The sequence below is a fragment of the Rana temporaria genome, chromosome 9 (assembly GCF_905171775.1).
Source record: "Rana temporaria chromosome 9, aRanTem1.1, whole genome shotgun sequence".
Taxonomy (NCBI): Eukaryota; Metazoa; Chordata; class Amphibia; order Anura; family Ranidae; genus Rana; species Rana temporaria.
In genome coordinates, this window is record NC_053497.1 from 149,113,810 (window position 1) to 149,235,705 (window position 121,896).

General features: G+C 46.0%; 1 protein-coding gene across 2 annotated transcripts; it reads left to right on the forward strand.

Moving 5' to 3' along the window:
• Window positions 1-48,108: 48,108 nt before the first annotated feature.
• LOC120914227 (ceramide kinase-like) lies at window positions 48,109-120,354 on the forward strand. Of its 2 annotated transcripts, none has more exons than XM_040324826.1 (13): window positions 48,109-48,430; window positions 55,308-55,409; window positions 79,884-80,009; window positions 82,890-83,021; window positions 85,228-85,291; window positions 86,627-86,772; window positions 88,369-88,443; window positions 90,874-91,026; window positions 92,810-92,912; window positions 94,962-95,011; window positions 106,131-106,345; window positions 108,640-108,824; window positions 119,765-120,354. In XM_040324826.1, exons 1-13 carry the CDS (start codon window positions 48,313-48,315, stop codon window positions 119,823-119,825), a joined length of 1,530 nt encoding a protein of 509 aa, XP_040180760.1. In that variant the 5' UTR covers window positions 48,109-48,312; the 3' UTR covers window positions 119,826-120,354. The 2 variants fall into 2 exon arrangements, with proteins under 2 accessions (XP_040180760.1, XP_040180761.1); XM_040324827.1 differs by having other exon boundaries at window positions 82,893-83,021.
• Window positions 120,355-121,896: the final 1,542 nt, after the last annotated feature.

Consider the following 121,896-nt stretch of genomic DNA (forward strand, 5'->3'; position numbering starts at 1 on the left):
GCATTCCCACAATGCATAACTTTTTAAAGGTATCCTAATGCCGCGTACACACCATCACTTTATGTGATGAAAAAAACGACATTTTTAAAAACGTTAATTAAAATGACCGTGTGTGGGGGAAAACTTCATTTTATGTCTTGTAAAAAACGACAAAAAAAATTTGAAGCATGCTTCAATTTTATGTGTCGTTTTTCAAAACGTCGTTTTTTGTTTCACAAAAATTGACCGTGTGTAGCAAAAAACGACGTTTAAAACAACGTTTTTACACCCGCGCATGCCCAGAAGCTAGTTATGAAGAGAGCTTCAATGGAAAAAAGTGGTGAACGTAAACCTCGCTTTGCTAGAGCATTGTGAAAAAAACGATGGTGTGTAGGCAACTTTGTCTTTGAAAATTGAAGTTTCAAAAACGTAGTTTTTTACTTCACAGAAAATGTCGTTTTTTTTCATCACATAAAGTGATGGTGTGTATGCGGCATAAGTATTTACAGAAAATGGATAAAGTTCCAGCGGGGATGACCTGTCGTAAGACGTTGACAGGATGACCCCGCTACATATGTATATATAAATATGAATCCCTATGTGCTTTCATATCTGTCTTATCTATATATAATACACTCTTCAAAATGTGTTTTAAAATGCATGGTTTTCCCTTTTATGAATAAGAAAATAATGACGTTATGCTGTTAGGCTGATATTAAAATGCTATGGGGCTGGTATGAAATTTTTCCGGGGCTGGTTTATATTCCCAGTCCGGCCCTGTATATAAATCAGTGAGCTGGTCAGATAATTTTCGGGAAACTAACTTACAGGATTCCAGGACATTTTCCCACAAGGAATGATTTTTAGATAAAAAAAGCACAGTTTTTGAAAAATGATTCTGCCACTGAGTATTGTGAAGTGTTAGGAATTCATTCATGTGGACTTTAAAAGGTACTAATAGGTCTGCTTTTGTCTGGCTTTACACTTTCAGTACTTATGTTAGTTAGTTATGTTAATGCTTGGTAATACGCTGCATACTGTGGTGCCATTCCTTCATACAGCAGAGGCAGAGGGATATGGAATACATCAAAATTTTGCTGCAGACATTGTACTAACAACTGCTAGACATGTGCAATTTGTTTAGTTTCTAATTAGTTTTTTAACGGAAATTCGGAAATTAGTTAATTTCGAATTTTCGTTTTCACAAATTTTTTATTTCCGAATTTTCGGACTTCCGAAAAATCGAATTTCCGAATTTTTGAATTTTCGTATTTCCGAATTTTTCAATTTTCGAATTTTCGGACTTCCGAAATTTCGAAATTCGAATTTACGAATTTTTAAAATTTTTCATTTTCAAATTTTCGAAATTTCAAATTTTTCATTTTCGAAATTTCGTATTTCCGAATTTTTAAATTTCAGAATTTTCAATTTCGAATTTTCGGAAATTCGAATTTTTCATTTTCGATTTTTCAAATTTCGAATTTTTCAAAATTTCGAATTTTCGAAATTTCGAAATTTCAAATTTTCAATTTTCGAAATTTCGAAAATTTCAAATTTTCAATTTTCTAATTTTCTAATTTTCGAAATTTTCAGTTTTCTAAATTTTCAATTTTCTAATTTTCGAAATTTCGAATTTATGAATTTTCTGAATTTATGAAAATCGTGATAACGAGGTATGTGCTGAAAAAAACAAAAAACACCGGCATTCTGTCGGTAGGATGGCGCGACTCCATGTGATGTCAGAATTTTTTTTTAAGGGTGAACCTCCACTTTTACCACTTCCCGCCCGGCCTATGGCCGATTTACGTCCGGGAAGTGGTTATGAAATCCTGACAGGACGTTCTAGAACGTCCTGCAGGATTTCATGCCGCGCGCGCCCGTGGGGGCGCGCATCGCGGCGATCGGTGATGCGGGGTGTCAGTCTGACACCCTGCATCTCCGATCTCGGTAAAGAGCCTCCGGCGGAGACTCTTTACCACGTGATCAGCCGTGTCCAACCACGGCTGATCACGATGTAAACAGGAAGAGCCGTCTGACAGACGCGAGTAGAGGATAGCCGATCGGCGGCTCTCCTGACAGGGGGGGTTAGCGCTGATTGTTTATCAGCGCAGCCCCCCCTCGGATCGCCACCCTGGAGCACCAGGGATGCCCACCCTGGAGCACCAGGGTGGGCAAAAAAAAAAAAATGGCAAAAAAAAAAAAAAGTCTAAAAAAAAAGTCAAAAAAAAAAAAGCATAAAGAAAAAAGATGCCAGTCAGTGCCCACAAATGGGCACTGACTGGCAACCTGGCAAAAATAAGTTCTGCCACCCCAGTGTCCATCAGCGCCACCCCAGTGTCCATCAGCGCCACCCCAGTGTCCATCAGTGCCACCCCACAGTGCCCATCCATGCCCAGTGCCCACCTATCAGTGCCCATCTGTGCCACCCATAAGTATCCATCAGTGCCGCCCATCTGTGCCGCTTATGAGTGCCCATCTGTGCCGCCTATGTGTGCCCATCAGTGCCGCCTATGTGTGCCCATCAGTGCCGCCTATGTGTGCCCATCAGTGCCGCCTATGTGTGCCCATCAGTGCCGCCTATGTGTGCCCATCAGTGCCGCCTATGTGTGCCCATCAGTGTCGCATACCAGCGCCGCCAATCAGTGCCACCTCATCTGTGCCCGTCAGTACTACCTCATCGATGTCCATCAGTGCCATCTCATCGGTGCCCATTAGTGCCGCCATATCAGTGCCCGTAATTGAAAGAGAAAACTTATTTACAAAAAAAATTAACAGAAAAAAATAAAAACGTAATTTTTTTTCCAAATTTTCAGCCTTTTTTTAGTTGTTGCGCAAAAAAAAAAATCACAGAGGTGATCGAATACCACCAAAAGAAAGCTCTATTTGTGGGGAAAAAAGGACGCCAATTTTGTTTGGGTACAGTGTAGCATGACCGCGCAATTGCCATTCAAAGTGCGACAGTGCTGAAAGCTGAAAATTGGCTTGGGCGGGAAGCTGCGTAAGTACCTGGTATGGAAGTGGTTAAGGATGTCAGATCTACTTTATAATGGGCCAAAAATGTGCTGAATGTAGACCAGGTCGCAGATCTACATATTAACTCTGGAGATACTCCTCTAAATTCTGCCCAGGAGGTTGCCATACTTCCTGTAGAGTGGGCCCTCTGATAAAGAAATTGCATATGAAATATTTCCTTATTAATAATGTGGCTCACTGAATTTTGAGCCTCCAAATCTTGGTCAATGAGCCATATAAGTATGTACAATATGTATGGATTTATCCTAATTGACTTAAGGCTTGAGGAATGGAGGATGACCAGCCCACTATCCCCTTTAAAAGGTCATATCACTGTCATAACAACTTTGATTGGTCATTTACTCACATACTAGCCTGTATCTACCACAGCCCAAACTGAAATAGGCTAGTCTCACATCAGAGCGGGCCTCCGTGAGGCATGCGTCTGAAGCTGGTTGGCCATGCTGCATAAAAGCAGACGGGGACCCCATGACAAAACAGCATCTTTAGTTAGAGCCCTTTCACACTGGGGCGGTGGGGGCTTCGGCGGGAAAGCACCGCTATTTTTAGCAGCGCTTTACCGTAATTTTCGCTGTGCTAATCGGCCGCTTGCAAAGATGCTGCTTGCAGGACATTTTTTAATGTCCTGCCAGCGCACCGCCCTCGGGCTTTCACACTGGCGTTTTGCAGGCACTATCTTTAGAGTTATAGCGCCTGCAAAGCGCCTCAGTGTGAAAGGAGTCTTAAAGAAGTTGTAAAGGCAGAAGGTTTTTTATCTTAATGCATTATGATTATAAAATTATAATTATAATGCATTGATTATAAAAAAATTGTGTGTAGCAGCCACCCCAGCCCCCCCCCCCCCATTACTTACCTGAGCCCCATCTCTCTCCAGCGATGTACACAACTGTCACTCCTCCTGATTGGCTGACTCCTGACCAGCAACTGCGATGTCTGCCGAGCACCCGTGATTGTCCACGATCATGGCAGGACCGTGGATCTGTGTGTGTAAAGAGGAGACCGATGTGTGTTCCCAGTACAGAAGAACACAGATCGGTCTCCCCCCTTGTGAGCCCCCTCCCCCTACAGTTAGAATCACTCACTAGGGAACATATTTAACCCCTTCAGCACCCCCTAATGTGAACCCTTATGTAGGGAAAATTCCTCTTAAGGCCCCTTTCACACGGGGCGGATCAGAAATGATCCGCCCCGTGAACCTCCGCTTGCTCAGCGGGGATCGCTCCGTTGATCCCCGCTGAGCCGGCGGATCGAGGGGCGGTCCCTGCACACTGTGAAGGGACCGCCCTGTCTTTTCTCCGCTCTCCCCTATGGGGGGATCGGATGAACACGGACCGTCTGTCCGTGTTCATCCGATCCGCCAGACGGATGAAAAAGTAAGTTTTTCCTCCGTCACACTTTGGTGGATCGGAGCGGGTCGGGTGTCAGCGGGCATGTCACCGCTGCCATCCGTGGCTCCATAGAGGAGCACAGAGCGCCCGTTCAGGTCCGCCTAAAAAACTGGCAGGCGGATCTGAACGGTCCGCCCGTGTGAAAGAGCCCTTAATGTCCGCGTTAGGCCCCGTACACACCATAGAATCCATCCGCAGATAAATCCCAGCAAATGGGTTTCAGCGGATAGATCCTATGGTGTGTACACGCCAGCTGATCTGTTTCCGCGGATATTTCTCCCCTGGGATGGATTCCAGCAGATCGAATATTCGCTGACATGCAGAACATATCCATCTGCTGGAGTCCATCCCAACGGATGGATCCGCTGGTCTGTATAGACTCACCGGATCCATCCGTTCGAAGGGATCCCCCGCATGCGTCGTAATGATTCGACGCATACATGGAATTCCTTATATGACAGCGTCGCGCACGTCGCCGCGTCATAATCGCGGCTACGGCGCGACACATCATCGCCAGAGGATTTCGGCGCGGATTTCAATGCGATGGTGAGTACACTCCATTGCATTAAAATCTGCTGAAATCCTCGAGAGGATTTATCCGCGGAAACGGTCCGCTGGACCGTATCCGCGGATAAATCCTCCCGTGTGTATGGGGCCTTAGATTTAAACACTGTACCAGAGTATAATTGTGCTATGTAATGTACCCCCGCTTCCTCCCAGGGGCCAAAACCCTTACGTTTGAAAAGCTCCTTAAAATATTTATTCCTTCATTTTGGAGTAAATGGACATACCCCTTTAATTTTAAGGAGGGATCGGACGTATATCCATAGGGTGTTCTCAAATTTTCCTTTCTGAGTACACATTCCCCCCCCCCACTCAAAATATCCCCCCCTCCCCTCTTCCCAAATTTCCCCTTCTAGCACAAATACCCCCAATCATCCTTACTAGCACAACCCCCCCCCTTTTTAGTCCAATTCTCTTCCCCTCTTCTAGTACAAACCCTCCAAATCTCCCTTCTTAGCAATATCCTCTTTCCCCATCCCCCCTCCCAACACAAATCCCCTTAATCACCACTCCTGGCACCCCTCCCCCCAAATTCCCCCTCTTAGAACAATTCCTACCCTCTGCTGCCCCAGAATTCTCCCTCCCAACACAAATTCCCTCGCCCCTAATCTCCTCTTAAAACCCCACCTCACATAATACCACAGGGCCCAGGACAGCTGCCCTTCCCGCCCATCTCTTTTCCTGACCCTGGTGGCATTTATGAAAGAGCAAGCTTACTGCAAGTGTAGCACCCCCTAGCGTGGCTAGAGTGCTAAGTAATAGGATGTTTGTTAGATTCGGTAAACTGTCAGACTTGGCTGTGTGTTTTTCTCGGTCAGGATTTTGAGTGACTCAGGTAGGCTGGATGATTCAGCAGCAGTTTCTCTGGTGACTCCTCCCTGCTTGTTGGAAACTTGGAGAAGGTTCCAGAAGCAGTTGGTGGGGAGAGGGGGGCCTAGGAGGAGCTGGCTGGAGTGTTCTGAGAGCCTTGACAGATCCCAAATAGAAGGGTTGGTAGGAGGCAGGCCCCTTGCCTAGTCAGTCTAGGAGGACTGTAGAGAAGAAGGCAGAAGGGCCACTGAAAGGGGCAGCTGCAGTCAGGTGGGCTGGCAGTGCCTGAAGAGGTGGTACTGGGAGCAGTAGCCACAGGAAAGGAAAGCTAGCACCAAAGACCTCTGTTTTTGCTTCAGTACTCTTCCCCATCCAAGTTTAATCCCCCTACATTAAAAATAAATAAACAAAGCTGCAAGGGCTGCTTTTTGTCTACAGAGTGAATGGAAAATGTGCCTGGCTGTGCAAGGTGGGAGATAACCATATTCACCAGCGGCTCCTGCGAGGGTAGCGATATATACTGTGACAGGAAGTCAGGTAAATCTGTGGGTGTTGTCACAGACGGGACATACATTTCTGCCTTGTTTAGACAATACACCAATTGTTATTAGGCGTCAGCTGTAAATGTAGCCAGAAAAGGCTAAAGGCCGTTGGAAGACTCCAGCTGTTCAGAATGAGACAATTAAGGCCTCTATAAGTAGTCCAGAGGATTACCACTGAATTTGCTGCATCCTGAGTCTTTGTGAGTAAGGAGAGCAGTGCCCGAAAGTCTTCTGAGGAGGTGAGGAGAGGATTGATTTTTCTGTGTGATAAAAATCAAAAGACTATTGTTTTTCTGCTGTATGACCAGCAATGTCTGCCCAGCACTAGTCTGTGCCAGACTTCCTAGATAGGTTCCTGTGTGGTGAAGGTAGACGCCCCAAGTGGCCAGGGTTTATTTTATGTTTGATTTTGTTTATGCTGTTTGGATGCTTGCACTTGTTTCCAGCAAGATGGAAGAATAAACCAAAATCTTTGTTTTCAACCTTCTTCGGCTGCCTGTCTGTATAAATTCAGTGTGTAGTGAACCCATCCAGGGGGTCACACACCCTGCTACCGAGCTAACCCCTTACAATACATTTTTGATCATTTAAAGTGCATTATTAACAGTAAATGCTATCACTGTGTGGCTAATTGTGGCCCTCCCTACACCCTATAGATATGTTAGTAAAGACCCCCTCCTTTCCCTGACTTGTGCAATTCTTGTAATGCTAAATTTAAACTGGCATTGTAACACGCTGGCAATGGGAATCAGACAGTTACTGTATTTATCGGCGTATAACACTCACTTTTTTACCCTGAAAATAGAGGGTAAACTGTGCCTGCGTGTTATACGCAGGGGGCTGTGGAAAGTTTTTTTCCTGAAACTTCCCTCTTAAAGTTAGGGTGCGTGTTATACGCCTGTGCGTGTTATATGCCGAAAAAATATGGTATTTCAGAATTGCTTTTAAAAATGTATAGGGTGTAAAACAAGAACACAATTTTTTCTCAGAGTCCAAGGATGTACAATATTTTATGATCATCAAGGAAGTATTACAGGGAAAAAAAGTCAACAGAAATTTCTTGCCTGAACTGGTTTAAAAAGCCTTCCAGGGAAAAAAGTAGGCTCACAAGACTCTGTAAAAATAGAAACATATTACTGTAAAACAAATCTTGTCTTCTAGTTACAGTATAGTACCGTACCTGGATGGTATTTCATTCTCCAAAGTGTCATAAACAGTTGTTTTTTTTTTGTTTTGTTTATTAAAAGCTGTTTTAGCCTTTATTCATCTTTTTTATCATTTCTATGCTGCTGATTTACCGAAGCCCTTTTTATAGCCACTTCTTGTCTACATGCACTTGCTCCAGCATTGAATACATATCATTGCTCTGGACTGGATTCCTGTCAGTGGTGGAATGTGCCTGTGCAATGCCACTTGTATTTACAACTAGGGTCTCATGTGTCAGGATGACCCCTCAAGAAATGCCTGAACAAGGACCTTCATATCATGGTCACCAGGTGTTCCTTTAAAGTGGTTCTAAAGGCAGAAGATTTTTTACCTGAATGCATTGTAAAAACTTCTGCTCACAGGATCCCCCCAGAATACATACCTGAGCCCAATCTCCATCCAGGCTCTCTTCTCTCCTCACTGGCCATGAAGGCAGCAATGAGAGCTATTGGCTCCTGTTGCTGTCAATCACAGCCTGTGAGGAGAGAGTGGGTAGTGGAGTCAAGCTGCGCTCTGTGTGTCAATGGACACATAGAGTGGGGCTCCAGATCACTTGCTCTGGGGGCACTCGGAAGGCAGGATGAGCCAAGAGCACCGGCATAGGACCCCAGTATAACATGTTTGCCATAATTGAAAACAAAGTTTAAAGTAGATTTTTTTGTTATGATAATTCCTCTTTGTTGCCTTGGATATACAAATAAAAATAAAGGATATGAAAAATAATTAAACTCAGAAAATCTAAACCCACTGACAGGCAGGGTTTTTATGACCCAAGAGACCCCTGGTCTCTACTGTCACAAATGCTTCCCCCTGCCTGTCAGTGGTCATGTACACTGAGAAATTATGGATGCCCTGGCACCAGTGAGAGCGCTGACAGGTAAAGTCCTGTACACACGATCGGAAGTTCCGACTGTGTGTATGCCCCATCGGACTTTTTTCCGAGGAATGCCATCGGAGTTTAGATAGAGAACGTGTTCTCTTTTTACTCCGATGGAGTTCCGTTGGAATTCCGATGTGAGTTTGGCCGGGCAAAGGCCTGATCGTGTGTACGCAGTGGCGTCTCCAGCTTTCATATTTAGGGGGGGCACATGGGGGGACAGGGACAAAAGTAGGGGGGCCAACTATAAAATGCAATTATATATATCCCGGGGCCCTTTACTACGATCCCACTATGGACCCTTTCACATGTTCTGCAGTGAGCTCCCTTCCTACTATACTGGGGCCCCCTAGGGTGGCAGAAAACAAGAGATATATGTCACCAGCACCCCAAGAAAATATAAGGGTCCAAAGCAGTGGGAGAACTATCATTGTTGCAAAGGTTGTCTTGCCACCGGGCCCTGGTGTTCTGCCACAGTGGGGATCCCCAGCTGTCCTGTCCCTGCTATTTACAGTGCTGGTCTGTCATCTGTCTCCTTGGCAGCGGCGGCAGTCTATTAGGACCTAGTGCTGGTGACATTATGGGTGCATGCAGGGGAAGGCTGGCACTATTGGTTATAGAGAGCCGAGCCCCCAGCTGGTCACCTAGCAGCAGTAATGCTGTATAACCTTCTCTGTTGACATGCTGATCGGCATGTGATCCAGGTGATGCTCCCAGTTAGATCTAATAAACACAGTATTTATTAGCATCAAGAGTACAACCACATAAATATAATCAACCGTATGATCAGCAGCCATGTGGGCTCTATGCCTGTAAAGTGTGGGCTTTGATCAATAAAATCACTGATATTTATGACTAGGATTTGACTAGGAGCATCACCTGGATTGCATCCCGATCAGCATGTCAAAGAAGGGTCCACTGCTGCTAAGCAACCTGCAGGGAGCTCAACTGTCTACAACCAATAGAGATGGGCTCGGGTGTGTTTGAAATCCCACATGCCCGATCCCGCCAGGAAGCCGACACTCTACAGTGCTAATCAATGTATGGGCTGCCTAAGAGCTAAGACCAGCCATAGACAGTTTACATCTCAGCTGGTTCAGCAGAAACTGGCTGAGATTTGAACCATTAATGAGCAGATTCTCTTATAATTATCACTAGTGGTTGCTGTATAGCCACTGGTGATAATCACTGTTTGTCGGGAGAATATAATTGCTGGGCAGGAGGGATATTCCCCTGTCAGCACTGTCTGTTGATGGGGGAATCATGCAAGTTTCTTTCCTGCAATCTGTGGATGCAGGAAAGGATTTTGCACCGTATATTATCTGCCTAACTGAAAGTGAAAGTAAATTGTGAATGTTTTGAGAGAACAGGAGAGGGGGAGGGAGACAGATGGGGGGGAGAAGGGATGGAGATAATGTAGTTCAGTGATTACAGTGTACTGCAGTCTGCAGTGCACACACTTAAACACGGTCCAGGCTAGAATATCTGGTTGTGTGAGCGCTCGCATTATGCAGTGTCGGCGAGCAGAGGGAGGGGGGAGGAATCCCCCGCAGAGCTGCCTGGGGACGCTCTCCCTCTCGGGGAGCAAAATACAAAAATTGCAAAAAAAAAAAAAATATATTAGATTTTAGTGCTTGGGCTAGTAATTGAACATGTTATACTCCCTTATCTCCCCAAACTTAAATGTTTGATGCCTGACGTGGCAAAATCCAGGACCAAACACTGTCACATAATCATTGTAAAAACCTACCTTTCACTTTCTAAATGGAAAGTGCAAACACTTTATATTGCCTGCAGGGTAGCTAACCTGTGACTCCACCAGGTACAGACAAAGCACAGGTTCTCTTTAAAAGCAGTAAGACCGGTTATTAGGGAGTGGGTTTTACTGTAAATGGGAGTCATATACTATACTGTACATGGGAAAGAAAACAACAGATAAGAAGCTCTTTTAACTTTTGTTGAAACTCTATGGAAACTTGTAGCTTATAAGAACTATTGTCTTTTCAGATAATGATCTATAGTCAAATGCTTGTTTTGCAAAAGAAACTGGAACCTAAAGACCAAAGCTCCGTACACACGGGCAAAATGACAAGAGACATTTGCCGGTACAAAAAATACCGGCCGTCAGAACACAACAGCTCAGCGGGGGTGCCTTGCATGGTTAGTACAGCGGCTCAACCCGCATGTTTGCACGATTCATGAAGAAAAACATAGTATGTACCTGGCTTCACAATGACCAAAATCAAAAATGACATAGTATTTTGCATGATGCTATACCATCAGAGCACTAACCACAGATCTTCTATGGATGTAGGCTGCCTCAAATCCTTCTGTCTTTTCATGTAATCCCAGACAGACTCCATGATGTTGAGATCAGGACTCTGTGGGGGCCAAACCAGAACTTCCAGGACTTCTTTTTCTTCTCTACACTGAAGATAATTCTTAATGACATTGGTTGTATGTTTGGGGTCGTTGTCCTGGTGCAGAATAAATTTGGGGCCAATCACACACCTCTGTGATGGTATAGCATGATGGATAAGTATTTGTCTGCATTTCTCAGCATTGCGGACATTATTGATTGGACAACACTGAGGACAGTAGACACAGTGGTTGGCCAAGGAAACCTAATGAAAGACATGTCGTCCTTACTTTGCTTCGACATTGGAAGATGTCCAGCAGTGTCAAAAGCATATTGGAAACCAGTGGAAACCAGTTACACTCATCTACAGTCCAGAGAAGTCTGACCAGAAGCGTTCTTCAAGTAAAAACTGTGGCCAAAAATACATAATATATACAGTTGTGTTTGGCTGAAGCCATGTATTATCAATAAAATGTGTTTACTCTTTTTAAATCATAATGGCAACAGAAACTACCCAAATGACCCTGATCAAAAGTTTACATAACCTGGTGATTTTGGCCTGATTACATGCACACAAGTTGACACAAAGGGGTTTGAATGGTTATTAAAGGTAACCATCCTCACCTGTGATCTGTTTGCTTGTATTTAGTGTGTGTATATAAAAGGTCAATGAGTTTCTGGACTCCTGACAAACCCTTGTATCTTTCATCCAGTGCTGCACTGACGTTTCTGGATTCTGAGTCATGGGGGAAGCAAAAGAATTGTCAAAGAATCTGCAGGAAAAGGTAGTTGAACTGTATGAAACAGGAAAGGGATATAAAAAGATATCCAAGGAATTGAAAATGCCAATCGGCAGTGTTCAAACTAATCAAGAAGTTGAAAATGAGGGATTCTGTTGAAACCAAACCATGATCTCAGCCACAACTGCCTGGAAAATTGTTTGGGATGCAAAGAAAATCCCACAAATAACTTCAGGTGAAATACAAGATTCTCTGAAAACATGTGGTGTGGCTGTTTCAAGATGCACAATAGGGAGGCACTTGAAGAAAGATGGGCTGCATGGTCCAGTCGCCAGAAGAAAGCCATTACTACGCAAATGCCACAAAGAATCCCGCTTACAATATGCCAAACAGCACAGAAACAAGCCTCAAACCTTCTGGCACAAAGTTATTTGGAGTGATATGACCACAATTTAGCTTTTTGGCCACAACCATAAATGCTGCATTTGGAGAGGAGTCAACAAGGCCTATGATGAAAAGTACACCATTCCTACTGTGAAACACGGAGGTGGATCGCTGATGTTTTGGAGATGTGTGAAATACAAACCAACAGGAAATTTGGTCAAAACTGATGGCAAGATGAATGCAGTATGTAACCAAAAATACTGGAGGAACATTTGCATTCATCAGCCAGGAAGCTGCGCATGGGATGTACTTGGACATTCCAACATGACGATGATCCAAAACACAAGGCCAAGTCGACCTGTCATTGGCTACAGCAGAATAAAGTGAAGGTTCTGGAGTGTCCATCTCCGTCTCCTGACCTCAATATCATTGAGCCACTCTGGGGAGATCTCAAACATGCAGTTCATGCAAGACAGACCAAGAATTTACAGGAACTGGAGGATTTTTGCCAAAAGAAATGGACAGCTTTACCATCTGAGAAGATAAAGAGCCTCATCCACAAATACCACAAAAGACTTCAAGCTGTCATTTTTGTTAAAGAGGGCAATACACTGATGTAAAGCGATGCGCAAACTGTTGGCGCTATATAAATCCTGTATAATAATAATAATAATAATAATAATAATAATACACGGTATTAAGAACTGGGGTATGTAAACTTTTGCTTAGGGTCATTTGAGTAGTTTCTGTTGCCATTGCGATTTAAAAAGAGTAAACACAGTTGATTGATAATAAATGGCTTCAGCCAAACACTAACCATAAGTGAAAGTAATTTTTTTGTGATTTATAATTCATGTTCTCAGAAAAATGGCCACGAAATCATAAAATTCTGCCAGGGTATGTGAACTTATGAGCACAACTGTAACTATCCTCAGCGTAAAGAAGAACAAAGAGCCCTGGAAGTGAAGGTTAGGTTACGTCTTCAAGATGTCTGGAAAAACCTATCTGCCGAGTTCCTTCAAAAACTGTGTGCAAGTTTACCTAGAAGAATTGATGCTGGTTTGAAGCCACAAGGTGGTCACCCCAAATATTGACTTGATTTGGATTTCTATTTTTGTTCATTTACTTTCCATTTTGTTAATTGATAGAAAAAAAAACTATTAACATTTCTACTTGTCAAAGTATACTTAAAGGGGTTGTAAAGACAAAAATATTTTCCTCTTAAATTAAAGTCTGACAGTAGCTGATAAAGTAAAAAGTAATGTTTTGCATTATAACTAGTTTGATACCTGTTGAAATCAAGCTGTTTTATTCACCTCCGTCACTCCTGAATCATTCTCACTGACTTCCTGGTTTGCGGTGCGCATTCATTCTTGCTACATCACGGCCTAATGGGAACTACAGTTCCCATTAGGCTTAGCCTCCATGCCTGTGAGGGATAAGAGAGCATCTTCACGCAGGGCTGTAGTCATAGGGAGGGAGTGAGCACATTCTGCTTTCCACCATGCAAAACGGCTCAGATGCTGGTGGAAAGCAAGAAGAGGAGAGACAGGAAATGGCATTTTCAAACCTGGATTACTGTATTTTGGAGGTCAAAAGGAAAAACGAAATAAGTGATATTTAAATGCTCTTGTTTACAGCAATCAATTGATCTAATAAAAAACTAACCTTTAGTGTTCCTTTAATGTTCAGCGTTTTTTCACACCTGACCAGTGGCGGCCCCCCCCCCCCCTCCTGTAGTCATAAAAAAAAAAAGGGCCCTTTAAGGCTTTTAAAATTTCGTTCTGCAGCGCCGCGCAAATAACATACACTCATGCATTGCATGAGTGTATGTTATTGTGGCCAGCCTATTCAGATAACCGGACATTGGGTGCCGGCTATCTGAATAACGGCAGCTGGTTGGCCGTGCGGGAGTGCCTATCAGAGCCGCTGGCTCTGATAGGCTTTCCGAGTACAGCCCTTCAGCTCCCGGATGTCTTGTCCTCGGAACGTAGGCTGGCTACGTCCCTTGGATAAGACTGACGGCCGTCTCAGCCAATCAGGTTCACTGATTCTGGTTATCAGTAACCTGATTGGCTGAAACGTCATTGAGGGCGGCAGAAGACATCAAGGTGTGTCTATGGAGGCACAAAGCTTGGCTCAGCAGTGCATCCGCACGTGTGCCTACATTGGACAGGGTTTGCTTTGGTAGCACACAGGAGATGAGGAGAAGAGAATACCCGCAAGGGACTTCAGAAGACATGGTAAGGGACCACTTTGTGCAATACCAGTAGTTATAACATGCTTATTATTATTTTTTTGTAATTTCTTTATTTACCAAAGAAAGTTACATGTAACTTACCTGCTCTGTGAAATGGTCTTGCACAGAGCAGCCTGGATCCTACCCTTCTTGGTTCTCTCTTCAGTGTTCCTGGCTCCCCTCTCCTGTCCCTAAGCCACGCCGCAGCTCTGTGTGTCCATTCAGACTCGAGCTGCGGTTCGGCTCTGCCCCCTCTATCTCCTGATAGGCTAACTGACTTTGACAACAGCGGGAGTCAATGGTGCCAATCAGGAGGGAGAGCCCCGGATTTCCAAGGCACTCGTGCACATCGCTGGACAGAGATGGACCTCAGGTAAGTATTTTATCTTAATGCATAGAAAGCATTAAAGAGGTAGTAAACCCCCCGAAAAACAGGGGAAAGAAATAACCTGCAAAAGAAAGGCATAATGAGCTAGTATGCATAGCATACTAGCTCATTATGTGGCACGTACCTGAGATCGAAGCCCCCAAAGTCCTCCTCGTTCCCCTCTGCCGCCGCCATATCTCCTTGCATCTTCTTCCTGTCTTGGTCTGGGCAGGAGGTGGGGTTTAACCACTTCAGCCCCAGGCCATTTGGCGGCCAAATGACCGGGCCTCTTTTTGCGATTCAGCACTGCGTTGCTTTAACTGACAATTGCGCAGTCATGCGACGTGGCTTTCAAACAAAATTGACGTCCTTTTTTCCCCACAAAGAGAGCTTTCTTTTGGTGGTATTTGATCACCAATGCGGTTTTTATTTTTTGCGCTATAAACAAAAATAAAGCGCCAACTCTTTAGAAAATTCAATATTCTTTACTTTTTGCTATAATAAATATCCCCAAAAAATATATATAAAACATTTTTTTTCCTCAGTTTAGGCCGATATATTCTTTAACATATTTTTGGTAAAAAAAAACGCAATAAGTGTTTATTGATTGATTTGCGCAAAAGTTATAGCGTTTACAAAATAGGGGATATTTTTATGGCATTTTTATTAATACTTTTTTTACTAGTATTGGCGGCGATCAGCAATTTTTTATCGTGACCGCAACATTATGGCGGACACATCGGACACTTTTGATGCTATTTTGGGACCATTCACATTTATACAGCAATCAGTGCTATAAAAAATGCACTGATTACTTTATAAATGTGACTGGCAGTGAAGGCGTTAACCACGAGGGGGCTAGGAAGGGGTTAAGTGTGTCCTAGGGAGTGATTCTAACTGTTAGGGGGAGTGGCTACGAGTGACATGTGACCCGATCGCGGGACACCGGCGGAAATCGAGTCCGCGGGTCCCGCGGGCACAGTCACGGAGCTTGCGGCAGTATATATACGTCACTTTGCCCAGCCATGCCATTCTGCCGACGTATATACTCGTGAGCCGGTCGTTAACCGGTTAAGTGCCCAGTAAGCAAGTGATTAAAAGAGATCATATTGGTTAAGGTGTATAATAGGTAAGGACTTGTCTTGGGTGTGGTGTCCCTTCTTCATTCCGGGCAAGTAATATAGTTAATACCTTTATAAATGATATGGGTCTGGGATTAAAAGTACCATTTCAGTCTTTACAGATGACACCAAGCTATGCAGTGGAATAACATTTTGTGCGTCGGAATTGCTACAGATGATCGGATTTTCCGATAGCAATTTTTTCGTTGGAAAATTTGAGAACCAGCTCTCAATCTTTTGTTGGCGGAAATTCCGACAGTAAAAGTCAGATGGAGCATACACACGGTCGGAATTTCCATTCAAAAGCTCACATCGGACTTTTGCTGTCGGAATTTCCGATCGTGTGCACGGGGCATAAGTGTCCAGTGATTATTCTCAGTCACATGCTTGTGTGAGTGTTCTCCAACAGGGTGTGCTGGAGATATTACTGCACATTATAGATATATTAATATTTTATTTTTAACAAGAGAGCACATTATAGATATTTAATACCTGGCCAATCAGCAGGCCTGGGGAGCTTGCTGTGCATGCTGGGAGAGCTCTTAGGCCGCGTACACACGATCGGTCCATCCGATGAGAATGGTCTGATGGACCGTTTTCATTAGTCCAAACCGATCGTGTGTGGGCCCCATCGGTCATTTAACCTTCGGTCAAAAAAATAGGAACTTGCTTTAAAATTGAACCAATGGACGCCTAACCGATAGGTCAAAACCGATCGTTAGTATGCAAAAGCATCGGTTAAAAACCTGCGCATGCTCAGAATCAAGTCGACGCATGCTTGGAAGCATTAAACTTCGTTTTTTTCAGCACATCGTTGTGTTTTACGTCACCACGTTCTGACACGATCGGTTATTTAACCAATGGTGTATAGGCACATCAGACCATCAGTCAGCTTCATCGGTTAACCACTTAAGGACCCCTTCACGCCGATTTACGTCGGCAGAATGGCACGGCTGGGCACATCAACGTATATGTACGCTGCCCTTTAAGCCCAGTCGTGGGGTCGCGGGCGCGTGCACGCGACCCGGTCCGAAGTTCCGTAGGTCCGTGACCACGGCCACGGGACTCGCGGACCCGATCGCCGCTGGAGTCCCGCGATCGGTCCCCGGAGCTGATGAACGGGGAGAGCTGTGTGTAAACACAGCTTCCCCGTTCTTCACTGTGGCGCCGTGATCGATCCTGTGTTCCCTTATATAGGGAATCACAATCGATGACGTCACACCTACAGCCACACCCCCCTACAGTTAGAAACACAGATGAGGTCATACATTACCCCATCAGCGCCCCCTTGTGGTTAACTCCCAAACTGCAATTGTCATTTTCACAGTAAACAATGCATTTTAAATGCATTTTTTGCTGTGAAAATGACAATGGTCCCAAAAATGTGTCAAAATTGTCCGTAGTGTCCGCCATAATGTCGCAGTCATGAAAAAAATCGCTGATCGCCGCCATTAGTAATAAATTATTATTTTTTTTTATAAAAATGCAATAAAACTATCCCCTATTTTGTAAACGCTATAAATTTGGCGCAAACCAACCGATAAACGCTTATTGCGATTTTTTTACCAAAAATAGGTAGAAGAATACGTATCGGCCTAAACTGAGGAAAAACATTTTTTTTATATATATTTTTGGGGGATATTTATTATAGCAAATAGTAAAAAATATTGAATTTTTTTAAAAATTGTCGCTCTATTTTTGTTTATAGCGCAAAAAATAAAAACCGCAGAGGTGATCAAATACCACCAAAAGAAAGCTCTATTTGTGGGGAAAAAAGGACGCCAATTTTGTTTGGGAGCCACGTCGCACGACTGCGCAATTGTCTGTTAAAGCAACGCAGTGCCGAATCGCAAAACCTGGCTTGGGCATTTAGCTGCCTAAAGGTCCGGGGCTTAACCGGTTAAGGGGGTTTAAGTGCCCAGTTGTCAAGTGGTTAAAGTCTACAGTTGGAAACTCCTTGTTGCAGTTGATGAACTGTATGGAATTTTTCCCCTGCAGTATCTAGAGCAATGGTTCAAAAGAGTCACATGTTTTAGACCTAAGAGGTGTTCTAAACTTAGCCACTGGTTTGCATAGACATAGAGCATATTTAGGTTTTTGAGGTTATATGCTACCAGCAGAATTCAGCACTGAATGACATCAAAGACAAATACTTAAACAGAAAATAATTTCACCTGTCATATGTCAGACTCGATCTTTCAGGCTAACTGAGACGCCGCAGGATATAACTTACACACCCCTTCAAACTGCATTAGCTATTGGCTTCACAGTACACCAATGCACATACGGTCAACACTGAGGACAAGGGGGCACTCTTTACGTCTAGAAGAAAAGAGATTTCACCTCCAAATACGGAAAGGTTTTTTTACAGTAAGAGGTGTGAAAATGTGGAACAGACTCCCTCCAGAGGTGGTTCTGGCCAGCTCAGTAGATTGCTTTAAGAAAGGCCTGGATACTTTCCTAAATGTACAGAATATAACTGAGTACTAAGATTTGTAGGTAAAGTTGATCCGGGGAATATCCGATTGCCTCGCGGGGGATCAGGAAGGAATTTTTTCCCCTGCTGTAGCAAATTGGATCATGCTCTGCTGGTGTTTTTTGCCTTCCTCTGGATCAACTGTGGGTATGGAGTTGGGTGTATGGGATTGTACTGTGTTTTTTATTTTGTTTTTATATTTTTTGTGGTTGAACTGGATGGATTTGTGTCTTTTTTCAACCTGACTAACTATGTAACTATGTAACATAACATCCATGCACGTTGCGGTAATGTGGGTGTTACTACGGAGCACTAATATGAATGGGACCATTTTTAGCTGATTAAAGCTTAACTTACAAGTATGTTATGCCCCTTTCAGACTGGGGCGGGAACCGCGGTGGCGGTATAGCGCCGCTAAAAATATCGGCGCTATACCGTCGGTTTTACCGCGGGATTCGGCCGATAGTGGTGCGGTATTAACCCCCGCTAGCGGCCGATAAAGGGTTAATACCGCCCGCAATGCGCCTCTGCAGAGGCGCATTGTGGGCGGTATTGCCGCGGTTTCCTATTGTTTTAAATGGGAAGGAGCGGTGAAGGAGCGGTATACACACCGCTCCTCTCACCGTTTCAAAGAGGCTGCTGACAGGAGATTTTTTTCTCTCCCGCCAGCGCATCGCCTCAGTGTAAAAGCCCTTGGGCTTTCACATTGAGTATGCAGTAAAGGAGTTTTTCAGGCGGTATAGCAGCTCTATTTTTAGCGCTGTAACGCCTGAAAAACTCCTCAGTGTGAAAGGGGTCTTAGTGTAGCAAGGTCTTTTACCTCTTTTGGTCTAATGAGAACCTCCAAGGCCAAAAGATAGCTGACATCCTTCAATATGTAGTGGGTGTAAAGATGGTTAAATTCATTGGGCGCCAGACACTTCTTGGATGTAAAAAAGGTTTTATTTATTTTGACAGTCTTTTTATATATTTAGGGGGAAAGAGGGTTAGGGCCAGGACACCCTTAGATAGTTGCAAACTCAATTGGCAGACTCCAAACTTCAATAGGAAAACAGCCGTACAGGGAAAGGCCCCAGCAAGGCACCACTTCTGCATGTGCATGATTGCTGTCTCCTATGGTAACAGTTCCTGACTCAAATGTATCAGTTCTCTCAGCTCCACTACAACTGCTCTATGATTCCCTTGAGCTCCTTCAAGGTTTCGGTGGTATCCCCTCAAGCGCCATCCACGCTTCTCTGCTGGGTCCCTAGCTTGGCACTCCAGATAGTCCTCAAGCTTCACCCCTGTTAGCCAGCTCGGTCCCTGGCTTGACACACAAGGCTGCTCTGCAAGCATCTCCTTCACTGGTTGGGTCCCTGACTTGATCAGTGCCTGAAGTTTCCCGATTCTCCACTGTGCCCTTCGATTAGAATATGATTCCGGTACTTGCTTCAGTTACTCACTGTGATCCCGGGTAAAGGCGATTGGTCCCTTTGTGGCGACAGCTTCCCTTCTACGGTAGACCACTGATAGGTTCTCCGGACGGCAGAACCGTCACTTTTGGTTGGACTGCAAGCAGCAGTCCCAACCCTGCGCTGTCCTCTTACTTCTGGATAGGCCCTCACGCAGCCTGGCAGCCGGAACCCCCGGGATAGGCCCAATCTCCGGCCTAGCAGCCCGGGACAGACGTCACACGTCCACACAGACAGCAGTCAGGGTAGCACAGAACACAGATCACCTGACCTCACCCGAATATATAGGCTCTCACAGCAGGCCAAGAGATTAAAGAAAACCCCTGCCCATTGGCTGGGACACCCATGTGGGTTGCCCTTGTGACCTTGGGTTTCCCTTCTCGTATCTAGTACCACCAAGTACTCGGCCACCTAGTGGTAAAAGAGAAAATTGCAACAAGGCCAAGCTTAGGGAAAAATCAATAGATCCCTATCAATTGACCAAGATAACTACTCTTGGCAAGTAAATTTGTGAGGAGCTCCCTGACTAAACTCCAGGGTGCTACATAAGTATGCATTATTCATATCTGGTGGACCCTTGGGAAGCTAGTAATCACAGTACAAGTCAGTGCTACCACAGTGATAGCCAAGATCATCTGGATCATGCTCGGGTTCTATGCGAGCAATTGCCCCGCTGCACACTGGCCACAGGGGGGCCACTCGTACCTCTGCCATTCATACAAACTGCCTTGTATTTACCCAGATAGCAAGGGTAACTTGCCACAAATTTGGCAGTGTTAAATTGTAAATCTTGTTAACTTGCTGCACATTTTCCCTGGCAAGTTGTACACTTGCAGAGCACTTGAAGCACAAGTTCAAATTGACACTTTTCCGATTTGTAGCAAATTTTGTGTGGCGGATCTCTAGCAAGAGCAAAGTTGCAGTGGTGAGTCTACAGCAGGTGCTATGCAAGTCTACAGCATAAAAATTCAGCCACAGTGTCCCCTGTGGTGGGATGACTATTACACAACATAACTGAACCAGAACTTGCAGCAGACTTGCAGAATGTTTGCAAAGAATGTTGATCTGGAGTCATGCAATGCAGACTTGATGCAATTGTGCAACAAACTTGTGAAGCCTGGCAAGTCTAGCAACAATTTAGCAAGTCATTTTCAAACTTGCAGCTCAATTGCTTGCTATCTGACTGTAGCGCCTGTGTACTTCCAGTACAGGTGCTATGTCAAATTTAGTTGGGGGATGAGAGAGTTACATTGCTCTCATCCATGTTGATTTATTTAAATTGGGTTTCTGCCGACTTGGTTTCCTGTGGTTTAATTTTGTATTCCAAAGATACCGTTCCATCTTTGGATAGCAGGTGGCGCCAGAGGGGTCTGGGCGGAGGCGTTTTTCTCCAGCAGCCAATCAGAAGAGTGTTTCCCTCGCGGGGCATGCTGGGGGAGGGTATTTGTGGCAGACGCCATGTTCTGGGGTATTCGCCCGTTCCTGGTTCCAGGTGCGGCACCCACCTTTAGGGTGTGCGCACATCACGGGCCCCGGCGATATGGCCTACCAGGCCGGGGCGCACGTGCTACGCGAAGTTCTTGACTCTGGGCCTTCATGGCCCAGAGCAACTAATGCTGCAGGGGGACCCCAGTGACTTACTGGGATCCCACACTCTATGAAGAGGATCCCAAGCGAGTTGTGCTGTTCGGCGGGGAGTCGGTCTGAGGTGAACCCGGAGGCAGGTGATCCAACAGGGCTTAGTCGATCCATCGGGGATCTGGGTGGCCGGACACTGAGGCCCCATACACACGAGAGGATCCATCCGCTGGAATTGATCCGCGGACCGGCTCCAGCGGATAGATCCCCTGGTGTGTACGATCCAGCGGATCTGTTTCCGCGGATTTTTATCCCCTGGGATGGATTTCCAGCGGATAAAAATTTTAAGACATGCTTTAAAATCTATCCGCTTGAATCCATCCCAACGGATTGATCCGCTGGTCTGTACAGACTCACCGGATCAATCCGTCCGAATCAATTCCCCGCATGCGTCGTAATGATTCGACGCATGCGTGGAATTCCTTATATGACAGCGTCGCGCACGTCGCCGCGTCATCATCGCGGCAACGGCGCGTCACGTCATCACGATGGGATTTCGGCGCGGATTTCAATCCAATGGTGAGTACACTCCATCGGATCAAAATCCTCGAAAATCCTCGAGAGGATTTATCCGCGGAAACGGTCCGGTGGACCGTATCCGCGGATAAATCCTCTCGTGTGTATGGGGCCTGACAGGTTGAATTCTGCAAACTGTCAGTCGGTGACCCCAAAGATAAGAAGTCTACCTGAGGGAGGTTCAGGCAAATTATTGATTGAGAGGATTCGCTCCACTATCCATGTTCCTGAGTCAATGGCCTGTGGCAGAGGTCTTCACTCACAAATCCTATTCCTATCTGAGCCAAGTCAGTGGCAGAGACTTGTTCCTTCTCAACAGTTCCGAGTGACACCCTGGCTGCCAGGCCTGTGAGAGGGACCTGTCCAGGTGCACTATACCCACTCTGGCTGGAGTGGCGACGAAGTAAGAGTTACCAATAGAAGCAGGACTGCTTCCGTTATCCATAGGCCTGAATCTGCAAGTTCTCCTTTCACCCCCCTTTTCTCTATCTACTTTGAGTTAACTGTTGGTCATGTTGGGCCAGTAATAAAAGCACAGAAAACGTCACCCTGTTGTCTGGACATTCCGTCATTCCTCTCATCATCGTCATCATCATCCCTAGACACATCATAGAGGTAACATAACATGCCGTCCCAATCTATCCAGCGGCTCCTTCGGGAGTGAGCGCTACATGACTAAAATGAATTCTCTGGTTGGACCCACCTTGTCCAATCAAAGAACGCCTTCACTGAAAAAAAATAATACAAGGGGCTCTATGAATGGTGGCAGGAAAAGAGCAAGTGATCCCGCTGTGTGCAGTGGGGCAATTACTTGCATACAACATGAGTAAGTTCCGGAAGGCCACAGCTATCATTGCAGTAGCATCGACTACTACAGTGATTTCCAGCTTCCCCAGCGGGTATGAGTAATACATACGTGTATTTCTGACATATTTACTAAAACTGGAGCACTCAGAATCTGGTACAGATGTTCATAGTAACCAAACAGCTTCTAGGTTTTGTTATCAAAGCTTAAAGCGGTTCTCCACCCTAAAGTGAAGTCCCGCTGATCGGAACCCTCCCCCCCTCCGGTGTCACATTTGACACCTTTCAGGGGGGGTGCAGATACCTGTCTAAAGACAGGTATTTGCACCCACTTCCGGCCCGGCATTCACGGGCAAAGGACGGGCATTGCGTCACATCCCGTCGCCCCCCGTTGTGTGCTGGGAACACTCGGCTCCCAGCACACAGCGGGAGCCAATCGGCGGGCGCGGCGCGACTCGCGCATGCGCCGTAGGGAACCGGGCAGTGAAGCCGCAGCGCTTCACTTCCTGGTTCCCTCAGCGTGGATGGCGGGGGGGCAGCAGAGTGACGAGCGATCGCTCGTCATCTGCTGTGGACGGCGCTGGACTCCAGGACAGGTAAGTGTCCTTATATTAAAAGTCAGCAGCTGCAGTATTTGTAGCTGCTGGCTTTTAATATATTTTTTTGGTGGAACATCCGCTTTAATTGGACACGCTGAGGTTAGAAGCTGATTGGCTACCATGCACAGCTGCACCAGATTCTCTGTGCACCAGTTTTAGCATATCCTCCCTATTGTGTCAAGCTGGACTGATGTAAATATGCAAAATAAATAATTCCCAAATATATTAAACTTTGCCAAGTTAATAAATAACAAACACTTCAATTTTTCTTTATGTTTTATAATCAGGAGCCCTGCTTAATGATAAAACTGTGAATAGGCTGCACATTTAAAACTTCATCTGGTTTAGATGAAATTTAAATTTGAGAAAATTTGTTGAAGACTGAATTGCCTTGTCAATACTACCGGTACTATATATCGAGATTGTAAACCAATGTCTTACGCTAAAAAAATAAATAAAAATAAATAAAACAAATTGTCGAATACAAACAACAAAAAAACAATCTTTGGCACTGATATACAGGCAGCCCCTGACTTACGAACGACTCCTACTTACGAACGGCCTCAATGCTGGCTGCTTGTGCTCCACGCTGGTCCTGGATACCTCCGGGCATCTTGCCACATCCCACACTGCAGTACTTAATGTACTGCATGGCCAGAAGAGCCCCAGAAGCGCCCGGAACATCCCACATCCCTGCACAGGCGGAAGCCGGAACATCCCACATCCCAGATCCACATCCCAGATGAAGTTCTTATTGTAACGAAACATGTCGGGATGGACTGCTGTTGTTCCTGCTACCCTAATTTTATGAGCTCGGTTTATCATTGCAAAATGTGAGTTACTCTCTTTTTAAAATAAATATTGATTTTTACGGAATTATGCTATGTGCACCCCACTTTTTCTTTAACATACTCATTGGTTGAATAATGGATATGCCCTCCTTGTGATCTGTTGAATATCGCTGCTTGCTGGGAACCATTCCTGAATTGTCTGCCTGAGGTCTCTTTTTCAATAATACCGAATCGCAAGACGTGTATGGTGTACCCTCTTCAGTGTATCATCTTTAACAAAGCTTGATTGGCCTAGTAGGTATATGCCTTTCTGGGTCCAATCCATCCGGTAAGCCCCTTGTCATAAGTGGTGGTGGACTTCTCACTTCTCACCGTTGGATTTTGTTTATTTATCCAGTTATTGAACGTTTTTCAACATAGTTGGATTCAATTCATTTATCCAGTCAAGGATTTATGGACTTTAATTATCACCGATACCATTAGTTCACATGTGGTGTTGCACGATACAATTTAGATTGTTTTATCACAATTGATTCACTGTTAGCGCTACACTTTTTCCACATACGGAACATCCCACATCCCTGCACAAGCGGAGGCCGGAACATCCCACATCCCTGCACAAGCCGAAGCCGGAACATCCCATATCCCTGCACAGGCGGAAGCCGGAACATCCCACATCCCTGCACAGGCGGAGGCCAGAACATCCCATATCCCTGCACAGGCGGAAGCCGGAACATCCCACATCCCTGCATAGGCGGAAGCCGGAACATCCCACATCCCTGCACAGGCGGAGGCCAGAACATCCCATATCCCTGCACAGGCGGAAGCCGGAACATCCCACATCCCTGCATAGGCGGAGGCCGGAACATCCCACATCCCTGCATAGGTGGAGGCCAGAACATCCCACATCCCTGCATAGGCGGAGGCCGGAACATCCCACATCCCTGCATAAATGGAGGCCAGAACATCCCATATCCCTGCACAGGTGGAAGCCAGAACATCCCACATCCCTGCATAGGCGGAGGCCGGAACATCCCACATCCCTGCACAGTCGGAGGCCAGAACATCCCACATCCCTGCACAGGCAGAGGCCGGAACAGGCGGAAGTTGCACTTACAAGCAGTGTTCCGACTTATAAACAAATTCCACTTACGAACAAACCTACGCGATTCCAGCCAATAGCTGCAAGCACTAATCTGTGTATTCTGGTGGGGGTGGGGAAGAAGTCCCCATGCCAGAATACATAGGCACAGTGGGACAGATTGCTGCATAAACATCGCTTGTATTGATGCAGCAATCAGTCAGGTTTTTTTTTTCTGTCTGGTTGAAAGTAAAAAAAAAAAAAAAAAAAAGACAATGCATAATACTTTCTCAGTATTTAACCAGATGTGCTACCAGAGGACGGCTCGTTAGCAGGGGTAGTATCCCTTCTTGGAACGTGTACTGGATAATTCTGAAGCATGTGTCTGCTCCATATCTCCGTACCAATCACTGGTGCGTAAAGGCCCGTACACACAATTGGATTATCTGGCCCTGAACTTGTTTTGCATACAAATGGAAAATAATTTTTTGTAATACTACTACTACTAATAAACAAATAAATAAACGTAAAATAAATACACAAATAAGTAAAAATTATCGTAAATAATCAATAAATTCAATAAATGAATACTAGATATTAATAAATAAATAACCCCTAACCTTAACCCCTAACCCTTAAAAAACATAAAATAATAAATAACTAAACACCCTAACTACCCTAACACAAAATAAATAAATACATTATTACTATTATATTATTAGGGTGTTTATTTAATATTATTTTATTTATTTATTAATGTATTACAGATACTACTCGTTTAACGACTCACCTGTTCAATGACTACTCGGACTTACGACCAGCTCTCCCCATCTGAACGACACGCTGTACTTCATTGTATTGTGATAGTACAGTACAGAATTTTCGTTTGTGTTCTGTACTTCTACAAATTAAAACAAGCTGGAGTTTTCTGTTTAGACCTTTTTTCACAGTACAGTACAGTAGTTAGGAATGCTTAAAATATTGATTTCTTGCGACTCCTTGTTTAACAAGCAATTCGTTTACCGACCTGGTCGTTGGAACGGAACTTGGTCGTTAAGTGAGGAGTACCTGTATTGCATATTTTTTATTTATTTCATTTATATATTTATGATGATTTTTAGTCATTTGTGCAATTATTTTACATTTATTTGTTCATATATTATTACTATTTTATGTTTTACATATTTTCATTTTACCAGAAAAACATGCTAACAAAACACGTTTCCATAAATTTCGATGGGAATGCCAGATTCGAGCTACAAAAAAAGCTCCAGAACTTTTTTCAGCTTCAGGCATTTGGCGACTTGGAGTGGAGATTGATCTTTTTGCTCCTCCAGCATTTTGGGGCTTCGAGCTCCAAGTTACAAAACACTGAGGTGTGAATGGGGCTTGATGGCTATGGGAGGCTGTATGCTGTACCCGGCTTCCTGGACAGTTTTTATGTTCAATGGGCTCACCTGCCCGTATTCAAGAGCTCTAATGTGTAGGTGTGCCTATATGTAGGCAAAATAATTTTTTCTGGAGCCAGCATGGCAGCATACTACCACAGGAATGCTGCGCTGTACGGTAAATACTTAATACAATTTCTGCCAAGGACTGGTGCCAGGAAAGGAAAATTACGGAAAATATTTGATACACTATTCCATTTTTATTGTTTAGATTGAAGGCACTGTTTGTATTCCCCCATTTACTATCATATCGTATTTTCTTCTCCCACACACAATATTTAACTTGACCTAAATGCATAATCACATTATACGGTGCACTGATACATACTGGAAATTGGTAAATCTTGCGCCAGTAAAGGTGTAAATAAATAAACTATATTAAATAAAATAGGTATTAAGCTGCTCCCCAAAAAATCAATGACCTGAAATAAATTGTGACAAAATTGGAGTGTATGGATACATACTGTAGATATGCTTGCCATGGCATTTTGTAATGTGTGCTACTTTGTTTTTAGGTATTCTGGAATTGAATTTCTAAGTGAAGAAACGTGAGTAGCATTTACAGTACTAACAAGAGTCAATGTGTCATGGCATTCCTATACACTGGTTTGTGCTAGTACTGGGCAATACAGTCCAGAAATAACTAATTAGACTTGATGAGCTGAGCCCAAAACGCAGCCATTGTGACCTTTAGACACAATCTTCTTGTATTTGTACTGTATATGCCTAAATGCAACTGGATAAGAAAGAAAAAAAAAAAAAAATCTGTCTGCTATACCAAAGTGATAACAAGGAGGAGGGAGTGGAATGACAGGGAGAGCAAATCAGGCTGCTGCTTCTTCTTTTCACTGCCCACTCACATGCTGGGGGAGGGACAAGACCTGTAAGTGCTACTCAACTGCATCAAAGAAAAAATAGGTCTCCTGCCCTGCCAGGCAGAACTATGTTGTGGGCAGAGTTGTGTAAATTTAAAACTGGATGGACAAAAATACAAATTCTTTGGCAGGTAAAACAACTCCCATATCTGTGTTTCATCTGTGCATTTGAGTATCAGTTGTGCTTTGAGTATCAGAAAAACATTAAAGCGGAGTTCCGGCCACAATTTCACTTTTTATATATAAATACCCCTGTAATACACAAGCTTAATGTATTCTAGTAAAGTTAGTCTGTAAACTAAGGTCCGTTTTGTTAGGTTGTTACAGCATTTAGACACTTTATAAAATAGAAATTGACTGGGGCCATCTTAAGTGTGGGCATCATGAAGCCAGACTGTATGACTTCCTGGATTTCAGCCTTGCAGGTCTCGCACATGCTCAGTGCTGCACAAGCAGTGTCAGATCAGGTTTCAGCACCTGTGCTGTCCAAGTCACATGATTCTTTGAGACTGGGGAGTGCACAGACTCCTGGTAAGTTACACCCACTACATTCCCAGGAGTCTGTGCGGTGCATTAAGCACCTAGGTGCAGGAAGTGGGAAGATTAACTATTCTGCCTAGCAACAACACTTTGAAGGCATCTAAAAAAACATTTTATTTTCGTAAAGGACTAATGACATTTTTTTAAAACTACTGATGTAATGTTATATTTATGGGTGGAACTCCACTTTAAGTCAGCATAGTATAACAATTTCCTCACCAGTATCTCCTTTTATGCAGGTACAAAATGTGTGAAGTTTGTAGTTACTCAGTTGGGTTCTCCTCATTGTTCAGAACTTCCACCACAGTATTTGGCAGGGCATTGCAAGCAGTGTGCTATAGGCCACTTTTCTTGCAGTAATTGTAATATATTTCATCAGCACACCTACCTTGCATGTTTCATTTACTTTATTAACCCCCCTGGCGGTATTCCCGGGTCTGACTCGGGGTTACATTTTTGTGCTACGATCGGTAACCCTGAGTCAGACGCGGGCTCGCCTCGCAGAATCCACAGGCTTGGTTTACTTACCTTGCCCCTGGATCCTGCGATGCCACCGCGCTGTGTGAGCGAGCGGGTGCTCGCTCGATTCACACAGTGCCTCTGTGTGCCGCCGATCTCCGTTCCCTGCGATGTTACGACGCACGGGGGCGGAGAACGGCGCCAAATTCAAAAAGGTAAACAAACACTATACATACAGTATACTGTAATCTTATAGATTACAGTACTGTGTGTAAAAAATACACACCCCCTTGTCCCTAGTGGTCTGCCCAGTGTCCTACATGTTCTTTTATATAATAAAAACTGTTCTTTCTGCCTGCAAACTGTAGATTGTCCATAGCAACAATAAGTGTCTTTTTATGTCAAAAATGGTTTTAGAACAGCTAGAAAACAGCGATAATAAATTATAATCTGTCAGAACCTGTACTCACCGAGACCGAGATGCTGAGGGCGGCTCACCTTTGCGACCATGTGCAGACCACTCCCTGGAGTTGGGACAGAGGAGGGACGGCACAAGGAGGCACCGGTGCCGGGAGCTGGTAGGCAGACTTGGTGCAGCTGACAGAAGCAGGGCAGGTGCAGAAGACTGGAGACAAGCGTTGGTCAGGCAGGAACTGGTAGGTAAGTCTGGTAGGGTCCACAGGAGATGAAGGAAAATCCGAGTCACAGGCCGAGGGTCAAGAGCAGGAGAGTTCAGAGGGAGTCCATGAGAGCAAGCCAAGGTCAAGGGGCAGGAGACAACAGCAATCCAGGTAACGTTAGCCAAAGGGTCAGAGGTTCCAGGTGAGAGGAGAGTCGTCAGGAATTCCAGGTCAAAACAGGCAGGTACGGCAACAGGTAAACACATAGGAGCTGAAGACAAGCCAGCAACTTGTTCAGGGGATGAGGCCAGTTTAAATAGGAGAGTCAGTCCTCTGATTGGCCACAGAGCTGTCACGTGCACGGCCGTGCGCGCGTCCACGCACACGGCGCGCCGCTGTACCGCGCATGCGCGCGCACATATTGCGCCCGGACGTGCGCCCGTGCCCAGTCGCCCCGCGCATGCGCGGGAGCTCAATGGAGCCGGGAATGGAGCCCTGACATAATCACTTGCAGAATTGTGCGATAGCGATTTGTGGGGAAATTCGTCAAAAAAAAATATAAAAGTAATGACAGCGACAATTCTGCAACTGAGCAAATTTCAGTGATTTTGAGTTGATTACATTATTGAATAATTTTTATTATAATTATATTATTATTTGTTATAATTACTTATTATAATTTATAATTTTGTTTTTAAAAAAATTTCATACCCGGGATGCCTACTAGACTCTTGTTTGGTCAGATTTAAGTGAGTTGTTCCTAAGAATTACAGGCCTACAATGTAAAACGCCAAATTTGCTTGCAAATAATGGTACCGCTTTCAGCACCTTTTTTCTGAAATAATCATACCGCCAGGGAGGTTAACATTGAATCACTGCTTATCAAAAAGGTACCACTGTTTATTTTATAAAGCAATGATAAAGTGGCCCTGAGAGTTCCCAAAACATTGATATCTTTTTTGAAATCTCTAATGTTAATTAACTACTTCACCTCCGGAAGGTTTACCCCCCCTTCCTGACCAGGCCATTTTTCGAGATATGGCACTGTGTTAGTGTCGGTTCACACTATCGCGACTTGGGATTCGACTTGTGTTGCGCAACATGAGAAATTGATGTGAAAGAGACTCATCTTAATGTACACTACTGAAGTCGCTCCGACTTCAGAAAAGGTTCCTGTACTACTTCAAGGCGACTTCTAGGCAACTTGTACCCATAGATTTCAATGGAAGTTGCCGCCAAAGTCGGATTACTTTCTTAACTGAAGCAAATTTACGGAAAGAAAGAACCAATGAATGAGCCGAGAAGCCCGGCCAAGAAGCCAGCACGTTCACGGCGCAGGACTTTTGAGGAGTCAGGTAAATAAACGGGGGGGGGGGGGCGTTAATCCTCAGATGTGGGGCACACAGTAGGGCAGATCACAGGGCATACAACAGGGCACACAGTAGGGCATATTACAGGGCACATAACAGGTTGAACATCGTGGGGTACACAGCAGGGCACATCATGGGGCACACAGCAGCATACGTGGTCATTTAATTGGGCACACAGCAGGGCACATGATGGGGCACATCATGGGGCACACAGCAGGGCACATCGTGGGGCACACAGCATAGCACAGGGCACATCATGGAGCACACAACAGGGCACGGGGCACACAGCAGGGTACAGGGCACATCATGGGGCACACAACACCTCATGTGGCACACAGCTGGGCTTGGGGCACACAGCTGAGCTTGGGGCACACAGCAGGGCATGGGGCACACAGCAGGGCATGGGGCACACAGTGGGAAGCGGCTGTCATTAGAACTCACATTACGCGCTCCTCCCCGCTGGCCCCTCCTCTCTTCTCATCCGTCCCCAGTGATGTCAAATACTAGCACCTGGGACGTACGAGAAGAGAGGATGGGCCGGTGGGGAGGAGCGCGCCACAAGTGTTCTAATAACCGGGGACCCGATCACCGGCAGTGCCCAAAGGCAGGAATGATCAGTGCGCCCCGAGCACAACACTGACTCCCACAGTGCTGCTGACTGCCAGCAACTGCATGGTGTGTTACTGGCTGCTCTGCCATGCAGTTGATTTTTGACAAGATGCTAACCTCCCCCCATTTATCTACATCTCTAAATCTAGGGGATGTCTTTTTGTGGTTTTATTATTAAATGATTTGGATGGGGTGTAGGATAGTATGGGATACTCCAGAGCCACTAACAGTAACAAGAGGACGCTCTATAAACTTTAGGAACAGTTCTTCTGCTCAGCTAAGGGTACCCTTCCCATGAGAGACTAGTAGAGGCCAGAGGTATGTACTTGTAGTTGTAAGCAGATGTTTACAAGCATTGGAGTTGAGAGAATGCTTTAGGCTGACGATAGAAGACAAAAATAGCGACACACCAACGTACAAAAACCGGCTTCTTTATTTATTTAATCCATACAGGTAAAAAAAACAAAAGCACACAGCTCCAGGACAGCTAGTTAATGTGTTTCACACGTCAGTGCTTATTCTTTACAATTCATTGTAATGAATAAGTAATAGCGTTGGCATGTATGGATTAAATAAAGAAGCCTGTTTTTTGTACGTTGGATTGCTGCTATTTTAGTCTATTATCTTCTCTGATGGCAGCTGCAGACCGAGCTGGCACCCAGGTACATTCAGGGACTTTGGATCTCATGCAGGTTATCCTCGAAGCAGTGTGTACCCTGTATACCAGGGGTGGCCAACCAGTGGCCCGCAGAGCCCTCTGATGTGGCCCGCGACCTCCTGCTCTGGAATGGTGGGTTGGAAAGCCCAGATCGCAGGTTGCCAACCTGCCATACTGCAGCATCTGTGTTGTGAATGGTGGTGGTAGAGGAAGAAATCAGCTGCGGAGCAGAGCCCCATAAGCCAATGCTTTCTCTACAGCACCAGCTTTTGCCACATGCGGGGTTTATGGCAAAGTTAAGCTAACCCGCAGGATAGACACAAGTGCACTATGCTGTACCCACGTTGTGGGTAAACCGAAGCACATCAGTATGAAAGCAGTCTTAGGTCCTTTTCACGCGATCAGCCCGACCAAATGGGACCCTCAATTCACCTCTACAGAGCGACAGATGTACATTTACGCCCGCCTACCTCCAATCCGAAAAACAAAAGGGAATTCGTCCCCTTCCATCTGGGTGGATCGGAGGACCTATAGAGTAGCCGTGACCTGTCATCCGCCCGCTCGGCTCATTGTGGCCCGTGACTGGTTACCAAGTTGCTTAAGTGGCCCTTGCTCTTCAAAAGGTTGGGCACCCCTGCTGTATACTCTCTTTCTCTGAACAATTCCCAGCAGGGAAGGGCTTAAGCTAGGTTTAGCATTCTCCGGGGAATTTCTGGGCTCTGCCCTCCACCTAGTGTTGTCAATAAAAAGGGGGAAGGCTCTGCTCGAGTGCTCTCTGTCATGGTCTGCATGGGAAAGCGTCCAGAGGCCAAGCCTTAAGATGTAACCACCAACAACATCTGGAGAATGCACTAGGAAAGTCTGCCTGAGCCAGGATTCCTACATATATGGACTCTCATATATGGAAGGTATGCAATGGGTAGATTGGATCTCACTAGTTAGAAAGAACTGTTTTTACAATGTTGGATTGTACTGCCAAGATTTCCAGCTAAAGTGTTTGTAAAGTCAAATTTTTGTCTTCTATTAAAATAACAAACGTGTTATACTTACCTGCTCTGTGCAGTGGATTTGCACAGAGCAGCCCAGATCCTCCTCTTCTCGGGTCCCTCTTCTGTGCTTCTGGCCCCTCCCTTCTGTCGAGTGCCCCCACAGCAAGCAGCTTGCAATGGCACACCCATATTGAGTCACAGCTCCGTGTGTCCAGTCAGACGCGGAGCCTGGGCTGCCCCCCCGCTCTCTCCTGATTGGCTGACTGATTTTGAGTCATTGGCTCCTGCTGCTGTGTCTTAGCCAATTAGGAGGGAAAGTCTCTCATGGCAAGACAGTTGTGGACATGGCAGGGCAGAGATAGGGCTCAGGTAAGTATTAGGGGAGCTGCTGCGCACAGAAGGCTTTTTATCTTAATGCATAAAATGCATTAAGATAAAAGACTTCTGACTTTACAACCCCCTTAAGACTGATCAACTGCTTCATGCCTCATCTGAAGTTATTACAAAAAAGGTGCATAGGTACAAGGCGTATCTAGAAGAACAAGGCATGCAAGTACATAGGGGGTAAAGAGGGGGGAACAGAGGGCCAACCATGAAGGGTTAACTCAAGACAGGAGTTAGCGGGAAGAGTGTAGTTGCTAAGGGTAACCATGAACTGGTGGAAATGTAAAAGCAGCCAGATAGGCATGGGTGACAGGTTCTCCAGTAGCGAGGGGGTCAGTGCCCTGACTCCCTCCCATAGTGGTCTGTTCCCCAAAAACATTCCGGACTGAACCCAAGGTATGAAGACCCCGTGGACCTAGCTAAAAAAAATAGAAAGACGCTTTCTGTATAAAGATAGGCACGCAGCCTTCTAACAGAAAAGCCTACAAGACAATGCTTTGAGTAGATGTAAGCCCTAACTGGATGTCCTCTTATTGAAGTCTCGGAGTCTGACAAATAATCTTACAACTTCCTAAGGCCCCTTTCACATTGAGGAGTTTTTCAGGCGGTACAGCGCTAAAAATAGCGCTGCTATCGCGCCTGAAAAACTCCTTCACTGCAGACTCAATGTGAAAGCCCGAGGGCTTTCACACTGAGGCGATGCGCTGGCGGGAGACAAAAAAATCTCCTGTCAGCAGCATCTTTGGAGTGGTGAGAGGAGCGGCGTGTATACCGCTCCTTCACCGCTCCTTCCCATTGAAAACAATGGGAAACCGCGGCAATACCGCCCGCAATGCGCCTCTATAGAGGCGCATTGCGGGCGGTATTAACTCTTTATCGGCCGCTAGCGGGGGTTAATACCGCACCGCTAGCGGCTGATACCCGCGGCAATTCCGGCGGTATAGCGCCGCTATTTTTAGCGGCGTTATACCGCCACCGCAGCTCCCGCCCCAGTCTGAAAGGGGCCTAAGGGTGTCCTAGACCTAACCCTCTCCCAAAGTTCTATTAAGAGAAATAAAAATCTCTTTTGCATTCAAGAAGTGTCTGGTGCCCAATGACTTTAATTACCTTGCACCCATTATGCCTCACAACCCACGATATACAGAAGGATGTCAGCTATCTCTGGAGGTTCTCATTAGACTGAAGGAGGCCTGGGACCTTGCTACACTTATGTTCACCCATGTTTCCACTGAAAAAAAAAGCCCTGGTTGTCACCCTATAAGGCTCGATTGACACTAATGCGTTTTTTGGTGCAGTTTGCAGAAAAGCAGGGAAATTTTTTAACGTGGTTTCCTATGGAACATGTTCACATCAATGCTTTTTTGTGCCTCTGCGTTTTTGGAAAGGGTCGGGGACCTTTTTTTCCCGCAAAAAGCAGCGTTTTACATGTAATAGAAGTCAATGGACCCGCATCCAAAACGCAAGTACCGCGTTTTTACCGAGTTTTTACCGCGATTTTGCCGCGTTTTTGCTGCGATTTTTTTTTGTTTTCCCTGGTTTTTAAATGAAATGTAAAAAAATAAAAATTGATGTAAAAAAAAAAAAAATTGCGGCAAAATCGCGGTAAAAACGCACGTCAAAAAACGCAGCAAGCACCGCAAAAAACACTGCAAAAACGCTCAAAAGCAACATGCATAGGTGTGAATCGAGCCTAAGGCTGGATTCACACCGATGCAGTTTTGCAGATTTGCACTAAAGAACGTGTTCTATAGGAAACCGTGTTATATGGACTGTGGTGCAAATCTGAGCAATGACATTCTTAGCAGGATCACCAAGTATTCATTTAATAAAAGCTGCACATATGAAAAGATTAAGGCCCCTTTCAGACTGGGGCGGGAGCCGCGGTGGAGGTATAACGCAGCTAAAAATAGCGGCGCTATACCGCCGGGATTGCCGCGGGAATCAGCCGCTAGCGGTGCAGTAATAACCCCCGTTAGCGGCCGATAAAGGGTTAATACCGCCCGCAATGCGCCTCTATAGAGGCGCATTGCGGGCGGTATTGCCGCGGTTTCCCATTGTTTTCAATGGGAAGGAGCGGTGAAGGAGCGGTATACATGCCGCTCCTCTCACCGCTCCAAAGATGCTGCTGACAGGAGATTTTTTTGTCTCCCGCCAGCGTATTGCCTCGAGGGCGAGCCCCCCGAGGGCTTTCACATTGAGTCTGCAGTGAAGGAGTTTTTCAGGCGGGATAGCAGCGCTATTTTTAGCACGTTTTCAGTTTTTCAGAAACACACTACAGTCCATTTAACATGGTTTCCTATGGATGTAGTTCATATCTGTGCATTTTATGATAAGGGCCGGGACTTTTTTTTTGTTTTTTGGTTCCATAGACTTCAATGGAGGAAAAGCATGTATTGAAATACGCAAAATGTACCTGCAATATGCAAACTGCAACCTGCATAGGTGTGAATCAGGCCTAAAAACAACTTTTAGGCTGGATTCACACCTATGCATTGTTAATGCATTTTGCAGATTTGCACTACAGAACGTGTTCCATAGGAAACCATGTTAAACGGACCATAGTGCAAATCTGAAAAATGCAAAAAGCACTAAAAATGCATAGATGTGAATCCAGCCTTCAGGCCGGGTTCACACCTATGCGAATTGAGTGTGGCTTAAACCGCATCCAATTCGCAGAACATTTCAAATTACATTGTTTTCAATGAGGCTGGTTCACATATGTGCGACGCATTCGCACTGCGCATTGCCGGAAAACCGTGTGCGTTTTTTTAGGCATTGCGGTGCGGATCAGGTGCGAATTCAGGCCCATTATCTTCTATGGGTACGCAGCTGATTCGTAGATGTGTTTATTTCTGTTCAGGATTTGTCTCATTCAGCTCAATACACTTCCCCCCTCCCCCTCCCCTCTCCCAGGTCTCCAAATTTGCAGCTAATCTGCAACTAAAACGCAATGGATCTGCTGAACACTTCTCTTATCTCTCTGCAGCGATAAGAGAGCTGAAATTCGCACCGTACTAGTGTGATTCCGGCTTAAAGGCTTTTTGCACATGGATGCCAAAAATGAAAAATTTTAGGCATTTGGGCCCGGATTCACAAAGCACTTACGCCGACGTATAACAAGTTATGCCGACGTAAGTGCACCAGACCCACAAACTAAGATACGCCTAAAAATAGGCTTCACCCTGCCGACGTAACTTGCCTACGCCGGCGTAGGATGGGCGCACATTTAGGCTGGAACGCATGGTGGCGCTCCCATTGATTAGCTATTCAAATATGCAAATGAGGGAAATACGGCGATTCACGAAAGTACGTGCGCCCGGCGCAGGCTACGCAAGGTGCGGCGTCCAGCGTAAAGTTATGCCCCATAAAGGAGGTGTAACCCAGCAGCAGACATGCAAAGGTCTGCACCAGGGAACACAAGCCGGCGTATTTTACGTTGGACGTGTCTGGCTGGGCGTAGGTTACGTTCACGCCGTACGTAGTGATTCGGCGTAGTTTAGGCAGTTGTTCCGACGTGGTTGTGAGCATGCGCAGGGGGATGCGTCCACGTCTTGGTGCATGCGCAGTTCGTGATACGTATCTGTCTGGCGCTCGGCCCATCATTTGCATGGGGTCACGCCTCATTTGCATGGCTCACGCCCACTTCCACCTACGCCGCCGTAAGCCTTTGAAATCCAGCGCAGCGTTGGGAGCACTGGCTTGGTGAATTCCATGCTTGCCTCTCTGCGCTGCGTTGGCGTAGCGAACATTGTTTGCTCTACGGCGGCGTAATGTGCGCCCGCTCTCTGTGAATCTGGGCCTTGGTGTCTTTTTCTCTACTGATCTAAATGAAATCTATTGATTACAATGGCTCTGTATACACACAGGGCCGTCTTTAACACAGGGCAAGAGGGGAAGCTGCCCTGGGCCCAGTCATTGTTGTGTGGCCCAAAACAGCTGCCCCTTGAGCCCGCACAGCCCTCAAATAGTTGATAAGAGGATCCAGGAGGGCCCAAGAAAATGTTTGCCCTGGGTCCAAGCAATATTAAAAACGGCCCTGTATACACAGGTGTGTAAAGTTGTGCTGCGTGTAGATCAGTAAGAAAAAATACAAAAAAACAGTGTATTTCTGGCAAGAATTATTGCTGTTCATACCATGAACCATGCTACCATACCAGCAATACCATGTGCAAAAAACAAAAAATTCCATTAACATGTTCAATCTTATCAGATTTTATGTATTGAGTTAAATAAAAGCTAAATTAATCATAGTATGTTGTTTATAAACAAAAAAAAGAAAAAAGCAGTTATTACAGGACAAAGACATGGCTGGTAAGAAAATATCTTTGACATTTCTCTCTGTTTAGTTTCTTTACTGGTGTCACATTGACGTCACCATTGACCTGGCAGTATGGAGATTTGCACGGAGCTGAACAATGAATGTCCTGTTCACACTTCTCAGCTGCTCGGGGACAATAGGAGCAAATCCTGACACCGCATCCAATGATGTCAGCTAATTTACTTTAACAGTATGTGAATAGAACCAGAAGTTAGCACATGGAAATTCAATACACAGTGTACATGGGAAACACACAGGCTTTAAACGTATTGTACCTCGCAGGTGTTCAACAAACTTTTTAACCCAAGTGTTTCTTTTATCCTTTACTTTTTTGGATCTTGACACCCTTGATTATCTATTATATATGTAGCATTGCCCCCATTGGAGCTGCTGGATTTTTGGGTGGCGTGTTACCTCATGGCTCCTCCGAATTCTCTAGGGTAAGGTGACCAGATTTATAAATAAAATTCGGGGACATATATATATTTTTTTTACTAGTAATGGCAGCAATCAGCGACTCTCTGCCTGTCTCCGCCCGCCTCACAGCCTGTCAAGTCTTACTCTTCGGGCCCCGGCTACTACTGGGTGGGGAGCCGATTAAAATCACTCCGCCAGGGAAGGCTATGAGATAAGCAGGCAGGCGGCTGGCCGGAGTTGAGCCAAGGCAGAAGAAAATGCAAGCGGAGCTGAATGGGCATGCACCCGAAACTGAAGAAATATTCCCTCCGCTCCGACCAGCATATGATCATCAGAAAGGGGCACAGATAATTGAAAAAATACACCCTCCTAAGCTAATAGGAGCGGCGGAGTGTGGGGGGGGGTGTAATTTAGATTTATTTTTTTATTCTGCACTGACTGGGCCAGATTCTCATACATTAACGTTGCTCCTGGGCAGCGTAATGTATGTGCTGTACGCTACACCGCCGCAGGTTTACATCCTGATTCTCAGAACACTTACCTGTAAACTTGCGGCGGTGTATCGTTAATTCGCTCTGCGCAAGCCCGCCCAATTCAAATGGGGCGGGCACCATTTAAATTAGGCGCGCTCCCGCGCCGAGCGTACTGCGCATGCTCCGTCGGGTAAATTACCCGACGTGCATTGCGCTAAATGACGTCGCCCCAACGTCATTTGCTTAGACGTTTACGTAAATGGCATCCAGCGCCATTCACGGACCTCTTACGCAAACGACGTATTTTTTTAAACTTCGACGCGTGAACGACGCCCATAGTTAACATTTGTTGCCCCTGCTAATAGCAGGGGCAACCTTACACGTCGCGTACGCTACGGAAACAACGTAAATTCTCAGCGTCGGACGCGCTTAGGTTCGGGAATCTCGCGTACTTACCTCATTTGCATAGACGACGGGGAAAGCGACGATGCGACACCTAGCGGCGGGAAAAAAAATTACTTTTAAATCTGACAGCGTAACAGCCTTACGCATGTCAGATCTAATGGGTATCTATGCGCAACTGATTCTAAGAATCAGTCGCAAAGATACCCGGGGCCAGATGAGGAGTTACGACGGCGCTAATGGTGTTGCGCCGTCGTAACGCCTTTGAGAATCTGGCCCACTGTCTTTGAAATTGCCCCAGCCCCTTCTCAAATTCAATCCGGGGACAAACTTGGTCCGGGGACAGTGTCCTCAATCCGGGGACTGTCCCCTGAAACCGGGGATGTCTGGTCACGCTACTCTAGGGGTGAATGATGTGTATGTGCATAAACAGAAGTAAAGGAATGTCCACAACAGGTGCTCTTTTGCTGTGCTCTTTATTACCCAGCCGGGTAAAAACATTAAACTTGTGGTGAGGAAAGTAGTTGAAAGGAGGAAGGATAGCAGATTCAGGTGTAATGATAGGAAACAGTCCTGCTCCCAAACGTAACACTTCTCTACGCCACTCCCGCTGGAGTAGGTCTAGTGTACCCGGACAGGCCTCTCTCACTGACCTGGCAGCCAGAGTATCACTCGGACAATTACAGGAATAAGTCTCAACCACAGACCCTCCTTGGTGAACTTGAACTTGGGAGAAAGTCTCTGCCACAGACCCCTCTCAATGAGCCTAAGATACCTCTGCCACGGGTCCCCTCTGGGTAGAATTCTTGGAGATATGCCTCCTTGGTTGAGTTACGTTTGGATCTCCATCAACTTGTCGCCCTGGTACCGACTGACAGGTGATCAGTCCCGCAGTGTCCGGCTATCTGTGATCCCCGGTGGTTTCGTCTAAGCCCTATTGGACCGCCAGCCTCTCAATGGCGCTCCTCAGACCGAACAGCACAGTTTGGCATCTTCAAAAGGGGGAACCCAGCCGCTCACTGGATCCCCCATCGCTGGTTCAGATGCTCCGGGCCGACATGGTCCCAGAACCAGGAACACCGCGTAGCATGCACACCCCGGCCAAGTAAAAAAAAAATATGGTGAAGGTGTCCAATATTGCAAGTATTTATACCCAATTCCTACCACATCCCTAAAAAATAGACTAACTGTATACACTCCGAGGAGTGTGTTTCCTCAGTGGGACTTTGAATTGGGAGGACTAGGTTGATTGAGTGACGAGACAAGTCACAAAGTATTCAAAAAATATATAAATTGGTTTTATTGACAAAAAAGTATATATATATACATATAGAGAGAGAGAATTTTTCTTTATCGTAATAAAGGCTACACTACACATTGGATTGCATCCAAGGGATCAAAGGGCTGAACAAGAGGGGACAGCACAAAGTGGGAGGCAAACAATTATTATGTTGAGAACACTGACAACACATAAACAGACAAAAAAGATAATGCAGAGACCAGTTCTGTCTATAGGGTGGAGACAGATAACCCAAAGTTTTAACGTTTTCGAGGTGTCTTAATAGGACCTCTTCTTCAGGGGTAAGGGATTGTGGTGTGCGTTGACAGCAAGATCGTTTTATGTATTTATGCGTATTCTCAAGTGTAAAAAATTATATGATAATAAGTTGCCGATTAAAAAGCAGAAGCGTCCGGGCTCACACAAGATTAAACCAAGGAACCTGGACCTCCACTCGAGCATGTAACCTCTGTGTGCGCAGGTGGTTAAACGCATCAGATGGCATGCATGATGACGCAGTCCCCTACAGCTGGCTAGTACCTAAGATAATGGGGAGCAGATGGAAGAGGGAAGGTAGTTCATCTGAAACCTCAATATCGTGCTCAGAGCTACACCCACCTACTTTTACACGATTGGTTCTTATTTCTTTTCTCTTTTTGCTCTTTTTAGGAGGAGAGCAGGAAAGACCTTGAATCACATAAGAGAATCTTGTCTTTATGAGCCAATACAAAAAAGAAGGGAGCGATCAGCAGATATACAGCTGAAACACGAAATCCGCTGACTAGAAGGTATATCTAGGAGGGGTTTGCTGGCATAAGACCACCGACCGATAGTCACAGGGGCGCCGGGGCCCCGTGATGTGGCCACCCTAAAGGTGGGTGCCACACTGGACGAAGAAAGACCAAGAACAATGGAGTCTGTCCCATAAATACTGGAAAAGAGTACCGCTGCAAGCCCTGTGACCTATGCTGTGCTCCCGCCCTGTAGTACTGACAGGTGCAGACTCTGCGCTAATCCGTGGAAAAAAGAAATTGTCCTGGACTGCCGCACTCTGATAGGTGATTTATTGAAACAAAATGAACAAAAGATAAAATCCAAAGCTGTATGACATCCAAAAATTCATGCAACACTGCAATCAATGATAGAAAGTGGACATGGGGACAAAAAAGCCAACATGTTTCACATCATGGATAGATGCTTAGTCATAGCTGTCCCATAAATACCCCTCCCCAGCATGCACAGCGAGGACAAACCCTTGTGATTGGCTGCTGGGAAGAGCACCCAAACCTCGACTCCACTGTTGCCACCTGCAGTACTGGGGGTTGGAAGAACACCCCAGCATAGCAGAATAGGTTTACAGCCAAGCTGAGACAGAGACCGCAATTTGCCACTAACAATCAGGATCAGAGTCTAACTATACTGTGATCTACATCTTAAATTTGACTAGCACCAGTACTTGGGCGCTACACATATTAACCACTTGACCGCCAGAATATTTACCACCTTATATGACCAGGCCATTTCTTGCGATACGGCAATGCGTTACCTTAGCTGACAATTGCGCGGTCATGCAACACTGTACCCAAACAAAATGTATGTAATTTTTTTCCACACAAATAAAGCTTTCTTTTGGTGGTATTTGATCACCACTGCGTTTTTTTTAATTTGCGCTATTTTTAATTTGCGCTATAAATAAAAAGAGTGATGGATTTTCTTTCCCTGTTTTACAGGGAAAGAAAATCTATTACTTTCCCCTGTCAGAACGGTGCTCTACATTGTTTACATAGGCAAAGCTCCATTCTGTGTCTCTGCTCGATTATCAGTGGTCATCTAGGCACCTGCTGATCGGCTCTGGAGTCAGGCTCGAAGGCCAGTTGCTATAGCAGTAGAAAGGCTCCCACCGTCCTGCTGGATAAGTACAGAAGCAGGTCACCCTGGCAGATGACACAGGCTCACCCGAGGTGCAGAGAGTCCTGGTTCGACAGAGCTCCTAATGATGGAGATGGGTTTTGGTGTGTGTTAGTACCAGGTCACAGTCCTCAGGATTGAACCACTAGTAGGTGAGCAAGCTGGGGTCCAGTAGTAGATATAGCAGGTAGGCATAAGCAGAAGCGTAGCCAGTAAACAAGCCAAAAGGTAGGGAACAAGTGGTTGCAGGTTGGGATTAAGCAGAAGTGTAGTTGAGGAACAAGCCAAAAGTACCGTATTTATCGCGGTATAACGTGCTCCCGCGTATACCGCGCACCCCTAATGTTGCCCCCGAAATTCCTGTAAAAAAAAGTTATATGATTTTATTACTTACAGTTTTGGTGTCTTCCCAGCGTCCATCGTCCGGTCCGGTGTCCGTCTGCGGCCTCGATGGTGTCCTCCCGACTTCTCCAGCGCGCGCCTCACGTCGAGTCCCCGCTTCCCGCGCTCAGTTCGAACGCCTCCGCCGACATATACCGAGTGCAGTACACTCGGGTACATTTGGCAAGGCTCGGCTTAGCTCGCGCTCACGCTCTGTGACGTTTATGCGTGAGCACGAGCGAAGCCGAGCCTGGCCGAATGTACCCGAGTGTACTTCACTCGGTATATGTCGGCGCAGGATTTCAAACTGAGCGCGGGAAGCGGCTATCGGCGTATATCGCGCACCCACGATTTTCCCCTTATTTTAAGGGAAAATAGTGCGCGATATACGCCGATAAATACGGTAGGTAACAAGTGGTAGCGAAGATACGGATGGCAGCAGGAGAGAAAAGAGTGAGATATTGCCTGGAGAAAGCACAAAAATCTGGCAAACAGGAAGTGCAAAGGCATGGCCTAAATAGGAAGTTCATGGGAGGCGCAAAGGGTTCCAGGTTCAATAGAAGCAAGGTTCAAGGTAGTATCACTCAAGGAATTGTCTAGGGAACATTCTAGGTGGCTCAGCAAGAGGGAGACATTGCCACACACAGCAGAGGTTGCAGGTTCAGACCTGGGTCCCGACAAGGAGGGAGTTATATAACATAGGAAGTATTAACACACACATGTGCTTCATGTTCCAGAGGGTGCCAAGAAAGAACCAAGACCATAAAAAAAAAAAAAAAGGAACATGGCACCACACCTCCAATGATGTACAGGGCCACCCCCTCACCTACCGGGGTAAGAAAATGAAAAGAAAAAAAAAGGGGGGGGGGTGAGAAGGGAAGTGAGGGAGAAGTAGAAAGGAAAGATAAGGATGCAGAAGAAAGGAAGGTAGAGGGGAATTTTCAACACTTTTAAATCTGCAGGTTTCATGAAAATAATACCTGATGATCCTTCCATAAAAGCGGATGATCCTGCCATGCAGGTCCTTGTTCAGGCACTTCCTTTTACAGAGTGACAATGCTCTGTCCCTGTCTCCCGTTTGATCCTCTGCGTTGTCACCCTCTGATGTGGTTTTTCAATAGAAACTACAAATGGACGCTTTTTCAAACATTGCAAAGGCATAGTCCATAGCTGTCACCATCAAGAAACTTGCCTGCAAAATGCCATGTAGCCATTACTGGATTTCACTTAGACATAAAGAGCCTGCAAAGAGGAGATCTGCAGCACCAAGATGCAACAAAAGAAGAAAATAGTTGGAAACAAATATTTCATTGAATTTTTTTCCCTTTTTGCCCTCGGGTGCAACATTTGTGGGGCAAAATCCCGCACCAGTATGTTTCACCCTCGCTCCATACTCCTAATTTTAATTTCCTGTGACCTTGCGCTCCATGTTCAGTCTCAGGCCGGCCCCTGGCGCGATTGGGCAAAAGGGGGCAGGTGGGGCTGACCTATCCCTAATCGCGGGGGAGCGGGGCTGGCCTTCGCTGTGAGCTGTGGTCACTGACTTCTCCTCCTCCTCCTCTCCGAGTCCCAGATCATGTCCAATTCGGGGCAGGCAGTCTGGCAGTGTGACAGGTTGCGGCGCAGAGGCAGAGTATATGGAAGAAAGAAAGTGAGAGACTCCCTTGTGAGTTTTGTTGCTGGCCTGGGGGGAGTAGATATGGTCTGGGGAGAGGGAGCAGCCAGAAAGTCAGTGTATAGTGTAATCTATAGTGTTGTGTGTGTGTAGTGTATTGTGTGTGTAGTGTATTTTTTCTGTGGGTAGAGTATTGTGTAGCGGTCAGTATGTAGTGTATTGTGTATTGGTCTGTGGGTAGTGTATTGTGTAGTGGTCAGTGTATTGTGTAGTGGTCAGTGGATAGTGTAGTTTGTGTAGAGTATTGTGGTCAGTATACTGAATTTAATTCCCAGTATGCGGACCTTCTCGCCCCTAGACTTAAGTCCCTTTTCTTTGGACTCGCGGAGACTGCTTCTATGCCTGAGTCTATGAAAGAGGCTATTGTTGTCTTAATCCCCAAACCTGGTATGGACCTCCAGGACTGCGCCTCATATAGGTCCATCTCATTGCTGAATGTGGACGCAAAAATATTGGCGAAGATATTGGCCACCTGCCTGTCTTTGGTAATATCTACACTAATCTGTGTTGATCAGACCGGGTTCATGCCAGGCAAGGGCACGGACATAAATATCCGGCGTCTCTTTCTGAATCTATCCATCACTCACGATAATGCCGGGTCCCGGGTGATTGCCTCCCTAGATGCCGAAAAGGCATTCGATTCAGTAGAGTGGGACTATCTCTGGGGGGTGCTGCAACATTTCGGTTTCAGTCCTAGTTTTTTACGTTGGATCCAACTGCTTTATAGAGCACCGAGGGCTAGGGTGCGTACCAATGACTGGGTCTCTGATCCCTTCCCCCTGCATAGGGGAACTCGTCAGGGGTCTGTTTGCTCTGGACTTGTAGCCTCTGCCAATTTTGGTCAGGGAGTCTCTGGGGGTCCGGGGGATGCGGATTGGTGGTCTGGAGGAGAAAATCTCCCACTATGCGGACGACGCCCTCCTCTATCTGAATGATGCTGGTCCTTCCCTGTCCGCTGCCCTAGAGCTATTTGATAAATTTGAATCCTTTTCGGGTGTCCGTATACATTGGTCTAAATCAGTTATTTTCCCCCTGGATGCTCGGCCTCCGGCCAGATCCACTCCCGCTCCACTGCAGTGGGTTTCGGAGTTTAAGTATCTCGGGGTGATGGTTGCCAGGGTTCCCTCCAGTACTATTCCCTCAACATACTCCCCCTGCTTCAGCTGTTGAAGGAACGATGTCGGTCCTGGTCCGGCCTTATGCTAAATTTGATTTGGACGCATTAACATCATAAAGATGATTCTATTACCTAAATTTAATTATATCTTTCGGAACAGCCCGGTCTGGATCCCGGTGTCCTCCTTTCAGGAGGTGGATAGTTGTATTATGTATTTTCTCTGGAATGGGTCCATCCCCCAATTGGCTGCACCTACCAACTCACTTGGGTCTCGCCCTCCCAAATTTCAGAATTTATTTTTGGGCAGCAATGCTAGTTACAACATACTGGTGGTTTGAGGCCAGCCGCTCTAACGCCGCGGTCTGTGTGGAAGTGGCTCGATTGGGTTCCTTGCAGGAACTTCAAAACCTGGTGTATAGAGGAATAAGGGCATATGAGGACCTCCCGATCTCAACTAAGGCAACGATTAAGGTATGGGTTGCAGCTCGACGTAGATTCTCCCGAACAGAGCGCTGGTCCCCGGTCTAGCCTCTCTGGGGGAATCCTAATTTGCCTCATTTTAAGTCTATACCGCATCCCCAGGTCTGGGCTAGGTTCGGTATCAAGACAATGAGGGATATTATGCCAGCCGGCACCTTACTGTCACTCCCCCAGTTGACTAAGAAATATAATTTACCTGGCTGGATGTATTTCCGATATGCCCAACTTCGCCATGCTGCTAGGGCTCAGTTTCCTACTCCCCCATGCATTCAGTTAGACCCAATTGAGGACCTACTTTCCTGTGATGAACTACAGAAGCCTCTCTCTGCTTTATATAGTACGCTGCTCCCCGTTGACTCCCTTAGACTGGATAGGCTCTGGGAGTCGTGTAAGGCAGACATACAGGCCCTGGAGAGGGAGGATTGCTTGGAGTGGAGCCCAAAGATGGTTATCTCTGCGGGGGATAAGCTCATACAGACAACATTTTTGAATAGGGTCTATTTCACTCCGGTACGAATGTCCAGAATATATCCTGACAGAGACCCATGCTGCCCAAGGTGTCGGACGCAGCGGGGCACCTTTTTCCACATGTTCTGGACCTGTCCGGCTCTGGTGTCCTTCTGGTCAGGGTTTTTTGAACAGTTAAATGTCCTCCTGGAGCTTTCCGTCCCCATGTCTCCTGAATTGACCTTACTGGGTGTCATTGATGATGAGCAGCGGTCCCACCATAGTAAGCTGTTAATCTCTTACCTTCTCTTTTATGCTAAGAAAGGCATTTTATGTAAATGGACTTCGTCTGCCCCCCCTGTTGTGTCCTCCTGGGAAAGGAAGATCAATGCTGCCCTACCGCTTTATAAATTGATGTACATTAGTTGTTGTTGTCCCTGGAAATTCGACAAAGTATGGTCAACTTGGACAACAAGTCCAAGTTGCTCACAGCTGACTGAGACTTACTTTTCTTCTTCTTTAAATTTTACCAATTTTCTATTCATTTGTTTATTTATTTATTTTTTCTCTTTTTCCCTCCTCTCCATTCTCCTTCCTTCTCCCCTCCCCCTTTTTTTTCTCTGTGTTTATGGAGCCTCAGTTTTGAGTAGGATCCTCTATTGATTTCAGGACTGTACTCTGAGTGGACGTAGACTGTGTACCATTTTCTGTATTAAGCTACTGTACTATATTAATCTGCTGAACTGGCTGTATTGCGTGTTTTTTCTTCTTCTCTGTACTGTATAACATCCTTCAATAAAGCACTCCTGATTGTTAAAAAAATATATAAAATGTTGCTTGTCTTGCAAAACGCTCTCAAACCAAGTTACACTCAAACCAAGGTTTTACTGATGCTGATAGATTTTAGCTTTTGTCATTTTGCATCTCCTTTTCTTCAGGTGCTCAATGCTTTTTCCCTGTGTCATTCCATCTTATTACCGTATTTATCAGCGTATACCGCGCACTATTTTGCCCTGAAAGTCAGGGCAAAATCGTGGGTGCGCTATATACGCCGATACCCGCTTTCCCGCCACGAGTTTGAATACTGCGCCGGCATATACCGAGCGCAGTACACTCGTGAATCTTCGGGCAGTCTCGGCGCCTCTCGCACTGACGTCCTGAGCGTACAGGACGTCAGCGCGACAGTTGCCGAGCCTGCCCGAAGATTCACAAGTGTACTGCGCTCGGTATATGCCGGCGCAGTATTCAAACTCGTGGCGGGAAACGAGCGGGGAGGATGCGAGGACGCCGCAGAATAGGACACCCGACCCGCCGAAGAGGACACTCGACCCGCCGAAGACGGACGCCGGACCCGCCGAAGAGGACACCCGAAGCCGCAGAAGGACGCCGGACCCGACGAGGCCGCCGATGGACGCCGCGCAAGACACCAAAACTGTAAGTACAAAAAAACAAGAAAACGTTTTTTCCAACAGGATTGGGGGCCACTTTAGGGGTGCGCAGTATACGCGGGAGCGCGTTATACCGCGATAAATACGGCATACAACTTCATTTCTGAACTTATTTGTATGTATGAATTTCATGGGTTGAACATTTCCTGTCAATAGCACTTTTAGTGCCGGTTCACACAGGGGCAGCACGACTTGCCGCGCGACTCAGCAAGGCGATCTGCACACGACTTCAGAGGCGACTTGCAAAATGACTTATGTATTGAAGTCAATGCAAGTCGCCCTGAAGTCATACAGGAACCTTTTTCTAAGTAGGAGCGACTTGAGTCGCTCCTATTAGAACGGTTCCACACTTCAGAATAGTACAGAACGGAGCGCGACTTGTCAGGCGGCCAAGTCGCCTGACAAGTCGCCTCTGTGTGAACCGCCATTTGTTGAAATGTTCAATACTTATTTTACTCGCTGCATTTATATATCTATTTTTATTATTATTTAATTATTTGCTAGTGTTATAATTTCCCTTTTATAAAGTCTCACAATCTGGTAGAGCGTCCAATGTGTCCATGATGGTTGTGGACAATGTCCTGTAAGTCATGTACAGCTCTTGTCAGTATAAACTGCTTTTCCCAATAATAACCAGGGACAACACCATGGTCTCTGTTTCCGCTATGATATCCCTGTATACATTCAATTATCTCCCTACACACTGCCCTTGTTTGGGGTAAACAAAAGAGAACTGTGTGTCCCCAATGCACGTCATGCACATAATGTTTGTCCTCTACTCCACAAGGAGGAGGAGGAGGAGGAGGCACAGGAGGCAGAACCTGTTGGGCAGCACTGGTAAGACTTTAGAAATCAGTGACACTTTATTCAAAGCCGACAAGGACAGGGAACACACAGAGCTGGGCTCTGAAACACCGGTAGAGCCATCAGATCCATGGCTTATAGGAATGCAGGCAGTAACTAAAAATCAAGTCAAATATTTATAGACCGCAAATTCAAGTCCTGTCTCTACCTGCAGCAAAAAATTATTCTGTCCTATTCGAAATTATTATGGAGAGTGAAAATATCATCTGCTTACTGCGACTACAAGGAGCCGAGGTTTCGTTGACGATCGAAGAGGAGACTCTGACCTGGTCTTACAGCAAGAAACCGACATGGAAACAAAAAAGTGAGTACGAGGGCTCCTATTCTACGTTTGTGACTACCAACATGTGGGAATTGTGGGTCTCATTCCGATAGTGCTTTACATTGGATTAGTAAATACCAAATTCAGTGGACTGCTTTTCATGGCTTTTGCACCCAGACGCCTAAAAACGCCATAGGGTAGATTCAGTAACATTTGCGCTTTTTTTTACGTAGGCGCAGGGCACCGTTTTTTCCCTGTGCCCCCGCAAATTTTCTGCGCTACCCTCGATTCACGGAGCAGTAAGCGCCTGGCGTAAGCGCGCGCAATTTAAATGATCCCGTAGGGGGCAGGAATCATTTAAATTAGGTGCGTTCCCGCGTCGAGCATGCTCCGTCGGGAAACTTTCCTGACGTGCATTGCGGTAAATGACGTCGCAAAGACGTCATTTGCTTCAAAGTGAACGTGAATGGCGTCCAGCGCCATTCACGATTCACTTACGCAAACGACGTAAATTTCAAATTTCACGACGCGGGAACGACGGGTATACTTTAGCATTGGCTGCCCCTGCTATAGAAGGGGCAGCCTTATGCAAATAACCGACGTACGCAAACGACGTAAACTGCGTAAGCAGGGCTCGCGTAACGTTGTGAATCGGCGTTAGTATGCAATTTGCATACTATACGCTGACCACAACGGGAACGCCACCTAGCGGCCAACGTAAGAATGCAGCCTAAGATAAGAGCCTTATGCCACGCATATCTTAGGCTGCAGTCGGCGTAACGAGCTCTCTGAATCAGTAGAAGTCGTTACGCCGGGGCAAGTTAGCAATTGCGCTGCGTAACTATGGTTACGCAGGCGCAATTGCTCTCTGAATCCGGGCCCATGTCTTTAGGCATTCCGATTTTTTTTGTTTTTGCCCTGTTTAACATTGGAGTGTTTTGGCATGCGATTAGACAAATCGGCGGCAATCGGCGCCGAACCGATTCCCAAAAGTAGTTTCTGTACTGCGTTTGGCGACGTCGGGGTGCGATTTCCATTGACATCTGTGCAGTAACCCACACAGACGTTTCTGAAATTGCGACTCTAAGTCGGGACGGACATGCGGGAATGAATGCGTGCGAGTTCGCACGCTTTCATTCCCGCTGTCGGTGTGAACCTGGGCTTACTGATCTAGATGCAGCTCATTGTTTTAATGGACCTGTACGCTCTGGCGCATAAGGCTCCATTCACACCTGAACGCGGCGTATTGTGCCGCGATTTGCTGCGACAAATTGCAGCGTTTTGTCCCGCGATTTGCCGCGACAAAACGCAGTGTTTTTTACCGCAGTTTTTGCTGGAGGGGTGATTTACACATTGTCGGCTATGGCCAAACGCCGAAGCCGCCTGAAAAAAAGGGTCAGGGACTTGTTTTGAGCTTCAGGCGTACGGCGTTTGGGCGTTCGGCGTGGAGATGTGAACCATCTCCATAGCTGACAATGTTAAATCACCCCTCCAGCGTATTTCAGGCTGCAATTGTGTCGGGCGTCAAAACGCCTAGGTGTGAATGGAGCCAAAACTAGCACTGTGTATAGATAAAAAATAAATAAAACAACAATTAGCATTGCCTGACAGTATTTTACGCACGTTTACATGCAAAAACATGCGTTTGCCACAATCACTTGATATAAAAAATAAGTGAGTTTTACGTGCATATATGCATGTACTATACAGTACTTTACAGCCCATACTCGTTTTTTTTATGCAGGAACTTTACGCTATGTTCATACATCAGTGCCATGTGCAAGACCCTTGGTAAAATGTAAGCTTGTGTACTATGTATTAAGGAATAATACTGAATAATCAGAAAAAAACATAAAAAAAGTGACAGTTACTGTGATGTGTATATTGTTTCAAAGTGTATTCTTTAAAACACAACGAATGTCACATGCACATGGGCCCATATAGTGTAAACACACTGTAATGTTTTGCCCAGGATGTCCTGCTGGTGCATATGGCTGCCCATAGAAATGAGTGGGTGAAGCGGCTATACTCAGCATTGCACCAATACTTGCATAAAGTGGTGCTGACATAAGTCCCTGAATGCATGCTACCTGCATTTCAGAACATTACATAGGATGCATTAAGGTGAAAAAACATTTACCTTTACAACTCCTTTAACTCAGCTCAGACCCCCGATCTCTCCATAAAGAGTACCTGTCACTGCCTATTACTGTCACAAGGGATGTTTACATTCCTTGTGACAGCAATAAAAGTGATCAGATTTTATTTTATTTTTTCAAAGTGACAATGTCAATAAATAAACAAATAAATAAGGAAAAAAAGCACCCCATCCCCGTGTGCTCGCGCAAAGAAAACGCATACGCAAGTCGCGCCGGCAAATGTAAACAGCGTTCAAATTACACATGTGAGGTATTGCTGTGATCACAGAGTGATGCCTCGTACACACGACCGTTTTCCTCGACAGAATCCATCAAGAAACTTGGAGGCAGAGCTTTTTTGCCGAAGATAACGGTCATGTGTATGCTTTTCATCAAGAAAACTGACGTGGAACTCGACGAGAAAAAAAGAGAACAGGTTCTCTTTTTCCTCGTCGGGAGTCTCAATTTCCTTGTCGAGCTGGTTTTCGACGAGAAACGCGGGCGTGTGCAGTGCTTGAAGGAACTTTCCCGACAGCTGGAACCAGCTCAGCGCATCAGTTTGCGCATGCGCTGGAACTTCCAGGACACCTGGAACCAGCACGGCAGAACACCGGCTCTCACAGACAGCGGTGCTGTCAGGGAGAGAGGAGACGGATCTGTGTCTCTTGTACATAGAGACACAGATCGGTCACCTCCCCCAGTCACCCCCCTCCCCCCACAGTTAGAACACTAACCCCCTCCTCACCCCCTAGTGTTAACCCCTTCAATGCCAATCACATTTATACAGTAATTAGTGCATATTTATAGCACGGATCGCAGTATAAATGTGAATGGTGTCAAAAGTGGCCGATGTACCGCCATAATGTCGCCGTCCCAATAGCGAGCGAGGACGTGAGGCCGACTGGCCACTTACCTCAAAATCCACGTCGCCCTGGATGCCGGCCGCCGTTCAGGGATTTCCGTCAGCAAGTTTGCACCTGTGCAGTGCTTGAAGGAACTTTCCCGACAGCTGGAACCAGCTCAGCGCATCAGTTTGCGCATGCGCTGGAACTTCCAGGACACCTGGAACCAGCACGGCAGAACACCGGCTCTCACAGACAGCGGTGCTGTCAGGGAGAGAGGAGACGGATCTGTGTCTCTTGTACATAGAGACACAGATCGGTCACCTCCCCCAGTCACCCCCCTCCCCCCACAGTTAGAACACTAACCCCCTCCTCACCCCCTAGTGTTAACCCCTTCAATGCCAATCACATTTATACAGTAATTAGTGCATATTTATAGCACGGATCGCAGTATAAATGTGAATGGTGTCAAAAGTGGCCGATGTACCGCCATAATGTCGCCGTCCCAATAAAAATCGCAGATCGCCGCCATTACTAGTAAAAAAAAAAAATAATAAAAAATAATTATATCCCCTATTTTGTAGGCGCTATAATTTTTTCGCAAACCAGTCGCTTATTGCGATTTATTTTTTATTTTTTTATACCAAAAATATGTAGAAGAATACGTATCGGCCTAGACTGAAAAAAATGTTTTTTTTTAAAAAAAAATTGGGATATTTATTATAGCAACAAGTAAAAAATATTGTATTTTTTTTCAAAATTGTCGTTTTTTTTGTTTATAGCGCAAAAAATAAAAACCGCAGAGGTGATCAAATACCACCAAAAGAAAGCTCTACTTGTGGGGGAAAAAAAGGCGTCAATTTTGTTTGGGGGCCACGTCGCACGACCGCGCAATTGTCAGTTAAAGCGACGCAGGGCCGGAAGCTGAATTTAGAAACGAGCTAAACATATTATTTGTTTTTTTTTTAGCACATAGTAAAAATTCACACCCTTTTTCAAAGGTCAAACAATGATAATCCCCAAATCAAATTGTTTTTTTAAATACCTATCGTGTGTCTCAGGTCTCTTAGCACTAGGATGTCAATTAGAGTTATTTTGAATCTATGGAAACCACACATCTACTTCCAGGCACAATTTCCTGATAGACTGGATTGTGGCTGGAAATAAGGTGCAAATTCTGGGAAGTCTTTTGTTAGGGCACGTTATTCCCTGTGGTAACATCTCTTTTTAGCGTAAAGAAACCGCATAAGAACTGATCACATCAACCTGCAATAGAACACTTATATATATATATATATATATATATATATATATATATATATATATATATATATATATATATATATATATATATATATATATATATACACGGTATATAAACACAGTATAGAGTGGTTTAGTTGTGTCCCAGTCAGGTGTGTCACTTTCTTTGGACATTTACAATGTAGATCCAATGACTCCTCTACTTTTTATTTATTATTTATAGGACCTTAAAGTGGAGGTTCCCCCTAAAAAAAAAAATCTAACAATACATTGAGAAGACTGATTACACTGCGGGTATGCTGTTTTTTTTTCGTACATACCTCGATATCGCCGTTTCATCCCTCGGCTTCCGGGTATGATTCTTGTGGGGCTGGGCGTTCCTAGTTCCTAGTTACTTGTTGCTATAATAAATATCCCAATTTTTTTTTTTTTTTAAAACATTTTTTTCAGTCTAGGCCGGTGTTTTTACAATTTGGCACGGCGCTGCTTTAACTGGTCATGCAATGTTGTCCTGAAACAAAATTTGCATCCTTTTTTTCCCACAAATAGAGCTTTCTTTTGGTGGTATTTGATCACCTCTGCGGTTTTTATTTTTTGTGCGACAATTTTGAAAAAAATTCAAGATTTTTAACTTTTTTCTATAATAAATATCCCCCAAAAATATATAAAAAAAACGTTTTTTCTCCTCAGTTTAGGCCGATACGTATTCTTCTACATATTTTTGGTAAAAAAAAAAAATCGCAATAAGCGTTTATCGGTTGGTTTGCGCAAAATTTATAGCGTTTACAAAATAGGGGATAATTTTTTTGCATTTTTATAAATTTTTTTTTTTTTTACTACTAATGGTGGCGATCAGCAATTTTTTTCGTGACTGCGACATTATGGCGGACACTTCGGACAATTTTGACACATTTTTGGGACCATTGTCATTTTCACAGCAAAAAATGCATTTAAATTGCATTCTTTATTGTGAAAATGACAGTTGCAGTTTGGGAGTTTACCACGGGGCGCTGAAGGAGTTATGGTTCACCTAGTGTGTGTTTACAACTGTAGGGGGGTGTGGCTGTAGGACTGACGTCATCGATCGAGTCTCCCTATAAAAGGGATGACTCGATCGATGCAGCCGCCACAGTGAAGCACGGGGAAGCCGTGTTTACATACGGCTCTCCCCGTCCTTCAGCTCCGGGGAGCGATCGCGAGGGGGCGGCTAGAAACGAATAGCCGCGCCCTCATCCCGGATCGCTCCCAGAGGCGCACCGACCGCCGTATGTACCGGGGGGGGGGGGTCCCGATCGGACCCCCGACCCACGTCTAGGCAGTGACGTGCGGGCACGTCGTTCTGCCTGTCCATGCCATTCTGCCGACGAATATATACATGCGGCGGTCGTTAAGCGGTTAAATGGTTACTCTATTCTTGGGAGTAAACTTTTTAATCTTAGGTTAGTAAAGAAGACACATGGCCACACAGTGAAGTGGTTCTTTACTGTTAGAGCTGTAAGGATGTGGACCTCCCTTCCACAGTTGGTGTCAGCAGAGAGTGTAGATAAGGTAACATGTTCTTAGTGAACATAATGTACAGGGATTAGGGGAAACCGTAGTCACATACACACTTTCTCAGGTTGAATTGGATGGACAAATGTCTTGATTCACCTTACCAACTATGGGGCAGATTCACAAAGCGAGTACGTCGGCGTATCTACTGATACGCCAGCGTACTTTCAAATTACCTGCGTCGTATCTCCGTTTTGAATCCTATCAGATCCGACAGGAGTACGTCTTCGTACGCCTTCGGATCTAAGATGCAATTCTTCGGCGTCCGCTGGGTGGCGTTCACGTCGTTTTCCGCGTCGAGTATGCAAATTAGCTATTTCCGACGATCCACGAACGTACGAGCGCCCGTCGCATTCTTTAACGTCGTTTCCGTTCGGCTTTTCCCGGCGTATATTTAAAGCTGCTATTTCGTGGACTATAGTTACACCTGCTATGTTAAGTATGGCCGTCGTTCCCGCGTTTAATTTGAAGTTTTTTTTTTGTTTGCGTAAGTCGTCCGTGAATCGGGATGGACGTAATTTACGTCCACGTCAAAACAATGACGTCCTTGCGACGTAATTTAGCGCAATGCACGGCGGGAAATTTACGGAGCATGCGCAGTTCATTCGGCGCGGGGACGCGCTTCATTTAAATGAAACATGCCCCCTACTCGCCTCATTTGAATCTTGCACCGTTACGCCGCTTGAGATACACTAAGCCGCCGTAACTTACGGCGCGAAATCTTCATGGATTCGAACTAAAGCCAGGTAAGGTACGGCGGCGTAGCGTATCTCAGATACGATGCGCCGGGGCAGATCTTTGTGGATCTGCCCCTATGTAACTATGTACAATTTTGGATTTCCCATCACTTTCTGTCTGCTTGAGAATGGTGAAGGTTAATTCTCCTTAGCAGAATAAAAATCTGACTGTAGGGGTTAACCCTTCCCTACCTTATCCAACATGAAATAAAAGGTTTTCTATGCATACACTTTAATATTTCCTGTCTGACCGGTTGCCAGCATTTGAATAAACCTTTTTATCTCAGCAGCTTCCTGTTCTCAGTAATCAATCAGCAGTTTACTTCCCTATGCTCATATTTGTGCCCGGTGGGTATATGACATGAAAACTCTCATATTCTCTTTTCAGGTCAGTCGGTCTCTGTTCCAGTGAATGAAATCGTCTCTGTCCAGCAAGGTGACAGTAAACAACGGACAAAGACAATCAATGCGCCTAGCAACCTCTTCACAGGTAAAACCGACACTGGAATGGAGGAAGTACCGTAATTGTATCTGCTTTGCATCCTGTGTGTAATTAACTTGGTTTAGAAGGTGAAGGCGATGAGTCAGTCTATTAGGATGAGGAACACTTCCCAAAAGCTTCAACAGCTTACGCCGCATTCTGTTTGGCGTTTTACCATTTTATTGATGACAATTACGTCTGCCTCGTCATAACTATGAGGACCTGTTTGTCAACCCGACTGAATCTGCATTTAATTAGCTTTGTGGCTTTGCAACTCTAATCCTTTCATAACTATGCAGATCTTCTATGAATTTATTAAAGGCTCGTTTACACCAGAGGAGCCCTCTCATGAGCTATTTGCGGCAAATTACTTTTCAACCGGCATTTGGCAGGCGGTTAGAAGGTGATATGTCGCATGGAATTTGTACAGGCACGCGTTTATGTGGGCAGTCAGGGGTGGTAAAACTGTGGCTCAGCCGCCTAGTTTTACTGCCCATATGGCCACGTGTATGAATGACACCTAAAAATCACACAAACCTTTATTTAGTACCACTGCATTGTGACCAGTTATTTGTAATTATCCCCTCTTAGGCTACATTAATCCGCACGGGGCAGCCGCTGGTAAAAATCAGCTGATTATAGCTGCATAGTTGCCAACAGTCCCGGATTTCCCGGGACATTCACGGATTTAGGACCCTTGTCCCGGATTGTTTTTGTCCCGGGAAATTCAAAAATGTTTTTGCCAAAAAACGGCAACGGCTACACCAAAATGGCCGCCGCCGCCACTGTGTTGTTTCCTATAGTCCTCTTGTGTTCAGTGTAGAGGAGAGGGGCAGCCAATCGGCTTCTCTCTTTTGGCGGCCCCTCCCTGATATCCACTGAACATGTGGATTGGATGCGATCTACCTCTACCCGCCGCTGCCGCCACCTAGTTCATGGGTCTGCAAAGTTCATGGGTCCCCGAGGTACGATTGATCAACCGGCCCGCTATGTGCTTTTATCCGGCCTGCAGAGTCATCAGACTTAGTGCAGGTACGGACTCTGGTCGAGTTGCGGGAGTCGCGGGGCTTCTAACTTGGCCGGTAAGCTATTCACACAGATCTATAGCAGGCTATAGTGGGGAAAGGAATGTGCGGGGGGGCACAAGTGTGGAGGGGACTCTGATGACACAAGTGTGGAGGGGACTCTGATGACACAAGTGTGGAGGGGACTCTGATGCGGACACAAGTGTGGAGGGGGCTGACAAATGTGGGGGGGGGGGGGCTCTGATGTGGGACACAAATGTGGGGGGGGGACTCTGATGTGGGACACACTATCCCATGTAAACCATGCCTATTTTTCGCTTTGCGCACTGCATTTTTCTATTACGCTATGACACGCCCACAAATTAATGCCCCGCCCCTAATTATAACAAGGCTCCACCTACATGCAAATAAGTGTTCCGTTTTTTTTTTTAGCAATGTTGGCAACTATGTAGCTGGCGCTGGTGGTTGTAAACACTGCCTACACATACTGTGACTGCACAGCTGTCAGATTTGTACTCTGTTTAAATCAATGGCTGGCACTGATGCTGTTCTCATATGAGCACTCATCTGAATAGAGCCTCTGACTGACCCTAGATGCAGACAATGTGCGTCCAGGGTCAGCGTTTTGGCTGCACACAAAGCACAGCTAATCGGGCAGTTTGTATTCGGACATTGCACAGTGTTGCTGCGTCCAGGGGCAACGTTTAGTCTGTAAAGGCAGCAAACAATGTGCCCATGTCTGTCCATGTGAATGTAGCCTGGTGCTAGAAATCTGCACTAAAAACCAAGAAAAACCTTAAGGCCCCTTTCACACTGGGGCGGTGGGTGCGTCAGGCGGTAAAGCGACAATATTTTAGCGGCGATTTACCGTAAATTTCGTGGCACTATTCGGCCGCTAGCGCAGCGCTTTTGCACCCCTGCTAGCGGGCGAGAAAGGGTTAAAACCAGCAGAGGCACTTTGCCAGCGGTATAGCCGCGGTGCCCATTGATTTCAATGGGCAGGAGCGGTAAAGGAGCAGTGTACACACCGCTCCTTCACTGCTCCAAAGATGCTGCTAGCAGGACTTTTTTTACCGTCCTGCTAACGCACCGCTCCAGTGTGAAAGCCCTCTGGAGACTGGAGAGACAGCAACTACTGTTTCAGAGCACTATGTTTTGAGTTATAGCGCCATTGTAACTTGGAGTGGGATACACTGTTTACAAGACGGTCACGTGGAGCGGAGGAAAATTACACAGGAGGTTTATAGGCTTTGCGTTACAATTCAGGCGCAGTCATGCTCTTTGATGCATTTTCATTGATTTCAGTGGAAAAACGCATCTGGTAAAAATTGAAGTGTCAGTGGGCCCTTTTTTCTCCACATAGAAGAGGGAAGGCTTGAAGGAGACCTGGTTTTCCTCAGCGATGAAATACTTATAATTGCGGTGCATTGAAGCAACATATCAGTCTGTGTTACATGACTCATTCACCTGACTACACATTAGGTTTAATTTACTAAAGGAGTACAGAATGTTTACTTAGCAAAGTGATTACAGTGGAGCTATGTTCAGTCATATGTATGGCAAATTCCTGTATTTTTTAACCTCTTGCTGCCCCATCGATCTCTTGCAACCCTTTAACCGGTGTTTCCTCAGATTAGGCGACCCGTCAGATTTTGTAACATTCCATCGCCGCCATCTTGCTACACCCCAGAGTCATGCATTTCACACTTTTAGGAAACAGGAAACAGAGCTTATATAGTAAAATACAGTATTTAAAAATCGGTCTGACTGTTTAGATGTTGAATTTTAAAAGCAGCAGCAAGCATGCTGATCTCACAGGTTTGCTAATCTGACAGAACACCGCTGCTTTTATAATTCAATATCAAAACAGTCTGATGGATTTCAAAACCCTGAAATTCACTATATAAGCTCAGTCTACTGTTAAAAATAAATGTGAAATGCAAGACTGTCCGCTTGCCGCCTTCTCGCTGTGTCCTTACTGTGGAGGAGTGCGGGGTCGTATCTTGGGGTGCATATTTACGCTGGCCGCTCGGTGCCGCTTCCGTTGATTTCCACGTCGAATATGTAAATGAGCAAGATACGCCGATTCACGAACGTACGTACGCCCGTCGCAATTAGTTACGCCGTTGGAAATGAAGAGAGTACAGAGAAGGGCAACAAAGATAATAAAGGGTCTGGAGGATATTAGTTATGGGGAAAGGTTGCGAGCACTGAACTTATTCCCTCTGGAGAAGAGAAGCTTGAGATTTCAACTTACAAATCCTGGTACTGGTGACCCCAGAATAGGGATAAAACTTTTCCACGGAAGGGAGTTTAACCACTTAAGGACCGGACCAATATGCTGCTAAATGACCCAAGGGGTTTTTACAATTCGGCACTGCGTCGCTTTAACAGACAATTGCGCGGTCGTGCGACGTGGCTCCCAAACAAAATTGGCGTCCTTTTTTCCCCACAAATAGAGCTTTCTTTTGGTGGTATTTGATCACCTCTGCGGTTTTTATTTTTTGCGCTATAAACAAAAATAGAGCGACAATTTTGAAAAAAATGCAATATTTTTTACTTTTTGCTATAATAAATATCCCCCAAAAACATATATAAAAAAAAAAATTTTCCTCAGTTTAGGCCGATACGTATTCTTCTACCTATTTTTGGTAAAAAAAAAATCGCAATAAGCGTTTATCGATTGGTTTGCGCAAAATGTATAGCGTTTACAATATAGGGGATATTTTTTTTTTTTTTACTACTAATGGCGGCGATCAGCGATTTTTTTCATGACTGCGACATTATGGCGGACACTTCGGACAATTTTGACACATTTTTGGGACCATTGTCATTTTCACAGCAAAAAATGCATTTAAATTGCATTGTTTATTGTGAAAATGACAGTTGCAGTTTGGGAGTTAACCACAGGGGGCGCTGTAGGAGTTAGGGCTCTTTCACACGGAGCGGACCGTTTCTGGGTCCGCTCCATGTGTCCGCCAAAGCTCAGCGGGGATCCCCGCTATGCTGTCGGCGGATAGGGCGGTCCTGTCTCTGCTCCGCTGTCCCCTATGGGTGACCGGATGCAGACGGACCGTCTGTCCGTCTGCATCCGGTCCGTTCCGCCGAACGGAAGAAAAATAGGGTTTCTTCCGTTCAGAAAAGTGGATCCCGACTGACGCGGACGCTAGCGGATGCTCCATCCGCTAACGGACGCGTTCCCATAGGGATTCATTACAAGTCCTTTACGGACTTGTAATGAACGGACGAACAGTCCGCTCGTGTGAAAGGACCCTTAGGGTTCACCTAGTGTGTGTTTACAACTGTAGGGGGGTGTGGCTGTAGGTCTGACGTCATCGATCGAGTCTCCCTATAAAAGGGATCACTCGATCGATGCAGCCGCCACAGTGAAGAACAGGGAAGCCGTGTTTACATACGGCTCTCCCCGTTCTTCAGCTCCGGGGAGCGATCACGACGGGGCGGCTATAAACGAATAGTCGTGCCGTCGTCCCGGATTGCTCCTGAAGCCACGGGAACCGCCACATGTACCGGGGGGGGGGGGGGGTCCCGATCAGACCCCCGACCCACATCTGGGCAGGGATGTACAGGTACGCCAATGTGCCTGTCCGTGCCATTCTGCCGACGTATATGTACATGCGACGGTCTGGAAGTGGTTAATAAGACACGTGGCCACTCATTAAAATGAGAAGAAAAAAAAACTACGTAGAGGGTTCTTTACTGTAAGAGCAGCAAGGATGTGGAATTCCCTTCCACAGGCGCTGATTTCAGTGGGGAGCATGAAAAGTTTAAAAAAAACTATTAAATAAGCACCTGAACGACCACAACATACATATACAAGGTAATACTGACATATAATTATACACATAGGTTGGACTTGTGTCTTTTTTCAACCTCGCCTACTATGTAACTATGTAAGAGCATTTTGTATCACTATGTATTGTATATAATATGCGTACTTGGTAAGAACTAAAAGTTTTCATATTGTCTAGTCAGTCATTCACTTTATTCCTTCAAATGTGGTAGGTTTATTAGTAGAAGGCTCTGGATCCTTGGTACATCAGGTCTATTCTAGCCTGACTAACATACTACAGCTGTCATCTATAGCACACGTGCCACGATCATTTATATTACAGGATGTGCACACCTGCCCAGACCCAACCTTCATTATGGAGGACATTTTGTTGTGTATTAGTCACGTTCTGGCCTGCCACCAAGTGTAGTGCAAATCCTGGAATGATTTTTTATACTGGTATAAAATACAGTACATTCTGGTCATTTCTTTTTTTTTTTTAAAGCTAACTTTATTGTACATAAAAGTACAACGTAAGAAATAGTATAAAGAAGGCAGAGCAAACTGTGCTCAAGTATCTCAATACAAAATGTACAGAATGTCTATTCATTACACTTGGATCGGGGACAGAAGGAACATTTATACAACATAGATTAGTCTACAGACATAGAAATGAAGATTATCAATATAACAGTGCTGACAAATACAGAAATTAAGTAAAAGCAAAAAAAGGATTCAGCAATAGTTCCATGGCTCTAGGCATTCCTTTAAGTACTAGGTGGTATAGTGCGGTCTAAATTTACCCATAAGTCCCAGGTCTTATGGAATTTACGTAGGCAACCTCTGGCTTCATATGTCAGTTTGTACAATATTATATTTTTAAGACAACACTACTGAGTTTATATACCTCATGGGCAGTACATTCATTTAAAGGACAGGGGAATGCCTCCCACCGAGCAATTGTCTGCTTCAGGTGGAACAGGGGGGTGGGGGGCGGCGTCGGGTGGGGAAAGCCTATCCCCTATTATATGTAGACGCTATAACTTTTGTGCAAAACCAATCAATAAACGCTTATTGCATTTTTTTTTACCAAAAATATGTAGAAGAATACGTATCGGCCTAAAATGAGGAAAAAAATTGTTTTTTTTATATATTTTTTGGAGTATTTATTATAGCAAAAAGTAAAAAATATTGCTTTTTTTTTAAATTGTCGCTCTTCTTTTGTTTATAGCACGCAAAAAAAAATAAAAAAATACACAGAGGTAATCATATACCACTAGAAGAAAGATCTATTTGTGGGAAAAAAAGAACGTAAATTTTGTTTGGGTGCAACATCGCATGACATGACCGCGTAATTGGCAGTTAAAGTGAAGCAGTGCCGAATCGCAAAAAGTGCTCTGGTTAGGAAGGGGGTACATTCTTCCGGGGCTGAAGTGGTTAATCGATCGATCAATTTGGTACATTCAGCTTGGCCATACATGGTTCGAATCTCAGCCGGTTCCTGCTGAACCAGCCAAGATTCGAATCGTGTATGGCAGGCCTTAGGCCCCGTACACACGTCCGAGGAACTCGACGGGCAAAACACATCGTTTTGCTCGTCGAGTTCCTTGTGAAGCCGCCGAGGATCTCGGCGAGCCAAGTTTCCTCATTGACTAACGAGGAAATAGAGAACATGTTCTCTATTTGGCCCGACGAGATCCTTGTCGGCTTCCTCGGCCAAAAGTGTACACACCACCGGGTTTCTCGGCAGAATACGGCTCCGATCAAGTTTCTGACTGAATTCTGCCGAGAAACTCGGTCGTGTGTACGGGGCCTTACATAGCTAAAAATATCACCTTCGGCGGCCAGTCCTATAAAAAACTGTTACAAAATTTACCGTGGACATAGTCACTCTGCACATTGAACCAATGTCCTGTAAAAATGAGTTATGTCACATGCGTGTAATGAGGGTGAAGCAACTGTCTATTAGGCAACAGATTTGGTAAAATTATAGGGTGTAAATGAGTTAAGAGTAAGAGCTAAATGAATGGTCTTTGTATCATTAACAGAGGTGGCATGCTATCCAGGGTTGTAAACAGAAGATTCTGAGGAAGTAGCTAGTAGTAGTAGGGCAGGCCATACATTATGCAATTTTCTTGCCTTTAACCAAGGGTTGAAGGCAAGGAAATTGCTTGATTCCCTCATCAACACAATCAATGTTGATGGGGGAATCCCTTCTCTGGTGTTATTGTGTTCTGTTGGCAAGGAGCCTTCCCCACCATCAGAATACGGCTATAGCCAACGGCAGCGACCAGGCAAAAAAAAACTGACACCTTGGCTGTACTGAAGGCGATTGATGGATTGAGTTCAGTACAACCAGCCTGCCCATAGATGGGTTGGAATTCGCCCGGTTCCTGCTGAACCGGCCCAGTTTTGATCCGTGTATCATATATTCATATAGACTTGTTCTGTAATGTTGAAGATGTCTCTTCACTCAACCAAGTAGCTTTCTGAGCTCTAATGAGTATCAGCATTTATAGCCACATAGGTAACTCTGTCACCTTGAGTATTCCTTACACCAGTGAATTATGGAAACGCACGTGTGGTGTTTGCGAGTTGACATGTGTTGCGTTTTGGCAGACCAACATGTAAAGCACTGCGCAAACTGTTGGTGCTAAAACAATCCTGTATTATAATAATAATAACACAAAGCACATAAAACTGGACAATGCAAGTGCCGGAGCAGTATGCAGCGTAAGGACTTTGGGCGAAATTCTAAATTTAAGAACTAACCATCCTCTACTTTATATCTAAGGATGCTGCCAACTTAGCCTTTGTTTAATTTGCAACTGCCATGGTGCTACATATATGATCAGTTATGACATCAGCTATTTGATGGCTTGACAGTTAGGCCCCGTACACACGTCCGAGAAACTCGACGAGCAAAACACATCGTTTTCCTCGTCGAGTTCCTTGTGAAGCCGCAGAGGATCTCGGCGAGCCAAGTTTCCCCATTGACTAACGAGGAAATAGAGAACATGTTCTCTATTTGGCTCGACGAGTTCCTCGTCGGCTTCCTCGGCCAAAAGTGTACACACCACCGGGTCTCTCGGCAGAATACGGCTCCGATCGAGTTTCTGGCTGAATTCTGCCGAGAAACTCGGTCGTGTGTACAGGGCCTGAGGATAAACGACTGTGACAGTTATCATTCATGGCATGCCTTGAATTTTGGTGCGACCGTGTGTATGCAAGACAGCTTGAGTGGAATTCCAGGGGAATTCCGACGGGAAAACTGGTCGTATGTACAGGGCACTACTGCAACTGTGTATGGTGGCACTTGTTGCCTGGGAAAACTAGGGACTCAAATCCCACAAAAATGCACTCCTGCAATGGGCTTGGGTAAATTCTTGTGGGATTTCGAGCTCCCAGATTTTCCCAGAGGCACCATGAAGTCACCTACGCCTACTGGAAAAGTCGGAAACCAGGGATGAGGTAAATGTTTTGTTTTTTTTCACTAACAGTAAGGTGGACTTTCCATTTTTCATGGAAGGTTCACTTTAAGACCCGGTTCACACTGGGGCGACTCGTCAGGCGACTCAGCCGCCTGACAAGTCGCGTCCCATTGTAGTGAATAGAACCGTTCTAATAGGAGCGACGCAAGTCGCTCCAACTTAGAAAAAGGTTCTTGTACGACTTCGGGGGCGACTTGCATTGACTTCTATACAGAAGTCATTTTGCAAGTCGGATCTGAAGTCTTCTTCAGGTCGCCTTGCCGAGTCGCCCCCGAAGTCGTGCCGCCCTAGTGTGAACCGGGTCTAACGTGAACATCTCTTAGTAAGTAGGGCCCAAAACATCATAGATAAACGATGTAAGCCTCAGCCTCTGCTCTTCTTAGGACCTTCAAAAGTCAGAAGAATGAGGACAAAATGTTCAATGAGTTTGGGTTCCTTGCGGCCATTGTAGACCTCGGTCTCTACTCTTTCTACGATCCTCAAAAGCCAGATGATGAAAGAGCACAAAATGTTCAATGAGTTTGGGTTCCTTGAGGGCATTGTATACTCCTCAAGAATGTCACTGTGTATGTATGGCTTAGAGGGACAGCTTAATGGGACAGGTGACTTTTACAGCAGTGACCAATGACGTTTTTGCCAGCATGTTCTACTAGTTTTTCTGAGTGAGTGAGGTAAGTAAAAGAAGTCAGCAAATTCTTAGAAAGTCATTTTTTTTATCTTTCTTCCCTGAAGTGGAATTCTGGAGGTACATATTTGCTGCACTTAACTCTTAGGCCCCGTACACACGACCAGTTTCCTCGGCAGAATTCAGCTTCCGACCGAGTTTCTGGCTGAATTCTGCCGAGAAACCCGGCCGTGTGTACACTTTCGGCCGAGGAAGCCGACGAGGAGCTCGACGAGGAAATAGAGAACATGTTCTCTATTTCCTCGTTGTTCTATGGGAGCTCTCGGCCCGCCGAGCTCCTCGGCGGCTTCAGGGCTGAACTGGCCGAGGAACTTGATGTGTTTGGCACGTCGAGTTCCTCGGCCGTGTGTATGGGGCCTTATACATAAATACATACACATTTTTATTTACTTACTAGATAATTTAATATGATAAAGTGTTCATGCATTGTCCCATGTGTTTCTGATGGAGACTACAAGACTTACACAGCCATGGTCCACTGTTGTCACAGCAGGAAACCTGCCCTGTGTAATGCCATGCAACCATCACTGGTGTTTGTGTAGACAGAAAGTGGCTGCAAAGAGGCTACAGAAGATCAGCAGTACCGATGTGTAACAAAGTATGATAACAAAAGTACATACAGTATTTTATTTGAAGAAAAAAGGCATTTGGTTATGAAAAACAGTACTTTAGTAAACTAATTGCCATTTGGAGCTGTGAGGCTGGGTTCACACCTATGCGAATTGAGGCAACTCATGACGCGCTGTGTGCGCCGGTCGGAAGGATGTCAATCAATTAGGAACGCCCAGTCCCGCACATTACATACCCGGAAACGGCGGTGAAAATACGGTATGTACGGCAATGGAATAAAAAAAAACAGCCGATTGTCATTCTGACAACTTGGCTGAATGTAATGTTAAAAAAATTTTTTTGGGTGAACCCCCCGCTTTAAGTTACCTCTTACCGTTGTCTAGGGGTGAAGTTGATGAGTAGATGAGTAAGCGAATGTCCAGTCATCAAATAAAGGTTTTCTGAATGCTTTATTTTTGGCCCAACATGACCAACATCAACATGAGGTAGAGAGAAAAGGTTGATGAAGCAATAGAACTTTGCAGTATCAGGCCTGGATATGAAAAGGAGCAATCCTGCTTAGTAGTATTAGATACAGTTCGTCGCCACTCTAGCCAGAGTGGGCGAAGTGCCCCAGGACAGACTCCTGCCACGAGTCTGGCAGCCGAAGTGTCACTTTAGGTTGCTGGGAGGAACAGGTCTCTGCCACAGACCTGGCTCTAGGGACCTCTGCCACAGGTCTAGTACTTGGATGAGCTGAATGGATTGAGCGAATCCTCCCAATAGATTAAGTTAGGGTCACCGGGTGACCGTTGAAGTGTACCTGTCAATGTCCCGGTCACCAGATCCCCGATGGTTCGTTCAAGCCCTCTCGGATAACCTGCCTCCGGGTTCTCCTCAAGCCGACCCCCCCACCGAACGGCATACAGCCTGGGATCTCCTCAGTAGATGGGGACCCAGTAAGTCACTGGGGCCCCTCAACAGCAGCATGGAGCTCCGCGTAGCATGCGACCCCGGCCTGGTAGGCCATATCACCGGGGTCTGTTGGATGCGCACACCCTAAAGGTGGGTGCCGCACCTGGAACCCGTGAAGAACCAAGAAAGATGGCGTCTGCCACAGATATACTCTCCCCCAGCATGCTCCGCGAGGGAAAACTCCTCTAATTGGCTGCTGGGGAAAAATGGCTCTGCCAGAACCCCTCTAGCGCCAACTGTCGCCCAGGGGTGGTATTGGCACCCCTGGAGCGCAGACTGACCTACAGGACAGTTCAGGAATGACAACAGCCCAAATTTAACAAATCATGAATGGGAGCAAAATAACTTTCCCATTCCCCACTAACTTTAGCGTAGTGCCCATACTGAAAGTAAGGGGGCGCTACAGACAAATTTGCAACCAAATTTGTCTCTGTGTTCGGCAAGGTTCACACTAGGTTTTGGGCGCAGGAATGGCATTTGTTCCCGCACCTACAACCACCCACAGCCAAATCACTCTGCTCTTAGGAGACACGCAAGGCTGCCATTCATTCTAAACATGCAGCGCATATGTGGGTGCGACAACCTCAGGGAAATCGCATGGTTAAAAAGACAATGCAATTTCCATACTGTGTGTTTGAAAAGATGCATGCATTTTTTTTTTTGCATAAAAGCAGGCACAGCAGTCCATTCATTTGAATAGGCTGCCGTGCCTGAGCAAATGCTGCCCGCACGAAACGCAGATGTGTGAACCTACGGTTCCTCTGGAACTGATATTTGATAAGTTTCCATTGCCCTCCTATTTTCTCCAAATAGATTATCTGTCTGTAAAACTCTGACACCTCACAGGGAGAAGCATGTGACAGTTCTGTCAGAGTTGTGACCGATCCATAGATGCCATACTGACAGGTCCATGAGTCTGCCACAATGCCCGCCATGTCTCACACTGCCATGAGACAGATTTACAAAACATATTTATGACCAGGAGTTTGCTTGAGGCAGCCATTTTTGCTGCCCCCACCCCAAGATTGACAACACTACATTTCTCCCTCCCTCTGAAAGCCACCATGCTTTTACGTCCAACAACCCCCCTTTAGTTGCTAGGATGCTGGCCCAGCAAACAATGATGCTACGGTCCAGCACTGTGCATCATTGACTGCTATTGGCATAAAATGTCACTGGTTGGTACAGTATAGTGAAGGCAGGCACAATGAAAACCAATGATGCTGTGTGGCCCAGCTGCCAACGTCCTAGCAACCAGCTTAGCAACGCTTCCCTGTGTATACTGTGAGGATAGATTATCCGGTATGGACACTCCAGCCTCAAATGTAATGTGAGATTCTGGAAACCATCAGATTATATCTCACAATGACATGTCACACTGACAATGGTGCAGCTCCCAGCCATAAGCAACTTGAAGCGGGTCATTTACTTTGCTTTCTCCTCAGCCTGCAGGTAAATGTGACCTTTGTTTTCTTGTGGCCCGTGATTGGCCACATTCTCTGTCAGCAGTTCCAGTGACGTCAATGCTATTATTTCTCACAGCCTTAACACACCTGAGCTTTAATGTAGCTCTACAGGGGTGTGGATCTGCATTACCGTGGAATTTTACTAAATGCCTGCATTGACGAGACTCTATTCACGTGATAATATTCTCTCACAGGGTGGAAGCAATGCTGAGCATTGAAATGTTAATAGTAAGATTTAATTAAGTCAAGCTGTCGCAATAGCCTCTGTACGTCCCATAGAGTTATAGGAGGCAAGATGGCTGCTTCACTTCCTGGTATCAGAATGGGCTCATAGCCGCTGCACAATCCACTGATAAAAATAAGAGCAAAATAAACATATGGCTTCTGTGTGACTACTGACCAGATGACAATTTTAGATTTGTAGCTAAATAGCTTGCAGTTGATTGGCTGCTACTTCAGAAACAGCCCAAAAAACTGACAGGTGTTATGCTCTGTCCAATGCAAAAATAAAAAATGTAATTGCCGGGAGTTCTTTGCTTTAGATTAGACCTGTTACACAGAAAAGAAAGCAGTTGCTATTTTTCAGTTTGGACAGAGTAAAAGCGGGTTAAAACTAGGGTTGTCACTTTTTTAGGACTGAGTACAAGTACCGATACTTTTTTTCAAGTACTCGCCGATACCGAATACCGATACTTTTTTTTAAATGTGTCCACAAATGCAGCCATGTCCCCCCACAAATGCAGCCATGTCCCCCCACAAATGCAGCCATGTCCCCCCCCATATCCAGCCATGTCCCCCCATATGCAGCCATGTCCCCCCCATATGCAGCCATGTCCCCCCATATCCAGCCATGTCCCCCACATATGCAGCCATGTCCCCCCCATATGCAGCCATGTCCCCCCCATATGCAGCCATGTCCCCCCATATGCAGCCATTTCCCCCCCATATGCAGCCATGTCCCCCCCATATGCAGCCATGTCCCCCCATATGCAGCCATGCCTCCCCCCATATCCAGCCATGTCCCCCCCATATGCAGCCATGTCCCCCCCATATCCAGCCATGTCCCCCATATGTAGCCATGTCCCCCCATATGTAGCCATGTCTCCCCCCATATCCAGCCATGTCCCCCCCATATCCAGCCATGTCCCCCCCCATATCCAGCCATGTCCCCCCCATATGCAGCCATGTCCCCCCCATATGCAGCCATGTCCCCCCCATATGCAGCCATGTCCCCCCATATGCAGCCATGTCTCCCCCCATATCCAGCCATGTCCCCCCCATATCCAGCCATGTCTCCCCCCATATCCAGCCATGTCCCCCATATGCAGCCATGTCCCCCATATGCAGCCATGTCCCCCTTACCTGCATGCCGCCGCCTGGTTAATACGGGCGGGGAACATTACAGCTTTCATTTGAATAGCTGTAGTGATTCGCGCCACGCTGCGTATAGACACTCCCCCTTGCTCGGGATTGGACAGTTCACCCGAGCAAGGGGGAGTGTCTATACGCGGCACGGCGGGAATCACTACAGCTATTCAAATGATAGCTGTAATGTTCCCCGCCCGTATTAACCAGGCGGCAGCGGGGATGCGGCGTAACGCTGGCGGCGGGTGGTATCGGATGAGGCATCGGGGGTATTTGCGGGAGTACAAGTACTCCCGCAAATACTCGGAATCGGTCCCGATACTAGTATCGGTATCGGGACAACCCTAGTTAAAACCCCTGTAAGTCTTTTTTTTTTTACATTCTGTGTCCTATTGGATGATTTCCTTTCACTTCCTGTCCCATTGCTACAACATCAAGTGAGAGGAAATGCCTTCCAAAGTGAGGGAATCCACAGTTGTCGCCAGAACTGGTGTTCCCATTGGAAGATTTCCCCTTTCTTCTGTTCTGCTGACAACCCAAAATTTGGGATATTCGTTCGCTTTCACTTTTGATGACAAAAAGAGAGGAGTGACTATCTCTACTGGGGGCACAGCGAGTAATAAAACCTGACAGGTGTTCTAACCCCTCCCCACTCTATCCAACACGACAAAAAAAAAATACTGTTGCCGTATATCGTGACATGTCAGAAATGTATTCTTTCAGTCTTTTACAGACACTGTGTACTGCCATTTTTTTTTTAAATAGCAGTGCTGTTAAAAAATTATCTACATTTTTCTACAAAAAAAAAGAACCTGACATTTGGCAATAATTTCTCCGCAGGATGTGGAAAGCTTGCAAAGAGATCTGAACAAATGAATGGGGTGGGCAACTACACATGGCAAATGAGGTTCAATGTAGAAAAATGTAAAATAATGCATTTGGGTGGCAAAAATATGAATGCAATATATACACTGTGGGGAGAACCTCTGTGGTATTCTAGGATGGAAAAGGACCTGGGGGGTCCTAGAAGATGATAGGCTCAGCAATGGCATGCAATGCCAAGCTTCTTCTAACAAAGAAAACAGAATATTGGCATGCATTAAAAGGGGGATTAACTCCTGAGATAAAGCAATAATTCTCCCACTCTACAAGACTCTGGTCCGGCCGCACCTAGAGTATGCCGTCCAATTCTGGGCGCCAGTCCTCAGAAAAGAATGTAATGGAAATGGAGCGAGCACGAAGAAGGGCAACAAAGCAGCCAAAAGCATAAAGATATAAGATCAGGATACAAGAATCAAGACTTATGCCGTGTACATACGGTCGCAATTTCCGACAACAAATCTTCAATGTGGGCTTGTTGTCAGAAAATACAACGGTGTGTATGCTCCAACGGACATTTGCTGTCGGAATTTCCAACAACAAAGGTTTGAGAGCTGGTTCTCAATTTTTCCGACAACAAAAGTACTTGTCGGAAAGTCCGACCGTGTGTACACAATTCAACGCACAAAAATCCTACGCTCGCTCGGAATTAATTTGACGCATGCTCGGAATCATTTTTCTTGGCCCGTCATAGTGTTGTACATTACCGCGTTCTTGGCGTTCGCAATTTCAGACAACATTTGTGTGACTGTGTGTATGCAACACAAGTTTGAGCAAACATCCGTCTGAAAAAAAATCCACGGTTTTGATGTCGGAAAGTCCGATCGTGTGTACGCGGCATTACACTTATGAACAGTGTATGTCACCTGCTGCAATATTGAGCGACATCCATAGAATAAAGAGTTTTTCTTATAATGTAATCTTTTGACGCTAACTACCCAACGTCAAACGCCAACCGTTATTAAATATAGATCAAAAAATTCAGACGTCAGTTGCTGATTTCTTTATTTCCTGCTGCACACAAGAACTGACATAACGAATTGTATGTTGAATACTTTAACCACTTCCATACTGGGCACTTACGCCCCTTCCTGCCCAAGCCAATTTTCAGCTTTCAGCACTGTCGCACTTTGAATGACAATTGCGCGGTCGTGCTACACTGTACCCAAACAATTTTTTTATCATTTTGTTCCCACAAATAGAGCTTTCTTTTGGTGGTATTTGATCACCTCTGCGGTTTTTATTTTTTGCGCTATAAACAAAAGAAGAGTGACAATTTAAAAAAAAAACACTATTTTTTACTTTTTTATTTAATAAATATCACAATTTAAAAAAAAAAAAAAACATTTTTTTTCCTCAGTTTAGGCCGATATGTATTCTTCTACATATTTTTGGTAAAAAAAAAATCGCAATGATCATATATTGATTGGTTTGCGCAAAAGTTATAGCGTTTACAAAATAGCTGATAGATTTATGGCATTTTTATTTTATTAATTTTTTTACTAGTATTGGCGGCGATTTGCGATTTTTTTACTGTCACCGTGTCATTGCGGCGAACACATCGGACACTTTTGACACGTTTTTGGCGCCATTCACATTTATACAGCGATTAATGCGATAAATATGCACTAATTACTGTATAAATGTGACTGGCATTCAAGGGGTTAACACTAGGGGGTGAGGGAGGGGTTAATATGTATCCCTAAATTGTGTTCTAACTGTGGGGAAAGGGGGGTGACTGGGGGAGGTGACCGATGCTGTGTCCCTATGTACAAGGGACACAGATCGGTCTCCTCTCTCCCCTGACAGGACGTGGAGCTCTGTGTTTACACACAGAGCTCCACGTCTTGTCCCTGTAGCCGCCGATTCCGAGTGCCTGGCGGACATCGCGACCGCCAGGCACGCGCATCGGCATCTCGGGGACGCGCCGGACGCGCGCGCGCGCCCCCCAGTGGCCGCAAGAATACAGGACGCCAAATGACGTCCTGTTGAATTTTCAGAGTAACCGTGGAGCCGTCATTTGACGATGGCCCGGTACTCTAGTGGTTAATCTTGCAGTTCCATGGAAAATCTATTAACAATGTTACTAACCATTTTTTACCTATTGTCTCATCAAACAGCACTTTAAATGTTGATTGATTTTATGACTATATTTGCAACGCCCTTGCAAATAGGAATGAGTTATCACTGTGAAAAACGTACTAGCAGTATGCTGGTAAGCTTTCCACAGTGATAAGTTATTTCTATTTGCAAAGGCGTTAAGGTAGCTATGCAGGTAAGACCACGTCCGCATGTAGACTTTGATCAGCTTGAGCTAAGAATAGCAGCATTATTGCCTGTCAAGGCAAAGGAAAGATTGCAAAGGGCTGTATTAATAGCAATATAGGTACAATATAGGTAATTGTTTAACAACTCTGCTCTAGTGTATTCTACAAACTATGTAACAGCCATAGACAGGGCCGCCATCAGGGGGGTATCGGCAGTACACCTGTAAGGGGCCCGGAGGTCCCCAGGGGCCCGGATGGCAACCCCCCTTAAAAAAATAAAAATAAAATTATATTTTTTTTAGGTGTCCGGAGGTTCCCAGGGGCCCGGAGGCCCACAGATGGCAACCCCCCTTTTATAATATTATTATTATTAAAGGGCCCATAGGTCCCCAGGGCCCCCTGATGGCAACCCCCCCCCCCTTTTTTTATAAAAACAAATAAAAAATGATTTTTTTTTCATTTTAATTACTTTTATATATATATATATATATATATATATATATTTTTTTTTTATTAAAGGGCTCAGAGGTCCCCAGATGGCAACCCCCCTTTTTAAAAAAAAAATATATATATATTTTGTATTTCTTTTTATTAAAGGGCCCAGAGGTTCCCAGGGCCCCCCTTTTTTTTGTAAAGGCCCACCCCACGCTTCTCAATTCGCGGCAGCCCCCCCTGCTTCTCAATTTCAGGCGGCAGTACCCCCCCCCCCGGTTCTCTGCTCCAGGAGGGCCCATGCCTGAAGCTGTGTAAGGGGCCCCATAATTCCTGATGGTGGCCCTGGCCATAGACAATATGCAATCTCACAATAAAAAAAATTGCACATTCTGGTAAGCCTGCCTTGGCAGTAGACATTCCGATTGTGTGCTAAAGAGGAAGTATAATTGGGCTTTAACCTGTGGTCTTAAAGCAACTTTTTTAAATCGGGGGTGCCATGGCACTAGATGGAAAGGGGGTGACTGTAGATGAATGCTGCTATGGGTAGTATTGCCGAGCAGAAAATATCACACTGGGAATACATTTAGAACCCCACAGTTATCTGATAAGGCAATGATCATGTCATCTGCAGCACAAAAAAGAAAAAAGGAGACTAAATGTGCCTAAAGCAGTGAATTCTGGTGGCCATTTTTGGCTGGTGACTGTAGGTTGATGCCACTTTAGGTAGCATGACCAAGCAGAAAGGCTCACAATGGGAACACATTTTCATAGTCTAAATGTGTCTGCAGTAATGGATTCTGATGGCCATTTTTGGTTAACCCATGCTCTATATGAGTATGTTACTCTTGCAAGCATTTAGCCATTACATAGTAGGTGAGGTTGAAAAAAGACACAAGTCCATCAAGTCCAACCTATGTGTGTGATTATATGTCAGTATTACCTTGTATATCCCTGTATGTTGTGGTCGTTCAGGTGCTTATCTAATCGTTTCTTGAAACTATCGATGCTCCCCGCTATAACCACCGCCTGTGGAAGGGAATTTCACATCCTTGCCGCTCTTACAGTAAAGAACCCTCTACGTAGTTTAAGGTTACACCTCTTTTCTTCTAATTTTAATGAGTGGCCACATGTCTTGTTAAACTCCCATGAAAAAGTTTTATTCCTATTGTGGGCTTCTTTACCCATTTTGACCATCAAAAGGCACCCAAGCGTAGACTTGGGTGCCTTGGTGTTGGGTGCAGTACAGCTCACTTTTGGAGGTATTGCTGAGGGTGGGTTTATTAGAATTTGCCAAAACCTGTCTGCCACTATCCAGTGCTTCTTTAGTTCTAGATCACACTATCTACTGCCATGTTGGCTGCAAGAGCTAATACAGTAGAGTCCTCAGTCTATATGAGTTAAAGCGGTGGTTCACCCTCAGTGACACGATTTTACCATCGAGACAGGCATTGTAGCGCGAGCTACAGTATGCCTGTCCCGATTTTTTTCCCCCCGTACTCACTGTGTACTCGTACATTATAGATTTCGGCTCCCGCGGGGAATGGGCGTGCCTATGGAGAGGGAGGATGATTGACGGCCGGCCCTGGCACGTCACTCTCCCCGAAGACAGCCGGAGTAGGTCTCGGCTCTTCACGGCGCCTGCGCACAGGCTATGCGCAGGCGCCGTGAAGAGCCAAGCCTATTTCGGCTATTTCCGGAGAAGCGTGACGCGCCAGAGCCGGCCGTCAATCATCCTCCGTCTCCATAGGCACGCCCATTCCCCGAGGGGAGTCGGTATCTTCGATGTACGAGTACACGGTGAGTACGGGGATAAAAAAATCAGGACAGGCATACTGTAGCTCGCGCTACAATGCCTGATTTTATGGTAGAAGAATTTTTTTTGGGGTTTATAGGGTGAACCCCCGCTTTAAGATGTTGTTAAAATTTGTGTTCAGAGTGCACAGCCTAATGGTTGGCCACATAACTGAGGAATCAGAACATTGCAGAATCTTTTTGTTACATCAGATGGATGAGTAAACTTATTCCAATACCCTTACTGGCTTATTTACTTATTGTGGCTCTGTTCATTGGCCGTCAAAAGGCATCCAAGCTTTGGGCGAGTTTGTGTTGTGTGGTGTACGACCCACTGTTGGAGGTATTGACGAGGGTGAATTCATTAGAATTTGCTTAAAGCGGGGGTTCGGCGGGATATCGTTTTTTTTTTTGTGCAGTAATCCTCAGGGCTTACCTGTACTCCCGCACTACCAGGGTGTCCCACTCCTAGAGCCGGCGTAAGCGATGTAATTCTAAAAAGAAGATTTTATATTCACAGGCGATGGACGTTTCCATCTTACCTGTGGGCACTTTGAAGCCGACAGGGTCTTCTTCCGGGATACAGTGAATGCTGGCCTCCCAGCATTCACCGCTCTATCCCGCGCATGTGCAGTGTTGACGGCGAGCGTCGCCGTCAACACTACACTGATGCCAAAACAACGGCCGGCGTCACAAGCTCACGCCCCGTTGTCCAGCGCTTCTCCGGAGGAGTGTAAGAAATTGATTGACAGGACGGGGAGAATGGACTTACACGCCCATTCCCCGCGGGGGATTTTGACTGACAGGACACAGACGGCTGCTGAAAAGGAGGACTTAAAAAAAAAAAAAAAAATGGTGTGGTTACTGTCAGTGCCTACTAATTGCATAGACCTAATGTGTAAAATCAGGGTGAACCACCGCTTTAACCACTTCCATACCGGGCCAATTCTGGCACTCCTCTCCTACATGTAAAAACCCCCAAACATTATATATATATATATTTTTTTAGCAGATTCACCCTAGGGAATCAAATGGTGGTCATTGCAACTTTCATGCCACACTGTATTTGCGCAGCAATTTTTCAACCGCTTTTTTCGGAAAAAAAACTTTCATGAAATTTAAAAAATACTAAAGTTAGCCCAATATTTGGGTATAATGTGAAAGATGATGTTATGCCAAGTAAATAGATAGCTAACATGTCACGCTTTAAAATTGTGCACACTCGTGGAATAGTGCCAAACTATTAATATTTTTTTTATATAGGTTACCCGTTTAGTTACAGAGGAGGTCTCAGGCTAGAATTAGAGTTGCTCTCGCTCTAACGTTTCACGGCGATACCTCACATGTGTGCAGAAAACAAATACTCTTGCGCATGAGTGTGATGTCCGGGTTATCTAATGTTCAAAGGATAATTCCTCAAGCCTTGCTGCCCTCCAGGATAGGGGCATGAGCGTCTGCAGAACTTTTTTCAGGGGGGTGGGGGGGGGCATCATTTTAAGGTCACTCATGCTCCGCCCCCTTTCGAAAATGTCATGAAGGGGAGGGGCTTAGCCATGACTCGCAAGTATTTATTTTTAAAAGTGAAACAGCAGACTTTATTCTAGGCATGTGCTATGTACAGGGTGCAGATTCCAGGTGTGTGCTATGTACAGGGTGCAGATTCCAGGCGTGTACAACCCCTGCACGCACCTATGGCGGACACCTTGTGGATCCCTGATTCCAGGGGGGTGCTTGCCCCCCCTTGCCCCTACATACGGACACCCATGGATCCTAGCGATCAAGAGAGGAAATAGAGAAAAAAGGGGGCACACCAGCCTTGTTCATTATCCTTTAGTAAATAAACAGATTAAAAACTACTCCAAATAGTGGCAGTCAATCTAGGTACGACCAAGTCTAAGTCTCCAGATGAGAGGACTTCAGAACTTCTTCACTTCAGTGCCTAGCAGTGGTAACTCTTTCAGCTCATTATATACATATGTCCGCCCACTGCAAGGGTGGTTAAGTAGAGAGGAGGGGCTAGGGTGACAGGTGGAAAATTACACCCAGCTCCCACTATGTGACAGAGGCAACAATAGAAACAGAGGGCCAGATCCACAAAGCCGCTGTAACTTAAATATTCTGATTTAAGTTACACTGCCGCAAAATTTCTACCTAAGTGCCCGATCCACAAAGCACTTACCTAGAAATTTTCGGCTGTGTAACTTAAATCCATCCGGCGCAAGGCGTTCCTATTTTCATGGGGCGAGTCCCATTTAAATTAGGCGCGCTCCCGCGCCGGACGTACTGCGCATGCTCACGACGTCATTTTCCCGACGTGCATAGCGCGGTTTTACGTTACGCCGAGTTTTGAGAATCGCGCCGGGTAAAAAAAGTTGCGTCGGAAAAAAATAAATAAATAACAGCGTCGCGGGTAAGAAGGGTCTACTTTTACAAGGTGTAAACAGTTTACACTTTGTAAAAGCAGCCCTAATTTTACGATTGCAACGTAAGTATTTACGGAGATTTCACGAAGCTAAACCGCTTCGTGGATCTCCGTAAGTGCTCATTTGCATACGCGAAGCAGCATTTCGACTCGAAATGCCCCCAGCGGCGGATGCGGTACTGCATCCTAAGATCCGACAGTGTAAGTCCCTTACACATGTCGGATCTTCTGCCTATCTATGGGAAACTGATTCTGTGGATCAGTTCCAAAGATAGAAACAGGGATACGACGGCGTATCAGTAGATACGCCGGCGTATACCTTTTGAGGATCTGGCCCAGAATTGTTATTGGTGGCTACATGTGTGGTTTGAACGCCGTTTACATATGTGGGTGTGGTGTATGCATTCGCTTCTGCATGCAAGCACGTGGGGATGGGGGCACTTATTTTTACACTTTCCCTTTAAAAAATTTTATCACTTTTTTTCCCAATTATAAGAAATGTAAACATCCCTTGTAATAGGGACTCAAATTAGGATAAGTCTGTGCTCAATTATAGTGCAGCATGTGAACTATTCATTAATTAGTTTCTCTACTTATCCATATATCCACACTCTATTAATTCCCAAAGAAGATCACATGCATAAAGTGGTAATTAGTGCCACAACTTAATGCTAATTAAAGTACTTATGTGCATCAAATAAAAATGATATGAATTAATGCTCAAATAACATCTGTCATAAAATACATCCAATATACCATATATACTCGAGTATAAGCCGACCCGAGTATAAGCCAAGGCACCTAATTTTACCACAAAAAAAATGGGAAAACGTATTGACTCGAGTATAAGCCTGGGGTGACAATACAGCAGCCACTGTAAGTGGAAAAGAGGGTCAACAATGCCCATTTGCACGCCTCACTTTGTCCATTACAACCTCACTGTGTCCATCCTCACTGTGCCCATTACCTCATTGTGCCCATTACAACCTCACTTTGCCCATTGCAGCGTACCTGAAATTCTTGACAGGCTGCGATGCGGGTGTCCATTTTTTAAAACTTGCGGCTTCCTCCTGGTCCCGTTCCGTGATAAGCGTTTGACACGAGATAAGGGCCAATACATACAATAGGCGGCCAACCATATACATTGTGTTAAGAGACTGGGTACCCCGTGCGTCCTCAGTACCCAGTCTCTTAACACATTGCATATGGTTGGCCGCATCGTAGAACTTACGTGGCGTATCAATAGATACGCCGGCGTAAGTTCTTTGTGGATCTGGTCCATTGTGTTCAGTGTTCCACCTATCACGGACCTTCTTTCATTTTCGGACTCCAGTTTCCCAGCAGACAATGTGTTCAGTGTTCCGCCAATCATGGACGTTCTTTCATCCTCGGACAAGAGAAGGTCCGTGATAGGTGGAACACTGAACACAATGGACCAGTTCCACAAAGAACTTACGCCGGCGTATCTATTGATACGCCACGTAAGTTCTACGATGCGGCCAACCATATGCAATGTGTTAAGAGACTGGGTACTGAGGACGCACAAGGGGAACCCAGTCTCTTAACACATTGTATATGGTTGGCCGCCTATTGTATGTATTGGCCCTTATCTCATGTTCTCCTCTTGATGGTCATGTCCTGATTTCAACCAGAAATTTTTACATTTGTTTGAATACTAATTGAAATGTGTAATAAATCTTTATATATTTTCACACACCTATTGCCATCATTCTTGACTTTTGTGCTGCAACTCAAAGTCCCTAGGGGTATTTTTTCCATTTTCTCATAATGTTGGAATCCTGGGCTGGTTGCTGGTAATGTGTTCCACATGTGTATGATGATATTGTTTATTTAAATAAAACTTAGCCCCTACTGTGGGGTACTCATAAATTGGGGGTGCTACACCACTTTTTACAAGCTCAGGGATACTGCTGAAGTAATGTGTCCTTTCCTTCAGCTGAGAACGCTCCACTGCCTCCTGCACCGTCCTGTCCCCTCCCCTACGTGTGTCGATACTGGGATTAACTCGTATCTTCCTCAGGGGGATATGCAGAGGTGTATCTAGTGAAAATGGTGCCTATGGCAAGCACTGAAACTGCGCCCTTGTCAAAACATTTGAAACCCATCTTTCAGATAACCAGGGACATGTCGAGACAGAGAGCGACATTGGGGACCACTGGCGGCTGGTGCTGAAATTTTTTTGGGGGGCGCAAATAAACTGAAAAGAAAAACATCAATTTCCGCCACTGTGCCCATCAATTGCCGCCACTGTGCCCATCAAACGCAGCCACTGTGACCATCAAACGCAGCCACTGTGACCATCAAACGTAGCCACTGTGCCCATCAAACGCAGCCACTGTGCCCATCAAATGCAGCTAATGTACCCATCAATAGCCCCTTCTCATTAAACAGTCCACATTCAGTGAAAGTTAATGCACTGCAAAGTTTACTGAATGTGGACTGTTTAATGAGCTTGTTGCACAAATCACTTTATTACACTTTATTAATTATATCTATGGCTATGCATATTTATAATTTATTTAATCCATATTGAGCACTATATCACGTCCCATTCCCCACTCTGGGGATAAGATAATGCCGCGCAGAGGAGGGTAGGCAAAGCATTAGGCTCCGCCTCCACCACTGTTAGACTACCCTACGTGGATCCGGTCTGGCCAGTCATCGGCCGTCTTGGTTGCACCTGTCACTCCCCTCCCCAGGCAGAAGGAGAAATATTAGCAATTGCTGTGCCGATGCCATGCTTCAGCACGGCGGGCGTGGCACCAGGAGCTTCACAAGTGCGGGAGGCAGCTGTGGGAGGACGGGTGGGGGTTTTTTCCATGCAGGGGGGTGGCTTTTTGCCGCCCCCCTCCCCGCTGCCATCCCTAGATACGCCACTGGGGATATGATCCTAGCAGCTGATTATATTAGAACTGACAATTTGTGTATGGTAGCTCGCAAGATCACCAGTGTTTAGATAAATCCCTTGTAATAGGAATAGGGCATGACAGGTCCTCTTTATGGAGAGATGTGGGGTCAATAAGACCCTGCATCTCTCCTCTAGGCAGGAAAGGTTGAGATAAAAAAAAACACGGCAGTATTTACAATGCCGCGTTAGCCATAAGAGCTGATGGAGTCTTGAGTCAATATGAGTGAAGAATCTGTTAACATTTGTGCCCACAAATATCCTTACTCAACCTTTGTAATTGTTTAAAGTGAGCCTAAGCTTTTTTTTTTCTAATCAGGTGAAATGTCTTCTAAAAGATAACCATGTTTCCAGATCCCGTATAAGCACCATCTTTTTGTGTAATTTATTTTTGTAATTAGATGTGTCTCATTACAGTGTATTACGTTCTGCGTAATAAGTCCAGTAAGCAATGGTCTCTTCAAACGGTGACGTTCACAGCTCCAGATGCACGGGTGGCTCATGACTGGGTACAACGTATTCAAGAGAAAACACAACAGACAGGTGCGTAAAACCTCTCTCGTGGTAAAAATATGTTTATGAGCTTTAGAAGCTGTGTTCACATATATTATTGAAGAAACTATAAGTAGTGGCCCGGATTCAGAGAGCATTTGGGCCTGCGTAACCATAGTTACGCAGCGCAATTGCTTACTTGCGCCGGCGTAACGAATGCTCCTGATTCAGGAACCTCGTTACGCCGACTGCAGCCTAAGATATGCGTGGCATAAGGCTCTTATGCCCGCATATCTTAGGCTGCATTCTTGCGATGGCCGCTAGGTGGCGTTCCCGTTGTGCTCAGCGTATAGTATGCAAATTGCATACTAACGCCGATTCACAACGTTACGCGAGCCCTACGTACGCAGTTTACGTCGTTTGCGTACGTCGGTTTTCGCGTAAGGCTGCTATTAGCAGGGGCAGCCAATGTTACGTATACCCGTCGTTCCCGCGTCGCGAAATTTGAACTTTACGTAGTTTGCGTAAGTGAATCGTGAATGGCGCTGGACGCCATTCACGTTCACTTTGAAGCAACGTCATTTGCCGCAATGCACGTCGGGAAAGTTTCCCGACGGAGCAGGCGCTCTACGATCGGCGCGGGAACGCGCCTAATTTAAATGATTCCCGCCCCCTACGGGATCATTTAAATTGCGCGCGCTTACGCCGGGCATTTTGCCGGAGCGCCCACGCAATTTACGGAGCTACTGCGTGAATCGCGGGTAGCGCAGAAAATTTTCGGGGGCGCAGGGCAAAAACGTTGCCCTGCGCCTCCGTAAAAAAAGCGCAAATGTACCTGAATCTACCCCAGTGTTTTTTTCAGTAGTTAACCTCTTAACGGCATCGTAACACATATATGTAGTGACGGGGCGGGTGGGCCTTAATGTTAAGCCACTACATATATGCGTCCATGCGACTCCGAGGTTCTGTGCTGAGAGCGCATTCATTGGGCTTGATTTACTAAAGGCAAATAGACTGTGCACTTTAAATGTAAATGAGTAAATGAGCCATCTGTGGCCAGCTTTACACTTTGGCCTACTGTTTTCTTCAGCATCCTAATCCAGCTGATTCATGACGGGGAGAAAATCGCACATTGTTGTAGGTGTGACAATGGCTCACCTATAAAACTCACTCATCTACTTACAGACTAATTTCTTGGGCAGCTTATGTATGGAAATATGGCTTAAATGCTGGTAACTCCTTTATTAGGAGACTTGTTTAATCATTAGGAAGGATATTTTTATTCATCGAGTCTTCTGCATCTTTGTCCCTGAGTCATTATTTGGCATGTGCCTGTAATGTAAACACATTTTTTTCTCATTCGCCCTTAAAGGGGTTGTAAAGGTTTGTTTTTTATTTTCTAAATAGGTTCCTTTAAGCTAGTGCATTGTTGGTTCACTTACCTTTTCCTTCCATTTCCCTTCTAAATGTTTTTTTCTTTGCCTGAATTTCTCACTTCCTGTTCCTCCTCAGTAAGCTGTTCTGGCTGACTAACCCCCAGCCAGAACAGGGGGCAAGCTTACTGGGGAGAAACAGGAAGTGAGAAATTCAGACAAAGAAAAAAACATTTAAGGGAAAATCTAAGGAAAAGGTAAGTGAACCAACAATGCACTAGCTTAACCCTTAATGCCCACCGCACGACTATTTACGTCCGCAAAATGGCACAGACAGGCAGATGGACGGATATATACGTCCTTGCCTTCTAGCGGGTGGGGGGGTCCGATCGGGACCCCCTCTGCTGCGTGCGGCGGGCGGATTCCCTCGGGGAGCGATCTGGGACGACGGCGCGGCTATTCGTTTATAGCCGCTCCATCGCGGTCGCTCCCCGGAGCTGAAGAACGGGGAGAGCCGTATGTAAACACGGCTTCCCCGTGCTTCACTGTGGCGGCGTATCGATCGAGTGATCCTTTTTATAAGGGAGACTCGATCGATGAAGTCAGACCTACAGCCACACCCCCCTACAGTTGTAAACACACACTAGGTGAACCCTAACTCCTACAGCGCCCCCTTGTGGTTAACTCCCAAACTGCAACTGTCATTTTCACAATAAACAATGCAATTTAAATGCATTTTTTGCTGTGAAAATGACAATGGTCCCAAAAATGTGTCAAAATTGTCCGAAGTGTCCGCCATAATGTCGCAGTCACGTAGTAAAAAAAAAAAAATTTATAAAAATGCAATAAAACTATCCCCTATTTTGTAAACACTATAAATTTTGCGCAAACCAATCGATAAACGCTTATTGCGATTTTTTTTACCAAAAATAGGTAGAAGAATACGTATCGGCCTAAACTGAGGAAAAAAATAGTTTTTTTATATATTTTTGGGGGATATTTATTATAGCAAAAAGTAAAAAATATTGAATTTTTTTCAAAATTGTCGCTCTATTTTTGTTTATAGCGCAAAAAATAAAAACCGCAGAGGTGATCAAATACCACCAAAAGAAAGCTCTATTTGTGGGGAAAAAAGGACGCCAATTTTGTTTGGGAGCCACTTCGCACGACCGCGCAATTGTCTGTTAAAGCGACGCAGTGCCGAAACGCAAAACCTGGCCTGGGCATTTAGCAACAAAATGGTCCGGGGCTTAAGTGGTTAAAGGAACCTATTTAGAAAATAAAAAACAAACCTTTACAACCCATTTAATGTCTGAAATAGGAACTGCTGTTCTCTGTGACGACCAATCAGATTCTAATGTACATTTTCCAAGCATAGTATGTACAACCAGCCTGCCGGATTCTCTTCCAATTATCGCAAGCGGCCTGCATTTTGGGATACTTGCCACCTAAAAATTGGCTAAGAAGAACACATATTTTTGCTCGCAGAGGTTGTTGACAGTGTAATGCCTCTGTAATATGTTTAAATACTCTTTGCACTAATTATCTGTTTCTGCAGCAGGTAACACCAGGCCCAGGAAACTGCTTGTATTCATTAACCCGTATGGAGGGAGCGGCAAAGCATTGAAAATTTATTACACTGAAATAAGCCATCTCTTCCAGCTGGCTGGGATTGAGACTGATGTGATTGGTAGGCTTCAGCTCTTGTTTTTCATGTTGTTAAAAAAAAAATTGCCTGATTAATTATCATGATGAGGATTTGTATTTCTTTCCATCCAGTCCTGAGATTTACAGCTATGCAGATGACAGCACTTTCCCTGTTAGGCCACTTTCACACTGGGGCGGGAGGTGCCGCTATTTTTAGCAGCGCTATACTGTCGGAATTGCAGCGATATTCGGCCGCTAGCGGTGCGGTTTTAACCCCCCTGCTAGCAGCCGAAAAAGGATTAATACCGCAGAGGCGCATTGCCGGCAGTATAGCCGCCGTGTCCGATTTTTTTCAATGGGAAGGAGCGGTAAACACACCACTCTCGCTAAAACGCCTGAAAAATGACTCAGTGTGAAAGGGGCCTAACAGTTATAGACTGTAGAAGGGATATAGTGATGTCTTTTCTCCACCCTGACCTGCTGATTGGGCAGTGAAAGAGCAGCAGAGTGATGAGATCATCCCTTTGCTCCCTCTTCTCCTATCATTGGCCCAGATTCAAGAAGCAATTGCGCCTGTGTAACCATAGGTTACACGGCGCAATTGCTTACTTGCTCCGGCGTAGCGAATGCTCCTGATTCAGGAACATCGCTACGCCGACTGCAGCCTAAAATCTGCGTGGCATAAGGCTCTTATGCCACGCATATCTAGGCTGCATTCTTGCGATGACCGCTATCGGGGGTTCCCATTGTGGTCAGCGTATAGTATGCAAATTGCATACTAACACCGATTCACAATGTTGCGCGAGCCCTGTGTACGCAATTTACGTTGTTTCCGTACGGCGTGTTTAGCATAAGGGTGCCCCTTCTAATAGCAGGGGCAGCCAATGCTAAAGTATACCCGTCGTTCCCGCGTCGCGACGTTCAAATTTTACGTAATTTGCTTAAGTGATTCGTGAATGGCGCTGGACGCCATTCACGTTCACTTTGAAGCAAATGGCGTCCTTGCGACGTCATTTGCCGCAATGCACGCCGGGAAAGTTTCCCGACGGAGCATGCGCTCGGCGCGGGAGCGCGCCTAATTTAAATGATTCCCGCCCCCTACGGGATCATTTACATTAGGCGCCCTTACGCAGGGCAAGTTTATACAGCGCACACGCAATTTACGGAGCTACTGCTCCGTGAATCGCGGGTAGCGCAGTCAATTTGCGGGGGCGCAGGGCAAAAACGCTGCCCTGCGCCTCCGTAAATAAGGGGCAAATCTACCTGAATCCGGGCCAGTGTGTTTCATTGTCAGCACACATCTGATTCCAGTTCTGCCCCTCCCTTTCCCAGTGTGAGCTTGGCTGTAAGGGGGATTGCAACAGACTGATACCAAGTCAAATTCAAGTACTACACATTTATAAGGTTAAATAATAAATATATATACATTAATTTAATCTATAGATTTTTACCTGCTTGTAGTTTAGTTTTTACAAAAAAAAGCACTCCCTGTGCTGTTGAAATGGTATGTTAGTACAGTAATACCTCGGATTGCGAGTAACGCGTTTTTTTAAATCCTGACTCGGTTTGCGAGTATTGTTTCGCAAGATGAGCAGGATTGAAGTCAATGGGGTGTGCATTACCGCATTAGGCAAGAGGTGCGGGGGCGCCGATAACCCGAGTGTCTCTGAGTGCATCCAGTTGGTCTTCGAATGTTTCCGAGTGTCTCTGGCGCCCCCACCTCTGGCCACATGTGGTACTGCATAAAATAGCAGTCACCGTCGAACAAATTATCTGAGTTTCCATTGACTCCTATGGGGAAACGTGCTTTGATGTACGAGTGCTTTGGATTTCAAGCATTCTTCTGGAACAAATTCTGCTCGTAATCCAAGGTACCACTGCAGCTGCAAAGAGAATTGATTGAGTCAGATACAGGCTCCCTCCAGCAGCTTTTCTATCACTATACTTGTATCCAATGCAATAAAATGTGTATGAAAATTCAAGCAAATGTGAGAATCACATAAGAAATTACCATAGGAAAACATTAGAAAATTGCCTGATATACCATAGTAGCTGAACTTTAATTACAATCTGTATAGAAATGACATTGAGGACACGCGGGTTTAAAAGTTTAAACCTCATTTTCTGACAAAGAAATAAGGACACCATGAAAAGTTTCTTTAACATAAGGTGTTGTCCCTTCTTTTTCCGAAATGCTATTTTAGAGCTAAATGAGTCAGAAATGACTTTCCTATCTGTTTTTCTTTCAGAAACTACCAGAGCTAACCATGCCAGGGATCATATATTGGACTCTGATCTCCAGACGTATGACGGGTAAATAATATTCACCAAATTAAAGACAAACATAACTCGTGTCATTTTTGCAAGTGAAATCCCACAATGTCACCCTCTGTCTTCTGGTTGGTGAGAAATCCCATCCAGGATCCGCCCCTGAGGAGATACTGTGTTTCTGGCTTGTGTATCACGAGGCCTCTAAGATGCGTTTAACCGCATTTTTACATGGAAAACCAACAGCTGACTGACTCAGCGCTCTCAGTGGCAGCTGTTTTTTTTTTTGGGGGGGGGCGCAAACCCCCCCCCCCCCCAGTGGAGCTGCACTAGCACAAATGCCTCTACCCCCCCCCCCCCCTGCAGGGTGACACTAACACCCCCAGCAAACCTCCACCATCCGCTGTCCTTACCCTGGATGTGAGCAGTGGTCGGAGCTGATACGGCCATCTCTCAGCCCTGTCCTTAAGCGCTGGGGGCTCAGGGAAAGCTTCTCCGGTGTCCTCTCCTGCTTCTGCGGTGCGTCACCTCTCTGCTCCTCCTGGCGCTAGGCATCCAATAGGTTTGCCAATCAGGAAACAGGTTTCATACCTGCTTCCTGATTAGCCAGGAAGAAGATCAGTGTTGCAACAGCGAATATTCATTCGCTGTTGGAACACACCTGGGTGTGCTCCGGTCTCAGGCACCCCTAATGGACAGGTCACCACTGGCTCTCAACTAGAGTGGCCACGTGTCCCGGATTGCCCGGGAGAGTCCCGCATTTTTGAGGTCTGTCCCGGGCACCTTCATTCCAGGACAATACAGTGTCCCGAAATGAAACTGACACAGCTACCCCCCTGGGCCAATCTGATGCCCACAAAAAAGGCCGCCACATCACCGCTTTACTCACTGACAGTACTTGTCCTGGCCGGGAATGCCTGGAGCATCACAATCCCCGCCCCCTGCTTGTGATTGGAGAAATCATAAATCCCTGTCCAATCACTGTGCTGTGATTCGTTACAGCACAAGCTGATTTTTGGGACGGGAGGGTGTCCCTGAATGGTCGTTTGGAAATGTGGTCACCCTACGCTCAAACAATGGCAGAGAGCGATGATCGGAGTGTTTGGGGGGGTATTAACGGCAGATCATTAGTACAGCATCTCTGACAGTTTTATTTTTTTGGACAACCCGCTGGGTGTAAAAATCTGTAGTGTGTACCAGGCTTTACTGTTAAAACTATTGTAAAAAAAACTGCTACAGGTATTGGGCGCGTTTACCTAGAGGTGGCTTCACATACTTGCAGCAGTTTCAAAATCCTTTGGCTATGGGCAAATGCAGGGACATCCTTTAGTATACATGTGGATGGTACTAGTAGTGAGTTTTCATGCTTTGTGTTTGCAGGGTCGTGTGTGTTGGTGGCGATGGGATGTTTAGTGAATTGCTTCATGGCCTGGTGAGACGTACCCAGACTGACAGTGGCATTTGCGAGGACAAGGAGGGCGCAAAACTGACACCGTGTACTCTGCGCATTGGAATCATACCTGCAGGTAGGAATAATCACTCTGAAGAGTTATATATCAGTGGCATTAAAGAATATTCTGACTTTTCATTCTCCTATCATTTGTGAATACGATTCGCTTTAAGCTGGACTCCTGAGAAAAAAAATAAGTTTTGCCTATAGTTCTACTTTAATTCTTGGTAGACTGTGTCTGGAGGATTGCTGAAAATCTTCCCTGTATTATTCCACTGTTGGCTTTGATCTTCTGGCTCAGCTGCTGTGAGTTTTAGCACTACCGCGACTTCAAAGTCACGCGACTTTTGCACGACTTTGAATCTGAATTTGAGACCTCATTGCGGCTTGCATACGACTTCTTTAACCACTTAAGCCCCAGACCATTTGGCTTGCGATTCGGCACTGCGTCGATTTAACTGACAATTGCGCGGTCGTCGGACGTGGCTCCCAAACAAAATTGACGTCCTTTTTTTTCACAAATAGAGCTTTCTTTTGGTGGTATTTGATCACCTCTGCGGTTTTAATTTTTTGCGCTATAAACAAAAATAGAGCGACAATTTAAAACAATTTATTTTTTACTTTGTGCTATAATAAATATCCCCCAAAAATATATAAAACAACAACATTTTTCCATAATTTAGACCGATACGTATTCTTCTACATATTTTTGGTTAAAAAAAATAGCAATAAGCGTATATTGATTGGTTTGCGCAAAAGTTCTTGCATGGGGTAGTTTTTTGGCATTCTTATTATTTATTTTTTTACTTAATGGCGGCGATCTGCGATTTTTATCGTGACTGCGACTTTATGGCGGACGCATCGGACACTTTTGACACATTTTTGGGACCATTGTCATTTTTACAGCTGAAGGGGTTAAGTGTGTTCTAGGGAGTGATTATAACTGTTAGGGGGCATGGCTATGAGTGACACGTCACTGATCGCTGCTCCCGATTACAGGGAGCAGACGGTCAGTGTCACTAGGCAGAACGGGGAGATGCTTGTTTACACTTGCCTCTCCCCATTCTGCAGATCTGTGACCCGATCGCAGGACACTGGCGTACATCGAGTCCGTGGGGGCACGGTCATGGAGCTTTCGGCAGGGGCGCACGGCGGGAATTTTAAAGTAACGTAAATATACGTTACTCTGCCCAGCCGTGCCATTCTGCCCAGCCGGTCCTTAACTGGTTAACAGAAATCAATGCAAGTTATATTAAAATCGCACCAATAGTAGTGCAGGAACCTTTTTCTAAGTCAGAGCGACTTGAGTGGCACCGATTAGAACAGTTCCATTAGGGTTAATGGGGCGCACCCTTTCATGCGACTTTGAATTCTCAAGTCCCATGACAAGTTGCGGCAGTGTGAACCAAGGCTCACTGCGGGAACAGTGATAATAGGAGTTGCTTCCATTCAGAAAACATCTTGTATTTTCACTAAATATAAGCCTTTCTCTAAGTAAACAAGGGGGCAGGAGGGGTGAATGATTGCTAGGATCTCACCGTGTCCATTCAGAGAAAGCCTTGTATCCAGTGAATAAGATACAAAACACTTTTCTAAATGGAGGAGTTGAAAAGTGAGTGGTGTACTTTAGGTACACATAACATATTCTGATTCTCTGTTTTATCTCGTGCAGGTTCTACAGATTGTGTGTGTTTTGCTACAATGGGGATCAATGACCCAGTGACATCAGCCTTGCACATTATTATAGGTAACTAAATGGTTGTTATAGAGTATATTTATTAAAGTACTGTATATGTATAGTAATTTTTTTGTTTTGGGTATATCAGGGAAGGGTTAAACTTGTCAGTTTATTTTTTTGATGTCTGTGTCTCATTGGGGAGATTTTCCCTCACTTCCTGTCCTGGGACATAGCAGAACGTGATTAGAAATCTCCAGAAGGTGAGGAGAATTCCCCCCTTAGTTATCACCAGAACAAATAGTTAGGAATATTTACTCTCACCTCTTTTTCTGGTGAAACCTGATTTCCCATCTCTTTCTGGGTATACACTATGGCCCAGATTCTTAAAGGACTTATGACGGCGCAGCGCCATGTACGCCGTCGTAAGTCCTAATCCGACCCGTTGTATCTATGTGTCTGATTCTTAGAATCAGTTACGCATAGATATCCATTAGATCCGACAGGCGTAAGTCTCTTACGCCGTCGGATCTTAACTGCATTTTTTTTTTTTACCGCTAGGTGGCGCTTCCGTCGAATTCCGCGTCGAGTATGCAAATTAGCTAGATACACGAATTCTCGAACGTACGCGCGTCCGACACAGTAAAGTTACGACGTTTGCGTTAGGCTTTTCCCGGCGTATAGTTGCCCCTGCTATATGAGGCGCAGCCAATGTTAAGTATGGTCGTCGTTCCCGCGTCGAAATTTGAAAAAGTTACGTCGTTTGCGTAAGTCGTCCGTGAATGGGGCTGGACGTCATTTACGTTCACGTCGAAACCAATGACGTCCTTGCGGCGTACTTTGGAGCAATGCACACTGGGAAATTCCACGGACGGTGCAAGCGCCGTTCCGCAAAAACGCCAATCACGTCGGGTCACAGTAGTTTAACATAAAAACGCCCCCCCCCCCTTCCACATTTGAATTAGGCAGGCTTACGCCGGACGAATTTACGCTACACCGCCGCAACTTACGGAGAAAGTGCTTTGAGAATACAGCACTTGCCCGTGTAAGTTGCGGAGGCGTAACGTAAATCAGATACGTTACGCCCGCACAATTTTACGCGACTGTACGTGAATCTGCCCGTCAGTTTAGCTCAAAAAATAAATAAATTTCTGCATCCACACAATCAATGTGTTACATAGTTACATAGTAGGTGAGGTTGAAAAGAAGACACAAGTCCATCAAGTCCAACCTAGGTGTGTGATTATATGTCAGTAATACATTATATATCCCTGTATGTTGCAGTCGTTTAGGTGCTTATCTAATCTTTTTTGTTTAAATAATCGATGCTCCCCGCTATAACCACCGCCTGTGGAAGGGCATTCCACATCCTTGCTGCTCTTGCAGTAAAGAACCCTCTATGTAGTTTAAGGTTAAACCTCTTTTCTTCTAATTTAAGTGAGTGGCCACGTGTTTTGTTAAACTCCCTTCCGCAAAAAAGTTTTCTCCCTATTGTGGGGTCACCAGTACGGTATTTATAAATTGAAATCATATCCCCTCTCAAGCGTAACAAGCGAAGAGTTCAGTGCTTGTAACCTTTCCTCATAACTAATACCCTCCAGACCTTTTATTAGCTTTGTTGCCCTTCTCTGTACTCTCTCCATTTCCAGTACATCCTTCCTGAGGACTGGTGCCCAGAACTGGACGGCATACTCCAGGTGCGGCCGGACCAGAGTCTTGCGGAAGAATTATAATTTTATCTCTGGAGTCTTTTTAATGCATGCCAATATAGTTTGCTTTGTTATCAGCAGCTTGGCTTTGCATGCCATTGCTGAGCCTATCATCTACTAGGACCCCCAGGTCCTTTTCCATCCTAGATTCAGGAGTGGATGCAGGAATCCCTACTTCGGGGACATTGACAGATGACTGGTCTAGGACGTAATTTGTCTGCCAGGGCTGGTCATCTGACTACGTGTGTGGATACATGCGTATAGTGACATACATGTGATTTCAGGCACATTAAGCCTCATACACATGATAATTTTTTTTCCCGACGGGAAAACTGTGAGGAGAGCTTTTGGCCAGGAATCCCGGCTGTGTGTATGCTCCTCGCCGTTTTTACGACGGGAAAACTGCCGGACAAAAAAAAGAAAACCAGACTTTTGCCCGGCGTTTTTTGGCCAAAGCTCCATCGCAGTTTCTCTGTCGGGAAACACGGCCATGTGTAGGGGAAAGACTGAACCGAGCAGGTTCTCGGCTTTCCCCTCGGGATTTCCAACGGGAACTTTTCCCATCAGAAATTCTGTACATGTGTACGAGGCATTAATCTGTTGATGCTTTCTGCAGGAATCTGCTCACTGGACAAAAAAGCCTGCGTGAATGAGGCTAAAGCAGTGCCAATAGTAACAGTAATATGCAAACTGAGTAACTTATACTGCAATCACTTTGTTCCCCTTGAACCTTTTTTTTATTATTATTCAAATAGCCTTATACTGTAGATATGAACATTGTGTTTATTCACAGGAGACACGCAGCCCATGGATGTCTGTGCTTCCTACCACGATGGACAACTCGCGAGATATTCTGTGTCTCTGACCGGCTATGGTTTCTTTGGGGATGTTCTGAGGGAGAGTGAGCGTATGCGCTTGATTGGACCTATGAGATATGACCTAGCAGGTGAGACTTGCGGTTTATATAGGTTGGGCAACAATCACTTTCATTTTTTTTTTTTTTCAACATTCATTTCTGAACTGAATTTTAGGAGAGAGGGTTTAGGGGTGCAGGATGCCTAAAAATAGTACAAAAATAGGACTAGTATTTTGAAAGTAGTAGTAGCTGTGAAACCCGTTGAGTACAGCCTCTGGGTAATTTCTGGCCCTGTGACAGCAGCCAGCCAGATCCATGACCCAGTAGGAGCTGTCACAATCTTTAAGTTCTGTTAGGTAGATTCAGGTAGGGGCTCGCAACTATAAGGCGGCATAGCCTAGCGTGTTTACACTACGCCGTCTTAAGTCAGAGAGGCAAGTACTGTATTCTCAAAGTACTTGTCTCCTTACTTAGGGCGGCATAGCGTAAATGCGGCGGGCGCAAGCGCGCCTAATTCAAATTCGACTGAGGGGGCGTGTTTTATGTTAATATGCTTTGACCCGACGTGATTGACGTTTCTTATAAACTGCGCATGCGCCGGGCGCCTACATTTCCCAGTGTGCATTGCGGCTATGTCCGCCGCACGCGCCTATTGATTTTGACGTGGACGTAAACGACGTAAATCGCTATTCGCGGATGACTTACGCAAACGACGTAAAAATTTTGAATCTCGTAGCGGGAACAGGGGCCATACTTTAACATTGTTATTCCATCTAATAGATGGAATAACTTTAGGCCTGATAATGGCTTACGTAAACGGCGTAAATGTACTGCGGCGGCCGGGCGTACGTTCGTGAATCGGCGTATCTACTAATTTGCATATTATACGCCGACCGCAATGGAAGCGCCACCTAGCGGCCATCCGAAATATTGCAACCTAAGATAGAACGGCTTGCGCCGTCCTATCTTAGATATGTTTAAGTGTATCTCTGTTTGAGCATACACTTAAACATAATGCCACGTACAGACGGTCATTTTTTGTGATGAAATAAAATGTCATTTTTAAAAATGTCAATTAAAATGATCGTGTGTGGGCAAAATGTCATTTTATGTCTTCTGAAAAATGACAAAAAAAAAATTCGAACATGCTCGAATTTTTTGTGTCGTTTTTCAAAATGTCATTTTTTGTGTCAATGAAAATGATAGTGTGTGGGCAAAACCCGCACATGCCCAGAAGCAAGTTTTGAGACGGGAGGTAAAACTACCATTCATAATGGAGTAAGCACATTCATCACGCTGTAACAGACAAAAAAGCACGAATCATCTTTTGCTAACAAGTAACCAGCTAAAAGCAGCCTCAAGGCGAATAGAACTTCCCCTTTAGAGTACCGTCACTTTGTTCATCATTTTTCAAAATGATGGTGTGTATGCTACATCGTTTTTGAAAATGAAGTTTCAAAAATGTCGTTTTTTTTCATCACTTCAAACGTCATTTTTTTTTCATCACAAAAAATGACCGTCTGTATGGGGCATCAGTCGGCGTAGATTCTGAGTTAGGTCGGCTTATCTACTGATAAGCCGGCCTAACTCTTACTGAATCTACCTATTTCTCTCTAATCAAGTTGTCCCTTGACAATCTGATTGCAATCAAAAGATACCATGATTGGTGGGCAATTAAGCGTAGAATGTTGTATATAGAAAGTTATAGGTGCATATATTACAAAAGGTTAGAATCATAATAATACTCAAAAAGCCAAAGAATATAATTGAAGCTTATGCCTCGTACAGCACTGTGAACATGCTTACAGGTAAGGAGAGGAACGTCCTCACCACTGCATCTGCAAACAAACCCATACATACTTTTTTCTCTTAGGTATAAAGATGGTGCTCAGTAACCGCTCTTACCGTGGAACAGTAGAATTCCTGGAGGCCAGTGACGATTCCAGCCCAAGAGACAATACGCGCTGCAGGACAGGGTAACACAATGCTTTTCACAATCAAAATGCTTTATATTTTTCTCTGTGAATTGGTACATGAATAAATCACTTTAAATGGGACAGCCACATTCTTATGGAAGCCTAGCCAAGTCTTTTGGCATTCAGAAGCTCAACTCCGTCTAGGTTTCCAAAAACAGGGAATTATGGGGTAGCGTGGGTTGTCAGCGCCTGGGGCAGGGCAAGTCATTTGCTCCCCCTAACTTATGGATTTTTAGCACCCCCCCCCCCTGAGTCCTGTCCCTTTCCTTCCTACAATTGTATTGACCAGCCTGATTCCTACACTGACCACTACACTAACCTACCTGATTCCTATACTTACCACTATACTACACTGACCACTACACTACACTGACCTACCTGATTCCTACACTGACCACTACACTACACTGACCTACCTGATTCTTATACTGACCACTACATTACACTACACTGACCACTATACTGACCACTACACTACACTGACCACTATACTGACTACTACACTGACTACTACACTACACTGACCACTACACTATACTGACCACTACACTATACTGACCACTACACTATACAGCATGACTCTAGCTGCTCTTCTACTCTCTCTCTGGCTGCTCCATCTCCCCAGACCGTGTCCACTCCCCCCGCCCAGCAACACGACTTTCACAATCTTGAGGGAGTCTCACCTTCTCTTCTCTTTGATCTCCATCAGTCCGGAGGAGATCAGGAGGAGAAGACAGCGGTGGCTCAAAATCTCGATTTCTTGTGTCCCCCGCACTTCATCATGTCCAGACTCCGGGACCCTGTGATTGGGGAGTATGGGGTCATGTGCGACGGCGGGGGTGGCCTGTTAACGATCACAGTGGCTCCTGAAGTCCCGCTTTCGCCCAATCACAGGGTGCCGGAGACTGAACATGGGCAGAGGCGGGACTCCAGGCTCTACCACGATTGTGGAGAGGCCAGCCCCGCCGCCGCACATGACCCCATACGTCCAATAACGGGGCGCCTGAGACTAAACATGGCGGCAGAACACCAGGACATAGGAAAGTACATTTAGGAGGAGGCAGCCACTGACACATACTGGCAGGCGCCACCCTAAATGTTGCGCCTGGTGACACTGCCCCCTTCACACCCCCCATGCTACGCCACTGATTATGTGTAGTGCCAGCTGCTACTATATAAATAGAGCAAGTCCTGGCTGTCATTTTAACAGGTAGGATTTACCAACACGAATGGTGGGGTGAGCTGCATTTAGGGGGCCTCTCTGGCTGCAAAATAAGGTGCCGTAAGCCAACAGTTGGACAGCCCTGAATTTAAAGCTACAGCAGCCAATTAGAGTCTGTTGGCTCATAGAAGCACAGCTCTATCCATAGTTCTGACAACAGGAAAGCATATAAAGTAAAGTTGAGGCACAGTTGTCCATTAAAATCTGTTGTCTCAGCAACTCCACCCGTGTTTCCTGTAGTAAAAAATTATGTGAATGAAATTACAGGCAATAACCTTAAGGTGGATGTAAACCCAATTCATGAAATTTGAGCTGGGTACATATACAGTATCTGCAGTATTTTGTTATCTCTCTTCAAAGAGCCAAGTCCCGTAGCTCTCTCCTGAACCGTTCCTCTGTTATCAGCCTGATAACTCCTGACAAATTCTCGGACACATCAGATAAAAGCAGCCTGAAATCTCTGTCAGGGGAGGTTGCTAAAATAGATTAACAGGGAGCTGGCCCTAGTACAAAACACCTCTGAGAGTCTCTGCCTATGATGAGAGGGGGTGTGCGCCTTTCCTCCAATCAGCAATTTTAGCTATCTTGGCTGTATGCCCAGACATCACACTCTGTGTTAAACAGGAAGAGAAAATCTCCTAACCCGATCTGAACATTCTAAACAGTATATAAATGTGAAGACAGCAGATATACATGTAAAACCTATGTAGGGAGATTTGGTTCATCCCTGTGTATCATCGGAGGCTGTTCACTTCACTAGGTGTATGGAGGGTTTACAGCCACTTTAATTGTTCCATTTTTTAACCTGTGTGATTTTCTCTTTACAGGTGTCTTGTCTGCTCTGAGTCATCAGAAAGACTGTCAGCAAAATTTGAAAGTAAGATGTCATTCAGTTCTTGTTATTATCAGATGGGGTAGTTTATAGAAAAAATAAAGAAACATAATGGGGGAATTATAGTGCATAGTATATCCAATCTCAGTTATCAATTTCTTATTCTGAAAAAATACAGCTGGAATCTAATTGGTTGCAATGGACACACCTACTTTTTTTCTAATTAAGCTGCATTCATATGGCAATGGTGTATAGATAGTTTGCTGCATTCAGATGTAGCTAAAAGCTTAGCTGTGGCCAGTTTGTATGCAACTTGAAACTGCAGAAATGCCAATCTTGGGCGCACACTCCAGGGCCGGTCAGAATTTCTATCCACACGCAACCATTCAGATGACGGTGATGGTTAGTACAAATCTGACAACTGCTGATGACAACTGCAGCTGTTCACACATAATGTGCACACAGGCAGCGTACTCAACCGTCAGCAAATTTCAGTAGATTAGAAGATTCTTGCCAGCAGTTGTAAACGTTGCCTGTACACACTGGCCCAGATTCAAGAGGCTATTGCGCCCGCGCAACCATAGGTTGCGCGGCGCAATAGCTGTTTTGCTCCCGCGTAGCGAATGCCCCTGATTCAGGAACATCGCTACGCGGACTGCAGCCTAGGATATGACAGGCATAAGCCTCCTTATGCCTTCATATCTCAGGCTGCATTCTTGCGTTGTCCGCTAGGGGGCGCGGCCATTGTGATCGGCGTATAGTATGCAAATTGCATACTACCACCGATTCACAAAAGTTGCGCGGGCCCTGCGCACGCAAGGTACGGAGTTTCCGTACAGCGATTTTAGCGCAAGGTTGCTCCTGCTAATAGCAGGGGCAGCCAATGCTAAAGTATAGCCGCCCTTCCCGCTCGTGAAATTTAAATTTCACGTCGTTTACGTAAGTGATTCGTGAATGGCGCTGGACGCCATTCACGTTCACTTAGAAGCAAATGACGTCCTTGCGACGTCATTTGCCGCAATGCACGTCGGGAAAGTTTCCCGACGGAGCATGCGCTGTTCGCTCGGCCCGGGAGCGCGCCTAATTTAAATGATTCCCGCCCGGGGGCGGGATCATTTACATTAGGTGCCCTTACGCCGGGCTAATTAGCATAGCGCCCGCGCAATTTACGGAGCTACTGCTCCGTGAATCGCGGGCAAATCGAAATATTTGCGTGGGCGCAGAGCAAAAATCGTTGCCCTTTGCCCACACAAATATTGCGCGGATCTACCTGAATCTGGCCCACTGTGTGCGAGCAGCTGTAAGCGATGGCTGTCAGATTTGTACTCTGAACAAATCAATGGGCAGCATGCGCATGCGCAGTGTTGACGTCACGCCACCTGATCAACATATCAGTTGGAGGCATTATGCAACGGGAGGCAGTATTCGTTAGAACACCAGCATCTGCTATGTGGTCATATGAAGCCTCAAAGCTCAGTATTTACTGCTGTCTTACGGTTTAGAAAGAATTCTCTTTACTTACTGTTAGGAACGAAAGTGACAGGATATTTTTCCATTGACTGAACTGCACTGGCTGTGTTTCAAAAAGGCTTTTAGGTGAAATATACTTTTGTACCAGGCTGTCATGTTCCTAAATGGATGCCAAAGTGATGGGAGGGCTTCCCTTGCAGCTATGGTCCATGCACCCCTGCAGGTGATGACAGGGAGTGCAAGGCTCAAAGAAGCATGGGTGCCCATAAACTGATCTGATGGCGGCTGCTCTTGGAGGTGACCAACTAGGTATTTCTCTTCGACGGACACAGCAGCAATTGACCTTAGGGTATTATCCTTCCTTTTAGGAGATTGACTAGGCAGAAAACAGCATGTTAAGTGTTAAAACACTCCACACAGTACAGTACCTCCCAGGGGGCGGGTCCCCCGGGTACATCCCTCTCTCTGCCTCATGCAGCCCCAGTTTTTTTCTGCCTAGCGAAACGAGATGACATGGCTCTTCTGGGCCCATGTGCTCTGGAGATTTTTTTTGGCGATTTTTTTTTTTGTTCGCTTTTCTTTTATTTTTTTCCTGCACTTTTGGATCCTGGGATCTAATATCAACTGCCGACTGGGTGACAGGCTGGATCCTCGATCCTTGTAGTCCCCCCATATTCGGCCATCGAGCGTGTGCCGGCTTTTAGCTACGCGCTGGGCCGTCCACGACATGCCCCATTGCTCCAGGGGTGGCCGGTGAGCTATATGCTCCAGGGCACACATATGACCGGTCTCTATGTCCGTGTCACAGTGTGCTGGGCCGACAGCCATGCCATGCCGTAACTGCCCGGATGTTGGTTCTGTCTGGGATGCCTCTAGCCGGTGGTCACAGGACGGGTAAGTAGCAGTCCCCTTGCCTTGGCATGGTGGTTCGGCTGGTGCATTCCTGGCAAGGTCGATCGGGGGTCCGCCCTACCTTTTCTCTCTCCCTTCCTCTCCCTCCTTCCCCGCATTCTGGGTGGTCGGCCGTGAGGTGGGGGGTCCGCCTGGGGGGCTCCGTCCTGTGGCTGGGGGCTGCGGCTACTGTCAGGGGTGCTGTGTGACTTTATTGATGCCGTGTGTGCGGGGGGGGGACCTGCAGGGGTCTTGGATGTTTTGCTGTTTTTTACTGTGTGTGCACTGTGTGTTTTTGCACTGTGCACGGCCGCCATTTTGCCGGTGACGGCCGCCTTTATGGACGATCGGCGGCTATTTTCTTGTAGCCCACATGCTGTTTTTTGCATGTCGGCGGCCTTTTTGGAAGGGGTTTTTGCCTCTAGTGACCAAAATAACGGCGCAAACGGCTCCAGCATGCTTCCAACGGGATGGCACAGCACGGGCAGCGCTCTGGGCAGATAGCAGCGGCAGTACAGCCTGGTCGGGTGGTGAGTCCTCTGGGGAGTCCCCTGTCCTCTGCTGCGGCAGGGAGGGTGGCCTGTGGGTCTTGCCTTGCAGTCCAAGGGCGTCTATTGAGTGGGTTAGCATGGCGTCCGAACTGGATGCTTCTCCCCCAGACATGCCGGAGTTAACCCTTAGTGCCCCTGTTCCTGCGGCCTCTGTGGATGCTATGACGGCAGTCCTTGAGGCGTTTGTTGCCAGGATTGAAGCGGCGCGTGGCCAGAGGGGGGGGTGAAAAGCACCCCCGCCTTCTTCTGGGGATGTCTCTAACACGGAATTGGGCCCTGCTACTGCGTCCGGCCCTGGTTCCGTGGTGTCAGAGGATGCAGGCCTAGTCCACACGGACAGTGAGGATGACTCTGCTTCAGGGTCAGCGCATGATAGGGTGCTTGTTGGAGCTCTTATCACTGCGGTGCGGGATACTCAAAAACTTGAGGATTCGGCGGAGTCATCAGAGATGTCGGTCCCTTTTGGGTTCCGCAAGCCGGCCCTCACCGCAAAAACTGTTTCCTTGTGTTCTTTATCTGGACAAAATTTTGTACAAGGAATGGGATCGGCCGCAGAAAGTTTTTTCTGTTCCAAAATGCTTTGCGGTCCGTTATCCTTTGAGGAGGACTTCCTAAAGAAGTGGACCCCCCCTGTGTCCAGACTGAACAAGGCGACCACGTTGCCTGTGGAGGGGGCTCCCGCTTTTAAGGACTCCGCAGATAGGAGAGCTGAGGCTGTGGCCCGCTCCATGTTCACAGTGGTGAGGTCGGCAGTGAGACCGGTTTTGGCTGGGACTCTAGTGTCACAGACACTTACAGAACGAGCAAAGTTATTGCTGCAGGAGCTGGAGGCGCATAATGCCTCTGAGGTCTGTGTGGAGCTGGCCGACCAGTTGGTGCAGGGCCTAAAATTTGTCTGTGAGTCGGCCCTGGATACACTTCCCCTACTTTCCAGGGCCTCCACCTACGCGGTAGTGTTACGCCGCCTTGTGTGGCTGAAGTGTTGGTCTGCGGACCAGTCTTCTAAAAAGGCCTTGGTGGACTTACCCTTTAAGGGTGAACGGCTTTTTGGGGCGTCTCTGGATGACATCATAAAAGATGCCACGGGAGGTAAGAGTACTCTGCTCCCACAATCTGGTAAAGGTAAGGAGCCTCGCCGTAAGCAGGGGCCCTCCTTTACCGCCCCCAAGCAGTTTTTTCGTCCGCCCGGTGCGGCAGGTAAACGTTTCCAGGGCGCTAAGGCGCCTGCGGAAGGGCAGAAACGCCCCTGGTTCCGCAAGCCTGCGGATAAGCCTGCTTCCGCATGAAGGTCTGCCCCCGCCCGTCTCTCGGGTGGGGGGGGGCGGCTTCGCAAATTCGTGACTCGGTGGAGGTCTCTTCTTTCCGACCGGTGGGTTTGCGAAGTAGTTTCCTTGGGGTACAAGATAGAGTTTCTCTCTTGTCCGCCAAACAGATTTTTTCTTTCCAACCTCCAGCTTCCTCCGGAACGTCGGGAGGCCCTGTTTGGGGCTGTTCAGGATCTGCTGGTCAGGGGGTGATTGTGCTGGTTCCTTTACTGGAACGGTTTCAGGGGTTTTACTACAATCTGTTTGTAGTCCCCAAGAAGGAAGGGGTCCGTCCAATCCTGAACCTCAAGGCCCTCAACTGTTTTGTCAAGGTGCAAAAGTTCAGGATGGAGTCGGTTCGCTCTGTAGTGGCGGCACTCCATCAGGGGGATTTTCTAGCATCCTTGGATATCAAGGACGCGTACCTGCATATCCCCATATGCGCAAAGCACCAGAGATTTCTGCGCTTTGTGGTCGGAGAGGACCACTTTCAGTTTGTGGCCCTCCCTTTCGGCCTGGCCTCGGCACCACGGGTTTTCACCAAGGTGCCCGCTCCGATTCTGGCCCTGCTGCGGCAGCACGGGATTGCTATTGTAGGATACCTGGACGACCTTCTCCTGAGAGCTTCTTCAGGCTCAGAGTTAGAGGGGGATGTGTCTATCACCTGCCAGACCCTCCGGGAATTCGGTTGGCTGCTGAATGTCCTAAAGTCGGTGTTGGTACCGTCTCAGCGTCTGGAATACCTGGGGTTAGCCCTGGATCCCTCGGAGGCAAGAGTTTTCCTTCCAACGGAGAAACTACAGACACTGCAATTGGCGGTGCAGCGGTTGGCGACCCAGAAGTGGTCGTCGCTTTGCTTTTGCATGCGGGTTCTGGGTCCGATGGTGGCCTCCTTCGAGGCGGTTCCGTATGCTCAATTCCACACTCGAGTGTTACAGAGAGAAATTCTGTTGCGTTGGGACAAGCTCCCTTCGTCTCTGGATTACCAGGTCCGGGTGAGTCGCCTGGTCAGGTCCTCCCTGGTGTGGTGGCTGACATCTCCGGTACTTCGGGGCAGGAAATCGTTTCTGTCGTGCCATTGGACGGTGGTCACGACGGATGCCAGTCTCTCCGGCTGGGGGGGGGTATCTGGGGTGTCCAGTCAGCCCAGGGGCGCTGGACTCGGGAGGAGTCCCGCCTGCCTATCATTGTCCTGGAACTCCGGGCGATCAGGCTGTGCCTCTCCAAGTGGTCTCTGGGTCGGCAGGACCGACCGGTCAGGATCCAGTCTGACAACGCCACGGCGGTACATGGAGCTCGGCTGCAGCCGCGGAAGTCGCGCACATCCTCCAGTGGGCCGAAAAAAAGTACGTTCCGGCTCTGTCGGCCGTGTACATTCCGGGGTACAGAACTGGCAGGCGGACTACTTAAGTCGCCAGACACTAGACCAAGGAGAATGGTCGCTACACCCGATTGTGTTTCAGAGTCTGTGTCTGAAATGGGGCACTCCAGACGTGGATCTTCTCGCGTCCCGTCTCAATCGGAAGGTGTCACGGTTTGTGGCCAGGTAAAGAGACCCGTGGGCGGACGCGTCAAATGCGTTGGTAGCGCCATGGGGTCACTATCGCCTAATCTACGCCTTCCCTTCTCTGCAGCTTCTTCCTTGCCTGCTGCGCAGAGTGGAAGCCGAGGGGATACCAACTATCCTGATAGCTCTGGATTGGCCGCGCCGTCCCTGGTACGTGGATCTGGTGCTTCTGGTGGCAGACGTTTCTTGGCGCCTGCCTCTGCGAGAGGATCTTCTGTCGCAGGGTCCTATCTTTCACCCCGCTTTACAGTCGTTGGCTTTAACGGCGTGGCTGTTGAGAGCCAGGTGCTGAAGGATCAAGGCCTGTCAGGCTCGTTGATATCTACCATGCTGCGAGTATGGAAGGCTACTTCACGGAAGATTTACCATCGTACGTGGAAGGCTTACATCTCTATGTGTGAGGAGATGAATTGGCACCCCCATACATACGTGGTGTCCCGGTTTTTGCTGTTCTTACAGTGTGGAGTGGATCAGGCTCTTGCCTTAAGAACGGTTAAGGGTCAGATTTCGGCCTTGGCTGTTTACTTTCAGCGACCCTTGGCGGCGCACTCTCTGGTGCGTACGTTTGTGCAGGGGGTTCAACATGTGGCCCCTCCTGTGCGTCCTCCACTGCCTCCATGGGACTTGAATTTAGTTCTCTCGGTGCTTCAAGAGTCTCCTTTGAGGACATTCGGAAAATCCCTTTATTGACTTTCCCAGAAGGTGGTTTTTCTGGTGGCAATTACATCGGTCAGACGGGTGTCTGAATTAGCAGCCTTGTCTTGCAAGGCCCCTTACTTGGTCATCCACAGGGATAAGGTGGTGCTGCAGCCGCAGCCGTCATTCCTTCCTAAGGTTGTTTCGGCTTTTCACATTAATGAGGACATTGTTCTTCCATCCTTATGTCCTCGGCCAAAGAACCCGAATGAAGCCACGTTACATGCCTTGGACGTGGTTCGAGCCCTACGGGTGTACCTGTCTGCTACGGCTCCATTTCGGAGGTCGGATTCACTGTTCGTGTCGGTGACTGGTCCTAAGAAGGGTCTGGCGGTCTCGTCGGCCACCATTTCTAGGTGGATCAGACAGGTCGTGCTTCAGGCCTATGCCCTAAAGGGGCGGGCGCCCCCCTTTCCGGTTACGGCGCATTCGACCAGGGCGATTGGTGCCTCTTGGGCTTTCCGCCATCAAACGTCTGTTTTACAGGTGTGTAAGGCAGCGACCTGGTACAAAGTGGATGTGAGTGCATCTTCGGACGCCTCCTTCGACCGCAAGGTTTTGCTGTTTAAGGTTGAAGTTCCTCCGTTGATGAACTCTGGTTTGTTTGGGGTGAAGTTTGGTTTGCTGTGTTTTCCCACCCCTCGATTTTTGACACTGCTTGGGGACTAAGGTCAATTGCTGCTTTGTCCGTCCATGGACGGAAGAGAAAATAGGATTTTTGTACTCACCGTAAAATCCATTTCTCTGAGTTCATGGACGGACACAGCACCCACCCCTCCTTTGTTTGTACTGCTTGTTTACGAACTGAGGCTGCATGAGGCAGAGAGAGGGATGTACCCGGGGGACCCGCCCCCTGGGAGGTACTGTACTGTGTGGAGTGTTTTAACACTTAACATGCCGTTTTCTGCCTAGTCAATCTCCTAAAAGGAAGGATAATACCCTAAGGTCAATTGCTGCTGTGTCCGTCCATGAACTCAGAGAAATGGATTTTACGGTGAGAACAAAAATCCTATTTTCTTAGGCAGGCAGGTGAGGACATCAGCGGGAACACAAGGTACACCACAATTGTGGTGGATTAGGTCAGGTTCACCAGTAGGTGGTGTTATGACACCCGTAGTGGATGAAAGTGGTGCAAAAACAGACTTGAAGAGGCGTGGTCAAGGTTAAGATCTGAGCAAAAGTCATAAATGGAGGGTTAGTAGGATAAGAGGTAACAGCAGTCAGAGTCAAGGTCAGACAAGGTTGATTGGGAGAACCATAAACGAGCCAGGGAAGCAACCAGGGGTAAGGCAGAGGGAAAACACAGAGACAAGCGGAGTCTGTTACAAGAAATCAGGATAAAGCTGTGGGCTAGTGAGGAGCCCCCCGCTTTCAAATTTTTTACAGGTTACCACTTTAGAGTTACAGAGGAGGTCTAGTGCTAGAATTGTTGCACATGCTCTAACACACACGGCGATACCTCACATCGCTTCTGAGTGTGAGCTACCGGGGACAGGGATGTTTTTTTTTTTTTACTTAATTCTTTTTACTTTTTTTTACATTTTTTTTTTTTATCACTTTTATTCCTATTGCAAGGAATGTAAACATCCCTTGTAATAGGAATCACTGTGACAGATCCTCTTTATGAAAAGATGCGGGGTCAATAAGACCCCACATCTCTCCTCCAGGCTTGAAAACATGAGATCCAGAAACAATAATTCACCGATCTCATGCCGACAGCCGCAATTGTGGCTTTGTTTACTTTCGTGCCTCCGACGGTCATAGAGATGAAATCTCTATCGTTGTCAGCTGGTGGCGGCTGATTCGTTCTCCGGGCCCCCGATGGCACGGGAGAGCCCGGAGAAGCACCAGATGGCGGTAGGAGGGGGAACCGCCGCTATGATCCTTCTTATGGTGCGCGGAATCAGCGGCTGAAAAGGAGGATATCTGAATGATGCCTGTAGCTGCACCCATCATTCATATATCCCCATCTCAATACCAGGACATCATATGACGGCGTGCGGTCAGGGCCGGCGCTACCAATAGGCGGGTCAGGCGGCTGCCTAGAGCGCCAGGGTAGCGGGAGCGGCAAAATCCGGATCTTGCTGGGGATTCAGATTATTTAAATACCTCAAGGACCGGCATTTTTTTTAAATGCATGCCTTATGGCGCATTGGCGCCAGCCGCCAGGCTAGGGGGCGGTTGCGCCTGTGACATCCCGGACGGACCGCTCTATCCCCAGCCTGCAGTGTAGTGGCGACAGTGAGGAGATGTGGGGAGAGAGCCGGCCGGAAGTGCCGCGTGATCGGTGGAGGAGGATGAGATGGAAGCCCTGCATGCAACTACAGAGGGCTTGCCGCGATATCCGTTCCCCCCCTTCTCCTGGGCACCCGGGATCTAGTGTGCAAGGACAGATAGGCGCAGCGCAACTCTCCTGGAGACCGGAGTAAAGTAGTCCCCCACCTCTGGCTCAGGTATAGTGGCAACACTACAGGCAGCACTCAGTCACAAAAAATAAAATATTGACTGCTTTTAAGTTAATAGCACATTGCACTGTGTACAGAGGGGGTACTGATATGTGCAGGGGGGGACAGATATGTGTGGGGGGGGGGGGGACAGACTTGCAGGGGGTACTGATGTGTGTGTGTGTGTGGGGGGGGGGGGGGGCGTCCAGGGGGGTAATGATGTGTGTGCGGGAACAGACAGACGTGCAGGGGGGTAATGGTATGTGCGTGGGGGGGGGGGACAGATGTGCAGGGGGGTAATGATGTGTGTGGGGGGACAGACAGACGTGCAGGGGGGTAATGGTATGTGTGTGGGGGGGGGGGCAGACGTGCAAGGGGGGTACTGATATGTGCAGGGGGGGACAGATATGTGTGTGGGGGGGGACAGACTTGCAGGGGGTACTGATGTGTGTGTGTGGGGGGGGGGGGACGTGCAGGGGAGTAATGATGTGTGTGCGGGAACAGACAGACGTGCAGGGGGGTAATGGGGGGGGGTACTGATATGTGTGTGGGGAAAAGACGCGCAGGGGGGTACTGATGTGTGTGGGGGTGGGAGAGACGTGCAGGGGGGGTACTTATATGTGTGTGTGTGTGTGGGAGGGGGGAACGTGCAGGGGGGTAATGATATATGTGTGGGCGGGAACATACAGACGTACAGGGGGGTAATGGTGTGTGTGGGGGGGGGGACAGATGTGCAAGGGGGTACTGATATGTGCAGGGGGGGGACAGATATGTGTGTGGGGGGAGGAAAGACTTGCAGGGGGTACTGAAGTGTGTGTGTGTGGGGGGGGGGGGGACGTGCAGGGGAGTAATGATGTGTGTGTGCGGGAACAGACAGACGTGCAGGGGGGTAATGGTATGTGTGTGTGGGGGGGGGGACAGATGTGCAGGGGGGTAATGGTATGTGTGTGGGGGGGGACAGATGTGCAGGGGGGTAATGGTATGTGCAGGGGGGGGTAATGGTATGTGTGTGTGTGGACAGACGTGCAGGGGGGTACTGATATGTGTGTGGGGGGGGGGGAAGACGCGCAGGGGGGTACTGATATGTGTGTGGGGGTGGGGGAGACGTGCAGGGGGGTACTTATTTGTGTGAGTGTGGGGGGGGAGACGTGCAGGGGGGGTACTGATATATGTGTGTGTGTGTGGGGGGGGGAAAGACGTGCAGGGGGGGTACTGATATGTGTGTGGGGAAAAGACGCGCAGGGGGGTACTGATGTGTGTGTGTGTGTGGGGGTGGGAGAGACGTGCAGGGGGGTACTGATATGTGTGTGTGGGACGGATGGACAGATGTGTATGGGGGGGGGGACAGGTGTGCAGGGGGGTACAGAGGGGAAACAGATGTGTGTGGGGGACAGATGTACAGAGGGGGAACAGATGTGCAGGGGGTACAGAGGGGGAACAGATATGTGTGTGTGTGCAGGGGGGTACAGAGGGGGTGTTAGGGCCCTTTCACACTGGTGCGTTTTCGCGGTAAAATAGCTCTATTAAAACGCTCCCCATGCCCCTCTCCATTGAAATGAATTAAAAATGCGGTAAAAACGCTGTAAAATCACTGTGTTTTACTGCAATTTTATGCTCCGTTTTTACAGCGGTTTTTAATTCATTTCAATGGATGGGGCATGGGGAGCGTTTTAATAGAGCTATTTCACCGCGAAAACGCACCAGTGTGAAAGGGCCCTAACGGTTCAAGTCCACCTTTGTAAAAAAATAAAAATAAATCCAGATCTTTTTGAAGATACAAAAATGTGCATTTATTAATGTTTCTAGTAAGAACCTGTAAAGCATTGTCAGCGTATCTGTCTGCTTGTACAGACAGGCAGTTACACAGTGGACTGTGGACCACGACTGGCGTGAGGAAGTGAGCTAGTGCCATACACTATTTGTTTTCGTGCCAGGTCCAGAGGCACATGTGCAAGCCTGTGGACCACGGCTGAAGAAATGGGTGCCGCAACATTTTTAGTGAGGGGCAGAGCGTGCGTGCTTGGGGGGGGGGCGAAAAATTAGGTTTCGCCTAGGGTGTCAAAACTCCTTGCACCAGCCCTGCGTGCGGTATTGAGGTGGTTAAAGTTGAGATCCATTTTGGTGACTATAAAAATTGTAGCAAAAAGTACAAAGTTAAAAAAAAAGTTATATAGGAGTAATTTGTAATAGAAAAAATTATTTTACGTCTTTCTAAAATGATCCACTCCTTATTTCTGACAGATAATATTTCAAAATCGGAAAAGTGGAAATCCGTTACTGGATCCTTTGCAGCACTCAACATTACTGGCATGTCCAGCGCCTGCCCCAAGAGCCAGGATGGCCTTTCACCAACTGCACACCTGGCAGATGGCACTGCTGATCTGATAATAGTACAAAAGTGCAACCCCCTTCAGTTCCTGAAATATCTCAACAGACACACCAATGGCAAGGACCAGGTAAGAGAGATTGTGCTGAGCAGGAGGAAAGCAGAACAGTTTTCTCGCGTGCTTGTGTTTGCTTTTATACAGTACATACATAGCAACCATCACTGGTGTGAATCTTATTGTGTTTGCAAAAAGTAACCATCACTCGCATTAATCTTTTTATGTTGGAAAACTATATTGGCCCATGTGAAAATGCAGTTTGTGTTACTGCCACTAGGGGGTGTTATTACTGGTAAATGGGCATTTGCAGAGACAAGTATAGGTTCAAATATCTGTTGAGGTTCTTATATAAAACGTTTAGGGCCAGTTCATACCACATGCAGTCTAGTGTGTTTTTTTCTGCCTTAAAAATACAAATACAAGGAAAGTAGGTTATACGGTTTTCAATGGCATAGTTCACACCAGTGCTGGCAGTTCCAGTGCGTTACAGAAAAAAAAAGTAGAACATGCTGCATTTTTCCTGCACTGGACTGTATTGGAAGGCTGTAAAACGCATCCAAAATGCACTGGAACACACCTAAACGCACATGTCCTTAGACCCCTTTCACGCTGGGGCGGTTTTCAGGTGCTATTGCGCTAAAATTAGTGCGTGGAAACCGACCTGAAACAGCGGCTGCTGTTTCTCCAGTGTGAAAGCCCCGAAGGGCTTTCACACTGGAGCGGTGCGCTGGCAGGACTGCTCCAAAAGTCCTGCTAGCTGCATCTTTGGAGCGGTGAAGGAGCCGTGTTGTTTACCGCTCCTTCCCATTGAAAGCAATGGGAAACCGCAGCTATATTAACCCTTTTTTTGGCCGCTAGCGCGCGGGGGAGGGGTAAAACCGCACCGCTAGCAGCCAAAGACCACCACAATTCCAACGGTAAAGCGCCACCGCAATTCCAATCGGTTTTAGGAGGCGGTTTACCGCCACCCCACCTCCCTCCCCAGTGTGAAAGGGGCCTTATTTAGAGCCAGTTCACACCACACAAACACACTACAGATCCATTCCGGATGTGTCTCTGCATGCACGTTTTTAATACGTTCCAGTGCATTTTTTGTGCAATTTTTGATGTGCATTCAAGGTGCTTTTTTTTCTTTTTTTTTTTTTACTATACTGGGGTCCAGTTTTTGATGCATTCCAGTTAGTTTTTGGTATGTTTTACTGCGTTCCAGTACTGTCCAGTGCAGGAAAAATGCAGAATGTTCTACTTTTTTTTCTGGAACTGCCAGCACTGGTGTAAACTGTGCCATTGGAAACCATATAACCTACTTTCCATGGGTTTTTGATGCAGAACAAAAATACACTCGACTGCGAGTGTTGTGAACTGGCTGTTATGGTTAAGAAAAAAAGGAGGCAGAAAAAAAAACACAGGACTGCATAAAAAACACACCAAAAACGCGAATGCAGAAAAGCATTCATTTTATTATTTTCTATTAAGACTAATTCTGTCTTTAGCCCCATACACACCATTAGATTTTTTTGCAGATTTTTGTCTACAAATTGAAACTCTTAAGCCCTGTACACACGATCGGATATCTGATGGAATCTAATCCGATGGATTTTTTCATCAGATATCCGATGAAGCTGACTTTCATCAGTCTTGCCTACACACCATCGGTCAAAAATCCGACCGCGCCAAAACGCGCTGACGTAAAACACTACGACGTGCTGAGAAAAATGAAGTTCAATGCTTCCGAGCATGCGTCGACTTAATTCTGAGCATGCGTGGATTTTTGACCGATGGACTTCCACACAGATGATCGTTTTTTTTTTATATCGTTTTTTTTATTCATAGGAAAAATTTAAAACATGTTCTATTTTTTTTCACCGATGGAAAACAAACCTATGGGCCCACACACGATCCGTCCATCGGTCTGTTTTCATCTGAGAAACCGATCGTGTGTACAGGGCTTTAAGGTTTGACCTCATATTATATTGTTTTGGTAAATCTGAAGACAAAAATCTGCAGAAAATCTAATAGTGTGTATGCAAATAGTTTGGCAGCCAAAACAGCTTTTGGATTTATATTTAATCTGTGTGATTGGCGGTTTGCCTGGAACTCAGCCAATTAGGCCCCACCGTATTACATGATGCTGTCTGTGTACATACAGATGTCAACACAGGGCTCATAGGCTGCTACTAAAAGTGAAGGAAAGTGCCCGTATATTAAGAGAGAGGGGGGGGGGGGGGGAAATCACAACTAAATATAATGTGAATATAAAAATAAAAAGGCAAAATGTGATCAAACAATATAAAAAGGCCATATGTAATGACACCTGATGTATTGTTATTATCTTCATATCTCATAACTGATTCCTTCTCTGACAGTTTGCTTTTCCCAACGTGGAAGTCCATCGCATTCACGCCATGCGCTTTACCCCGGAGCAGCTTGATGACGAGGAGATAGTGCGGCGTCAGAAACGCATGTTTGTCTGCCCCTGTGGGGGGGAGTCGCTCACCAGCACATGGAACTGTGATGGAGAGATTTTGGATTGTGCCCAGCTCAGCATCAGGTGAGAAACGTGAAATCAGCCTTACACGCCTTCAGTGCACGAAGTTCACCATTTTGGCCTGGCCAGCATTTTGTAACCTACCCGACGGACCTGTCCCCTCTGATAGAACCTGGGTTCCTCTGAGGATAAACAAAGACCTGAGATTGTCTTCAGATCTGCACAAAAATGGCTGGAAATGCCATCTGTTTTCTGTGGGAAGCTTAACAACTTCAATACCGGGCACTTTCACCCTCTTCCTGCCCAGGCCAATTTTCAGCTTTCAGCACTGTCGCACTTTGAATGACAATCGTGCGGTCGTGCAACACTGTACCCAAATTAAATCATTTTCTTGAGACAGATAAAGCTTTATTTTGGTGGTATTTAATCACCACAGGTTTCTATTTTTATTTGCTAAACAAAACATAAATAAATAAATTCTTAGGCCTCGTACACACGACCGAACATGTCCGCTGAAACTGGTCCGCGGACCAGTTTCCGCGGACATGTTCGGTCGTGTTTAGGGCCGACCGGACAATTCTCCGGCCTAGCGGACAGGTTTCCAGCGGACAAAAGTTTCTTAGCATGCTAAGAAACATGTCCGCTGGAAAGCTGTCCGTCGGACATGTCCGCTGGTTAGTACGTCTAACCAGCGGACAGAAATCCCGCGCATGCGTCAAATTGATTAGACGCATGCGTGGAAGCATTGAACTCGCGCGATGGAGAACGTCGGTGTCGTCTATGTCACCGCGTTCTCTGTCCGCGGGGATTTTGGTCTGATGGTGTGTACACACATCAGACCAAAATCTCCGAGCGGACATGTCCGATGAAAACGGTCCGCGGACCGTTTTCATTGGACATGTCTGCTCGTCTGTACAAGGCCTTAGTTTCTGTTATAAAATTTTGCAAGTAAGTAATTTTTCTTCTTCACTGATGAGGCTGCACTGAAAAGCTGCACTGATGAGGCGCTGCACTGATATTCAAGGCACTGATGAGGATTTGTGATCAGCTCTGTCCAAAGGACACAGCAGACACAGAGCATGACCGATGTGCGCCCCAGGAGGTGGAGTTCTTGGAAGACGTTCATGGACACCCTCCCAGAATTGGACGACCATGCTGTAGGCCTCTTTTTAGCTATAGTGTGGTCGGTAAGTGGTTAAATGGGAACCTCAATGGTGTGGGATCGGTTTGAGTTTGATTTAAAATTGTTTTATATTTGGGAAAAAAGTAAGGTATTAAAATTAGTGCTAAAGCAGTGTAACCACCACATGTTAACACTAACTGGTCCTTTGCACACTGCTATACACCTCTTCTAGCAAACTTTTTAGATCACATACATTGCAATACATGTTTAAGCTGGCCAACTGGTTCAAAGTAGCCCTCTCTGGCCAGTCCCTACTCTACTCTGCAAAATGCAAATGCTCCAATGGCATTGCTCTCAACTGTCCCTGATTTCAAGGGTGTTCTGTATCAGCATCGGTTGTACCTGTGACAAGCTTCTTGTAGACCCAGTCTGTAAGGATGTATGCAGCAGGTTGAATGATGACTTTAACAGACAGCTTACTCAATGAATAAAGACTCCAGAGGTGTTTTCCAATGCTTCTTTATGCTTCAAGGTAACAAGGATATAAACATAGAGGCTTTTCCATAGGTAAAATTTCCAATGAAGATACACAGCTCCCACACTCTGCAGACTTTTCAAGCAACTAAGACAAAATGGGTTTAGAGCAGGAAATGGTGGGTGGGAGCAACCAAACTAGCCAGAACAGCAGGGGGGGGGTAAGGATCATACCAAATAACATAATAACATAACATGTAATAACTGCTAGACAGTAAAAGCTGCGTTACAGCACACTCCCCGCCTGGTATCGTGAGATACCACTATACTCTGTTTTCTTTACATATTATTAACATTGCATACAGTAACATGCTATCTAGCCTTCTCAAGTCTATAAGCTAGCTATATTAAAGGTCTTAAGTGGCTCCTTCACATAACACTGAATCACAATTTTTGGAAGCAGGCATTATTAGGACTGTCTCTGTGACTGGTCTCAGGAAGGTTTTTGAAGCCCCATCCTTAACGATCCTGACTTCCACACTTCGGACTCTTCCATCATCACTGGTGATGGCCTTTGTAATAAGTCCAACCGGCCACTGAATTCGGTGAACTTGCTGGTCTTTTAGCAGCACCAGGTCTCCTTCCTTTAAGTTAGGCTTCTGAGTTTGCCACTTTTTACGTCCTTGAAGAAGTGTGAGGTATTCCTTCCTCCATCTGTCCCAGAAACAATCTGCAAGGTATTGAGCGTATCTCCACTGACGTTTATATATGTCCTTTTTATCGAAGATACCCTTTGGCGCTGGAATCTGTCCAATCTTCCGGCTCAATAATGTAGCTGGAGTTAAGATAGTCAGAGATTCTGGGTCTGTAGATACGGCAGTCAACGGTCTTGAGTTGATTATTGGGTTCAGTTTGAGTAGTGGGCTACTCTTTGAGACTGGTTTATTGCCTCTCAAGCATTTAATCTCTTCTGCAAAGACTTCTTCTTGCACAAGACGTATGATGAATAATTCTGCGTTCTCATACTCTAACGCATTGGGTGACTCCTTGCAAGTGTGCCATCCATGACAAGACGATGTCTGATTTGGCTTGCGGAAAGTCTGGGCAATATGAATCAATCTTGCTATAGTCTTCACCAATCTTTTCCAAGAAGAGAAACGTTCAAAGCGTCTTGCTTCCACGTTTCTTCTTGAGCAGATGTTGGAACTCAAGGTTATCACTTCAGGGCAGATTTCTGGATCAGTATCTGGATCCACCAGGTGGAAATCGATATCTTCTTTTGAGTTTGTAGAAGACTGGTCCGATAAAAACTTGGGTCCTGAAAACCAAATGGTTTGTGTGAGGACAACTGCTGATACTGAGATCGTTGAAATGTCTGCGGGATTCAAACCAGTCGGGACATAGTTCCATTGTCCAGGACTACTGATTTTCCTTATTCGTTCTACCCTGTTAGCCACGTACACATAGAACCTCCTTACGCTGTTGCATATGTAGCCAATTACGACCTTGCTGTCGGTGTAGTACTTAACCTGATCAATTTCAAAGTCCATTTCATTTTGCAGGAATTCTGCGACTTCGACAGCTAGGGTTGCGCCACACAATTCTAATCTTGGAATAGTGTGAGCAGGTTTTGGAGCTAACTTGGCTCTTCCTAGTAGAAAATCGACATAGGATCTCCCGGAGGGATCTATGATCTTGAGATAAGCCACGGCCGCTATAGCCTCGGTAAATGCATCGCAAAAGACGTGAATCTCTTTCCTCAGACTTCTTGAAGTTGAAGTGGGTGAATAGCAGCGTGGGATATTAAGTTCTTTCAGTACTTTCATGGAGTTTCTCCATTTCTCCCATTTAGGCAGCAGGTCTGGTGCTGGTTCAGCGTGAAGGTTATCTAAAATCTTCTGCATAAATGCTAGAAAGTGCTCTTGCATCTCAGGTTTGTTACAGAGAGTCTTCTTAAGTGCAGCAAATCTGGTTAAAGCTTGTCCTCGATTGTTAGGGATAGTAAGCCTTGGTACTCGGAAGGGTAATGGAGCTACCCAACTGTTGGAATTGTCCTTGAAGAACTCTTCATCCATAATCTTGATGAACTCCTTATCTTCGACTGAAGGGGCAATCTTGTTGTCATCGCAAGTAGTCTGGTACACTGAATCGCCAAGGTCCTTCTGAGAAGTGAGCTTGCAGTTTATACCTTGGAGTGCTTGATATGGAACTTTGTTTTTAAAATCAAGTCTTTCCTTCACATAATAATGCAATGGACATTTCATCGACCGATAGGCAACATTGGTTTTGTAGGAAGCTACATCCAAGAGCTTGTGAGATTGATCTAAACAGACTTCTCCTATTATCACCCATCCAAGATCAAGTTTCTGGGCCTGAGGAGCATCGTCTGGACCGTTACATAACTCTCTTATTTTATGGACTCTAGGAACGTCTCTCCCTAGTAGAATCAAGATCTTAAAATCCTTGTTAAGTGGTGGAATGTAGTCAGCAATGTGGCTCAAATGGGGGTAATGACGTGCAGCCTCTGGTGTGGGGATTTCTTCTCTGTTGTTCGGTAGCTGATCACATTCGATTAGAGTTGGAAGAGGAAACTCTATGTCCTCATATTCTGATGCCACTATGAAGCCATGGGCTCTTCTTCCAGAAGTATTGATCTTTCCGGCACATGTCTGCAAGGTATAGGACCAGGCCTCTCCATGAATGTTGAATAGGTCAAAGAATTCTGGACTGGCCAATGAGCGATTGCTCTGATCGTCGAGTATGGCATACATTTTTATGGAATTTTGTGGGCATCCTTCAGGAAAAACCCTTACAAGACATATCTTGCTACAAGACTTGCTATGAAGCCCTTCTCCACATACCTCTGTACACCTTGTGGTTACGGGGTTGGCATGTTGCTCAGTTCTCTCCCCGCCATCATCTGATGTAGGCTTGGGGTTGCTGCTGGGTGAAGGTTTCCTTTTGAACAGGTCTGAATGAAGAGCGTCCACATGTTTGGCACTGTTACACAGAGAACATCTGATGGTGATCTTACAGTCTCTTGCTAAATGATCGGAGGATGCACAACACTTGAAACAGATATTATGCTCTTTGAGAAATGACTTGCGTTCTTCAATAGGCTTGTCCTTAAATGCACGGCATTTGGAGAGAGAATGTGGCGCATTATGGATAGGACACTGTTGATTGAGATTGCTTGCCTTAATGCCTGTAGCCAAGACGTTGGATGCTACCTCTGTCTTCCTCACGGCAATAGGATACTTTAAATCCTTGAACTTACTGTTGGTGGCAATACCCCTTGAAGTGGTTAAAGGAGTGGTGGTTGTATCTGGATAGAAGAAGCTTGGGTCATTCTTGGATTTTGCAACCTTCCGCACGAACTCTGCAAAATAAGAAAAGGGAGGGAAGGAAACATGATGTTCATACTTATATTTTGATCCTACACTAGTCCACTTTCCCTGAAGATAACTAGGCAACCTTGCTACAATAGGATTCACGCCCTGAGCAGTGTCTAAATAGCTAAGACCTGGTAAACTAGGATCTAGCTTAGCAATTTCAAGTTCATGAAGGAGGTCGCCTAACTCTCTAAGCTTATGATTGTCCTTTACAGAGATCTTAGGAAAGTCGTTTAGTCTCTGGAATAAGGCAGATTCAATGACTTCGGGACTCCCATAGTCTTGATCTAGACGTTCCCAGGCAGCATCAAGGCCTGCGTTAAAGTTATAGATGTAAACAGATTTAAGTCTCTTTACTTGTTCTGAAGATTGTCGCCCCGAATACCTTATTAGTAAATCGAGTTCTGCTTGAGGTTCAACGGGCAAGCTCTTGATTACCGCCTTAAATGTAGATCTCCAACTCCTGTAGTTCTCTGGGCGGTCATCAAATTTATACAGTCCAGTTGTGATCAATTCTTGTAAAGCCATACTCTTGCTGAGCTCCGTAGCGTTGATGCTTTCAGTTTTTATAGCTACCGGGGATACTGATGGTGTGCCGACTTGAGCCATGGTTGGAATCTGAAGTTGGCTGGTTGGTGGAGCGAAAGGTGTTGCAGATGGGTTCAATCTAGGTAAGGGTCTGATGTCTGAAGGTCTCTGAGCATTTGAAGTTGAAGAGAACTGTATCACAGGGGTCATAGAGTTCATCCTGTAGTCTTTTGCTGTACCCTTGTAATCTCTATTTGCATAGGGTTGCGGTGGCACGTGAGCCGCGTAGGTTGACTCACTTGATTTTGTGACATGCGGTAGTTGCGGAGTGTCTCTGTTAGCAGGTGTGTCTAGTTGACCAGCTTGATGTTGTGACACATTGCCTTCTGGTCCACATGCTGGATGATTATGAGAAAAATCTCCAACTGTAGGTGGGACTGTGATGTCGTGGTTCTGGCTTAAGACGAACTGTAGGGTCCTTTCAATGGGGTCTTGACAAGCAGCCAAGCTGGGACAAGCTGCTCCTTCTTCTTCCAATAGGGCTTGTTCCAAGACAGATAATTCCGCCAATGCTACTTCCTTTTCTTTACTCTTCTGAAGGATTTCTAGCTGAGCTTTGATGGCTGCTTCTCTTTCAGAGCAGGCGGCTTGAACCTGGGCTGCTGCGACCTTCTGGCGAGCTTTGACTATTTGGTGGCTCAGTGTTGACCTTACAGAGCAGGACAGCAGTGACTTAGAAGAGGATTTATGATAGGAGCGGGCAGATCTAGAAGATTTTCCTGAGTGTCTGGAAGAAGCAGATTTACAGGATGTAGTTTCATGTAGCTGTGCTAATCTACCTTCTATCTGTGCCTTTGCTTCAAGATATGTGCTATGCCTCTGCTGGTCAGTAGAAGTAAAGTCCTTTAATTCCACTGCGGCTTCCTCTATGCTGGAATGTGACAATAGGGAATAGAACTTTTCAGAAAGTCTTTCATAATTCTCAAATGCCTTCTTAACCCTTGAGAGAGCAGTGTTCAATTGCTCAGGATTGTTGCTAGTTTCATTAGCGGTATTTATACAACTTAAAGTCTTATGCCATAATGCAGTCAGGTTACTAGATGTTTCTTCCTTACTTGCTTCATAAACCTCTCTTGCCTTCAAGGATGGACGAGGGCCTCTAGCGGGACGAGCAGAATGAAGTAAGGAGTCTGCTTTATCTTGGTTAAATGCAGGTGACTCTGTGGGATCTCTGTCATACATAATGACAAGTGCTGTAGTTTTGGTGTCTTGTTACAAATCTGCCAGAGCTGAGCTCTGTAGTGACTTCTGATATTAGGCAGATTGAACTGAGGAGCTGGATATTTGTGACATCTAGTGCTGCAACTGGTTCAGACTGGATGGCTCAGCTCACTATCACTTTATACAGGCAGGAATACACAGTTATTTCAGTAGATTCAGGTATTGGATTCACAACCAAAACAGCTTGACAATGATAAATCCTAGGGACTTGATGAAGCTATGATACAGTCTTTGAGCAGTTCAAAAGGTACTTATTGCTCTCCAATAAAGGCAAAATCCCTGGCAGTGAACAGTTATGGAGCATTTAGTAGAAGGCTGGCTTCATACACAGAGTAATGGTGGCTGCAGGAGTCACACACAGGCCTAACTCTCAGTGCACAGCCTGCAGATGGTATCCTGTGTTAGGATGTTTGTTCTTCACACACACACATGTGGTTACTCACGTTTCTGAAGCTGCAGAGATAGCTGTGTGATGGATTCTTCTGGAAATTTACTGTTCTGTTTCAAGCATCGGTTGTACCTGTGACAAGCTTCTTGTAGACCCAGTCTGTAAGGATGTATGCAGCAGGTTGAATGATGACTTTAACAGACAGCTTACTCAATGAATAAAGACTCCAGAGGTGTTTTCCAATGCTTCTTTATGCTTCAAGGTAACAAGGATATAAACATAGAGGCTTTTCCATAGGTAAATTTCCAATGAAGATACACAGCTCCCACACTCTGCAGACTTTTCAAGCAACTAAGACAAAATGGGTTTAGAGCAGGAAATGGTGGGTGGGAGCAACCAAACTAGCCAGAACAGCAGGGGGGGGTAAGGATCATACCAAATAACATAATAACATAACATGTAATAACTGCTAGACAGTAAAAGCTGCGTTACAGCACAAAGGGACTGTCCCTGATTTGGAGCAATGTCCCTCATTCCTCCTCATTTGTCCCTCATTTTGGTCTGACCTATTATAGATGTATAAAAAATGCACTTTTTATCTATCAAAAAGTGTTTTCCAGCACTAAACCTTTCATCTGATCTCTAAATTGCTGCATTTGTAAGTTCCAAGAGCCAACTTAATGGATTAGTAGTGGTAAAAAATCCCTTGTGGGTTCACCCAATCTTTTTTTTTTTTTTTTGTACAATCCTCCTTTAAGGGGGCGTGGCAGGGTGTGTGTCCTATGCCTACATACTTTTGCTGATAGGTGTCCCTCATTCCCATCTCAAAAAGTTGGGAGGTATGCAATGGATATAGGGCCTGATCCCCAAAAACGGCCGTAACTTAACTTTTGGCATTTAAGTTACCCCGCCGCAAAATCTCTACCTAAGTGCCCGATCCACAAAGCACTTACCTAGAAATTTTGAGCGGTGTAACTTAAATCCGTCCGGCGCAAGGCGTTCCTAATCTAATGGGGCGAGTCCCATTTAAATTAGGCGCGCTCCCGCGCCGGACAGACTGCGCATGCTCCCGACGCGATTTTCCCGACGTGCATTGCACGAAATTACGCTACGCCGAGTTTTGTGAATCGCGCCGGGTAAAAAAAGTTCCGTCGGGGAAAAAAAAGAGATGCGGCGGAAATTTTTTTTTTTTAAAAAAAATTGACAGCGTCGCGGGAAAGCAGGGTCTACTTTTACATGGTGTACTAACTTTACACTTTGTAAAAGCAGCCCTAATTTTGCGACGGCAAACTAATACTTACGGAGAAAAAACGAAGCGTAAAAGCTTTGTGGATCTCCGTAAGTGCTCATTTGCATACCCGACGCTGGATTCCGACGAGTAATGCCCCCAGCGGCGGCTGCGGTACTGCATCCTAAGATCCGGCAGTGTAAGTCCCTTACACATGTCGGGTATCCTGCCTATCTATGTGAAACTGATTCTGTGGATCAGTTCCATAGATAGAAACAGGGATACGACGGCGTATCAGTAGATACGCCGGCGTATCCCTTTTGTGGATCAGGCCCATAGTGCCAATATAGGGCAAGTAGACAAGTTGTAGGAGAGGTACAAGTTCAGGTCTGATCATTAACCTGCACTACGCAATAGAAATAAGAATCACATTTCAATACCTTAAACTTATATATAAAACCATTGGGTGCTAAAGGGGTGTGACCACATTAATACAAAACAATTTGAATGGGCCCCCTGCACACTACTATAGACCCTTTCTAGGAAACTTTGCACACAAATAGGGATTTGTTGTTCACATACATTGCAATACACATTTAAACTAGCAATCTTCATCATCACCATGGTGCCCTGCACTCACAGTGTTAGGCCCTTTTTCCCACAGGGTGGGTCCGTTTAACCGACTCTGCTTGCTCAGCGGGGATCGATCCACTGATCCCCGCTGAGCAGGTGGATGACATGTCCGTCTCCACTCACTGTGCTAAGATGGACCTGTCAAACTCCCGTCTCTATGGGGCGATTGGATGAAAACAAACCGCCTATTCATTTTCATCCGATCCGCCAGACAGATGGAAAATAGGACCACCATCCCTCTGGATTTGGCAGACCAGATTGGATCGGATAGCAGTGGGTGTCAGGAGACATGTCACCGCTGATATCAGTGGCTCCATAGGTGTAAATAGAGCATCTTATCATGTTCACCTGAAGAACTGACAGACGGACCTGATCAGACAGCCCATGTGAAAGGAGCCTTATGGTGCAGAGAACAACCCAAATGTGATAAGCGCTAGATATGTGCGATTCCTTTTGGCACAAATTTCAATTCTGACAAAATTTTCGTTATTCTGAAATTTGGATGTTCACGAATCTCCGAATCACAACAGTAGCACTGATGGCTTTAGTTGGCACTGGTAGGTGGCATTGGAAGGTGGCACTAATCGGCACTGGATGGTGGCACTGGTATTGGCACTGGCAGGTGGCATTGGCAGATGGCACTGGATGGCAGGTGGCACTAATTGGCACTGGCAGGTGGCACTGGGTGTCACCCCCCTCAGTACAGACCCCCTCTTCCTCCAGTATAGACACCCCTCCCTCGGTACAGACACCCCCCCTGCCCCCCGTAGTACAGACACCCCCCCTCCCTCAGTACAGACACCAGAGCGGTGTGTGTGTCCCACAAGCGCGGGCCCCTCCTCTGTGGGTGTAAACTGAGAGGAGGGCCGTCGCACTGGGTGTACCAAGATGGCCGCGGCTCCGGAGCAAGGCCGAAGCCTTTCCTGATGCTGTGACCGCGGCGGCAATCCGCGGATCACAGTGTGCCGCCTTCGGATCACAGATCAACAGTGATCCGTGGCACCGCTAGAGGCCATGTTAAATATCGGCCTAATTTGGGGAAAAAAAATCGGCCGATGACGATTTCTCCAAAACGGACAAATATCAGCCGATATATCGGTCGACCTCTACACAACAGTAATGAATTTAAATAATTTATAACAAAACGACAAATTCATTTTTATTATAATTTTTTCATTCAAACAAATCTTTATGTTTGAAGTATCTGAAATAACGTAACGGCATAACAAATGATCCAAATCGATTCAGATTAATTTCATTTTTATATTGCATTACCAGTTTTTATATATATATAAAAAATTCACTACATATGGAATGGAAACATTTAGCAAAAAAAAAAATACAATAAGGCCCAGTTCACACTGGTGCGAAATAAAGTCCTACGTTGTTGCATGACAAGTCGCACCCCATTAAGTGCAATAGAACCGTTCTAAAAGAAGCAACTTGAGTTGGTCCAACTTAGATAAAGGTTCCTGCATTACTTTTGGTGCAACTTTGGCACGACTTGCAATGACTTCGCACAAAAGGTGACTTTTAAGTCATGGCAGTGTGAACCGCGCCTTTGGCTGCTTTCACACTGCTTCATTGCAAAAATGTGGCAAAAACGCATGAGTGTTATTGCCGCAGTGCATTACATTTTTAATGGGTTTTTGCCACGTTTTATGATTCCGAAAGAAACAAATTTTCATCTCATTGTAATTTGAGCTTCAGCTATTGAGCGCTGTAAAAAAAAAAAAATAGCCATCTCACAGCACGTTAGATCAGCCTGTGAAAAGGAGTCTCTACAGTTTTGCCTGCTGACCGAAAATTGTATAAACTATTCCAGTGCAATGCTTATATTTACCTAAGGGTTATATCTATTTAACATTTTTTTTAGTCCTGAACATAAAATATACACAAAAACACATTCCCTTTGAGTTGGAGTTGGTCTCATTGTCTCATTCTTATCCTTTGTAGGGTACATCATCAGCTTATCCAGCTCTTCGCCCGGGGAATTGAAGACAAGGAAAGCAGATAAGCCTGACCGCTATGTTCGCCATGATGGGTGGCGCCAATTTCTGATGACACGCCAGTGCTCAGAACAGAAGGAATTATTTTCATGCTGCTGGCACAGCAAACATTGCTCAGTACAGTGCCCACTGGACAAACTCTTCACACTGCCATGCACTTTAAACCCCTGCCGGAGATCTTCCATTTACTTTATGAACTTTGGCAAATGCAGAATTTTATCAATATTTATCTGTTATACCCCATAATGGGGCACCAGTTATAGCTACATGTTGTTAATTTATAAACAGAAAACCAATATGACAAGCCTGGAGCTTGAGTGAACTATTTATGTTTGTAAAGGAGCAGCATTGAATTCATGACAAACGTTAATTTTCCTGGACTAAATTTTCTGAAGCAAAACCTTCCCACAATGGGCATTGTACAGTCAGAGGCACCTGCAGGCTGTAAAGAAATATTGCGAGGTCTGTGAATGTATATAAATGGTGCTTCTGAGATGACTGGATTTAGTTCATTAAAATTCCTTTACTTTAAATTGACTCAAATACAAGTGCTTTCTTGTGTCAGCATACAAGTAATTGTTTCCAAGCTAAGAGCGTGCCCTTGCAGTGGCAGAAAAGTGGTTGAAGACCAACATATGTGAGCATAAAGATGGTTTGTTACTATAGCCCAGCCACTCTCAACCAGGGTCCTCCAGAGGTTGCTAGGGGTGCCTTGGGCTGTAACTGATTGACTTCCTACTTGATGGTGCCTGCAAAGTTGCAGGGCCAACACCAGTAGGTAGAGCCGGCAGGATGGCACCAATGACTTTTGTAGCTGTCCAACAGGATGGCCTTCTGGCCACCACTGTAATGTCTCGTACACACTACCGGTTTTCCCGGCAGGAAAAAAAAAAACGATGCTTTTCCCAACGGGATTCCTCTCAAGCCTGCCTTGCATACACAAATTCAGGCCATATATATAAAATATAGATGCGCTAATATTAACTTAAAAGGTGATAAAACGTACAAAGAAAACTAATCAGGGAGAACACTCCATAAACTGTGAATTACTAATATGTCCTTAATTAGTGCACAGTGATTAGCAGGATTCCATGCAGGGAAAAAATCACTCTCTTCAATCTGAATGCTAATCCAGCCCTCCACCGCTGTGATCAGATGATACAGGCACTCACAGACAGGGATTGCATGAAAGAAAAGAGAAAAAACCTCTCATTGCGCAATATTCGATGACAGATCAAAAAATGTAATCAGAGCATTGACATATGCACTCACGAATCCCCGCTTTCAGTAAAGCATGAAAACGCCACTCAGTATGCTGTTTCCTCAGCTCGATCCGATGCACTCGGATTCGATCGCAGGCTCCTCCCTACGCGTTACGTCACAGGCACGTGACTTAGGAACCCATGAGTAAGTCGCGTGCCTGTGACACGCATGTGTTGAATCGTTTTTTTTCCCCTCGGGAAAGCATACACACGACGGGAAAAAGACCGGCGGGAAAACAAGTTCTCTTTTAATTCCCGCAGTTTTCTCGTCGGGAAAACTGCCATTGAGCATACACATGGCTGTTTTTCCTGGCGAAAAGCTGTCATGGCAGTTTTCCTGCCGGGAAATACGGTCGCGTGTACGAGGCATAAGGAACCTTTCACACTGGTCACCCAATCGGACCATCCATAGCTCCCTACGAAGTGGCGAATCTAAAACTCGCTGGCACCTGATCCGATCCTCTCTGCTAAAAACAGACGAATGGGGATTCCCATTCCCATCCGTCCGGCAATCAGATCAGATGACAATTGGATGGAAATGGACAGGGGGTCCATTCCCATCCGAGCGCCTCATAGAGAACAGCGGGCTGTGTCCGCTCTGCACAGTGGAGCAGACACCAATTTGTCATCTTCCTGATCAGTGGAGAGATCCCCCCGCTGAGCTTTCAGATGCGCATGACAGAGTCCGGGGGACTAATGCCTTGTACACACAATCGGAATTTACAGTGAAAAAAGTTAGATGGAATTTTTTCATCAAATATTCCGACAGTGTGTGGGCCCCATCAGACTTTTTTTCACCGGGGTTTAAAAAATAGAA

What these genes read in the sequence shown, in the direction of transcription:
- LOC120914227 (XM_040324826.1), top strand. Translation starts at nt 48,313, where the DNA reads ATGGAGAGTGAAAATATCATCTGCTTACTGCGACTACAAGGAGCCGAG. An exon ending in GATTGAGACTGATGTGATTG is followed by an intron (nt 83,022 to 85,227) that starts GTAGGCTTCAGC and finishes TTTTTCTTTCAG; the next exon opens with AAACTACCAGAGCTAACCAT. An exon ending in GATCTCCAGACGTATGACGG is followed by an intron (nt 85,292 to 86,626) that starts GTAAATAATATT and finishes TTGTGTTTGCAG; the next exon opens with GGTCGTGTGTGTTGGTGGCG.